Raw genomic sequence first — 102063 nt, forward strand, 5'->3', positions numbered from 1 at the left:
TGTGTATGCATTGATATTCCCTCCCTCTTTGGATGTCATATTATCATATTATTGTCATGTTCAGAATTCTTTCAACACAACTGAATTTACCATATACTGTATTTACCCCTACTCTTTTTCATTCTTTATTCTAGTGTGAAGAATGCCTCAAGTGGCGAGTATGTTATGCAGCACATGTTCTGAAGCGTGACCAAGGGCAGCTCTTGGAACGAGAACTGGACACACTGTCGTATTCATGTGGAACTTGTTTTCAAGACATCCTGGGAGAGGACGATTCTATTGTTTTTGTCAATGACAAAATGACATGTGCCCTGCCTCTCGAAGCAGCTTATTACATAACATTCACAGACCCCCTGTGCTTTTATTGTGGAACTGAGCACAATTTATCAATTGAGAACATGAATTATCCACTTTGTAGTGAATGCAAGGAATCAGGCAAAACACCCAAAAGGAAAAACACTAGAGCATTTGTGCCACAGTAGGCTAATAATATCCAGAAGTTTGATATAAAGTCAAAGTGTACAAAAAGGACTTTTATTGTGACCCCCTGATAAAATTAAAAAAAAGGTGTATTTTAATATTTGCTGTTCTGTATACTTATGTTTGTTTAGACATCTTACAGTACTTACCATATTTATTTGAATTGTCAGGAAGGGTGTATGCGAGGGGTGGGAGTGATTTTTATTCATAGCGGCATGTTTATTCAAGAAAATACGGTAGTGAGTCGCCATCTTGGAAAAATAAAAAATAAAAAATAAAAAGAGCCTCTTCCTTCCTTTTTTTAGAAAACCAGGACGATCAACTGTTGTTTTTTTTTACATGGCCATACTGTAACTCCTCGAGCTCCCCCCACACACATGCTCAATGTTTTTGTTTCTATGGAGCGCCAAAAGAGCAACAATAATAGTACAAGTATAAAAACAGAAAGAAACGAAACAAATCATGATTTTAAAATTAAAATTTATTTGCCAGTATTTATTTCTTTGTACTTGCATGATTATACTATTATCATTACAATTTTAATTTTACATTGTTCCATCCACACTGTAGATGGACTCCACAGAGTTTTCAGCCCTCTATATAATTTTTGCTCTTTTGACGTTCCATAGAAACAAAAACATTGAACATGGGGTAGGCCTACTGCTACTGTACTGTAGGCTAGTCATGCGAAATTCGCAAACAGTTTGTGTGCGAGAAAAACGTCTGTAAAATCATCAATTTAAAAATGTATTTGTTACTTTTTATGTGATTCTTTTTCATAAAAGTGCCAATTCTAAGGTGTGGTATTCAGAATAAATGTTGGGAGTTAAAATACAAGGCAGGAGGTGCGAAAGATAAATATTTGTAATCTTATTCTTAGGTCTTGGGTTTTTAGCTTTCGTGATCTTAGGGGGTCTTAGCTTTCGTGGTCTTAGGTTTCGTGACACCCTTAGGCTAGGTGCTTTGCGTAGCTAGGCCTAGAATTGTTTTGTCGTTTTGACATAGGCCTAATATAGAATTTTTTACTCCATGAATTAACACTACAGTAGATGTTTTTATAAAATCCAAATAAATATAATATTTATATATTATAAATATATTTATTTGGATTTATAAAAAAACAATAAATGTTTCTGTTTGAATGTTATTCAGATTTAGGCCTACGACGTGTGTTACCGGTATATAAAACAAATAATGAAAGGTTATATTCTTGGTTTGTTACTTTTTATGTGATTCTTTTTCATAAAAGTGCCAATTCTAAGGTGTGGTATTCAGAATAAATGTTGGGAGTTAAAATACAAGGCAGGAGGTGCGAAAGATAAATATTTGTAATCTTTTTCTTAGGTCTTGGGTCTTAGCTTTCGTGATCTTAGGGGGTCTTAGCTTTCGTGGTCTTAGGTTTCGTGACACCCTTAGGCTAGGTGCTTTGCCTAGCATTGTTTTGTCGTTTTGACATAGGCCTAATTAGGCCTACCATAGAATTTTTTACTCCATGAATTAACACTACAGTAGATGTTTTTATAAAATCCAAATAAATATAATATTTATATATTATAAATATATTTATTTGGATTTATAAAAAAACAATAAATGTTTCTGTTTGAATGTTATTCAAATTTAGGCCTACGACGTGTGTTACCGGTATATAAAACAAATTAATAATGAAAGGTTATATTCTTGGTTTGCCTTGTTGAATTTTCCATCTTCACCTCATGCCATTATTTGTAATATTCCACTCATAAACATTCATTATTTTTATATTATAACACACCTGATTGCATTCTTGCAATTTGATTGGTCAATTCATATGTCTGAAAAGAAGTAGATGTATTAGTCTTAACAGAGTATTATGGCAATTGTAAAGACAATTTCGTGGAAGTTTGGAACAGATCACCATGTTTGTTATCACATTCCACAAGACTCAAGAATAGTTTCAAAATAAAAAGCAAAGAAGTTGTTACGTTTTGATATATTTAATCATACAATTTGTGAAACTGTATATAACTAGCTACAGTTTAACTATACTCCACAAATGTACAGTATTCTCTTGAAATATAATACTGTTTAAATTTAAATATTAACATCTTATAGTAGCTTACCTTATATGACTTAATTAACATCGATTACAATTATAAAGACAACATGATGTTTATGGACAAATATGGAATGAAAACTACTAAACAAACCAACATTTGTTAGGCAAAAAAGACATACCTGGACAAACCAATAACATAGTTCTCACACCCCTTGACAAAATAATGGACCCATCCGATTGTGACCCGACTTGCCTATTTAAAAAAATGAAAATCGGGTTGTCCAGTACATCAGCAAGACAAAATAATTATACTGTATCTTGGAAAAAAATAGGATGACCGCAAACAAATGTGTTTGAAAACGAGAAATATCAAAGATTCTAACCACAAGCCTCGTACATACTTTTAGTGAAATGTGACAATCACTTTTGACAATCACTTTTAACAATGGACAGTGATCACTGAAACATTGAAAATCTGTTCTTCTCCTATTGTCAATTAGATACTAATGTATACTAATACTGAACTTGAGCATAAAATACATCACATATTTAGTTTGTGGTTAGCATGTCGAACTAGGGAGTTCTGGTATGGGTGTGAATGTTGTATATTATTCTATCAGATATGAATAAAAAGAGTGATGGGCTACACAAAATAACATTATACATCCATAGTAACATTTTTCTGATTTCATTAACCAGAATTTAACATAAAATAACTTCTGATCAACAGAATATAATGTAACACAAATAAAAAAAAGCACATTTTAGATATGTTTGTATATAAAGAGATGTATATTATAAAAACAATGATAAATATATTTTAAATAAAACATATATTTAAAAAACAATATTTATAATTACGGTTATTAATGGTGATAAACTTCCAAGGCACTATTTTACTTTGTAAATAGTAATTACTGTAAATATAAATTCAAATTAAAGGAGTCGTTTAAAAAAAATGAACATTGTAATGTGGTAATTATTATTGTTTTTTTTTTATAAGGAACCATAAATATGTTTGTTTTTGTGACAATGCTCAATATAAAGTTACACATCCATGACATATCACATTTTGTATGGGGCCTGGGTGCAGATTTATATTGATTTGAAAAAAAAGTTTTTTTCTATAAAGTCGCATTTTAAAATCTGAAGAAAAGAACAATAAAAACTATGATAGAGGTAAACAAACATTCAAATTGATGACAATTATATCTGCAACGAAACAAACGTCCACTGCAAGATCCGAACTGCTTTGGATTTGGGCGCTTTCTTCATTGTTCAAAGGAATACAACACTTTAGTATCAGCATAAAAAACCCACTCAATTTATTCTAGTACAACATTAAGACCAACTATTTTATATTTTTTGGCAAAATATAGCAATCTTAGTACAGTATAGTCACAAAGGTTCTTCTTTATATCTATTTAATACATATATCATCATTATAACTTTAATGTTCAAATAAATACATTTTATTTCTCTAAAACAAACATTTAACAAAGTTGTCATGCTTTTAATAAATACTTTGATGACCACTTTTTGGAAAGTATCATAATAACGATACAATGGCTTTTTTTCTTTCTAGATTTTTTTACATGAATATAGATAGAGTATCAAAGATGTACAGTCTTTATATGTAAAAGAAGAATTTCAGTCAATACAAATCTTTTTGTTATTTAGCAGGGGAAAGAGTTGGTTAAACCTACTTCATCAGGCTATTTCCAGATGTGCTTAAATTGCTCCAGTTGCACTATTAGTTCTTCATGACATCAAATTGTAGTTAACTAGTTGATTTAGCTACTAACTATGTTATAACTGTACATTGATGCATTTAGGCAGGGGTTATACAAACTTTATACCTCTCTGATTTAAGAGAGAATCTGGCAAAACACATGAACACAGCTAGTTAGTGGAAACAAGTGCAGTAGGCGATGGTGAGCCCCACATTAGCTACAGTAAAGCTGGCTACCATCCACACCTCATCAGCAATAGCTGCTGAAGATGTTATCTATTGTTACCATATACAAAAACAACTTTACTGAAACCAAATCTTATTTTATCGCTAATTGTGCAATAAACTTTTATTTAATAGAAATGTGCACATCGTTAGAATGTATTGTTTCTTGTAATGAATAACTCTATTTCAGATATTTCACTTCAAAGAACAAAAATACATTGTTAGACAGATGTTGATCTAGCTGATGTATTTACATTTGTTACACATATTGGCAACAATGTGCTCATTGTATTTGAACAGGTAAAACATTGAAAACTAGTTCATTTTGGGATTACATGTTAACAACAGTTACACAGTATGATTACATAGAAAACACACATTAAATTCTTAGTGTAATACTTCTACAATCTACAAAGCTCTAGCCAATCATCACTGTTAGTGGCAGTATCACATGACATGCATCTAACAACTAACAAGCACCAAATTGTTAAGAGATAATACAGTTGTAGTAGTAGATTTGTTAGGTGAGTCTGTTAGTCGTTGATCATAGATCTTCAATAATGTCCTCATCTGACATGCAAGATGTATCGTAATATTCCGATGTTGTTGTTACACTTTGCAAACAACGATCCTGGTAAGAACAAAACATTTTAGTTAGAAATGTATGTGCAAAATGTGCAATAGTATTGTTAAATGAAAGTAGTATACATTAATGATTAATGTTATTGACATTTGTTTGTTTTTATTCTTCTAGTTAGAATCTTGTTTAAAAAAATTAATTGAATTAATTTATCAATTACTAAGTTCATAATCAATCACTCTAATCAATTGATTCAAAATGGATATGGTAGACCTATTGATAAATTCAAGGTTTACAGATAATAATTAAAAGCAATAGGTTACTGTAATTAAAGAACAATTGATAATGTTATAACTTTGTATCAGTGGGGAGCTGGTCAGATGACTTGCTGTGCCTTGCTCTACTGTGTATATTATATACTTTATAGTGTATACTTACTACATTGAGAACACTTTGTGAACAAATTTGGAAGCAATACTCAGCTGGGACTCGAATCCACTGAGAAATTTTGTTTTTAGCAAGGTGTTCTCAATGTACTGAGTATACACAGTACAATTAAAGTAGAGCTAAGCATCAGAAAAATTAAATGCTGTAATTAAGCTGTTAAATACAGGTTACATGCTACTAAAGCAATCAGAACCATGCACATTTCAACCAGACAATTTTAAGACATTGCTACAATAATTGTATGTTAGTTAGGCATCCATCTAATCTACCTAATGTTGAAAATGTACAAGTTAATGTTCTTCTATTATATATCGTTGTCGACATTATTGTGCTTGATACATTTCCAAATAATCACTCCTTGAAAAGTATACTTTTGAATAAGTATCTCTGACAAACAAGATGTGTTGATGTTTGGAAAATGTTTTCATCTGGTTTTATATTGAATATCTGTACACAATTCTTTACGTTAACCTAGTAATTATATACGTATGTATGCGAAGATTCGACTTGTCAGAAAATCTTCATATAGCAACCACTAACATCACGTCATTGCCAGCCAGATGAAAAAATTTCACACACGTACCTATTTAATTACTGGTTTAACATAATTGTATATGCCTACTGAAGATGTGGTGATGGTTTTAAATACAGTAAATGTTCTAACTACCAAAATGGGACCTAATCTGAATCAAATGAAAAGCGTTAGGCCTACAGTTATAGCTAGCATGCAGATGCATCATTTGTTATTAATCCCTAAATGCTAACAAGCTTCCCATTTGGTAAGATAAACATGTATAATCTAACAAGTATTGAGTTGAGGAATCAGGGCAAACAAAACCAATGAAAAACATGAGAATGAAAGAACAAAATCCATGGTATTAAAGTATAATAAACAAAACCAAATAAAAAAAAAGATATTAACACCGTTATTATCATACCATCATTTTCTATATGAACTTTCACATTTACTATAATTAATACACCAGTATCACTGCAAATGTATGAGAAAAACATGTTCCAAAGGTAGAGGGGGGCTATTATATTTGATATAAGCAATAAAAGAAAAGTTTATTAAGAAACCATAATGTGGATTTGATTGAGTTTTATTTAAATCAGTGGAACATGTTTACCATGCTAACTATTCCAACTATATTGATCAAACATATAGAAATATCATAGACATGTTGAATACCTTGCAAATTGTGTTTCCTTTTGAAAAAAAATAATAGAAATGTATTAAATTCCAGCAAATAACATGCAACAAACTGGCACAAATAATTTAATACCTGTATGTAAATTAATACCTAAAAATGTATTTCTTAAAAATTTGTTTTCGATTATACATAGTAATAATCATTCAATCGCACTTTTTGTATAATTTCTTTTAAAATATATATATTGAAATATTCAAAATTAGTAATTTGTGATTGTAACAATAAACTAAGAAAAGATATTAGAATTACATCAATTCCAATAATTGTCTATAAGCTTAAAAATAAATTTACATTATCCACAACTATACAGGTATTATACACAAAATTATCACTTATAATATTTATAAAGTCATTAAATATTCGTAGGTATTATTATATGCAGGATAAATGCAGAAACATTGAGTTATAATAATGTTTCCAAAGGGTATGTACGTTTCATTCCCAGAAATTTAGGCGTGTTTTTGTCATCCGTTGCAATAACTTCTGAATACTTTGGTTTTCTAAAATTAAAAAGCCGTAACTGTCCTTCGCTTAATAATCGCCACGTTCGTATCCCTTTACTTACTTTTTCTTCCAGTTCATCTGTATCTTCTGTAATAACATAAACATTTGGAGTTGAGAACATTTTATCTTCTTCTTCATTACATTCATTCACTTTATTTTGTGTAGTCTCTTTAATGTTTTCATTTATTTCTTTTTCATTTTCGAGTCCATTCACATAACCATTGATCAATGGTTTACTTTCGTTTGGCACATCTTTTAAATCATCCTCTAAGTGAGTTGTTTCTGTTATGTCACCATTAAACGATGATTTTTGTTCTGGTTCCTCCTCTTTTACGTCAAATAACTGCAATGGGTTGGCTCGGATACGCCAGCCTAAGTGATCTGCGATGCTATCATCAATTATGCTATTTTCATCTAAGGCTAATGGGGCTGGGTCTTCTTGGGGTTCTTTTAAGAAAACATCACTCGCATATTCATTTCCTTCGTGAATCATCGGTGATTCCGAGGAAGGACTTTCAACACTCACACTAAATCTGTTTGGTGCTTCTGAAAAAAAAGTAAAAAAAAAAATAAACAAATGCTGCGGCATCAAATAGTCATTCTATTAATTTAAATCAATGTTTTTTTTTATGTTTAATTGGATTATCAGAATTTATCTTTACTTTATTTAGTGAACAGTACTGGTTTTTTCCCCACTTAAATTAAGATTATTTACTACAAATTTTTCTAAAAAATGTTAAGCAATTGTGTTAAAATAAAGATTCTATTTAAGATTAAGTATTGTTTTTAAATCAACATGCAAAGTTAAAATGTCTAATAATCTTGTAACACCTCTCCAATAGCACTGAAACGTCATATTCAATCTAAAATTCAGTACGGTAGTTACACTACATCTGCTAAATTGACTCTCAATTGGAGACCATGCATGCACTTATTTAGATTACAATATTATAAATACAAATGTTTTAATAGCAGTATTTTGTTATTAAATCTTAACAACTTTCTATTATTAACATGTGAATAAGTCAATAAATAAATATTTATTATTATTATATTTAGTTATTAAAAAAAGCAATACTACCAAGTATAATTTTCCAAAAAATACTTTTTTAAAAGAATTAATGCAAAAATTATTAAATGCAGTTATTACAATAACAATGTTGCAATAATGACAAGCTACTGTCATAACTTTAAAGGCTACTGCAGTACTTTTAAAAACTACTGCAGTACCTTCATTTGGTTTACTGAACAATATTATTGCAGTTATACAAATTAAACATAAAACATCATTTATTAAGTGATGTTTAAGATCATGTGTAGTTGTTTGATTGCGCTCTACTGACTTAGGTGCAATGCAAGCAAAATGAAAACTCCCTATTGAACAGTATAACTGCATCAATAGGTTACAGTAATCAACTTTCCCGAAACTGGAGTTGTGTTAACTGAACTTATTTTTGGGCAGTTCAGTTTCCAGTTCGGGAGAGTTAATTGTAGTAAATTAACCAAGGTCAAGAATTTTCAGACAGGGCATCTAGAATTGTGAGATATTAGTTGATTGGTAAGGCTTCTTTTGTGTCTGTAGTCAGTTCTGCTGGGGCATGCAGAAATGAAAAGGAAATGATCATTTACTGTATATCGGTCAGGTTCGATGATATTTGTATCATTTGGGGCAAAACAAATTTCAAAATCTAGAAAAAGAGAAACGTACAGAACACAAACCATAACATAATAGTGAATTTAGAAACGAAAAAAATAAGCAAATACAATTTAGACTCTATACACAAATTAAAAATAATTTCACAACAGAATAGATGAACTATATATAGTCTAATCTAAGATAAAGTGAATACAAAGAAACAAGAATAAGAAAAATAGCAATGTAAAGCTCTAAATGTCAATACAGTACCTCCATAAGACCCTTTGTTAAGTGAAGAGTTACTCTTTCGTTTGTCAACACTAGTTGAATCACTGTAGCGACGATTGTCCCACATGTTTCTCAGTTTCTATGAAAAAAAATTGATAATTCATAATCATTAACACACTTTACGTTATCATCATACGAGCATGTTCACAGAACAATCTATGATGTGATAGCTGCCGCAAATCCTCTAATTTGAGGATTAGATGACGAGGATCTACTGCAACACTGGTTTGAAAACATAAGCAGATAAAATTCCTAATTATTATTAACTTACTGCCGATGTAGAGCTTGATCTGTATGATGCCTGCTGATTAGACTGAGTAGACGACATGCCACCAAATTGGGTTCTCAAACATGTTGGCATCCAAGCATTGTTACGCACAAATCTTCTGTATTCTTTCTTCACCTGCATTGAAGAATAATCAACTTATAAAACTGAATTTTTTTTTAAAACAAATAATATTACATACTGTATTCCATAGATAAATTTGTAATATTTGTATGCACGAGTTTTGAATTCTCACCTTATCGTTCATCAAGCAGTGGAATACAAATATGAAAACTCCTTGCACTGAATTGAATATGGTGAAGATGTACGCAAACATGACAGTACTGTCACTAACATACAGCAAACCGAAGATCCATGTTATTCCAAGAATGCAGAGCAATACAAACGAGCCACGTACCCATGACCTAAAACGAAAGATTAAATGTTAAACGAAAATACATTAGATATATAATAAGAAGATTTCAATTTACGAAGACCTTTTTTATATATTTATGTGCATTGATGGGTCGTTAGTTTTTTACAGCCATTTGTTAGCAATAATTGATTTAATAATTGATATAATATCAAATAAAAATAGTGATAGATGACATAAATTACATGTCAATGATGTATACACAATGAAAAATAATGTACTGTAGAGCTCTTTTTAAAGGTTTGTAATTTGCGATTTTCTTTTAGATTCCTGATACATACTCTGCACAGGTAACAATTCCTTAAATAATCATGTATTGTACCAAAAGCTCTTAATTTTCGCAATTCTGAATTTCTTGCAAAAAGTAAGAGTATTTAGAAATGCAAAGTTCTACAGTTGACAACAAAAAAGATGAATTTAATGTAATATATAATACAGAACTTATATGGAGGTGAGTAATACAATCATCTGTTTGAAATTAAAAAAACATAATGAAAATAAATGCAGTTAATAGACATGAATCCAAATAATAACAATGATATGCATGAACATTCAAAAGATGATAATAAGAAGATATAAATACTCAGAAGTGATGTTAATACATAAAATTAAAATAAAATGTCCTTTTTACAGATTTCACAAATCTATCAAAACGTGAGAAGTTGCAAGGAAGGCAGAATAGTTGAATGATCAAACTCAAATTCAAAGTCAATTTGTAAAAGTGGAAGTTCGCATTTACAAAGTAGATTTTTGAAATAAATGTTAGAAACAAGTATTATGGCAGTACATAAAGTAAATGAAAATGATAACAAATAATGAATGAAAAAAAAGTGCATTTTCAGAGTATCTGTTGCAACAATTAATAGAAAGATATAAATTAACCAATTAGTGATTAGATGAAATGGTTTTGTTGCTAGGATACCATCACCAAGATGCAGGTTACCAAGGTGATGCTACTTACATAATATACTCCAGTCTATCGGTTCCAACACTGTGATTGAAAGTAAATAATCATTCAAAATCATTTATATAAAAACTTTACATTTATAATAAACATTTTAAATTATTAATTAATATTTTTGGTGTTGGGGGTCTTGTGTCATAATCCTTACAGCCACAATTGTGTTTGTATATTGCTTTGTTAATTTAAATATTAAAGATGATTAAAAGAATAAGGGCAACAATAGAGCAAGAACTATAAGGTAAGAAAAAACAAAATTAGCCAAGAAAATGTTGCAAGCTGATTGGGCAAGGAATACTTAATGGAAAGGACATAAAACTAATGACAAAAAGCAAATATCAGAAACAAAATGATAACTACAACTTACAAATGACGATTAAAATTGGCAGAATAGGAATTGACAGATTACGAATAGGGGAAAATTACATGGAATTACTCTCATACAATCAACTATACCCATAATGATAATACAGAAACAGTTACACCATGGTATTTTTACATCCATGGTCACACAAGATAGTAAAAAAATGTAATTTTTTAACATTATGATGTAAAAATGTGTCTTTAGAGTACCAATAACCTGTAAATCATTTCATGTCTTTTGCTCTAAAGCTCTGACTATCAGACTTGATGTGACAAGAAAATGTGATCACATCACACTTTGTTTGTCAAACTAGTTTGAGAGTGTAGACAGAACTAGATACATAGATGAGCACATATCATGTACCATCATGGAAACTACTCTATATAGGCCTATGTAGGATTTTTTTAAATGATAGTCATGAATGGGTTTCATTACAATACATGTATTTTTAAATTGGATGACTTTTACATGAAAGTATGTACAGCTCGGAAAAGGTAAAATCTATTATGAACATCGATACCATAATGTTTTGATGGAATGAAATAAATCTGAAGCTGCAACTTAAAAAACATTTACAATAGCCTATACATGAACTTGTTCAAAATAAGTCAAAATGGTGCTGTAAGTCAAACCCACAGAAGAACAGTTTGAATGCTAAAGAAAAACAAATAAAAAGGTGGTTAATGTCCTTAAGAGATTCCAGGAGCTTAGCCCCCATAGTCAACGGAAGTATGGGGCCTCCCCTAAATCACCCACTAAAATTAGTGGTTGATTATTACGTTAGTGCGTGATACATCCCCCACACGCGACACTATGCTCTCTGGCCCGTAAGATGATTTGTAATAATAGAAAACTAATTTAACTTCTGGTTTAGATCTTTGTCTTCTTTATCAATATTTGTTTTTTTAAATGAAATAAATGTCTTTATTGGATTAAATCATGTGATCAGCCACTCATCAATGTCAAAGAGCTGTTTGTAAGCCATTTCAAACTGTTCTTAATGTAGCAAACTTGAAATAAAGAGTGCGTGAAAATATTGAATAAAATAGGTGCAAAATGACGATATTAATTGCTGTATTATTCTTACACAATCTTTTCTGTAGAACTTCATACACAAGGCAATTATGAAATAAATACAATAATATTAATTTGTAGTTTAAAAAACAACATTCATTCAGAAAAATAGGTGAGAATCTCTCATGTATACTCAACAATGGTAGAACTCCTGTAATATAAAACATTGTCTATTTCGTGATTACAACTAAAGTGCATTTGAATAATCATCAAATGATATGAATTATTTTCCTTTTCATTAATTATATATCATTTAATACTTCCTTTTCCAATGAAATGAGTAGCTTATTTCCTTCCTTTTCTAATCCCCAATGTTTTGCATGTCACGCATTTCAAATCCCACCAGTTTGCAAGGGACAGTCAATGCACTGATGAACGTATTCCAGCTTACAAAACTATCAACACGTTGGATGGTTCGCGTGTCATGCATTAAAACTCCCACCCATTCACAAGACCAAGAATCACACGATTCTCACAAGCTTATGATAACATCACATACTGAGCTTATTATCGTTGCTAATTGCATTATGTCGTCAATGCTCGATAAACTTGTCCGTCTGGTAAAAATATCCCAAGAGATGTGCGATCTCTTTTGAGTTTTAAAAATGTGAAATTGTCTGGTTTTACTAACTATGCAAATCTTTTGTTTGCGTCCAAGTCATCAATTGCGTATGAAAAAACATGATGACGTACGTTAACACTAACGTGATAATACCAATTTCCTTTGTACCTCAGATTTTATGTATCTTTTCAGATTTTTTTTTATAATCAGTTAAAAAAATCTACCTTATGTTTAATATAACAAAAGTAAATCAAGATTTTGTTTGACAGGTTTTATAATTAAATCATTCGTGCGTTAGAAAAGAGTAAGTCAAAATACTTACGTCAGTTTCTCCTTGGTCGTTTTTTGTCGCTTGTTTGTTGCTATGGTGCTGTGACGGCACATTATAACAAATGCCATCGTGAGGAAAACTGTGTTGACCTAAGAAAAATAAATGTTTTTATAATATCAATTAAAGAACAAAAACATTTCAATTCTCATATGACCATGATACCTTTTGTTTCTAATAAGTCAAATTGTAGGTACAACTGTAAATGAAAAGTTAGTTATTACTACTACTATTATTATTTCCTGTTAATTTTTTTTTATAACACTTGAATAAATTTCATTATACTTTTGATTTTATCATATTTTAACTCTTCTGTCTTTCTTTGATATGTACAGTATATTAACAGATTATATTATTTTATTAAGACTAACTGAAGCCTGACCAACAAAATGAAAAAAGAAAGTATGAGACTCTTTGATGCAATTCGCTTTAGAATATTTGCCCCTTGAGAGATGGTTATAACATCTATGCAATTTTGTAATAAATCCTAACCATATTAATCGGACAGTCCCTCGAGTCTACAAACTTGAAATCTAGGTCAAGAAATTATGATGAAGCTTTACATTCATACAATTTATTAATAACAAAATCTGGTTTGTAGTGAATTCGCTAACAATTAATTATTGAGAAGAGTAGTGCTTCAAGATATGAATATAGACTTGTAAAATTCCTACTGATAAAATCTATAGGTATAAAATTGTTGAGAATCATATAGTTTAAAATTGAAGTTAGTTTAGCTGGGCATTCAGCATTATATTCAGCATTTTGAAATTAATCAATTCTCAATCACAACAAGTGTCAGGTTTTTATTTTTCTTTTCGTGTCCTGTTTAAATGTTCACCCGCTTTGGGGTAGGTTTTAAAAAAAAATCATCAGGGTTGTTTTTTTGCATATAACCCAGACATCACCGAGGTCGGTTTTCTGATAGTATATGTATGTCTGAAAGTATGTTTGTCTTACCTATCACCATACTCTTCCGTGAATTCATTGACTTGAAAATGTCAATTAGCAATAAACAACTGTCATAATTATACTAGCCTAATTGAATATTATTATAGAGATATTGCAGGGCACCCTAATTATATAATAATGCGAAATGGCCATAGTTTGTCATCTGATATGTTGGACATGAGGCTTGTATTTGAATGAGACAAGACTAACTTGATGATTAGGGCAATTAAAATGTTTATCATCATCTTAAATATTTTTTATTCAATTCATTCAATTGTTTGTATCATATCTGATGCTGAAAACCAATCATATTGATTAACTAACTTCCAAAAATAAAGACTAATCAATTGATTATTATTATTAATTGATCATTAATTGATCATCTTACCATAATCACAATGCAGATTGGACCAATGAAAGACCAGATGAAATGGTTCTCAACTTCCAACCAACAGCTATAAAAAAAAAACCAATAAATATATTTATAATAAACCAGTTAAAAAATGATTTCTGCACTGTGATGAAACCTTAGAAAGAAAAAGCAGGGCCCCTCATACGTAAAAACATTGAGAAAAAGATTACAACTTAATAAATCAGATTAAAAGAGATAAGAATGCTTGACAAATAAGTTCAAACAAGTTAAAGTTAAATCTATTAGCATTTCCTTGCACGTGTCAATTTTACCCCCACTTGTCGTACTTTATTATAAATTACACGTTACGATAGCTGAAGACCCTGCAACACAGTACATGATTTATTTTTAATGAAATGGCAATATTCTGAACAGTGATAACAACAAAAATTGTGAACAAATTTTCAGATTAAGTATTTCCGGACTACAACATTAAATGTTTTGTTAATTTATAAATTAAATATATTCTCGTTAAGTAAGTACACTAATTTGTGTTTCACCATGAGTGATATACTTTAAACTGCTTATTAAAAATCAAGATCAATATCTTCTGTTAGAAGGTAGTACAATATTAGGTCAATGTTATTCAGTTTCGATTCACACAATTCATTCATACATCTTTAATTACATTTGCAAACAATGAGAGGTAATTAGTGAATCATCAAAATCATTAAATAACAACTTTAAGATGAAAGAGACATTATAAAAAGGAGGTTTATAAGCTTTAAATAATACATTCTGTTCATCTTTAAATGAATGTCCATGTTATCAACTAATTTGTTAAAATGACTCAACAAAATCGTAGACAAAAATAATTTGTTGAGATATTCAGGAAAACATTTTATTGGTTTGGTCTGTAGATTTGTTAATTATGACCATATGATTGCATTTGATAGAATCTATACTGACATAGGTCAAAGGTGAAGGTAGCTAATGTCTGTCCTAAGGAAAGGGTTAGGAAGTCCTGAAAATCATCGATGTTGATAATAAGTGAAAGAGGATCAATGTTGTCAGTGGGATTGAAGAAGTAATAATCATGTCTCTTGTAGGAAAAGTTTGTAAACATTATGGGGATGGAAAGAAGTAGTTTGGGAGGGTAATATTGAGTACTAAAAACTAAATAATACTGTACTGTTTGTTTCATGAATTGTTGTAAGTTTAGGTTTCACTGTAACAAGTACTTGGGGTTGTGGCAGAAAAAATGTGTTGTATGCTGGCAATGTTATATACCGTATATTTCGGTGTATAAGTCGCACCTGTGTATAAGACGCACCCCCAACTGAGAGTAAAATATCGGTATTTTTTATATCGTCGATGTATAAGACGCACTTTATATTTCATCAAATCAATGTTTTTTTAAATTGTAATCAATATTATTGTGATAATATATTTTGTTATATCTACAACGGCGTCCTTTATTTAGGTTTTTTCTTACCTAGGCTCGGCCGCGCCCAGCCTCAACAAGTTCTTTCTAACTTGTTATTCATGAGTTTCGCCGCAACATCGAGTGCATGACCGTGTGTGTAACACGCACGTGTGTGGGCTAGCCTCGCTCGATCATTTCGAGAGGGCGCACGTTTTCACGGACAATCGTATTCGATTAGTATCTATGTATCCGAGAAGTGTGTACGCTAGGTCCATGCTATAATCACCTGGAGAATATACTAGTCGAATACCGTACACCATGCGCCACCAAAAGAAGGGCTTGCGCTTGGGGTACGGCGATCGTGCGTATAACTACTGTGTAAATAAATACTATTCCAATCGTACGACGTAAACGTTTACAAATGAAATTTTATCGGAGCGCCATAATGAACAAATCTTTTCATCATATTTAGTATAACATCATGCTAAAATGACTTGAAAACTAGGCCTAGGCTAGGCAGAAGCAGGTTGCCGTTACGTTAGAATTAGTTAGTTAGGCCTAGCCTACTCAGGCCTAGCAAACGAGGTGACGATAGCCTAGGCCTATGTACAATCTGTGTGGTGAGGCATTTATGTTCGGTGTATAATTTGGAGGTCAAATTTGCGTGTCAAAAGTGCGACTTATACACCGAAATATACGGTACGACAATTTTTCACAGGAGTTAAAAAAAACTGTGGCTGACACATGGTATATACATGTAGGGAAACTATGGTAATCTGTACTTACTGAGTCTCTGTACCATATCCTTCATAATTAGCAAGGGCTGCAATTCCTACTGTGATGAGAGGAACACCTAAAAAAATGTTAAGGATTCAAATAATCATTAACTTCTACCATTTAGAATACAGAATACAGAAATTTATTGGTCCAAAAGGAAATTCGTTTTGTTAACAAGCTCTCAAACAATTAATTAAAAATATATAAAAAGTCATGAATACAAAAATACAAGATCTTATAAAAATACAAATAAACATCAAAATAGACAAAAATATAAAAATACAATATCGTAACATATAAAATATATAAAAAATATATATATATTAGCAGTATTATATACAGTTAAAACAAATTACATATTCAATCTATCTTTTAATAGTTGCGTTATATAAATGGCAAGAATTTGGAACAAATGACTTTTGAAGACGATCATGATCTCCTCTTAGTGGACGTAGCCTGATACCCGATCTGTTTAAAACATAGTACTTTAGTGGGTGTGTGTGGTCATTTATAATCATGTTAACTTTTTGTTTACTGTATTTATGTATTATTTTGAAATTTGTATATCAAACACATGACCTAGTTTACAATTACCACACAGAATATTATAATTAGTCATATATAATATTTAATCACATTGTCCTCAGGAAGAAAATATTGTTTTCTGAAAACTTGGCAAGTCATTCTGGATGTTTTTCTTTGTCGTTTTGTGAGAGTTTAATGTGTTCATTATGGTTCAGGTGTGTTGATTAAATTACTGTGTCCTTTGTTCTTTTAATTAGCTGTAACTTTTGAAAGTGCTGGTGTAATGTTAAGTTGCTAAGAGTATATTATGCATATTGCAATTATTATACACCCTCGGGACAAATGACATTAATTATAGATATCCATTTCATTTGGTACATGATCAATATTTACAAATGTTTTTAAACATAGTGGTATAAAGAAAGATATTAAAAACCAAGATGACTGTAATAATCTTACCATAGCCAAATGGGTAATAGTATTTTCTTCTTGAACTTTCCGCTTCAAAGACTTCAACCAGCATCACGTATAATTGAATGCCCTCTAGGCACATCCATGCAAATGACGCCAAGAAAAAATAGTGCAGTAAAACTGCTACAATCGTACACATTATCTAATAAAATGAAATTATTATTGAAAATCATTCTGTACACAGTGTAAGTTTGCAGCATCTTGAAGTCCTGTTAGAATGCAAGTCTAGAATCATGAAGGTAACTAGGTACTGTACCAGAGATTTCATATAAAACTTTCTAACCATAAGGCTGCAATAGGTACTTATTACATGACAAATCTACATATAAACAGTTTTAAACTTTTCAAATTGAATAGTTCCCGATTCATTTATGTTTACAGGTTAAAAGGATAGTGGTATACTAGTGGATTCAATTTATAATGTTTGATCTACCTAGTACAAAGGGATAATTATTTGTATATAAACATATTGAAAAATTTAATAGTAATATAAACATTGTGAAAGTAGCATTCACAGAAAATTGTCTTTAACACATGAACATAAATAACAATTTAAGTATATATATTGTTCATAATACAGTATAGTATATGATAAATCAATTTGAATTAGTATAAACAAAATATGTTTAATTTAAACACAAATGTACTTGGAGATCATGAGCCCTAAAAGATATTGAAATTTAAAAGAATTACTTACAGGGGAATCTCCTTTGTCAATGCCAATAAGGAACACAAACTCAGCTACCAGCAAACACAGGCACAAGTTCTTATGAATGGTGTTACGGTCATTTTGAAGATTTCTAAATAAATTAGATGAAGATTGTTCATGTGTTTGGTTATAAGTTAACCATAATACTGTATTACATTAAGAAAATAATTTAAGTTCTTGCTCTCATTTGCTAGATAAATATTAGCATATGCTGCTTGGAATGATTGGGATATGCTTTTTATTTACAGTACCGTAATAAGTATAAGCATCATTGTACTAATTTCTTTTTTTTTCAAATTGTTTTTCAACCAACTAATACAGACATTGTTAGGTAAGCACCTCTTGAAAATGATCACTACACTCACTACAGCGATTTGTAATAAAAAATATAATATTATATCTGTTACTTAATTATCATATAGTAATGATCAACAAATAAAGCTGAATATCTTGAACAGCAACGCCCACTTAACGTCAACATGTGTTGACAAATATCATTGACGTCAATTAGCAAAAACAATACTGGTATTACACTATAATCATAGTCGTTATTAACACTTTAAACAACCAAGCTAGTCTCAAAGTCTGTGTTTTAATGTTTAAAAACCAGAAAATTTACAATTTATGGGTAATCCAATTTTCTTTTATTATGCAATTTGGTTTTATTGTTTATACTAAACAATGCAAAAAAAAAAATTAAATAAAATAAGAAATGGAAGGAAAAGGGAACAAAGTAGATTCTCACAGTGTAATTGTTGTTGTATTGGCCAATTCATTGATTGTTGAAATAATTGTAATTGATAGGTTGGCTAATTGATTATTAATTAAAATAAGTAACAAACTTCTTCAATTAAACTTGAAGTGTGGGAATGTTATAAATAAATAAATAATAAAGATTTCTGAATTAACAGAGTAGTATTTAATAATTTATTTCGGTATTTGGTCATCCTTCGCATCCATCTTCAATCCGCGTATGCCAAAGGCTAATCAGCGCAAAGATGCAGCATTTGAATTTTCTCTGTAGAACAGAACAATAGACGATAGACACTCTAGGTTGGTTTTCGGTGTTGCATTATACATCATTATACAAGTAAAGATTAACAAATTATATTAACAGTAACAAAAGTATTCACCATTCTGAAAAGGTACATATGTACTTACTTGAACACAGTGAATGTAATAAAGGCCATGAGGAGACAGGTGATAGAGATTGTAAATCCAGCATAGGTGATGGTTGATAGTGCAAATGTATGTACTTCAGAAATCTATATATATACAAATTTTATTGTATTATTTCAAACAATAAAGAGGAAATCTGTGAAAATGAGAAAAACCCGGAACCTTCTGCTTAATATGCAGATTTCCTAACCATTAGACCACTGGGGCTTTCATTTTATTGGATACATTTTAATTCAAAATGTTGATATAATGATAATAATTATATCATCACAAATCCAATAGCAAGGTAATTTCAGTCTAGGAAGTTTACCGATTTTAAGTTATTTTTAGTATTTAATGCATGAATTGTCGCTTTTTAATTACCTGATAATATAGCAGAACAGATCTAAAGAACATCATGGTTGAAAACACCTGTAGCCACAATTGAATAACTGAGGGGGAATTTATTACTACTAATAGTAGCAAGCTTAAATGCACCAGTGATGCATTATTTTATCTATGCAAAATGTTTGATTGCAAGACTATATTAATACACTTGGTAAACTGTACCAAAGTGTGGGGAAAATACATCTAAAAAACTATAAAAGTTTGGAGACTGTTTTCTTAGTGTCTCGTAACAACAAACTTTGGGTCCTTTTTTAAATTGCTACACATAATTATACCTTTGTAATGATAGCTGATGAAATTATTTCTCTCAAAGGGGCAGAGGTAGTAATGTTGGTCTATTTAAATAACTGCATAGACTAACCTGAACTCCTTTTACATCCATTATAATAGCAAAATTTGTAAGATGATTGCAAGAGCATTCAGTGTGGGTAGAGTTACTGTCTACAACATGACAGCCTTCACTAGACCACTCCCCATGTGTACTGAAAAGAGAACAACCATTACATTCGTAAAGGCAATAAAATAAATTGCTTACTTGTACTTTAAATGACAGAAATTCAAGTCAATATATATATAAATTAAACTGCCAGGCAATATACTGAAAATGTATAAACGGTACGATGAGGACATTTATGAGCATGAGGAAAAGCCATTCCAACTAAGATTCGAACCTTGAATTTTCTGCTTATGTGTATATTATGCAGAAATACTACTGAGACTTTATTGGAATGGTTAAAATTTTATTGGATAGCAACTTGTCAACACTAGTCCTTAATTGTATGTACATGGAATAGACGTCAAATTAATACACCCTTATCTTTAGTATATTATAGTCAATATATATATATATATATAATTACGAAGGGCTAGTGTTGCTTTTCATTTTTGTATCTCCATTGAGATCCAGCCACTGATACCCACAGCATTGTCATTTTTTCAGTAATTTGCCTTTGGATTTATATATATATATATATATATATATAAACACAACAAGCAAAGAACATTAAAGTGAAACCGCCCGGTGATATACTGAAATTTTAATTAATTAATTTGAAACGATAAAAATGAGGTATATATATATATAAACACAACAGGCAAAGAACATTAATTATAAACCACCCGGTGATATACTGAAATTTAATTAATTAATTTGAAATGATAAAGATGAGGAAATCTGTGAGAATGAGAAAAAGTATATATATATATATTGATTTAGCTTTTCGCTGATACCCACAGAATTTTCATTTTTTCAGTATTTTGCATTTGAATTTATATATAAATTTACAGGCACAGAAGAAATTCTAAACCACGTGGTATATCTGAGCCAGAATCACATTCTACTTTTAAATAATGATACAATAACTTGCAGATTTTTTCACTTAAAAAGAAAAAGAAAAACCTCTTATATGAGATAATACATCTGTTTCTAAAAATATATTTTGTGCCAAGTTCGTTACACAATGAAGTCATGAGATAAGCTTAAAGCAAACTAATATATATATAGATTTGATAAGTTAAGTCAGCACTCAAGGGAAAAAAATAAATGTGGCTGTCTTGTAGAAATAGAAATTAATGATCTGTGGGGTTTTTTGAGAAAAAACACTGCAGCAATCAACTTGCTGTTTTTTTCCTTTCACAATTCATATTAATGTTACCTTGAAATCTTAATTGATCTAAGAGAGTTTATTTTTTACATAAAATGTATAATTAACAACACTGCAAACTTATCAGTTTTACAGTAAGGATTTTGCTTTTTCCGCAATAAAACTGATTGATTTGAAATCTCATAATGTATATAGAAAGTCTAAGTATTGTAGTAACGATAATGTAAAATACCTGTTTTCAAACTTCCAGAATGAACATACGGGATCTTTATTTGAACTTCCATTCTGTTAAAAAAAAAACAATCATATATATATATATGCTATTTAACCTCACTCTACAAAAATTGTAAAAATAAGTGTGGTAATCCTTTATACTTCAGATAGGCTGCTAGAGTTTATATAAACCAATGAAACATAGCACATTTGTTTATGTTTTATTTTTACACAGTGATTACATTACACCATTACAAACTATAGTGTTACTATATGTTTATCATACAATAAGATTATTCCAGATGAAGTGTGTTGTGTGTGAATCGGTTATTAGTTTTAAAATATCAGCTTTCAACTGAACTTATTAACACTTTTTTTATGATTTATTTAGGTTTTTCCTGACAGCAAAACTCTCCTTCCCAAATCAGCATAATATAGAAACTGCTAGTTTTATTCACTTTTAACTGTTTTTACTTTGGTGCCATCAGAAATTCATTCAAAATCATTATTAATAATACAAACAATAAAATCATCGATACCAACAAACAAGTACAGTACCATCGACAGTTCATTGATTGAAGGTGAATAATGTACGAATAATTAAAACTTTCTTGAACTAGAAATGCGGGCACAATCACAAGGAACATTTTACAAGATACAAGATACAAGATAACTTTATTGTCAAAATTGTTAACAATTTCGAGATATGTTTTGTACCTGAGTAGAATAAATAATACGATGTGATAACTATATAAATAAATACAAATGATACAAGTGACTATCTTGAAAAGTTTTTGTTAAATAAATTGCATGTACATTGGTGAAAATCTGAAACGGTTTGTGGATATTTTTTCCTGTGTCAGTCTAATCCTTCCTGATCTACTTATAATGATGTCTGAATGTAATGGGTGTGATGGGTCTTGCATAATTGTGTCAAATTTCTTAAGTATGAATATATTAAACATTTCATCTAAAGATTTCACTTCTACACCAATAACTCTGCTGGCCTTGTTTACTAATCATTTTCCTACGTTTATGTCTTATATTAACCCTTACCTTTAAATGGTTGAATACCATTTTGACAGGTTCTTTGAGTGGTGCTGGTGTCATTGGGTCGTTGATTGAGAGCGATATGATTCGAGAGTTCACAAATTGTTTATTCACAAGCCTATCCTTACGTTTCTTCGTCACGCCTAACAACTCTTCCATGTTATTGTATGCAAAGAATACTAGTTTGACCCTACCTACAAAGATCCAGAAAAAACACATTCAATAATATACTATGTAGGTTTTATATGTACTTTTATAATTTCTATTTATTTTTAACTTATAGATAATAATATCAAACCCAAATCCTACAAATTAAACACCACACCTGTTCAAATTACACATTATTTGTGAATTTCAAAATTTGAAAACAAAATTACAATATGGTAGTGATATCAAAAGCAATAAATTTCATTCCACAGTGGACAGCGGCGGTTAATTTCCTTATCACATGTCATCATCATTAATAACATTTTCAGCTAATTTTTATCCATTTGACGACAGATGCACAGTTGTATGTTATTAGTCTGTTAATGACAATTGCAATTTGGTACTTAAAAACATTAGTTTAGCTTATAGAGATCACTATAAAACACATGACTACAGATTAGCCTATATAGCCTAGGATATACAGCTTTACAAAGCCACATTATAAAAATACATTTAACTAAAAGCTCCCTTGTGTACTAAAACAAAACATACATACGTTTTTTTTTATTCCATCAAAACCAACAGCGAAGATTACCGCCACTAACAGGTTTGATACAAACAAAGTCATGACTGTTTAAGCACCTTGCTTGGTCCTAACATTGATTAAGGGCTTCCCTCATCCAGTGTCCACCTTGACCAGAGGAAAGGCAGATACTAGATGCAGGGGCTGCCATAAGAGTCAGCAATGCTGATTTCAAATGCCTAATGGGACCCCAGCTCCATATACAGCACCCAATATTCCCGGATGGTCTCCCATTCAAGCTCTAACCAGGCCCAACATGTTCACAACGGTATTATCATTACATTTTCATACTGGATAAGCTTTAACCAGGGGGATGTCTTCCTGCTTTAACAGATGATATTTTAATGCATAATTTTTTTTTTGTAAAACAAACTATTAACATACCTGTATACTGTGTTTTAATATAATTGTATGTATCAAATGCTTTATTGAAAATTCATAAATACTATATACTGAATAATTATTTTATATTTTACATTTTTGTCCATATTTCAATTACATATTACCTTGAAAATATTTATGAACAAAATATTGTGCATATGCAGTATTTCATTTCTACTGACAAATTTAGTATCTGTATCATGATTACCTTGAGCAAGTCATATTTTGAAGAATAATTACAAAATATAAATGATGATATACAATCTTACCATTCTCTTGTTTATCTTGAATACTAGTTGACGATATTGTTATCCTGTCCTGAATGTTGTTCCATTGTTGAGCCAATACTGTGGTGTTGGGAAATTCTGGTGCATTAGGAAACTCTAGGTCATATGTTGCCTTCTTCATCTCATGAACAACAATTTCCATCACTGTTTGAAAAAGAAAATTAAAAAATAACTCTGTTTCGCATCCATAATGTTCACAAGTTTCGAATTGTGCACACTATATAACTATTATTTTCAAAATTGTTATATTTTTTTTTCAGAAATAAATGTTAAAAAACATCATTGAAAATATACTACACTGTGTTTTTTTTTTAGTATCAATATATTTTTAGTTTCCTTTTAACTTTGCATTCAACAAAAAACTATAATGAATATGATTTAAATTAACTTAAATATTACTTTTAGCCACTTACAGACATTTTCGGCTCCACCATAAAAACTCCTTTCTTCTTTAAATGTATCGGCCATTAAAAATGCACTCTGTTCAATGGATGCCAAAAGGTTGGTGGCAGTGTCCGACTTTTCCTGAGTGGGAAGGTCCTGCCACGAAGACTTTCTTTTGTTTGCAAGCATATTACTTCCAGTTGAAATAAAATTCTGAAAAAAAAATGAGTTGATATATGATTATTATTATCCAACTGCTTATTGGTAAAATAAAAGAAGAATAGTTCCTCTTCCTTAATTAATAATATCCGAAAAAAAACTGATGACAGAAGTTTGAATCTAGTTTTTCATTATACAGCTACCAATAAAAATGTTCAACATGGTAAGCTTAAAAGCTGCTGTGATTTTCTCAGATGTCTTTTTATTTTCTTGTCAAGTTTCCCTTATCAGAAATCAAATTAACTGAAAAAACATTACTATCAAATTCAATTACCAATAAATAACTTTCACAGTTTTGAGCTTGTATCATTTGAGAATGTGTCTTCACATAAAGTTTATGCAACATGATGACAACTTTAATTGCCCCAAAACATTTCTACTTAATTTGATAACACCAATTAAATTTACCAGAATCATGACTTTCAAACAACATAACACAAATTACTATACATTTCTGTGCATCACATATCATCATTATTATTGGCTAGCAGCAGAGATTCATGTCATCTAATATCAACTATCTGCCAACTATTTTACAAAACAGAAGAATAGTGTTCTAAGAAATTAAATTTAGAAAGTTCACTGGCCGATTGTTGCTTCATCTAAAAAACGACAGTGTTTATAAGGTTAGATTGAAAAGGTGATAACTCTTTGATCCTTCATATGGAATTAATGATGTGAACATATAATTGATGTAAGAATAAATGTTATGACGAAAAAGAACAAATTGAAACAAAGATTTTGACATGAATTTTTCTACACTTTATCCACCTGTTGTAAATGGAAGGAAGGGGACGGTAGCCTAAGATTAAAATCTTCACTAACAATTAAAAATCAAAGGTATAGATTTACTGTACATATGCATAGGCTAACTTGGTTCGCATGCTAGTCTTGAAAGGAAGGGGGAATAAAGGCCAACGAAATCAGGTCAGAAGATCATCGAGAAAATATAAGAGGATAAGAATGACATCATCATTGTTGTAAACAAGTACAGCATCTTTATAGAATAATAGAGAAATATAGATATTTTTCAAACATGGCTACTAAGTAGAACTCTTTTTTTTTTAAATGGTATCATCAAATAAATTTAATTTCATTATTGAACATTGACATTTAGGTTACAACTTCAAAAAGCTGTTTACTTTTGTAGAAGTTATCAGGGCTTGTCTTTTTAAAATTGTAGGTGTGCTACAAATTGCACTCCTCAATACATTCAGGGGTGCTGTAGGTGTGCTGTTTGTATTTTGGTGTGTAGAAGTTTACCAATTTTAAGTGTGCTGTAAATCTATACTCTTCAAGAGTAGTTTAGGAGTGTGTTAGGTGAGTGATCGCACTCCCTCACCTCAAAAGAAAAGTCCTGGGTTATACAAACTATTCGAAGCCTCACCTCAGTAATTTGGGTGGTATATGCAGATTTTTCCTCAACAGTGTACTCTTCGATCTCAATCTTAGTTTTTTCTAAAGATGTTGACAAGATGTTTACAACTTCAAGAACGTCGCCACCATATAGTTCACCTTCCTGATTGGTGGCTTCAGCTAATGCTGCAGTGACATCATTAGAGTTTTGGCCCATTTCAATCTATAAAAATAGTCAACAAATATTTGCACATTAATATACTTGAGTCAAGAGGCTAAGATAAAGATCAACGCCACAATCCAAAGCCATATCATTTCCACAGGCTCTCCTCCATTGTTCTGGTGGTAGAAAACGTCTTAAAAAGTGAAGGTTCAGCGTGATTCCACTTATTATAATTTATGTATAATATATTCATAAATCAGTGTATAAAATGTACTATAACAGTGTAGTAATTAAGAATATGGGATTTTCTAATTGATTCAAAAGTTCTATTTAAAAATCTCCATAAAAATGCTCAGGTTAGACTCGGGTATGATCTTACCATCTTTGTTATGTTATTAACCCATGGTGATACACAATTACTCAAATCCGGTCCTGATGGAGGGAACCATTGAGCTGGGCGGCCAACACATGCCCACTTAGCCAAACCTTTTATAAAAGAAAACAAAAAACCTTTCATAAACATAAATAGGATTTTAATCACACAGACAGTCAAAATGTTATATTAGCAATGGCGCAATAAAAGTTGATTGACTGCAGTCAAGGTTCAAATATATAAAATGTAATGTACCATATCATTAAAGATCCACAAACAAATCAAATAGAAGGATATTTTGATCAACATTTATATGAAAACATATGGTATAAACATATATGTCAAAATATTCAGGATTCCAAGTTGATTTGGCAGGAACAAGCTAAACTCAAAAGTATCATCCACAGGTTTAAGCCAAAATTCTGGAGCACGTTTTTTGTTTGGTCGATGATCTTATGTCGGCGAAACCAGTAAAATTACTTTGGTGGGTTATTGAACAGTGTGAGCATGGAGGTATAGCAGTTATTAATTGTATACATTCATTGTGTGGGCTTTTACTTGCAAACCATAGTACATTATATACATATATCTATAGGTTGTATAATAGATCTTACCTGTTGTACCTTCAGGACAAGGTGCATCTACGATCTCTCCTGATCTCGTTGCTTCCCAGGTGACACCTCGCTGAACCTCCTCAGGGCATTGGTAAACTTCAATGGATGGCTCTGTCACTTTGTTAGTTACAACTGTGAGGCAAAAACAAATAATAATTCTTTTTGGAATATTAAAATCATTTTTGACAGATGAAGGATAAAAATACAATTTTTATGATATCCCTGGAATTATGTTTATCATTTATCATCCGTTAATAGGAATAAATTGAATATTTATTAGGAATTTCATTTTTACACTAATAACAAATTTGTTAATATAAATAAATATTTATATTTTAAAATAAATTGTGTAAGTTGAAAGTTAAAATCTACTATTGATTACTAAAGTTAAGCAATGCAAAATTCACTAAGGAAATATGGTACAATATTACTAATATTTTTATAATCATCTCTATCATTGCTAATTAATAATATTAACCATTATAAAAACTAAATATAACTTATTAGAACTACTGCATATACAGTATATATGTAATATTAGATTACTTATATTAAATAATACTATAATACAAGAACAGTTACCACCCAGTTTACCTCGTTTTGGAGTAGTTGGTGTTTTAGTGGTCACCTTTGCAGATGTTCGAAGATCTACAGTAATTTGGTTATCATCATCATCACCATCTTCATAGAGAACGGTTGTTTCACTTAGTGGTGAAACTGTTGTCTTAGTCATGATGGGACCAGGTTCATAGAACGCTGTAGTGGTCGACACAGGGGTGGCCCTGACAGGTTCAACTGTAGTGGCTATATGAATGCAATTAATTTTACAGATTTATCCAAATTTAATATTATATCATATATAAATTAGCTTAATATGTTACCAAATTATTATTTAGTTCTACATCAAATATTGATGTTTTTGTGATACCAAATTTATGTATTTCTTGATAAATTGAAATATAATTTGATAAATAAAATACGTTTACCAGAAATTTGCTATTGCACTTTTTGAGATCAGCTAAATTAGGATTAGATTAAGTATTAGAATGGCTTTAAGTAAAACCAAAGATTTTTTAAAAAGATTTTGAACCAGAAAAACAACAAAATAAAAAATGTTTTAAATATATTTGGAACATTATTCTATTAATGTTTACTTCTAAATATATTTCTATTTTAGTGACCAATAAATTGTTAGGCCTACTTCTATGAATAAAATAATGAAAAAAGAAAACGCAAACATTATCCGCGGGATCTAGCATTACGACATGCGGTATCAAATTTAAAACATTCTTCCCTTTAGAATTAGTCAATTTCTTGGTTACATAAGAATTAAATATGTTAATTCGAAAAAATTAAGTCTTGATGTCTCCCTAAAAATGCAATTGTTATCAGGTTATTTGTCAATCAAACCAATTAAAATGGGGGGAAAGAGATGATTATGTTTAATTATACAAGGTGCATGCTCTAATTTCCAACTAAAAGGCAAGTATAAATAGAAAATTCTCATAGTATAAATTTAGTCTTTTTAATTAGTGTTATATAACTAACTCAGTGCATGTGACGGAATGTTGACGTTTCACGTGTAGCAGTTTAAAAACTTCATGTTTGTCCTCCTTCTATGTTAACATACAAACATAATTTTACTTTCAAATTTTTAATACAAAATATGTAATAAAAGTTTAATTATGATATTTAGAATTTATTTTGCAGGCTTTTGATATTTTTGTTTTACAAACAAGGGTTAAATACACAATTGTAGCAATTTCATTACAGCAAAAAAAATGATTTGGTAAATATTTGAAGTTTCCATTGCATTTTTCTGTAAATATATTATACATACAAGTACAAATACTTTAAATTTACAATTTATAAATCAATAGTATTAAAATATATGTAGCTCAAAACTTTTCAATTTAACATAAAAAATAAAAAAATGTAAAAAGCATAGAGAGGATAGCGTTTGATGTTTGCAAATGAATTATGGGAAATATGAGAGACTGGACACTGACATACTTACTCAATCGTACTCGTGGTACACAGACAAATTGAACTTCCAAATATTTGCTGATCTTAGGGCATGGGTCACCTCGGAATTCTGACACACTTGCCTCAATCGAGCAAGAATTACGATCGTCACATCTGAATTAGGATCCAAAGCAACATGCAGAGTCGTTATTAGCAGTTAGTGAGGGGCGTGTTCAAAACATGCTTATAATACGTGCGGTGGATTAAATTAAAATTTTGATGTAAAACACATTACTAAAAACATAAAATGATGTGTTTCTTTTATACCTAAAAATATCTAAAAATTGAATATTTGATATTTATTGATGTATAGTATTATATCAAAAATTTTTTACTTTACAATAAATCATTACTTTTTATTTACTTAATATTTTTTTTATAAATCAACTTTTAAATAACCAGTAAAAACCAATACTGAATCTTAAAAAAAAAACACTACAAATGATTATAAAAGTCAAGAACATTAAAAAGGGACCTTAGTAATTAAAAAAGATTACTAATAATAATAATTAATATCTGATAATCTTCTCAATTTTTTTTAGCATATTTTAAATGTAATAACAGCACAATGTAATTAATTTAAAAAGTGATGCCCATTAAATTAGTTGACCAAAGTGAAAAACCTAGATCCAGAATCAAAATGTTAAATATTCATCATATATAATAAGTTATCTGTAAAATAATCTAGGGATAAAACAAAATTACTTATTTTATCTGATTATAAACTGTTATAAATGCTTAAACAAAGTTACCTAGCAAAGATTAAAAATAAGTAACAGTAGGCCTAATGAAATAATCATAACACAGATATAAATCGGGAGCCATCTTCGATTTCACTCAACTTTTAAATTAGGCCTTGACGATGTCAAGCACAAGGGACACTGGATCTGGTAAAGATGACGGCGGAACAAACAAATCATCTTTAAAAATTGCCGACAACCTTTTGAATATTTCATACGATCTCCAATTAAAATTAAAGTACTTTGACAATATTGGGTACTTTACCCTGGATTTTGTTCTTCATTACCTCTATGGAAATGATTTGTTTCCTAATCAAGTAAAACTTAATGACAGTAAAGGACATTTTACTTCCACATGTACGCCCCAAATAAATGTTTGCTCTATCCACTCCTGTATCAATATTGTAAAATGTTACTTAGAAGTATTGTTCTGCATAAGTTTGATTAATAATTGAAATTGTATGATATGATTATTATACTAATATAATCATAGAAGACATTTTAACTGGACCAACAATATTTTTCAGGTGAATTTATGCTACTTATATATACAGTATATACATACAAAAAATGCAGTACAAAAAAACTACATCCAAAATGATACGAAACTGATGTTCAAGGAAGGAATACCGTAATACATCCTAAATGGAAGGAATAATTTACAGGATTCAGTTGCCAGTATACAAACATGTGATGGATTAACACTATTGAATTGGGATCAAAACAATTCCGAATACCCACCTGCAAAATGTGCAAATAGTTTATCCTTTCCTGAATTGATCGGAAGAAGTATAACTTTAGCATACAGTGTCAATTTATCATCTATTGTTTAAAGTTCTATTTGGAATAGTTTAACTCAAATCATACCAATTTTCCAGTTTTAATCTCACAGGTGCCAAATCTCAAATGAATATAAAATCCCAAGGCTAGCACCTTGTCTCACAACTACATAAACATACTGTACTTTCACAAAGGCCCCGTTTCTGCTGCCCAAAATATACCGTATATATACGGTATATTTTATATACGGTATATTTTTTGGCAGCAGAAATGGGTCTCATAAAAAATATACCGTATATATATGCGGTATATATACCGCATAAATATCCCCATCGTATATATACCGTATATTTCGTAACCCGTTTCTGCTGCACTCAAAATATACCGTATATGTGACCCGGCCCATGACACGAGGTCAAAAACTAACAGAGCGTGATGCGTTTGTTTGGTTTTTCTGCTGCATTGACACACACGTGTATAATAAGCAAGCAACAGATCAAAATATCACTGTGGACTGAAGAAATAACTATTTTTGCAATTCAATTGTGGGGAGAAGCGAAGGTTGGGGTGGGGGGGAGACTGCATGGCAACAGAAGAGATACCGAGATTTACAAAAGTATCTCAAACAAAATAAAAGCAGAATTTGTGGTAGACTTAATAACGCCACAGTTATCGGCAAATGCCGTCGTCTTCTTTGCATAAATCTAGTCAATGCCCATTCTACATTTCTAGATTGTTTGTGTGATGTAAATTTGTTGCCACTTCTGCTCATTAGATTTCAAATAGAAAGCAATGCTACGACGTTTTGAGAAACCATCATTGTTTTGTTTTTGTCATGTAACCTCACTACACTAGACTCTAGGTCAATCCATACTTCCGTCTCACAAAATGCATTTTGGGTAATGAAAGCCAACTTTTTTACAGCCCACCCACGAAGTATGTGCAGCGGAAACGGTGCACGAATTTCATATACGGTATATTTATACGGTATATTTATACGGTATATTTGGGATTGGCAGCAGAAACAGGGCCAAAGTGATAGCCTTATTGCTCGGTCAAATCATTTTTTTGCTACCTAACATTTTCTAATGTTGGCTTTGGTTTGAAGAAACTATAATTGAACATTTAAAAAATATATAAAAAGAAAAAAAATCCAACGTTCTGTTTGGGCAATAAGTCCAAGAACTAAATATGGAGCAAGAAATGTATAATAAATTGAAAATTAACCAGTAAGTATGTCTTATAATTAATAGTCTTGGGTGTAAAAAATGTTTCCCATAGGAGGATGATTTCCTGTCTGTACCATGTCATGTTGGGTATAACCATTGGGAATGCTATTCATAGGATATGTGATCTAAAAACCTTGTTAAAAGTAGGTAAGTTTGTATGAGTATAATTGTGCTGGCCAAAGGTGTGGCCTAGGCCGGAGGTGTGGCCTGGGCCCTGTTTATCTGAACAGCTGTCTGATTACATTAAAGACTATAATAAATCTAGTAGTGGTGACACGGGTTGTAACAACTAAAGGGTTGCCATGTGATAGGCACTAATCAAGAGGTGAGTCATTTTTTCACAAAATCTTTTCTTGATGGCCCCCATGCCAGACAGATATTCCTATAATGTATCTGAAATCACTGAAAAAAAATTTATGAAATTTGTAGCCAACAGTGTAAACCAGTAGGTTTGTCAGGACAACTAAGAGAGATAATTTTGGTTGCTTTCATTCATATATAAAAAAGTACTGTAGAGATCTTTATACCATAATTAAATATAACAGCCACCTACACAAATCAGTCTTAATTAATTATTGCATACCAGAGGTCGACTTCTCAATCTGAAGCTTACAAGGGACGGTAGGGCTTAAGACAAAGCCTATCTGAAATATACATTGAGAGGAACAAAGACCTTAAATGCCTTTATGGAGAATTCTGCGAAACAGCATAAGTTAGCTGCTAATTAAATGATGTTGAAAATTAAACAATTCTAAGTATTGTGCGTCCCATTGGCAAATAAAAGCATCATTACAGTACCCATTAACTTGATGTATGATGCAAAACAATGGAAGATATTTGCATAATTTAGAAAAAAGGCTCCTATGAAAATGAAGCCAATTTTAATGAATTACTTAATGTTGAATAACTACTGTAGTTAACATATATGAAATTAGGGCTACTTGTTTTACTGTAACTAATATGATTTATATCTAATACTTTTTCCCCTTTCTGGGAGTATATTGTAAAAACAACTACCAAATTAATAGAAAAGGCTATTTTACTGTATTTTATGTACACAATTATAAAGTCTATGCTGCAGTACTAATTCATGATTGATTTAATTTCAAGGGACTCATAAGTTATACTAGACTAGAAAATAATGATACATGATATATCTAGGTGCGTACTTCCAGCAAGGTGTGACAAGAAATGATTTTGACAGCAAACATTCTACAATAACAACACCTAAACTGCCAGATTGTATTCCAAAATTACTAATGCCCATATAAACTTTCACAGTATATTCAATGTTTATTATAATTTGTTTCATAAAATTGAAAACATAAAACTACTAATGTAATATACTCATTAAATTGTATGTATAGCATCTTTTTAAACAACATTTACATTCCATTTTGGATTGGATCCGATCCCTATTATTATGCAATCATCTTTTTCTAATTGTAATTAAACACACGAATGATACTTTTTTTGAAAGAAATTAACAAAAATCAAAACAGCAAATGTCACATATACAGCAAAAATCATTTTTGTATGGATTGCTAAAAATAAATCTACAAATATAATGTTACAGCCAAATGAGTTGAAAGGGATCTACCAGGGAATGTTAGTTAAAACTAAAACAATTAGGTTTTGTTTGAGTGCAGTCCTGAATTCATGCTTGTTTTGCCATAATTCTGGTTGCATTCAACGGACTGTTGCGCCCTCATGCGGAGAATTGGGGGAATTACCAACTTACCATCTCTTTGGACACATCTCATGGTCACCTCTAGGTACTTTATCGTACCGGGGCAAGGATCCCCGCCAAATAAACTTGAATTGGCAGGGATTGAACAATAAGTTTTATTGTCACACCTAATACAGTCATAGAAAAAAATAGTTTTACATACAATTGCTATCTTTATGGAATATTTAAAACAAGAAAATATGTCAACAATGACCTAAAATGATTTAACAAAGAAAATCAGAACACCTCCAAATAACAAAATAATAAATAAAATTAAGATTAAATTAATCTATTAATGGAGAAAAAAACTATTATAACAGTACAAACTTCTTAAAATAAAATTTGTTGAGCAATAACATGAAAGATACCAGCATATGAAACAATGATATGGTACACATTGGCACAATGTCAATATTGGCATATTAAAATATAATGTTTGCTTAATAAAATGCTACATTATGGTTTATCTGCATATAATTTAAAGTTAACCTAATTTGATTCAACTAGCTTGTAGTTATATTGTACACTATTACTAAGATACCGCCTAAAGAAATGTCTAATAATTTAACTATATTATATTCCTTATGGGATGAAAGAGGAAGAGATAGATATTAAACAACAATCTTACCGTTGAGATACAACGTCATAGGAGTAAGGCATCCAGAAACATTTATCATTTGTTTCGGGAATTCCTGAATATATACACGTTTTCAGATCCGTGCGGCCGTAGTTTGCTTGTTCAACAATGAGTACATATCCTACCGGACAACGTAGGTCCATGGTACTTCCATCACACACACTTGAGAAATATACAAGTCCTCTATCGCTAGGATCACGTTTGATACGTTGTTGGGGTACACCATGACTAGAACTTAATGGAACAGCTGGAAAATTAAAAACGGAATAAACATTTTAAAAATGATTTCATTGACAGAGAGGTTTGAGTTTTGCCATTTGTTTTACTGGTGAATTGGTCACTATGTAACATGCTTTACTGCAGTACTAGCCTAGTGTACATTTTTCTACCAAAAGTGCTACAGGCTAGCATATACAGTCATCCTTTTAGTATAATTTAAGCCTAACATTTCCAGAATCATAGTGTGTAGATCTTAACAAGTGTTTGAGTTTGTTGTTCCATGATCTGAGCTAGTATATCTAAAAGTAAATATCAAATTAGCTTTAAAAAAAAAGGTATAGTTTAGAAATAATATTGTTGTTGATAGGATACAGTTTACATGGTGAGTTTATAGTTTCAATCAAACATTATTATTAATAATATTAATGTTTGACATTTACTGTACTTCATATCAAACAAGATAGTTTGCATTATTAAATTATAGTCTTGGTCATTAAACCTGTAAAAACACTAATACTGTACCATACAAACTCATCATCCCCATACTAGTAGGAAATGCCATCAAAAGTATTTTAATATTCAGTAATTTAATTAATTATACAACAGATAATCTCATATTCCATTTGATATTCAAGTACTGTATTGCATGACAAGTCTCTTGTGATATGCAGTTTATTGACTTTTACATTTATTGACTTTTTATTGTACAACTGCAACAGTTACTTACAGTAGGTCTAAACCTTGGGTGCCTAAAAAGAAAAGGATGTTTGTACAGTACAACAGAATTTAAAGCATGGATGCATTTTCCAACGACTCATTTATAACTACCCCAGCACCCTATGAATAAGAGTAGGTATGATGTTTATTTATTTTCAATATAATAATAATAATACAGATAATATTGCTTATTTTTAAAGTACAGTCAAAGAACATTTGGCTTAAGGGACACTTTTCCTTGAAAGTGGAAATATGTTTGATCGTTGACAACTGTACAAACTATACTATTGTTGATATTTTTGGATACTGGTACTTTTTTTGTGAACCACGGAGCATCAATAATTCTTTTTATATTAGAATCTTTCTTGAAATGTACGATATTGCTGTGCATTTATCTTTAAATTACAAGAATTTAGAATTTCTGTAAGTGCTTTAAATAAACAATCATTATCAAGTATTGACTGCTGTAAATTAAATGCATGATAAATGAAGAAATGAATTACACGCTACAATTTGATCAATAACTTTAACTGCATTTGAGATTTATTTCTTCTTTATTATATTAACGGCTTTGTTACAGCTTTAATGTTAGAGTTGAATACAATTTAAAACATCAAGACAGTAGGCCTACCAAAAGCATGATACAGTATATAGTAGGAAACCCTCCAATATGGGGACAATTTTCAAACAAGGGGAAAAATATATACGTTTTAACAAATGACCAAACCCTGTATTTAAGGGGACACTTTCTTAAAGGTGTCTTCGTAATAATAAAACTGTACTGTCAGTAGTAGTAGTATTCAGTTTTAACCTGTATATTAAAAATATTTTAAAATACGATATTCAAAAAATCTAATGTTGCTATTCTTATCTTATTCTTGGACTTTCTACAATTTTCATAGCACTGTATGCTAGTTAATACTAAAATAATAATAATGCACAAAATAAACTTTCAATGAATTTAATCGAAAGAGTGTGATGTTGCTCCTACATGTGCACTGTTGATTTAGTAATGCAGAATGCATTTGACCTTAATTAGAATCCCACTGGATTCGACAAGTTTTTAACTGACTGATTTCAGCATGAGATATTTGAATGCGGTCAGATCGCTGCAGGTAACCACCGCCCTCGTAACACTACTTGGTAGTCATCGCATTGGTCGTTGTTGTTGGAGATTGAAATGAAACCCTACCAAGGTGTGGCATTAAAAAAGCTTTATGGTGTGTGATATAGGACAAATCGCCTTCTTTATTATAAGCCTCCTTCCATCTATTATCTCTTCCTGGTATACAGTAGATCTCTTCTTATATTACAGTAAATTGACATTCTGAATTTCATTTTTGTATAATTTACTGAGTTTTGTATTTTACTTTATCATCTATAGTATTACCTGTACTTTATTGTTTGGTTTTAAAATTCCTTCTTGTATGCAATATAAGGAAAGTTTAGCAACATTAATAACTTTAAATCAAACATTTCATAGGAAAATTTCTTGTAGGTTGATTAAACCAATGTTCATCCTAATTCTATAAGTCAAAGATACTTACAAAGCCTTTAAATCAAAGTAATTTTAATTAAGTTGAACAGTACATTTTTTACACTCAAGATTCACTTTGAGCCAGTTGACAAACGTTTAATCGTTGCATTGGTATGTATGCTTTCTATACTATATACACCGTTCTGTTAATTATACAGACTGTATTTGGACAAATTAAACGTTGTCTAACGTCCCGAAACAAAAGCTCGCAATTAGCTATGCTAAGTAAAGTATATTATAGTAAGATTCTGGGGATTGTTGAAAAGTGAAAATAGTTTGGCTTGAAATTTTAAACTTGGTGGATGAAATTAAGACTGGGGATAATTGAGCAAGCATTACCAACTGAATCTCCGACTAACTGTACTTGATTCAATCGCTTAATAACAAACATTTCTACAGTACTCAGTCATAATGAATCAATCATAGAATCCACGTGGTATGATAAACAGTTATGCTTTATTGATTGTAATTCTTTGAAATAATAATTTATGTTGTTAGTCAGTGTAATAAATGGATTAGTTATGGATGAATCATGTAATGGGGTATCTGTATATTTTTTACATCTCCCGGAACATGAAGGAGGTAGAATATAGAATGATTTGAAAAAGATGACAAGCAATGATGAAAAATGATAAAAAGAAGTGAAAGAATAAATTTGAAAAACAATGACAAGGGAAAACAAAAACAAGGACAAATAAAAAATGAGGAAAACAAAAATGAGGAAAACTAAAAACGAGTAAAAACAAAAACAGAGAAACACAATGATAAGGAAAACAAAGTCAAGGAAAAATTATGTTAATTTGGAAAATTGTTAATTAGGTGATAAAGTAAATGACAATATTTCTCATAATTTCAGTATATTATAAAATTAGCTCAATTAACAAATGTTAAAATGATTTAAATGTTTTGTGAATAGCTAAGGTACACAGTACTTTACTGTTAATTAATTTAGGCTACAATATCTTATAATGTACAGTATAGTATGCTAGTAAGACACATGGCAATGCAATCAGATGTTTTTGTTATTGTCTACTACACATACCATGTGATTTCATCATGTAATCATGTAATATCAAGTACTCTCAATCTGTTACTTACCACATAGCTAGACCTTGAGCATTGATATTTTAGCATAACAACACCTTTCAACAAAGACCTGTCATTAGTCTATTTTCTTTGTTCTCAATGTGGTTAATTAACTATTGCACTTTAATGTGTTTATACTGACAGTGTTACGATATAGTGGTGAGCTGTATTTATGTATAAATGTACTGGGTATAGCCTGTAGTTCTTTTCAACTAAACGATTGAAGAGTTTAATGCAAAGCTAAGTGGAATCGTTAAACTAGCTCCTTCCGATAGCATAGCATAATCCACCAGTAGCATGTGGCTAAAACTAGTCTGCTAAATTGTTCAGACTACATGTGTATACAGCAGGTTGGTACTGTTAATGATGTTGGTCAAAACATAGCATTCAGATTAAAATAAAAGAACATACTGTACTTACCTGAAATCTGGAAAGTGACGAGTATTGCAATGATAATAATATAAGTTTGTGAAGATGTACAAGTCTGTGAAATTATTGCACTAAAAATAGCCATTTTGGTAGATATCCAAGGAATCCAAATAAATAATTTAACAATAAGAAAACTTCCACCTTTAGCAGTATACCAGTGACAATGTTATATCGATGCTGCGTGTAATCCAAGGCATCATAGTTTATTATTCATCATAAGAGCAAAGCCAACATAGCGGTGGCAAGTGATCAATAATGTCCAAGTAGATTCTTGTGCAAAGATTATCTTGTGTTAGCCCTCAAGCCGTTGAGCTTTTCTGCATCAGGAAACTTAAATCCCACTCAGAAATCAGTAAAAACTACTGGCAAGTGACAAAGGCTTGACCTTATGACCTGACGATGAAAAAGAAAGTCTCACATTACAAAATGATAGAAAATATATGAAATCTGCAAGTTGTTGTTAAGCTCATGGTTATTCTTTCTCCGCAATATAGTTCTATAGATAAATAATACAATAAAATACAATACATTTTTACACTACTATTCTATTCAATAAAATTCATCTCATTCAAATCAATTTTTATTGTTTAAAGAAAAATTATCATCATACATTATTGTACAACCAACCAAAAGAACATTTCTTTGCTACAATATACATACGATACCATAGTAACTGATAAATAAAAAATAACATCAATACAATAGCTTCATTTTCCTATAGAATTAAATCATAAAAAAATGGTTAATGGTAAATCATGGTTTGTTAACAAACAAATTTAAAAAAAAAAAAAACTTTATTGACGCTGGGAAACCCACGATTCTATGTTTTATGACAAAGATACTAGGGATGTAGGGTTTTGGAGATTGATTTACAGACAGCTAGTTCAATGAAGAGTACAAATACAATACTTTGGTAAATAAAACCAAAATATTGACAGAATAAATGAATGAATGAATGCACTATACAATTTCATGCATCATCTGTCCACAGAAAGCGTCTGAAGTGAAAATATGAAACTTGGTCAATCAATAGATTAAAGCAATAAAAACAATGGAACAGCTTTAGAATATGGACTTATCAACCTGACTGTAGAAGCACAGCCTTATTTTATATTACTAGTTATATAATATAAACCATGTCAGAATTTGTAATATCGCTGTTAATGTTGTCACAATCGCATGGCAATGAACAAACTAACAACTCAGCAGCTGGATAAACTGCCTTTTTGACGTCAACATCAATCGTCAAACGATTTTGATTATTTAGATATACAAACTTGCCGAGAGAATTTTACATTGTAAACTTTCAAGTTATTGATCACTTCAGAAAATTAGAAAATGAACATTGTGTAATTGTAACCTAAAAATATCTATGCGTTTTAATAAAGTGAACAGCAAAGCACAAAGTAGAGTAGTAGATCGTGATTGAATCAAGGTTGCAGTCATTATAAAGGATAAGTGCTTCGTTTGTTCACAAACTAAAACAAAAATTAGATAACTAGTCAAATATACTAATATCTATAACAGAGGTAGACTGAAAAGGTTCAACTTTGTCATTTTTAATGATTTAACTTTTAAAAAGGAACAAAATAACTGTGACATCCTAATATTAGGTTTTAGAAACAAGTACTTACAGGAAAAATGCAAATACAGGTAAATTTATTATTATAGGGTCAATACATGCATGTTTTTAATTTCAATAATCACAAGCTTATTTACAGTATCAAGGATATGATATCGTAAACAATGACCTGAAATACAGTATGACAACCTAAACAGAATTTGGATGTATTTAAAATCTACATGTGAAGGTAATCAGAAGAACCTTTAAGTTTCAATTAAGTTCATTAACTATAAATACTTAGATCAATAAGCCAATTCATCAATGTTCCTATGTTATAGAAGGAAGCAATAAATAATATTTACTAATACATCAACTAAGGCATGTGTTCAATGACGTCAAACTTAACAAAATACTGTTTAATAAATAATAGGGGAAGACTAATTCTTAGCTAACAGACAGTTGGGAATTTTACAGGGATGCAATCAAGAACATCAATTACACATAGCTCAATGCTATACAGTTTCAGGCCCTAATTGGTAAAACTACAGAATATATATGTAGGCTTATAAATCATTCACTATCCAACTCCTCTGGGTCAAGTCCCCCACTGAAGGCAGTAGAATGAGAGGCTGTCCATTAACTTCCAAGGATGTATCAGTGTCATATGAAGCACATACACACTCTATACAACACCTTCTTCGTGTTTTACACCCACTGGCATTGTATAAGATGTATTCAAGGACATCATATTATCTTTTATTATAAATCAAGAAGTATAACATCTTGCATCATATATCTCATCTTATATCCATTAAAATAGACAGTTATATCGATTTATAAAAGATTACATGTGTGCTATATAAAAAAGTAAAAAATCTATCATATCATTGATGATACCTTTGTTCAATCACTTTTGGGTGCACAGCCATATTCTAAAGATAGCTTCATCCCATAATACAATGAATGCACTTCAATAAAAAATGGCTCATGGTACATAAATAAATCATACGTTAAACATACTTGGTCCCCGAGTTTATCCAAAGCACAATCTGACCAAATCGAACATGTCCAAAGAAGAGCGTGTAACATAATATGCCCCGATGGTACCTCGTATGCTGATACCTGCAGATACCTTAACATCATCACTCTATCTGAACGCCGCGAGAAGTTGTCAAGAAAATTCTTTGATAAAATGAAAAAAGAAGATCATATATTACACTCTCTCTTACCTAAACCTCCCACACACAACCATCAGCTCCGACGCGTTAGATCGTTCACCCTCCCCAAAGTCCGGACACAACGCACAAAAAACTTCATTACTTTCCACAGAGTTTTCAATGATTGGTGAATGATCAGTAACTGAGTTATGATAAGCAAATTGTGAACCCCTATTGGTTTGTGTTACTGTACTGTACTATGATGGCCATTGAAAGACTGATTTGTGGACTATGATTTATTTTAGTATTACTTGTTTGGACTGTGTTATATTATGTGTTTACATATTTACTATTATATTTATGTCAACTTCATCACTGCTTACTTGATGCAATAAAGGAAATAAATAAATAAATAATAAATAATAAATAAACACTAATAATGGACTTAATTGATAGGTGGCATGGTAACACCTTAATATTAAGTAAAAAAACAAAAAAACATCTTTGCCTGGAACTGGTCCAAACTTTGGAGGATAACATCACCACACTAATCTTGTCCTCACTGATGATAGTCCCTGGTGTCCAAGCTAGCTAGTTAAATGGTATCTATTCATTCAAGGTTAGTATGCCTGGTGTTATGAAATGTTACAAAATTACATTATGGATATTATATTAGAAAACCATCCATGGATGCAATTTAGCTGATAAGTATTAAATGGAAATGCATTAAAACCACGCAATTTACCCCCAGTTTACTGAAAGGTTGAAGGACATATCTGTTCATTACATTGCATAAAAATACAATATGGTAAATATTATGCAACTAAACATTTGTCAATACTGTAGTGATTTTTACAGTGATAGGTACTGTAGCTAACTGCATACATCATCCATTTATGGATATTAACTCACAGTTATTATCGGGGATGACACCCTATTTTATCTAAAAAAAACAGGATACAAAGATATCACATACAAATGATTATTCGATACAATCTTTTTTGTTTTACTTTTTGCATTTAAATGAAGAATGGCAAATTATACATAACATGCAGTAACATAATCCATTATAAAAACTTGTATCAGTCATACACTAATAAAATACTTTTAGAATGTCTTTTTAAATTAATATCCCCAATTCACCTGTAAAAGGTGGTTCAATAACAGGTTAAACATTCCAAGGATAGAAAGGTGCTATATAAATATGACACCTCTATATAATATTATAATATATATTGCATGATATAATGTTAGTTTGATTCCCAATGGCATAAACCAGAATATATTTCCTTTTTGACAACAAAACTCTATGTATTACATATTTTTCAGCTCAGCTAATAAACTTGTTTTATGAGATACAAGTTTTATTTTATTACTAGAGTACACCAGTAATTTGTTAGTAACAAATGGTGAATAGGAAGAATGTCTTTATTTTAAGTTATGGTAAACACCTTCATTTTCATTTTCAATATTTAACAATCTAAAATTAAATACTAATACAGTAATAAGATAAGATAAAATAAGATAAGATTTATAAAGCGCACATATCCACAAAGTGCTTAAGGCGCTTGTGAAAACCATGAAAAATACTAACTTGAAACTAAAAAAAAAAAATAAATAGGTACCATACTGTAAATTTCAGATATTTTCATACATCTTTTACATTACAACATTTTCCTTATTATCTGCATCTTGTTACTGTCATTGCACAATGACAGATAGCAATTTAATGTACAATATCTGACACACTGTAACTATATAGATTACTAATTTATGGAAATCACAGTCATCATAATACTCAAGTTCAACAACGCTTTATCCAGATTAAAAACAATCAAAATGAAATGTTACTCATTGAAATGTAGGTCGAAAATAAAACTACAGATAATAAATTTGTAGTTCTGTAGTTATTCATGTACTAGGATAGCTGTAATTAATCAAAATATATCCAATATATAATAGAAACAAGTTGATATTAAAAAAAACTTTTCATCTTTTATTACAAAGAAAAACTGAAATCAAAGTAAATTTCTTTTTAGTATAACACTAAAGTACATGATGTGCTACATGAACAACTAAACAGAAAATAAATTAAATTAATAAATTCTCTGATTATCCCACTCATTATTTGGAATAAGTTTGATACTAAATTAAATTAATTTTACCAATCTAGGGTTAGACAGCTTCTGGCCATAAATTCTATTTACAAATTTGCAAATTAAAAATATATTTATCGTTACATGTTGATTAACACGATAATAAATTTGTGCTTGGTACAGGTGGTTTATCAACAAACAAAATATATTTGCCTACGGTTAGAAATACCAGTGCACGTATTATTAATACAAGTTATTAAATAACTTATGAAGGCCACATCAAACTAACGAAAACAAATTGGAAAAAAACCACAGGATTTTATTTTTAAAGGTAGAATTTTAAAAGCAACCATGTGGAATATACACATAAAGGCTATGCTCTAGGGTGAATTGAAAAGAAGACCAATTTCCCACAGATGTTTAGGTAGTTTAACAATAGGTGATCATGTTATTATGGTAAGTATACAGACTTACAGTAATAATATTAATAATGTAAAATTACTACCATTTACCTGAACCTATCATTGGCTCTTTACATTAATAGGAATGAATTTTAAAAAGCAAAGGATTCTTATTTGAACTAACTGCACATTGAAATACAACTATACATTACTGTATGTTTTACATAAACATAACATACAAAAATTATCTTCCCACATATTACCTTTTATTGTGAGTTTGTATATAATGAATGTATGTCATCTTCACACTTATTACTGTGCCATTTATTGTAAGCTTGTAATGTCTGACATCTTTAACATTTGTTAACAGTCTTTTCCAACAAATTAGGACCAATCCATTGGGTCCCAAAAAGGTAATTTGTTTATTTAACTTGAGAATTTTATTATGACTAAATGTATATATTGGACCAGTAATTTCAATATAAATATTAAAGACTAGCTAATAGGAATTTTACCAGATATTGTTTAAACTATACTGTATTTCAGGACATGGAATTAGAATCCAGTCTTTCCCACATGAACATATCACAAGTAAATGACAGAAATATTCTTTCATTTGTTGATATTTTGGTGTCACAATCTTTATGTTAAAAGGCAAACTGGTATTTGTACAAGCATGAGCAAACTTACCAATATCCGCCATTCAAATTTTCCCAATATTTGTTTAATAACTGCTGCAGTCAAATGCTATAACATCCATGCTTCAGTAGCTTATCATATTAAATCATAACTAATAATATATGAAGTTGATTACTTAATGTTTATAACAGGTTGCTGTTAGTGCGACTGATGACTCTTAACCACCAACGCATCCTTAGTTTGTATAGCTTATCGTTAGTAGTACACTCTGCCTCACTTCAGCTGATAGAAATATCGCTATGGCGCTCTGCACACAATGAGAAGCGATATGGCTGAGTGACCACATTGAAAGGGTTCGTTATAACAAATGAACGGCTTTGTCAATGGATCTTTAGCACCATTAAAACCAAATAGTATAAAGAAAAAGAAAATCTGCTATAATGTTTTTCGATCCTGTCATTTAAATATTATAAACAAGTTATTATCGAAAATCTAATGATGATGATCCATTGCAAACAACAAAATGGAAAAAAAGTGTCACCAAATAAAATTTAAAACAAATCCTGTTGCTGGTGTGTGAACAAAAAGAAGTATTAAGATAAATCTAATTAAAGAATTGATGGATTTGGATTTATATTAATACATATTTCAATTTTAATTTACTATAAATTGATCATGAATAATTGAAATTACGGTTAGCTGAATTTTAATTGTAGTAAAAAATATTCAATAATTAGGATACCTATATGTGTGATATGATTGGGCGCTTTAAAATATTAAATCTACGGTACTCCAAATGTGACTAAAACAGAATGAAAGTAAATAGTAACAAAGGAATACAAAAACTAATGACATTGAGAAAAGATAGAAGATTATGACAGACCAAAGTGGTATGTCATTGTTGTTTTAATAGTGTGAATGTAAAACTAAATTGGCTGTTTAAAAATTGAGTGAATTCAGCTACGGAACAATGAACAACTTTAGGTACCGGTAATTGGAAAAAAAGTATATGTGTTTTAAAAGCATTGTTGGGACAACTGCTTTAATAGGTTTATCTATTTAAATCAATGTTTAATTTGAACTACTATTGTTGCATTTACCATAGTATTATTACGGCAAAAGAACTCCAAAAAAACTAATTAGAAAATTTAAATTATCTATAAATCTAGCCACACAATTTTTATGGCAACTCTTAATACAATATTTTAATTTCCAAATTATACACAGAATATTTTGATTTTCGATCATTATGTCCATAGAGGAAAGAATAATTCCGTCTGATCAAAATCTGTATTTATCTATTATCTAACTAATCCATGACAGCCTAGGGTAATGGTACTCTACTCATTAATCTTATATACCACATTTTCAATCATCCCTATTTAAAAAAAATGTCATAAGAATGCATTTTTCGTTCATATTTTTTTATTTTAAAAGCAATTTTAATTTAGATACAGTATAGAGCGTTTTTGGAGCATATGATCTAAGATGATTAAAGATAAGTTGTTCTCTTTAATTGAGTATGTTTACATTGCTTCTTTGGCCTTTATATTAGTAAAGCTATTTCACCTGATTAAAATAGCAAGAGTCGGTATAACAAAGGCTGATAACTCATTGAATTTAAATCTTAATACAAAAGACAAACTACAAACAAGTTCACGGTTTGTGTATTTAAAACCAATAAATAAACTGTAGCTAACACAATTGTATCTTTTAATCAAATCTCAATACTGACTGTACTTATAGTTTTTATGTCCAAAATAAATGTTATCGTACATAATTACTAAAATTACAAATTAATAATATAGTTTAATACGATTAAGATCATCTGAATCTGGGTCTTGATTATATCAACCAACATATTACAATTACTGTACAGTATAAACGTATTGACTGTTATGACAGTGACAGTAAACAACTACCAGTACGCCTTATATAGAGTAAAGAATGCGAAAATAAAAGTTGGCACAGTTAAGATTCTGCTATGCAGACACCCACCATTTAGACCATAGTTGTTCAGGGCTTCATTCCGGCAGATACTCCTGATTAAAAGATTCCTTCATAAATCTAGTGACCAACTTGTATAAACAGAAATTTGTCTTGATAAACATAATATAGTTTTATTGCCTTTCAAAATTCAGGTCACTTTCAAATAATGTCTATAAATAATGAACTAGCTTAAGCAGACTTTATATAACAAATTCTGAAAAGGGTTTTTTCAAAAAAACATACTGGTCATGACAGTTATTGTAGGGAGGCTTTACCCATATTGTTTTAAAATATTCTATCACTAAAATTAAAATCTATAGGATTCGAAAAATAGATAATTTGGTCATTCCTTCATAGATCATATGAGAGGTTGCCAGGAAGTTAGTTTCGCTTGCGATTCACAGTTCAGTGTATGAAAACTGTTTAAGATACACTGTACAGACAACTGGGTTGACCTATGTTTAACAAGGCACAAAACAAACCTACCAAGATATAAATGACTTATAATCATTATTATTTAATCAATCAATCAATCAATAAAATATTATGGCAATGTATATGAACTCCTACTTGGTGTCTGTTGTCAACACACTAAGAAGTCACATTTTTAGTTTTTGCAAAGTCATACAATGGTAAAAATTAAATTAATTACAAAAGAACACTCATGCAATCCATCCTTTTAATAACACACAAAAGAACGCAACATCAATCAACAAAATAATATTAAATAATTATATATACAATTAAATTAAATGGCATAATTAATAAATCAAATATCAATTGATTATTTGATGAGCGATATTATTTTGTACCTACACATTAATGAATCAAACACTTTTTTAATATGACCCCCAGATATAATTTGAATGTTATATTATTTATAATTTGTTGTTATAAGATGGTTCAGTTGAACTTATAATATAAACACACAAAGTACAGTGACCAATATAAAGATAGATTACAGGTTATGTGCCACAAATATTTCAACTGTAGAAATTTAAACAAAATCAAGAAATTTGGAAAAGAAAAGAAATACTCACTATTAATATATTTATTTTTTTTTTAAATCCTGGTACGGGATGTGATCGTGATTCCCAAAAAATGTTGACATCTGTTGGGATCCTGACGGCGATATTTTAGACCAAAAAAAATCCTAACCAAAAATCAAAGAAAATCCCGGTAATCAGGATTCCCAAAAAATCGGGACATCAGCCAGGATCCCGAAATTTTCAAAAATCTTTTTGAAAGCACACTATATAATGCTCTTGTGTTCATTGTATTTGGACACTAATGCTTAATGCTCTTATAAAATGCATTCTTTTAAATATAGAGCATTACTTTGGAGTTCAAATAATATGAAAATCACTCCACAACTAAAACATTAGCAGGCCAAAACCATTCAACTTCCTCACACACGTTTTAATTAGAGTAGGAAATAGAATTAAGATAGCTACTTTAACATCAATTAGACAGATAAATGCAAGACAAGATGACTAGGATGCTTTTATCTATGTTAAAGATTTTGATACTTGTTCAGGTAATAAATATTGTGTAGTTTATTTTAGAAAGTAAAGTAAAATTAGTTTAAAACAATTAAAGTATAAAGTTCCTTACATAGAATGTATAAGCTGGGAAACTGATGTTACTGTTACTGTGTTATTATTATTATTATAGCTTTTATGTTTTTTTACTTGCCCGTGGAAAAGAATTCCCATTTTAGTGAATAGCAGACCATGGGCATACCTTGAGAACAAAACACTGAAATATATTCATCTAATTTCTTTTCAAAAATTATGAATATGTGTACATTTAACAGCAACATTAAAAGGAAAGAAATTGAAATTGATTAAACTCCATGAGACCACTTAGGTAGGGGTAGAGAATCATTTGACAGCTTGTGGAGGCATAAGCTTTGATTTCCTTATTAATCCAAGCATGGCCCTGATGGGTAATTACCCGATTAAATGACATCCTAAATATAAGATCTCATTGGATCCCTAAAATGACATTATCAACCTAAACTCTCCTTATTTTCTTGAAAATGTGTTTGGTGAAACTTTTTGGAAAATGTTTGAAAAATGCTTTTTTCCACTCAATGTTAAATGTAATGTTTACATTACAGTACATTTAGTAGCTTAATATTACATCTAATTTAATTGTCATTAAGTACATATGTTGAGTTAATTAAAAACCACTGTACTATCACAAAATAGTTTATGTTTTTTCTGTAATCATTCTTGGCCATTTAAAATTATTGTATTATATTTTTACTGCAGTCATTTTCACGTTAAATATATTTTTTATTGATTAATCAGTTTAGCCTCGCTGTACACGATGTAACATCCACAGGTTTATAAAGGAATTATAAAAAAATGAACACTCTTGACCTACAAATCCTGTTCAGGAAACAATCCAATTCAGTATAATTATATTTGATCATTTTGAATAGCCTACAGAATATGAAGAGTATAATAAAAAGCATTGCTATTCAAGTTGGAATATACATGACTCAGGCACGTCGTACACTACCTGTAGAATAGATATTTACAGTATATTGTGGATAGATAAGTTCTGGTAAGTGCTTATTTCTTCATGCTTCTTCTTAACTTATTTCTGAATGGTTTAGTTAATGTATCTACTCTGCCAATTAAGTGTATAATTCAGTTTTGCTCATAGAGGTAATACTCTAAACTGTCTAGCAAACATGCTGAAATCTATCAATTTATAAGGTAAAGATCTGAGAGAGTAAAATCTCCAAACTGAACTGTCAGTGTCACTCCTTTTAAACAAAATTAACAGCAAACATTTTTAATATAATACAATAACATGGCAATACCCTCTTATAGGCATTATTATCGCTCTACTTTCAATATGCTATTGCTCTCAACAGAGATATTATAATCTATGCTCTACCCATCATTTAGTGCTTATATTTTGAGTCCCTCTATCCTTGTAAATCAATTTCACATTTGAGATTAGTACAGTATCTATCTATATAATTTATCATACTAATTCAATCTTACCATTCTTTACATGACGTATATAATAAATGTTAAACGTATGTGGAATTAATTTTATCTAAAGATCATCTAGCATCATGTTAACATTTTGTATGTGAAATTAAAAGTTAAAATGACACTGTTTCACCAGTGTGAAGTGAAAGTAGAATGACTCCTTATCTTGATGTGTCTATATACTCATCATACAAGTAGATATGAAGACATTTTCAATAGAATCAAATGTTATGTACCGTATATTTTGACCCCATAAAATAAACCTGGCAGCAGTGCAAGGGTGAGGATGAAGGCTTACAATAAGCAAATGTAAATACAGCTAGACTATACCATACTGTGTGGGAGCATATGTCAATACCATATTTTCCTTATCAATGACATCATTTCATAAACATAACTTTTTCTGATGAATTTAGGGTCAGAAATCATGCCTGAAATATGAATTAGGTTAAATTAAACCACAATTTATTGTAGTGCAAACTCTGCTACCATTATATTAATATTTCAAAAGTCTATTATTCAAGTCTAGGAGTTCTTTTTATTGTTTATATTACCATTCAAGTAATTTTTTTTTATGAATAATTTATAATAAATAGAAACACTTGACAATTTTAATATCTGGCATTATACACAGTATTACATATCTAAACCTAGAATTATATACATATTTTAGAAGAGCATGTGTAAATTGAATACATCAAATTAAATATTATTGAAGTAAGATTCTTCATAATGTAAGTATTTGTAGAGTTCTATCTATATGCCAAATAGCAAAATAAACATTTGTTTTAATATCAACTTACCAATATTTTACTACAGCCCTCAAACTATACCAATCCAGAAAAACAATATACTGTCCAAATAAATTAAAATCCACAAAATAAAACTTGTTTAGAACTTCCTCCAACCAATAAATGTTTACTTATTTACGTCCCACAAAAGAAAATGATAGTTTCATCAGTGTACTGTAAAACAGTCCTGTCTCTGCAATGCCTTATTGACAATTAAAACTACACAGCAGTGTAGACTCCGGGCAAGTCAACACAGTTGACTAATCATCCAATCAGAAGTTGGATGTTTAGTGCTCAGCAATGCCATAGACCAATCATAGACGCTGCTGATGTCATTGATATAACCTTAGCAAGGACTCATTTCTTGCAGCATTTCCATGGAGATATATGAAATGGAAATTTTTTTTAAAAGTTACTCAATATCTATAATAATGAAAATGAATGACTGTTAAATATCAAAATTTGGAAAAAATCAATGTTTCTCAAGTCTTACTTAAAATGAATTTTGTTTTAAATACTGAACTTCAAAAGTGTCAAAAGGTGCAGCATAACATTAATGTCAGATATTCTGTTATATCCAGTAATAAAATAAACTAAACATCAACAATGCAAAAATAAATCCATATGAATTTAGAAGCATGGAGGATATAATAAGTTCATTACATGGTCAAAAGTAATGATCTTATTTTATCTATTCAAGTAAGTGCTGATCTTCTTTTGACGTTTTAATGTATAAATATTTATATCTATCTATCTATATATAAATTATGGTTAATTCTGACATAGGCGAGCACAATGCAAAAACTTCTCTACAAATCTCCGCCTTGGATACCTACCTTATCTATCCGAGATGTACCGCGAAACGTAGATTTGATAACATTAGTGTGCACGCCGACGCTATTGTTCCATATTTATATCTTAGGAAGATATTATAAAGAGTTTTTTAACAACATTTATGATTTCAACATTGGATTTTCCTCTCAATTTCAATTCTTCCCGGTCAAAGTAATTTCCGGGTTTAAGATAAATTCACCTTAGTTTCAAATATTTTCTCTCTTTTATACACAAGGGAACAGTTAAAATAATAGATTTGACCCTAAAGGTGACTGGAAACAGGCACTTTCCATCAATCAATACAGTGTCCCTTTGGAAGACGAAAAAAAAATTGGCCATTAATCATAGCCATTTCAGTTTTTTGTTTATTTTAAAACATACCACACGTATGTGAAGGTACAGTAGTTAAATAATAAGAATTATACTGCAAATTAATAAAGATCAAATTAAATATACGCCATAAAGAATCAGAATATATTGTGGGGAATAGTATTATAAAATTACATAGGGAGATTTGATAAGACATTTTTCGAGTGAAATCCCGATAGCTGAGTTTTATTGAGTAAGCTTGCAGGAATAACTGTAGGCTATCTTCCTGTGTCCCGTTAGGACCGAGATGTCTGCCCATGTTGCAAACCGTAATGTCTTCTTTCTTGGGCCCACTCTGTCACGGCAGTTAGTTTCAAAAGATGATTAAATTAAATAAGGTATTAATAATTATTAGGATGGTATTCATTTGAATAAACGCCTCTCCAATAAAACATCACTTTGAATAATAACCCCCCCCCCCCCCACAACCCAACTATCTAATAAACGTTCATCCGCATATTGAGAGGATTTCATTTGATTATAAATGTTACCATATTATTAGAACTAAAAAATTTAACATATATCCCTCGAATAAGCACCTCCCTCAAATGACCTCAGCCTCCCCAAAGGGCCCTACCAAACAATAAAAACTATACTTTAAAATGTTATTAATCATCTAAAACACTGTGAAACAAAGTAATTTAGTTTTACGAATGTCAAGCATTTTCAATAATGGTAACCGACAGAAAATGTATAAGGAGAACGTTATCATTCCGAGAACCATCGTCTACACTTCCTAGAGGGGGAGCGAGCGAAGCGAGCTCACCCTCTAGTACAATAAAATTGTTTTAATACTATAAGAAGAAATCAATACAATTGTAATGTACCAGCCTTTAAAAAACAATTATGAAGTAAAGCATGCTTGATGTATTTATTTTTACCTTTCTTCCTCTATCATGCCTAACTTGGCACCCTATCATGCCTAACTTGGCACCCTATCATGCCTAACTTGGCACCCTATCATGCCTATTGGCACCCTATCATGCCTAACTTGGCACCATATCATGCCTAACTTAGCACCCTATCATGCCTAACTTATGTGAATCAGAAGAACCAGGTTAATTTACATCTTCTACTAACCAGACAGTTTAGTCTGAGAATCTAGCAAGACAGAAACCGGCAATATTTGATCACAGATTTTAGTTTTCGCACTTAAGGTTGTCATAATTGTAAAAATGTCCACCTGTTTATTGAATATATAGCATCGCTTTACTCAGTAGCACTAAGTATGTAAAGCGTAATAAGCTTAACTGCCACTTTACTACACAAATTATGACATTACGCTGCTAAAATGTTTCCTTGTAAAAGAGGTATTTTATCTCGGCACTCCTCGAAAGCATTTACGGAGAATTCATAAATTCCGATATACTTTATGCTTTTTGTTTTACTTATGCATTTAAGAAACAAACATTTAAGAATTTGAGCATTAATGTTTTTTAATTTAAGATGTTTTACGTTGAAGGACGTAACTTAACTTGAAGGAATCGGGTTTTTTTTTATAGAATTTTAGTTCTGGTAATCTACAAAAAAAATGCTAAAATATAGAAACCAACAGTGGTGATGGTAGTTTGTAATTCCCGCTTAACTGGATAAACCGAAAAAAAGTCCTCTCCAGAGGGAGGGGCTTTGATACGAAAAGTTAATTCGTTCCTATAGAGTACCCCTCTACTATTATACATGGCCACACATGGGCACATCCATCATTCTACAAAGAAAACATAATACGCTAGCCTTAATTCATGTTCCTAATAAAAGGTAATTGGCTTTCATCAGGTACCCATAAGCAACAAAATGATGCAAGTCTCTTGATTTTGACATACCTGTCAGTATACTCTACAGTTGTTTATACAGTATTATTATTATTAATAAAATAATTATTTTCTGATTTGTTATTGTGACAAGCAACAACAAAATGGTGTTATATTGGCAATGGACAATGCATTCAGCAAAAAAAAAAATGGATTAAAAAAATAGTACTACCATGATTTAAGAAAAAGCATGCGGGTGTTTACACAGTTTCTTCCATTTACCAATTTTAGTTAATCAGATCTATTTATTGGGAGGCAATCATAATAAAAAGTTACTAAACAAACCAGCTCCTGTTTTTATGGAATTTCTCTCCTCCTTATCTCTAAATATTTCCAAGCCCATAAAGTTAGATGTCAAGCCCTTAAGCTTATGGAGACTTACCTACATCATTAATATTACTTGTCATTATTGTGGATCAAACAAAAAGGTTATGAAAAAAAACTTGGCTTAAATAAACATTACCTCCAAGCTCCAATCATCAATTTGCATACATTCCTAAATATTGTTTGTGATAAAATGTTAGGTACTTTATTTCATTTTTGTTTATTTCAACATCACACCACCTACAATTATATGTTGAGAAAAAACCTACGCTTTCTAAACTTACATAAACATTCATTTGCTTATTTTTAATTCCCTAGCAACGACACAAGATTTTTACACACCAAGCTTTCCAGAGCTATGTACTGAACCTTTAAATAAGACAAATTTAAAAAACAGATTAAAAGGTGTTCTCAGAATAAAATTAAATCGTTTATCAATGTCCAGCTTTTAGCTGCAACGCAAAATAACAGTTATTTTGACTGTTCTTTAACTAACTGTACTGTAGCATTGTAAAAGTTTGACCAAACTTAACATTTTTCATCATTACCAAAAATTTTTTTTAAAGTACAAATTTCTGATATGCAGTCTATATAAAATTTATATTTTTTCAATCTATTTAAAAAAAAACGGTTATTAGACGTTGCAGAAGGAGCAGGCCCACAATCTTTGAAATCTTGATAGTAATCATGATAGATTTTACTAATTATTCTTTGTTGATTCAATCTAATTACACAACAAATGATGCAATTATTATAAAGTTAAACTAATATGATATATTATACAATTATTATTATATCATTTTAATGGCATTTCTCCTGAGTTAGATAAATATTGATTCTATCTAAGATGCAATTTACAAAAAAATGAAGAATCAATCAACCATCATCTAAATCACCTACTTTCCACTGTAAGTTCATAACCCATTACATAAATAAAATAAAATAAAATAAAATATAATCTTGCAAATCTAAGATTAAACTTTTAGTTTTAAAATAGTTAAGTATTACATAACTATCTGTGAAATAGTGGTAATTCATTGTAGGCCTATCAGTGACATTTAATATGAATGTATTATGAGCTAATTTATAATACATTGAAAATGTTGCTAGAGGTTCACACAGCACATTTTAATAAGTTGATCATGATCAATAATGTGAGTGAGTTACTCGTGATAATTGAACATTTAGCTGTAGGTTCACACAGCACATTTTAAAAAGTTAATCATGATCAACAATGTGAGTTACTCATGATCATTTAAAATGTTGCTATAGGTTCACACAGCACATTTTTAATAAGTTGATCAGGATCAGCAATGTGAATGAGTTACTCATGATCATTGAACATTTAGCTGCAGGTTCACACAGCACATGTTAATAAGTTGATCATGATCAACAATGTGAGTTACTCATGATCATTTAAAATGTTGCTATAGGTTCACACAGCACATTTTAATAAGTTGATCATGATCAACAATGCTAGTTACTTGTTACAGGTTCACACACACATATATTAATTTTTTGAGAAAGAGTCTATCATAATCAACAATGTGCGTTGTTCAAAACTTCACAATTGTCAGTGAAAGGTACCACTATAAAGGTAGAATTGTAGAAAACCAAAAAACTTTAAGAAAAGCACAACACGTATTACTTAAAATGTAAGCAGTGTGTCGCCAACTCAATGACATGTCAACACATAGCTTAAGAGCTTGTTATAATTAATGTTTAATTATTCCTGATAACAAGTTTATCAGAAATATAATCCATGATAGTATGGTTATTCACCTTAATTATCAAGATTTTGATTTTATGAGCAATAATTGACCATGAAGTTAAGGCAAATGACCATCAAAGCGAGATAGTATGTGCACACAAATATAGGATATAATGGATTAACGTATCAAAGTTCATAGTCTATCTTCTAGCATTTCATTGATTGAATTTAGTTGTGTGCCTAGAGTAAAATAAACTAAGGGTAAACATCGAATTTGGACTACGTTTATTCGGTGAAAGTAGATAATATATATACACAATGCAATATATTTTGCATTAAAAAAATATTTTTCATTGCTTCAGGAAGTGATGTGTGAAATAAGATGTTCCCCTTTTTCACAACCTCTTTTTATTTACCAAAACCAATATGTGGAGTCAAGTATTTATTAAACATTATAATACATACGGTAACTCATATACAGGTATTTTTTAAGCTTCAAGCAAAATATATGCATAATTACAATTGTAATTTTTATTGTAAAGCAAAGGACACTACTTTTAAAAAGACAAACAGAAGCTTAGCAAAGAAATATCAGAAGTGACATACTAATTGGAATATCATCCTATTTTCATATGTCACAGGAAAACACTGATAAGATACCAAGACAGCATAATCACTTGTCAATCAACCGCTTCAGCAACCAATCATACAAAATAGTTTACCATGATTTTGGTGAAGCAAGAGCACACTGTAAAGACTGGTTTTGGTATTTATCCTTTCATACAACCTTACACTGCCAATAAAATATAACAGTGTATAAATTAAAATTTCTTCAGATTAATAATGCTTCACTTGTATTCAATTGCTAACAAATCAAACTACACTAGGAGCATACCTGTTCAGGAAAAACTTTTCCATTAAAAAATGAAGGACAATATATGTTTCGGCATAATGCCAACCCCTATTCAAAGGGTACCACTGTTAAAGGGACACCTTATTAGGTCACAAAGGTTTATTAGGGGTTCTACTTTATTTAAAAAAAATAAAGTCCTATGCTAATACCAGGCTGCATTAAAAAAAATAGTAATTCACAAGCTACACAAAATGTGTATATTAAAATATACCTTTTAACTTTTCAGAAGTAGAGAATGACTCATTAACAAGTGATACAATTATTGATTTTATACCTTGATTATAGTACTTAACTTGTTAATCACTAATTCATTATTACTCTTTCAATTAATATCAAACTACGTAAGTGACATTAGTCATCCGACTGTATTTTGACATTATTAATAATAGTTCTTTTACTGATAATAATAGTTAATTTGTTTTATTAATAATAATTGTTCTCTAAATCCATGCATCAAAGGTGTATGTATGTGATGATTTTGTTGATGGATAAATCTGTACATTTAAGATTTTTGGACACATTTTTTATATATGTAATGTTTTTTTCCCAAAAGCAGTCATAGAGTCTGTTTCTGCAGAATAACGCAAATTAGCCGTTTATTTTAAAATGGAATAAAAATAACAAGACTGCGTTTCTGCTCAATTTTTGCCGAAATAACCGGTTAAATCAATGGGTGGTCGTTGACAAAAATCGTTAGAATTACCCAAAATGCAATTTGTCCTGGCGGTTAATTCAAACGTACTGCTGTGCAGTTGATTCGGGGTCAGCAGCTGTCAATGAAATAACCGTTATTTTGTGTTACTCAGCAATGGCGTCCTAACACCGAATTGAATGGGTGTTTTTAACCGATTATTTTGCGCTGCCTTTTAACCGGTTACCAAAAATTTGTCCTGTTTCTGCTCCCAAGAAAAATATTCACACCGATTATTTTATGAAGAAGAAACAGGCCCAATATAAATACTCCTGAAAATTAAATATAGACATGCCTATAGATTATAAGACCTTCGATTACCAATAGAAACCTGATACCATACAAATAAACATTCAGTGTAAATTAAGGCTTAACCTTGTGTCACAATTAAAGATGATGTAAATATACTCATACCTAGTTAAGGCATAGAAAAATATCTCTATGGTTAAGGTGAACACCCACGATCCACTGATATTTCCTTTGTTAAAAGCGGTTTGACAGACACAATAACATCAATGTGGACATAGACAAGGCTGATGACTGAGTGTATTTGATGTTGTTATCTGTAACACACACTGAGTCAGAGTGCTAATAAACTTTGAATTATTTTGAGGTAAACAGGAAAAGGTAGGTAGTCTGCTGAACACCTATAAAGTACAAGGACTTTATTTCCTCTGATAGGGACATATTTTAGATGTATTTCATATAATATAATATAATAATAATTTATTTGGAAGCTAAACTTTTGAAACAGTGGCACACTTCTTGAATGAAGGTGCGTCCAGAGTAAGTAAAATAAAAATTAGAGAAAAACATGATTTAACAATAGGCCTATTGGTTAAAATTAAACACTTTACTCTGAAATATGCGAGTGTACATAAAAAATCATCATACAGAAAAAAATTATACATCCGTCAATAGTCTTAGGGGACGGTACAAATGAATTAAAGTTTAATCTGTTTCCCCTGACTATTGCATAATATCAGCAAGAAGTCTTTTCTATCTCATTTTATCATAGAAATGTTCTTTTAAAAAAGAATGTATCAATTGGAAAATATACCATAATGTGACACATTATAAATTTATCCTTTGTGACCACATTGGAGGTTGAAGAAGTTTGGACTTCAACCTTCAATGAATCCTGAATACCAAAATCACCCAAAATATGTTTTTTTCTTTTTAGTTTTTTTTTAATAAATATATAGTTAATTGAATTATAGAGTAACGTTTCACTCAACATATTGCACTAGGAGCCCAAATCAATTGATAATTATATTTTTTTCCTTAGTGTAAATTTAAAAGATTCGCTGAAAATCAATCATCCGCACAGTTTTAGAGTGAATATGTATGAATTTCTCACCTTCTCTCACTTTAATAATATACTTTAAAAGGCCAAATTTTATTCTACTTTTCTAATTTAATCATTTTTTTTATTTCCTATATTGCAATAAAAATAGAACATTAGGATGCAAACAATGTTATTTTTATATTGACACTCAATTTAATATTTTTTTCTCATGTTTTTATTTTATGTAAGCGGATATGGACAGTTTTTCTCTTAGGGCCTGTTTCTGCTGCAACTGCTCAAAATACGGTATAAAAATACAGTATTTTTTATACCGTATTTTTTAGTACCCCGTTTCTGCTAACAATAATTCTTGAGTGGTCGTGTTAAATTTCATCCTTTTTACCCAAATTGCCATTCATTTATTTGGTCGATAATTAAAAGTCGCAATAAAGGAAGTTTTACGCCTCACTTTCAACAGTCTAGTCCTAGTGATAGAGATGTTGTGAGAGCACAAAAAACATCGTAATGGGGACAAGTAATTCGTTCCCTCTCCGAGTTATTGTCTTTTGCAATGTTGTACTGCTTTCGCAGGCTCTTCAGCTTTGAGTTTACTTGGTTTGAAGACAAGTCTATTCCGTACTCCAGCTTCATTTTTGTAAAAATGTCTTTATAAATGTGGTTGTCCCTTTTATTACCTTTTAGTTGGCCAGACATTTTAGCTTCCCCACCCCTCCTTCCCCACACAGATTTATATAGTAAATACTGTGACGTCTTCGCTTCACATTTTCGCCGAATATATCTATACACGTGTGTAAAACAGCTGACAGCGACAGAAAATAAAAACACGATGTTGACCTCATGTTGCAGGTAAAAAAAATATGGTATTTTTTATTGGCAGCAGAAAAGGGTACAAATAATACGGTATGAATTTGTAAATGCCGTATTTTATCCACAAATTTTGTGGGGAAAATACGGTATACAAAATACGGTATTTTTTTTATGAGCGCAGTTTCTGCTGCCAAAAAAATACGGTATATATATGGTATTCAATAAATACCGTATAAAATACGGTATTTTCTTGGCAGCAGAAACAGGGCCTCTGGTGTCATTTTCAATTAATACATAGAAAAAAGATTGTGAACTTTTAGGAGTGGCAAATATGTAAAATTGATGGTTGTATTCTTGTTCCCTCTGATTTTCTTAAAATGTCAAAATTATTATTGTAAGACTAGTATAGAGCTAGAGATATAATTCACACATAATCTGTATAGGCATGGTTAATTTAAAGGCCATAGCAAGAATGGGGTGTTTTTTGCCCTTTATAATAATTCAAAATGTCTTTTCATTATCCTAAATGACCTTTCAGATACAGTCTGTATGTGTCCTCACTACCACATACATGTCAATCTTGAGGTTGCTGCTGGCTTGAGATTCTGAAAGTAATTTTTTCAGCCTAAATTAAGACAAATCTTCCCGGCCGACTGGAGCAAAGCGAAATGATAATTTCAAGTAATTTGAAAACAAAAATTGGCATTGGTGAAAAGCGCAAGGTTTTAGGTGCGTGGTGTGGGAGATTGGTTGCAGTAAAAAAGCGTGAGCTTCATGCCAGGGACAATTTATTACTAATACTATCCAAATATGTTTATCATGCTTATAATTTCATAAAAATCGTTTTGTAGGAACCAATGTTCTATAGGCAAAATCTAACAAGTAAAGAATTAAATTATGACGACAAATATATATCAATATCATTATTTGGTAGAAATGTGCTTTTGTGGAAATTAGTTTTTTTCTAATTAATGTTACATGACAACAACAGCATTAAACCAGTTTAGTTTGAACTTTAAGTTTGATCAAAAGTAGGTTGTTTTAAATTGTCTGTATAAATTCACTCAATAAAACCTAAATGAAAAGCAAAATACAGGAAATTTCAAATTCACCTTGTCTGAGTAATGAACAAATATATAAGAAAGTTATATTCTAGGTCATTTTCACATCTTTTTATTTCATTTTTTATTTTATTTTATTCAGTTGACAACCAACAGCAATGAAACCGCCACTAACAGGTTGAATCTAAACATAATAAACTATAACAATACATTCAAATAAGCAATAATAACATAAACAAAGATTGGAACATTATAGCGATTTAACAATTTTACATTTAAACTATCATAAAATAAATTAATATCCAAACAAGTAACAAGCAACCTATTAAATGTGTTAAAAAAAATACCTCGTTTTGTGCATTTAACCAATTTTATTCTTATCCAGTATATTATGATTTTGAAAATAACCATGAGTCTAATGAAAATGAAATCAATAATGTTGTACAGACGATGGTTAAATTCTCCTTTAGCATGATTGATAAAATAAAATATCTTCTGAAAATACAAAAATACTTGGCAACTTCACCATCATAAAACCACTATTAAACATTCCAACTAGCTCTATTATAAACTCTTCAAAACTTAAAACAACAAAACAGGTGAAGTTACAACATAAACACTTGGGTCGAATACTCCAATATGCAGGTATGGTGGATGCATTTAAAGATATCATCTAGAATTCTTGCATTATGGGCAAAGTTTACATTTTACATCTGTAATTCATTTAATGCAATCCTGTCACATGACCTGGATTTTTTGTAGATACAGTTTGAAAAATAAATACAAATTGGTTTTAACTAATTCAAAGTTTTTCGATTTTTATTCTAAAACCAACAATAATACTTCAGTGCATCATTTTACACCCAACAAATAATCTAAAAATAATAAAAGTATCTTAAAATAAATTATATAATGCAGTCGACTCTCCCAATAGCACCTAGACACAATATTGGTCTGAACGGTTCAAAAGGCCACAAATTCATTTTTAATGTTAAAAGATATTCAGAATATCAGAATTTCTGGAAAACAATATAATATTGGGCCAGCCCAAGGTGTCTGTTGAGAGTTGATTGTATGTATCTTCATTTGTAACTTCAATTACCGTATTTCAAATAATTAATAGTTTCCTACTACACACAGTACTAAAAGATTCGTAATTCGAATATCAAACCAAAATAATTTTATTGCAAAATCTGGTTTTAGGTATATCATGCTGGCTGTTCCATGACATCATCTGTTCACCACGCCTATCACACGTTGAAGTACCGTCTTCTATCGCTATGTGAAACATGATCGGCAACAGTCATGGCGAAGCCATGTGTAATCTAGACTTTCCAACTGTGTTATGGCATAGCTAGACACTGTCGTAGAGTGTGGCTTTCAATTTGATCAAATGCCTGATACTTAAAAACAACATTTCATGACAACTAAAAACATTTTTAATAGAGAGAAAAAGGTTTTACAAAACTGTAGTAGCCTATACATTCTGATCATAAACAACATTGAATGTTAGCAACAAAACTTTAAGACTTAAATAACCATAAATTATTACATTATTATACATCATATGGATACAAAAATAATTTTTTTCTTTTATTGAACATAGTTTTAAAATGGCAGGCAGTTTCAAAACGCAATTAATATGCTAGTCAGATGCTGCCTATCTGTCAGTTCATAATTGGGTCTATAAAAGTAGGTTTTAAACTAAAGTACTGTATATAAAACTACCAGTACTAATATAAAAAACATACCAAGCTTTACTCTTAAAATTTTACTGATTGATTGCTTGATGGAAATAGAATGTCTACCCAAGAAAAGCCGAATAGATCATGAAGATGAGCTAAAGGCAACTCCCAATACTCATGTTTATAAATCTAAAGTACTGTAAGTTATAAACCTAAGTTAAGAGTCAAGGTAAAAGTACAGTAGCATGGAATTGGGTTAATATGGATATTGATAAATAATTCATATTCTGATATTGTAGGATGTAAAACAAAATTAAAATAATTGTTTAAATCATCTTTAATTGGTCTAAATAAACAGGTAAACTAATTCAGATTGACTGTTTATTAATTGCTAACGACTACCACAACCTCAGGCAAAACTTGAACAGACTTTTAACTTGTTTCTTAAGAAAATTACAAAATAATTCATCAATTTTAATTATATTTAATTGACTTTAAGTAAACAGTCTGTTTTTATTAATCTGAATGATTGAATTAAATAAGAAGTGGCTATTGACCACCCACCCCCTCCAGGCATATCTTGGGTGGAACTTTAAACTACGCCCTTTTTGTGACTGTATAGGAAACTATGACAGTTAATAAAACAATTTTTCTAAAATGACTAAAAATTCAACGATAATCAAATTACTATTAACGAGCCATTACTACTGAACTGTTCATGATGTTTAAAGAAATTGATTGCAAATAGACGGACCTGGATGTCATTTTATTACATCATAAAAAAAATGTTATTATAAAATGTAAATACAATGTTTTTATTTTAAAGATTTTTGGACCAAGAAGATATGAAGAGCATACATGCCGGTATCTGAAGTTGAAATGACGACTGATGGTTGGTTTAGAAAAGTATTTATACTACTGTGTAAACTATGTATCTCACTCTATCACATCAACCTTTCACTAATGTTCATTCTCTCCATCTTGTCATCACCTTGTTTGATAGTCATGCACTTATTCCTTCTGAAGGTCAAGTTTTTCAATACAAATCTACTATAAATGGTTTACAAGTAATTACTACAACAAACAAGAGTTTCAGACATTTCTTGTGACCTTGTCAGGCTACTGTAGGACATAATATAATCACTCTTTCTTTTTACCATTAAACAACTAACTGTAAAATGTGTAAAGGTTTAGTCTAAAGTTTATATATTTTAGACTATGTTCACACTGATGGTGCAATGGAGTACAACGATAGCAAGGAAAAACATGAGTTCTGACAAGTAGTATTGTTACAATGGAAGCTTCTTCATTCAGGATGATTCCCGTTGTTATAGTATGTTCCGATTGGAATTACACTAGTGTCTTAAAACAGTACACCTACACTAGTTTTTCAGTAATATGGATGCGCATTGTAAGACACATTGTCGTCCTAGTATACTAAAACTTCATCAGTGTGAACAGGGCCTTAATTTACACCTGTAAATGAAATTTAAATTACTACTGTATTGTAATTTTTCAATCTATTTATTGCTATAAATTAAATCAAACCAAACATATTGTACTTGGTAATATCAAGATATGAAGAATAACATAAACTTCAATGATGTATCATACAAAATCTACAAAATCATAATAACAGTATATTGTCTTGAAACCACCCTTGAAATGTGTGACTGTACTGTATTACATTCAATATTAAGCATAACAAAATTTATACTGTATATGACAAGGAATTGTTGTAGATTAAAGACAGTAGTCAGTAACACATGTATAGACACATGTAATCTTCTTCATGAATGATCAATGAGTGTAGAGCCATGAAGATCATACACACAGATCCTACTCAGTTCACTCTAGTTAAAAAGGTTTAAATGCATTCAACTATTAAGATACGTTATTTGACAGATATACTTATAGTGATAAAATGAATGTATGGATAGGGCCATTGTCAAGGCTCCACATTGGCGTCCAACAGCAGATAGCCACCGGAATTGATAGGATTTATTATTATTATTTATAATTATGAATGGTACGGATTAACTTTAATATTGATCATCGAAGATGTCATTTTTAAATTTACTATTTTAAAACAGTGTACACAAATGTGGTTAACACAAAAATTTACATTATTGTTTTGTTAGTGTTTCCATTTCTATTTAAGATGTTTAAGAACATATTAAATCATGTTTTGTTAATTTATTTACAAGAATATGATATTTGTTATCAAGTTAAAACATATGTATAGGAAATCATATACACTAATTAATTTCAAGTTTTTATCAAAAGTGAAATAATTGGTTCAATAGAAAGTAATTCAGGAAGTGATTACTGGTAAATAAGTGGGAAAACTTAGATTACTGTTTAGAATTACTATCAATAGTCTTAAGGTTCAAATCTAAGAATGTCTCTTTAAATATTGTTTCTTAATTACATCTTTCGAAACAATGCTCAATATAAAATTCCATCGTTTGTTGGTATGTAAATCAGTTACCGATTAACAAAGTTATACCTACAGGCAAAATTCAAGATATAAAAAAAGTGGAAAAAATTTATGATTAAGCCTCAGGGAGAAATCTAAACTCATGATTCATTCGTTATTATAAAGATGACTTATATGATGCTGTTTGGGACGCACGTTTGCCTCGCACCGGCTAGCCTCCAAGAGGATACATACTATCCTGCTGTTTAATAAATAAATTCAACTCCTTTGGGGAATAATAAAGTCTACAATTCCTTTGAGTCATCCAGCATTAACTGGGATTACGAATGCATTGCTCCCCCATAACTGAAATTTACACACAAATCGTAGACACTTTGACTGTTAAAACAAAGGATAGTAAACTTAATGATCACCAGTTCACATCTCCAAATCTCTAAATTAATGATTCTACTAAAAATGTGGTAATTAAAAGAAAATAAATTTGAACTCAAATTTGTATTTATAACGTAAAATCTAAAAACATTCTAAGACTAAATGACAGATTATTTGCATAAAAAAAACATTGCAACTGTCTTGAGTGAATCACAGGTCTAAAAATAAAACTCAAAGGGCATGGTTTCTATTTAAAAAAATTTGATTTTAATTAGAGAATTTAAAGATTAATTTATTTTGGCATCCATTGAATTAAGGAAAGCTATCTTAATTTGAAGATTTTTAAAATATAAGGAGTCATTTGCGAGATATTTAATCTTAACATAGCGAGTATTTACTTAATGCAACTATTTATTATATATAAAAATTACAAATTTAATATATTATTTCATCATTTTTAATAAGATATGTTTCACTAATTTAAGATTAATAAATGATTTTAGAATACAAAGTATAATTAATAAAATACCATTATGGAAAATTATTATAACAAAAACAAATTTTCACAAACAACTTTAAACAAGCCGGAAGTATGTTATCAATTAATTACAGGCCATACCACCCTTCAAGAAACATAACAAGGCTAAGTAATCTGTAATTAAAATTTACAGATTTAATTGGCATTGCTCAAAGCAATTCTATCATAACACCCTCAAATATAATTCTCTCAACAGGAATAGCCCCAGAATACGACATCAAGTTTATTACTGATTTCCTTTAGATAAAGTTTTATAGCGTAAAGCTACTGTTGCTGGTGGAATTATTTTTACAGTGGATAGTATTTTACTTACTGTGGAATAGAGTATGGTAATTAATTTGTATATTTCTGCTGAATAATGCACACAAGTTGATATATCACTTTCCTCTCCCACCCTCCAGACAACCCTTTTGCAAAACCACGGAATAAATTAATTTGTATTGGCCATTGGTCTTGATTCTGCCAAGAATTAGAAGAATTAAGAAATTCTTAATAATAACCAGTTATTTTTCACAGTAATAAAGTCTTCATTTTCTAATTACAAAGCTCCTAATTTGATTGACAGGCTTACATTATCATTAAAAAAAAATTCTTTTAAACCCAAAATGATTTGTTGAAACAATGAAGGTTCTTCAGTAGATCAGGTAATAAAATGCACATATTATACTAAGGGGTTGCAGTGCAATGCTGGTACCAGTCTAGCCAAACAGTAATGATGTACAGTATCACCATTTTTATTTTAAACATATTTTGTGGCAGATTCAAAAGTCATAAGCCTAGTTCAAAAAGTACAAACTTTCTCTATCTCTCTCACATGTCATCCCAACGATACTGTTGAACTATATAGTCTATAGAAACAGAAACAGAGTAGTCCTACTAGTACAAGTCATTCACCTAATGCGGCATTCTATATTAAAGTACCTGATGAAAATTCAATAATAACTTGCTAAAAGTAGTGTTAAATTTACATTGGACAGAAATACAAACTATTGAATACTAATGTCACTGAACCCAAATATCGAATTGGTAATTTATTTAATTTTTCAACACTGGCTCTGGGACCAGTTAACAAGTGCTGTTCTCGTGTTGGGCCCCAAGACATTTCATAATCCATTACCTAATGAATCACATGACATAATTCATAAAATGTGTTAATGCATCCAACAAATGGGAAAATGTTTGTGTCTAAATCATGTTTCTTAAGACACATAGGTATGATTAGTAAAAAGGAACAATTGCAATCATGAATAGTACATAGACAATTTAATCAAATGTGAAATGTTTGCGGTTACTTCTCAATACTCATTATTGTTTCATTTTTATGGGTTTACCAAAGAAAACTTTGAAAGGAATATCTATACTCTTTCAATCAATGTCACACATCTTAAAACACGATATTTCAGTTCATTCAAACTAAATGTTTACAAATCTAGAAAATAATGGTGCATGTGTGATGCTTAATTTTTCTTGGCGGGAGTGGGAAGAGGTTGTTTAAATAATGTTCTTGTCACCTCAGAAGAGTGAACAATTCTTGGCATTGGCCTAAATAAAATATATTTTTGAGGTTATATAGAAAAAGAATATGTCTGTAAGGTAAAGTTTAGGCTCAAAATTGATAAATATATATAATAGAGTTACATTTATATCCTACCTGTCATTCATTCATTCATTGCAAGCCATATACCTCCATGCAATGAATGTATATAAATATTAATGTCATGTTTTCTTGTAATTGTTCAATAAATCTCGTAAGATATGTCTGTGAATTCAACATACCTCACTTTACACGCTGAATTGCTCATATCAATCTTTTCTTTAATGCAAACATGAAAAATAAAACTACTTTAAGTATGTCTTGATTTAACTAGGTCAGGCTATAAGTAATGTGAAAGAATACAGCAAAAATAGAAATATTAGTTTCATTAGGGATTAGGGTTTAGAATCACATTTAGAAAGAACAGGCATATATTATATCAGGCCCGTATGCAGCATTTATAATGGGGGGGTGCGAGCGAAGCGAGCAACAATGGCTGGGGGCCAGGGGGCCGGCAAGGGTCATGGTCCAGGGGCCAAAGGCCCCGGCAAAATTTGCGTTATTTGATGTTCTAAAGACTGATTTAAGGCTCTTTGTTGTGGCTTGGGCTAGTTGAACGATGGACTCCAGAACTTAACGCTTTCATGATGTTTAGGCGCCGTATTCGATAGTGTCTGTATTTCCAGACACGTCTTTACCGCCGGTAAAGTTGTCTGTATTTCCAGCAAACACTTTACCGCATACCGCGTACATGAAGCGCTAAGCTATTGCTTGTCGTTACATGATCGACTGCGCATGTTTTACATCGAGTTTGTAGTCAGTTCAGATTCAGTAATTTAATTACCGGTATTTTTTCATTTTATATTAACATATTTTTGTTTGTATACCATTGATAATGTAAATTTTGTATATATATAATGATATTGTCTTTAGTTAAACAAGACAAGAAAAAATACAAACCGAGGAAATAGTGGACCTTTTGGGACTTGGAGGGGTGCGTTTGCACCCAACGCAACCCCCCTGGATACGGGCCTGTATATTAACCAACTTTAGTAAAATTAGTATAAACAGAGAGTTAAAAACTAACATGACTAGGTACTCTATACAGTACAACTATATTTCAATCCTTGAGGGCAGTGTTGATTTAATCTAAATACAGATGTATCATTTCAACATAATTAAATTATATATTCTAGCTAGCGGCAGATAATTTCAATTGTTATATATCAGAAACAATACATAATTTATATTCTGTAAACGTTTCTTTTCTATAATTACTACTCATGAAAACTCTTAATTTCACAATCATTTTTTACAAAATTGTGGATATTTAAAAATTAAAACCTTTACCTATTATTAAATTCAATTTTCTACCCTTCTAATTGGTTACTGATTGTCACTTATTCCATATGTTGCTACACCATCTATCCACTTCTTCCGGTCTTGCGTCTCTAAGCCGATTTCATGCTTTCTCTACCACATCTTTTCACATCACCATTGCCCATCACTTTAATAATTAAAGTTCTCCTATATATGCCAAAGCAAACTCAACATCAGAGGAGGGACAGAGGAAGATGTTAAATGAAGGATTGGGAAAGCACAGGTGGCTTTCAATATACTAACAAAAGTATGGAAGGCAAGATACATCAGCACAGAAACAAAGATCAAAATATTCAACTCAAATATCAAATCAGTACTGTTATATGGATCAGAAACATGGAGAACTACTAATCAAATAATAAAAAAAAGTGTTCATCAATAAATGTCTGAGAAGGATTCTCAGAATATGGTGGCCAGAAAAAATAAGAAATGAGGATCTCTGGGTTAGAACTGGACAAGAGCCAGTGGAAATTGCAATTAGCAGAAGGAAATGGAATGGTCACACACTAAGGAAACCAAAACACAACATAACTAGGCATGCCCTAACATGGAATCCCCAAGGAAAACGAAAAAAAGGACGCCCAAGGAACACATGGAGGAGGGAACTGGATAAGGAGGTGAAGGATGCTGGCTATAACTGGACAGAGGTGGAAGGAATTGCCCAGAACCGTGTCAGATGGAGACGTGTAGTTGATGGCCTATGCACTGCTAGGTGTAACTTAAGGCTTAAGTAAAGTAAGTATATATGCCAAGCGTTAGATTTTCTGATTTTCACAGAGTTTAATAATTATTTGATTTACTGATGCTAATGTTTGCAACAATTTTTGTACAAATTGAAATGCTCCAATTCTGATTTCTTACAGACACCAGTCTCCATTTATGCAGGGTTTTTCATTGAAGAACAAGACTGATTTCTTAATCAGATTCCTTAATGTAAATCTAATACCTTTACATTCACTTTCAAAATCTACACATATTTAACACACATCCTACTGATGTTTTAATAAGAATTTTTGAAGTTTCAACATGGTTTTTATGTTTTCTAATTTGGAAACTTTCATTTTGTAGATTTGTACTCAAGAAGCCAAGATTGTTAATAAAGGGTTTTCTGAATCTTTTCAACCAGATAAAACATTAATAGGCAAGGAATAGCTAAACAATTAAAGATAAAAAAGGGAAAGTAAACTACAGTATTTTACTCCACTAACGTTTACTACAGTAGGTAACACTATCACTGTTATATCCATAAAATATCTCAATTGAATCAACTATGAATATACTTGTAATCACTTTTAAATCTAATTCGAACAGGTAAACATTTATCTTTTAACTACAAATTAAAAATGTATTTCTAATGTTTTCGAAATGCTTAGCATAAAAAAAAGGATTTTATTCATTGACAAAATGATTTCATATGGCAGGATAATATCAACTTCAACAAAAGCACAAATTTATTCCAAATCATGATTGATAACTTGTTTTTTTAAATGTAAAACACTGATTGCATTCTATGGTACAGATTATTTCTATCTATGAACATGGAAATACGAAATGAAATGCATGATTGAATCCAACAAGGGATACAGCAGTAGTGATAGCCCAGAAAATATGACCCATCTAGTATAGAAAGTTTTAAGATAATAAGAATGTCTGATTGTTAAATGATTAATAGTTATTTGAAATAATTACTGAGACAGAACCATTTCATTAAAATTATGTTCTGTAGAAGTGAATACTACTACAATGCTCAAGGCACTATTTAAATAATATCTGAAACTACTCACTGTGGAATTTAAATACAGGAGAACTGCAGATAAGTTAAATTTCTGTGCAAGTATACACTACCTACATAGGAGTTTCTGTATAATTTTATTTTAAAGGTAGGATAGTCTCCCTTCCATACCATGACTCTTGTCCACACTACACTCCACAAGAGTCCCTTACCTCTATATTATCACCTTTCTTCTTCATAACCCCCTTCCCATCTAAACAACATCCTCCCTCCTAGATATTCCTCAAGACTTAGTTTTGATATACAATCCCAATTATTTTCAGTTTTCAATCTTTAAACATACCTATAACGCAGCCCCTATAATATTCACACCTTGCCTGGAAATTATGCAATCGATAATGAATGGTAATCTCAGACTAAGGTATATTATATCAGTAGTCACTGTAATGTAAGCCATTTAAGTCCCATTATGAAATGCTTACATCGTATTCTCTTTAGATTTATGCACAAAACAAGACAGAATAAATTCTATCGTTTTTTGCAAGATAACATTTGAACTAGTATTTCAATTGACAATTAGACATTCAGAAAAAAATGTAATTACTGTATTTAATTATAGGTTTTACATATTACATTGACCATTTTATAGTAAGATTAAAAATAGTTTATGTTAAAATCCAGTTATATTAGAACATTTTATTTAAAATTTTTTAATATAACCGAATTTAATATAAATCTAAAATGTGTAATAAGAACTCAAATGTAGTAACCGAGTTGCAACAGGAACTTAAGCATAGAAGTTTAGAACAATTCGCCATTTTTCAGGGAAATCAAGAAGAATTTATATATAAAGTGGTCTTGACTAAGTAATTTGTTTTAAAAGGTTAAGAAAACTGTTTTTGAGTATATTTTGTGTATTGTCAGCATTAAATTTCAAATATGTATTAATAGAAAATATTATTGAATAAAGTTTCTGAAAGGAAAAAAAAAACAACAAAACAAATGTTTTTTATTTAAAGTAAAATTACCCTTCAAAATAATTAGCCTAGAAACATGTTTATTTTTTTCAAATAATGTATTAACTTCAGTTGTACATAGAAGCAATATAAGACAGGTCTCAAACACATGCCTCTTATCTTACAGTTCAATTCACTTTACTACATTCCCACTCACTTTATCACACTCCTACGTTATTTTAATGGAAAAGGTACAACAGCCTTAACGCATTGGGAAAACTAGAAGGTGCCCAGCACAAATGGCACGAGTATGATCAGTCTCATTTTTTTAGGAGAAAAAAAGTACTACTAATATTAATATAATATTACTATAGGAAACACATCAAGGGTAAGTTAATTTTATGTACTTTTATACTGCCTCATGAGGCCACCTTACATTAACAAAATAAGATTAACTGATGAAGTGAAAGTTACATATCCTTTTAAAAGATAAAATTTGCTATCTTCTTGACCCAATTTGTAAGCATGTTATGTTAAATAAATATAATCCCATTGCTAATATTATATTTCCTTAAAAATTAAATATAAAGTACATATTACATCATCTGTTAAAAATCAAACTTTTTTCTTTTTTTTCAATTTAAGAATGCTAAACTTTGAAGGTTCTCCTGAGACAAGTAACAGTCCCAGTGCCAAATTTGGTTTAGAATACTACTGAACAGGACAACTATATAAATAAGTGAACAGTTTTTAAAAATAAATAGCGTAGTAGTTATGTAGCTCAACAATAAAACATGAAACAAAGTAACACAAGCAAAGAGCAAAAGGTTTGACATACTGCAGACAAAAGAACATTGCATTCAAGTTTGTTGTACACCATTTTTTTTTTCAATTTAAGAATGCTAAACTTTGAAGGTTCTCCTGAGACAAGTAACAGTCCCAGTGCCAAATTTGGTTTAGAATACTACTGAACAGGACAACTATATAAATAAGTGAACAGTTTTTAAAAATAAATAGCGTAGTAGTTATGTAGCTCAACAATAAAACATGAAACAAAGTAACACAAGCAAAGAGCAAAAGGTTTGACATACTGCAGACAAAAGAACATTGCATTCAAGTTTGTTGTACACCATTTTTGAAACACTGGAACAATACAATATTTTGATATGGTATATATGTGTAAGTATTTACTTATGATGACCATTCGTTGGTATGGTGGTATTAATATATTATGGCTAAAATAATTATTTCACACTTTTTGTTTGCCATCCTTCATTGCGGTTCCCATTCTGAAGCGATCACCTTGATTTTACACATTACATTTACAGAATCGTTTAGCCTAACTGCACACATTAGTATTAAACAGATTATTCAACCTGTGTTGGTACTTTAAATTAAGCTTTTTAATGCATCAACCTTGATGTTAACAGCACAGTTTGTGTTACATTAATTTTGAATTCATTAAGCATTTAACTGGTTACAATTTCGCATCAATTCTTGTCAGGTTTTATTAAGTTTGTTCTTTTTTTTCCTTGTTAACTGGGCTAGTTGTACATTTTTCTACAGGATTTTGTTAGGTTGTACTGTTGTACGGTTGTGTATAATGGCAATCCATGCTAATTCTTCTGTAACCAAAAACAATTCGAAAGAATGAAGATTGGTTTTTACTTGTTACTTGACAAGTAATCTTCTAATACTTTATACAGAATTTATTTTTGTACACAAATATATTCCATTTTTTTTCCCAAACAAATCTTTTGAAATCAAGTTAATGACCATCATCTATGTTGGTTGTTTCTTCACCTTGGGTTTCAAATGTTTGTATCAAAGATTTAATATAATCAGTAAATAAACATTACTAAAAAAACATAAATTGTAAAATAAGCTGCTTTGATGTTGAGATTATTTCAATGTTATTCAAGGATCTGGGATCAACCCTTTGAATGTTTTCTAAATTAAAAAAGTAACTAACCTGTGTGTGATTCTTCTTTTCTTTGAAAAATGCTACTTTAATAATCATAAGAATCAAAATAATTCATGTAACAAAAAGGATGTTATTCACAATTAATGACATTTATACTTTTATACAAAATGTAAATTCAAAACATAAATATGAAGATATATATTCCTAAACTTCTGCATGCTACAGTAGTTACCATGCAAATTTGTCACTCAACTATCAGTTGAAAATAAAATATCATGCTGGTGCAATTGAACAGTGTAAAAAATCACAGATATTAATAAGTTCCATGAATCTTGATGATTTTTAAGTGTTAATTGTCTACATAAATTTCAGTCAAGGAAATCTCTACAGAGATAAAAATTGCAAAATCACGGATACAAAAAAGAAACTGAAGAAAACGTTTTTTCTACTTTGTCTAGTGGGAGACGTGAAGGTCCAGTTTTTTATACCCAGTCAATATTTATGTCATTTAAAAATTCTAAATTAGAGGTCTGGAGAATTTAATAACGCTAACTCATGCAATTATGACAGCCATAGCAGATTTTAATTAAAAAATTGACCTAATTAAAAGCACAAAGGTAAATAAGACAGGCCATCCCTAGTCATTTGGTGATAGCAACCGTCATCGTAAGATCCCTTCCTACTTGCGTTTTCCCCTGCTTCAAAATGACAACTTAATTAGATTTTATAAGACAACACTATATAGTGATACAAACAAGATTTCAAGCATTTTCTCACAAAACCCAAAAGTTCAATTGAAATTCCTTTAATTATTCATACTATGTCACTGTATTAATCTTTAAAATATGTTTTACTGTGTTGTATGAAAGAATAATCTTGAACCCGAGAATTGTTGGTAATATTATTGTTATTACTGGGATTAGCAACTAGTTTTTGTGTAGGAGAAACATGATGAAAGAATAAACATACAGTACCTTGAAAAATTACAATAATGAAAATTAAAGTGATTCATAAAGTAGGACAGGCGCAGAATATTTTAATCGCTAGATTAAATGTCAATGGTATTAACAGGCACGAAAAGCATAGGGTCTGTGGTTTGACCGTTTCCTGTGTTCACACATAAAGAACATGCCGCTCAAGAGTCTTGAACACGGACCAGAAAAGTAGAAGTAACCCTGGCCCTGGAGTGTAGATTGAGAACTGAAAGATATACTATGTAGTTCTACAATGATAATAACTACACTCAGCTACAGTGGATATTATGATTAGAAGTGTAATATTTGCAATGATATTCAAAAAAATATGCAAATACTACCAAACTTGCAACCAATCAAAGTATGAGAATGAATTGCTCATTAGCTCTGGTATGGACTATACTATTATCCGACGGGGGTGTAATATTTTAATGTATATTACTGTTCTTTTTTTCATAATGTAATGTTGGTTTACACAATCTCACACTAATAAATCAGTTGAAGCTAAAGTGAAAGTTTGAATGCGACAAAACATTTTTTTTCTGATTATGAGATCATTTTGAAAAAAAAAGAGCACACATCTATGTTTTTATTATCATTCAGCCTTCTAATCCTAAAAAAGTTGAACTTAACCCTCTAAACAAAAACCGAGACTGTAATAAAAGAAATTTGATTTTTGTATGAACTGAAAAGTGTACAGGTTGTAAATAACATAATTAAAGATTACATGAATGGACTCTTTACAATATAAAAAGCTGATTTAATATATAATTTTCTAACTAACCACAAATCAATTAATCTTCAAACAATTAATTATAGCATTATTTTATCATACTTTCCTTTTACAGAACATTTTCAAATGTCACTTTGATGTACTGTAACATCATTTACTATCACATTGTAAAATCTCAAATCAATTATTTCAATTCTTTTCTAGAGTTGCGTTTCATCAGTCCAGCAATCATCAACTATCTTTTAATGTTTAAAAATACATACAATTTAGTGTAATGATAAAATGAATACCCTAAAGCCATCAACAAAATCTAAACTTAGTATCAAATCAATTTCATTTTCAATTCATAATGTTCTACCTTATTTAAATACAATGTAAATATATCTGGTTAAGTTTATAATTTAAATTAGTTAATTTTTTTTATCCAGTTATCAGCTTATTTTTTTTTTTGCACTATTTTAAAATCATTTTCAAAATATCACTGCAATATAAAAATAAATGAATGATTCCACCGAACTTTCGAGTTAAAATAACTATAGTGAGGCATTTAATGGCATTAATTAACTGCCTTAAAATGTGACATGTTACGAGAAATATAAGAATAAAAGCAATAAAAGAGGTTTTAAAACAGTTGTCTAATATGAGAAGAAATGGATTTTAGGGACATAAACCCTTTGTTGAAAATGTTTACGATTTTTTAACAGTAGTATACTGTTAGCTCTTCACAGGCCATATGAAATGGCACTTACAGGCTGGATTTGGAATACAAGCCAACTGTTGAGAACTGAGGTAAATAGAATGTGACAAATATCAGAACATGCCTTAATAATATTACATTATAAAATCACAAAGTTAGTAAAATCTGTTGCATACTTTATACTTTGAATAAAAAATATATTAAAACCCCTTAAAATAGTGATATCTCAAATTAGCCAATTACATCATAGCTTGAATCACTGCAGCAGAATAATGTTCCTTGGATTATATCATTATTGCAAATGTCTACAGACGATCGACCGAATGTATTTCTGTAATGAATGTCTGGAATTAGTTGATGCGGAATGCTGTAACTTGTCAACTATCCTTCGTATTGATCGTACATTATGATTTATGATATGGCAGGCTAATAATTTGACACAGAATTTCATTATTTAACTCTTGTCAGGTTTTCTCTTTCATTTAGGTTTTAACAAGATAGTCAAAATGTGCATACTTTAAAGACCCTAGCCATACAATATCTCAGCCTATACATTCACCAAGTGTATACTTAGCATATTTATTCGACCAGCTTAATTTGTACCTGCCAACCAACTTGTTGACACCCCTACCCTATATTAAAGGAAAGGAACACCCTGGGCTAAATGTGCCACTGTGCTTATAGATAAATGTAATAAAAACATGATTACAATGGTTCAAGGTACAATAGTAAGCAATTTAGTTAAATAATAGACTTTTAAACGACAAAATATCGGAAATTGAACAGCGCCATTTTGACAGGTTAAGAGCAATTATATGACGTCAGATTAGGTGGACGCATTCAAGCAAATCCAAGCGCCCATCGTCTTAGTACAGCATTTCAATATGGAAGTGCGGGATATAACCATAAATAAAATCAATTAAATAGCCTAACATACCTAATATTTTCGGAATATGGCTTGGAGTTTTTATAATTCAAAAAAATTGGAACCAGAATATACAGAAAGAGAGTTAGTTTTGCATCGTGCTGATGAGGAAAAAAGAAGAGAAGAAGAACATTCTCGAGCATAACAAGTCGTCGAAGAATGGTGTACTTTCGGCCAGTGTATCTGTACTGTATGCCTTAGTAGGCCTAGAACTCGTGTTGAACGAAAATAAAGTAGACACTGCATCGTCAACCAACAGCCTCCGTTTGCCAGTTAATTCCCCTACCAAATCCCGTTTCAAACAGCTAGGCAATAAAAGTAACAATAGATTAACAATAGCTGAAAGATTTACGAATTGGCTTGCAGAAGAAAAGATCGATCGAAGGTTTGTTTACCAAGCCAGCGCATGCTCATACCGTGTCATCGCCGTCCTGCATGACCGCATGTCGCGTTATTAGCCAATCATATTAGCGGATTCGCTTAGCCAATAGAAGCGCTGAATGCAACCGCGAATCTTAAAATTTTCGTCGGCCGTATCTGACGTCACAAACAGGCTGCCATGAGCACAAGATGGCGATTTTCAAATGTCTTGATAACAGCTTTAAAATCCTGTTTACTAGAAAACTACAAATCCGATTTAAACATAAATTGTGCTGAATATTAAGTTGGTAGGGTTACTTTTATAATAGTTAGGTAAGATATTAGGGTGTTCCTTTCCTTTAAGCTGTTTGTTGCCGCAGAACTAATTACACATGTTCATAATTCAAGACGTCTTCAAATATGTTCACAAATGTAAAAAATATGTTTCAAATTTACCTCTCGCTTTTCTATTAACAAAATACGTAAAACAAAACCGAATAATCTGGAAAATATAAGCTAAATTGATTTCATATTCTAAAAGTGTTGATGTAAATCTATAATACTAAATTAATTTACTGTCTAGCATATTATGAAAAAATGTTAGATATGCAATAGATTTAAAATCTAATCTTGACTATGCATAACTGCTTAACTTGCAATTTAAAATAATATTGACATATCAATAACATTTTAGCAATCATGAAATTTTAATTTTTATAAAATCGATGTAATGTCATTTTATTAAATGCTTTTGCATATTATGCATAAAAAGTAATGTTATTTTTAATTATTTAACACTGTACTATAACACTAATGTGAAAAGTAATATAATACTAAACAAATTATTTTCTATAAATTACAGTATAACATAATACCATAGGATGTGTATATAGTGAGTTATAATATAAAATAATTTTACTATTACAATTATACTATTCACTAAGACAATGTGTAGTACAGATTTCTAGTTTCAGTTTATTGAAATAACAAATTATACTATTTAAATACAATTTTAAGGGCTTTCAACTTTAGGTGTAGAAAATACTATTCCTGACATATAAAAGAAAAGTTAAATTTGAGATGAAACTTAACATTGGACTATTTAAAAGGTAAATATTAATCACATTAACTTGGCTTTTCTGTGAATATCTTGACATGTGATTCTACACAGCACTATCTAATATTGTCTGAGAAAGTAAAGATCTACTACAACAACTCTCCCATGGCCTCTGCTATAGGAAGTTTCTAAGTAACAGATAAGCACAATGATTAGTGGCTTGTAATTGGTCAAAAGATAGTAGAGATCCTGGTTGGTAGTTTATGTCACATGATTTCGCTTCACTTTTACAGTCTATTGCAAATTAAGTTGATAGTTGATACTTTAAATTTAACCTCATATGATCATGTGTAAGTTGTAATTTAATAAAAAATCAATGTACCATTTTTTAACTGGTTAAGATATCTACTACATTCAGTTACTAAATATAACCTATAAGACTTATTTGTATAAGCTACATTTTTTCTGTGAGCAGGCCTTCTATCATACCGAAATTGGTTTTATAGAAAGACTTTATATTTCAAAACTAAAAGCAACAGAATGAGTATAGATGCACTATAGAAATGTAACAATGGATATATTTTGGTACATGTATTTTTACAAGAAAAAAAAGGTGCAGTCCCATACCTTATCTCGCTTCTAAATGAATAATATTAATAATAATATTTAGAATATGTAAATATCCTTGTAATTCAGTTTTGGCTGCGATGACGATATTTGAAATAAATGAAATGAAATGAAAAAAAAAGAAATGACAACTTATGATTGTGTAAACAAGATGGTGTCAATGATAACTTACTGTACATAGGTCACCATAACACAATCAGATATGCTGTAACAAAACAATGTAATCAACCAAGCAAACAGCGATACAATTTAGAAAATATAATGGGCTTCATGACATCACGCAAATCACACCCTAGAGTAATCACAAACGGGTTAATAGACGCGCACATTACCGTAGCCACTGTGAAATCAGAAAGCTGATACAAAAACACTCATTATAGTACAAATTGCAAAATTTCCATGATCGTGACCTGTTCTTAAGTACAACATTTCCATCCATTCCATATCGTTTGTAGATACTAGGATACTCAAACATCTTTGGGGCATACAGTATAAGATAAAATAAATATAAATTACATTAAAAAACAGTTGGTAAAACTATTAAAACTATAAAGACGGTGATATCAGGTTTAGCATTTGTCAAATTCAATCTGTCCACAATTTTAATTATTAAATGTTCAAAAAGAAAATGATGATAAAAGAGCATAGAGGAAGGTTAAGTCATACAGAAGTACAAGTGCTATCCCATGTGCTATTAAAATGTGACTTATTAATATTAGTCATGTAAAAGTTTGAATTTAGTACAAGTGACATACCATGATTAAATGTTTTTATAGTCAGTTACGATTGACAGAGGTTGTTATAAATGATGATGACGAATAACTCATTGTTCTTATTACTCAGCAAATTGATGTAGCATACGAATACGAAAGAACATATTCTTACAGGTAATGTTTCCGTTATGAATGATGATGACGAATAATCGCACTCATTGTTTTCTTGTTACTCAGCAAATTGTTTACAATACTCTTACAGGTAGTAATAAATATTGTATAAGCATATTTTACTTGTATAAGTTAGAACAGATGCCTGCCATTTTTAAAAATCCCTTCTACTTACTTTCCTCAATTGCTAATGAGTATAGCGCCATTGCAAACGGAAGACACTCTATACAAAATGTTATTTTGCAGATCCTAATGGATTCATTAATTTATCTGTGCACAGGGTATTGGGAACAGTTTGCTACAAAAACCAGACCTATATTTTGATAGTATACAGCTTGTCGAGTATTATGAAACGGTTTCATTATCTTTTAGGTTATCAATATTTCACTTTTAAAAGTCTGAATTATCTAATTAAGAACAAAATATAATAATAAATTAAAAGATGAAAAATAATTTAAGCTTTATAGAAAATAAAATGCTTGATGTTCAAGATTTCAAACATGGATCCTTTTAAACATTAAGCAATAACTACTATACCTAGTCTAAAGGGAATAGAAAAGTTTCAATCTCAGTAAAATTTTTAATTTTCCAAAAAATGATTTGTTGCCTCTCTTACTATACCATTCCCAAGCACTTAGGCCTGTTTCTATAAGGCAATTAAAGAATTAAAAGTTTTAAAATAGTATTTTGAAAAAAAAAACACATCACAAAGAAGAACAAGTCTTATATCAGTTTTAAAAACTCCAAATCGATTCCCAAAGCCTCAATCGACAGGTACGTAAACATTACATACTGTAATTTGTACTTATGATGTACTGTACCATGAAAAATCCAAATGATTTATTAATAATTAATCAGAGATAGATTATTCATAAGCTTAAAATGGCATTTTCATTGATGCAAACCAGATTTAGAAACAATCAGACCTGCTGAAAATCATCCACTAAAGATTGTAAACCTACATAATAATCCATAGATTTAATTTAACTAAACTGATATTAACCCATGGTTTACATGTAGGCCTAGTATAATATACGCAGGGAGTGTTAATGTATTTCTGTACACATGGAAGAATTTCAATCATATTTCAATTTTGCCTTGACAGATTGCATAATCTTTCCTATAATTCATACTGTCTTGAAATGGAAAAATGAAATTGTTTTCTCAATGTATACATTTTAAAATATTTGCAGATTTACATAATTTCTAAAAGCTGCAAATAAAAAAAATGGAACGTATTTAATTTGAAACAATATTCAAATATTATGGTATATATAATAAGAACTTTTGATTTGATTTAAATTTATTTGGAAAATTATTATAAAAATACATACAAAGTGATGACATTAATGACTGAGATTACCGAGAAATACATTATAGAAGATTTTCCAGGATAACCCAAAACGTCTGTCTGTTGGCAGATTTGAACAAACCATTATCACAACAGCCATCTAACAATCCAATTAGCTGGTTCGCCTCCCAAAATCATCAACGACTAAGACATGCATTTAAATTAAAAATATGATTTGATATTCTTTAAAATCAGTTTGCCCATTATAAATTCAGATTGTATTAAATTAACTTTCTGATGAATAACATTTACATGCGAGACAAGTTTCGCTTAATTAAAGCTTAATTAATCGATAAAACACTAGCAGTTAATACTTAAAAACTTTATGATCAGCATGCTGCAGTAAAAATATTCAAATCACAGTAAATAGGAACTTGCCAGATACTATAAATCTTTTCACTTCCATAGCTTAGGGCATCCTTTTAGCTCAAGTCCATCCAAATTTATGTCATGGATATCAACATTGGTGCACACATAAAATTGATAATCCATTTTAAACTATCCATGTCATAACATATGATCAATCTTGAATCACCCCCACCCCCAAAATCTATTAATTTAGTTATGTAAATACATGATACTTGACAAAAGCAGATAAAGGACTTATGTAGAGACACCATGTCTTCTGACAAACGGTGATGGTAATTTTCTATCGTTAATCGTATAACACCTATACCTTGATTTCACTATTGGGAAGATATTTTTTTTTATATTTCTGATTCAGTGCAAGTCTCTTAAACAATTCATCTCTGACAGTACAGACAAACTGAATATATTGGATCATCACTGTAACACCAGATTGTCGAAACTTTTGACAACTATGGAAATCAACAGGATATTAAAACCACATTATTAGATGGATTTGGCAAGGTTATAGACAGAGCATTAAATATTTCTGAAAAGTATTAACTGATTAATATTGGTGTATTGCATAGAATTGGTATGCTATTTATGCATTACCAACATAACCAGATCATTAGTTAAAGTCAAGTCAATCTGTAGAGGGCCATACTGTATATAAATTAATAAGCAAGACATTCTACTTGTTTCAGGTTGTCACATACTAATTAACAATTTGATTATAATAATTAAGACAGATTTTAAGCTATATGAGGTGTTGTACAGTATCGGTACTATTGTAGACAATCTCAAATACTAGTCCATTATCGCTGAGGGATGTTTTACTTTTATCTTCTTATATCATAGCTCATATTACACTTGAGGGCTATTGTTGATTTATCCAGGTAAGTAGGCATGTAATAGACTCTGAATACTATAGCATTTTTGCTTGTTTTATTTTTAAAAAATTACTTATTTGAAGATAAATCATCAAGCATGGAGGAATGAGCTTCCGCTCAATGACAATCCATTAGGAATTAGACTATTATTAGATCATTCCATACTGCATGCCATGGAAAATCAAGATTATCCTCCTATAGATCAGAATTGCAGCTAGATAAGAATTGACTATTCATATAATGATATCATAGCAGTTGTTCATCATACTTATAATCTCAATTGCAAGACAAATTGTCGATAACATTTTCTAATGTCTATCATAATTTTATAGTTATATTTTCAAGGCTACATTTTATTTGGATATTTATATGCAGTAAATCTATCATTAAACACCATTCTTTTTATAACATGAAGTTGAAGAGCTTTGATGTTATGTATTAGATTGGTAATAAAGTAAGTACTAAGCAATGTTAAGCAAAAGGTTTGGCAGAAAATTTTAAAATTTCATTTATCACAATCCAATAGCAAAATGGTCAAAATAGCAACTCCGTAGGCCGAATTTAGTTTCATTATAAATAGGCCACAAATAATTTAATCATTATTTCTAAGAAAAAAATCATAGGCCAAATTAAAAACATATGAACAGGAAAATACTGTAGTATTGTATGTTCATGGAAAGAAAAATGGGTCAGATTACTGTTGTCAATTTTCTTAAATTATTATGAAATTAAACATCATATCTTCATTATTCAAAGTTTAGCATAGATATAAATTAGTATGCCAAGCAAGCCTCCAAATGAAAAGTTGGAATCATGAACTAATATTATAACGTCTGATAAATTCAACCCAGTTTATATTTAATGCAATCACTTCCAATTGTAGACAAGAAATTAGAGCAAGTAATGTATATTAAAAATGGAACTGCGCCAGTTCCTCTTTAGCCACTTCTCAAGGGAATACAAAATCCAACCTACAAACGGATATGGAAACAATCTGTGATGGAATAGTAACACTCGTTTATCTTCCCTGCCATTTCTAATGTGTATGATTAACATTTATTTTGACAATTCATGTTAAGCCACAGAGATTGTTAATTTAAGTTCTAAGTAACATTGCAAATTATTGTGTGGTTGAAATCTTTAAAAGCATTGCACGGGGATTGGAAAAAGTGTAATACCTACAACTAATGGTAAAGTGTGATGGTTTACATACTTGCTTCCATATCAGAGTAACTAGGTTTAGTTCTTATCCTAGTGTTACAGTTAAACATCATTGTCTTCTACCATGAAAATTACACTAACCAAGTAGCATTGGTAGCTATGAGTGCCTTTTACCTGAACAAACCTATGCTCTCCAGAACTTGATAAGTCAAGTTACTAGAAAACCCCTCAACTATAATGGACCAGTCCGCAACTATGCCATCATTATGTGAACGTGCCACCGTCATCATTTTGCTTCCAAGCGGTAAAGCAGTATCGTTTGGTAGTTTCAAACTTGTTGGTTGAACACCTTTGAGTATGTTCACATGTGTTTTAATCTGTAGATTACCTTAATGATGTATTATCCCCCTGAAAAATAATTCTTAATCGAAAAAAAATGTATTTACCTGAAAAAACTGTAATTTGAAGCAAAAAATTGTTTTTGGTTAAATTTAACCATTTATTTTGTCATTTTATAAGTGATAACATTATTTTGTTATTATTATTATTTTCGTTTTTTTTTCTATGATTAACTTGATTAAAATTACAAAATAACATATTCAAAGTCTCATTTAATTAATCTTCATTTTTCATGTTTTTTGGGGACAATACATCTTTCAGCCACACCAGCCTATTCATTCATGGCTCTAATACACTTAATATTTGATTTAAGAGTCAGACTTTTAATTGATATTTAATATTGTGATGTAAATATCCAACTTCACTGTCTCTCCTAACTTTCTTGCACTTGATCTTTCTTGTCATACAAACAGTTTCCTTCTTTTTTACCAAATGTTCATAAAATAAATAGTCTCTGTTTTGCTGTTTTATCATACACCTTTTCCTATTTCATCCTACCAAACAATTTATCAATGTTGCATTCAATACAGATTAACAACCCATTTACAGTTAGTTTAAACAGAAGTCTACACGTTATAATATAAAATAAATACCTTTTACACCTTTATAATGTGATGAATGACAAACAATAATGGCTGTTTAACTTTATGCTACGGTGGTACGAAAACAATTATGAGGCTACTAGGTGCGTGGTTCGCAGACAGTGCCATTATCCAATAGGGGTGCTTTATTTTCTTCTTTTCATTATTGTTCCCTCTTTTTGGAAATAGAGGGCTATTGTCGGTTTATCCAGGTTAGCAGGCACGATATAGACTGTAATAGTTGATCTTAAAAAACACGGCCTGATTTATATTTTTCACACAATAACCAATGAATTCATATATAAATATGTAATTTAAAATTTCATTCAAGATCTTGAACTAAAAGGTGTGTCCTTGGATGCATCATCGCATTAAAAATGCCTATCTGGTTTTACAATGAGGAAATAACTATCAAGGTGAGTAAAGTCCTCAATTTTGTTGGCAGCAGAAACAGGGAACACATTTTAAAAACCACTTAAATTGAATTTCCAAAATAGAAACACCTACAGTAATATTGCTATTTATTGCTATGAAAGTATTAGCAGCACATAGGTAAAAATTAATGTTTAATTGACATTGGAAGTAAAAGGTTAAGAACTTCTTTTGACCAATGACCACACACAGTATTATATCTATTATAATCATGCTCAAAATAAACCTAACTTTCTTGGCATTAAGCAGCAACACACATAGGTGGATCCAATTGGACTAACCCAGGCACTACATACTAATCTTTTTTAAAGGTATTAATGAAAAAATAATTATAACGACTATAATACAATACTAATGGCAATCTGCAATTCTCATATGAAAACATATTTTTAAATGTCAAAATTTTCATGCATGTATAAATGATTTAACACACCTTGCAACATATGTGTAGTAGGGCCTTGTATGATTTCATATTTGTAAAATATGTACGGCATTCTTCATTTTACAGGCTCATACAATTACCAGTATGTAATGGCAAGTCAACAAATTAATTTGTACAGATTGTTATACTAAAATTATTAATAACTTGCATACTCCAAGTAATAAATCATAATTTATAATTTCATAATAACCTCGTGATTGATTTCCCTTCGGGGGCACATTCCTTTCAGCACATTTTTGGAAGAAAAATCATTGCACTGAAACACAGAAATGTTGGAAAAAAATATACTTATCAACAATTAAGCATTGCGTGGGAGGGTTTTTAGCTTTTAGTCACTTGTTCATGCATTTAAGAAAACCTACGCACTCCAGAATTTATCATCATCTGCATTATTAAATCATACACCATCCCACCACAAAATGAAAATTGAATATTGCATAGCTTCAATTTGCATTTCCTCCACCCACTAAGGGCCCGACTAAGGGACATATTTTCTCACTACACATGGACATGGTTCATTCACTGGGGCACTAATGGTTGTATAGGCACTTTACAACTGAATTACTATGTGACTAGGTTCAGATTTTCACCTATATCTGTATAAGAGGGAGTGAGATGCAAAATTGGAGAATTAGTGATATCTCAATCTCATATATAAATTCCAAAATGTTTGCAATTTTGCTAAATATAGCTTCATTAAGAGTTTAAATAAAATTGGACAAAATTAAGATTTTCCAGTATGTAATGTTTTAAACTTCAAAATGTTGAAAATGGAAAGGAAATGAAAATTTGAAATTCAATTTACATTTGGATTAAATAAATTTCACTCACTAAGTAGGCCTATATCTGACGGTCAGTTGAAAGCAGTGTTCACTTTGTTTGTGATGTGATAAACATTCTGTGTCTGAATTATGACTGTTTAACAGTTTAAAGATCATCAGGGAATGATAACCTGAACATTTAAAGAAGATACAAAAACATATCCAAGACATATGATATTTATGTTTTAAAAGCTGTGTTCACACTTCCAGGCAAGCAAAGATTATGACAAGGGTGATAATTTTTCCAACAAAACAGGAACAAATTATCATGAGCTAGCCTAGTTACCATGTCCTTTCACTGCTGATCTCTAGTCTGAAAAGGGCCGCTTTCTGGCTACGGGCTTGCTAGGATGCTAGTGGCAGTGAACATAACAATTATAATTATGGAAATGCATATTGTAAAATGATGAAAGACTCAAATTTTTAATTTGAAATCAAAAATGTTGATATAACACGATCGACGATATCATAAGAAACAGACTTATTAAACCAAAATAAGACATGACAGAAGTTACCTAATTTCTAACAGAGATTCTTTCGACACAAAAAATCAATGGAAAATTAAACATTTAAATTGCATCATGCTATAATAAATTATTAATAATAATAGTACTATAATAATAATAATGTCTGTAAAAACATAATAATTATATTATATTTCTAACATTCAATGAAGACTTTAATTGTACTTTGCAATATCTCTAACTTATAGGTCATGTTTAAACCTATACACACAACACGCAAGAATATGTAGAACTACTACTGAATTGAATTATTTCCTTAATGCACATTTGCAAACACATGTGTGAAACATTGCTTTGAAGGTGTGACATTAGCTGGTGAAATTGGGTCATCATCAGTAATTTATCAGCATTTGAAGAACACTAGGATTGCTGTCTGTCATACCAACAAACCAATGTTTTTATGATTATCGACGCACAATTACATACTTCCTAAATGTTGTGTTTGTAAATTTTTAGAAAAGAGATAATTTAGAATCAAGGTAAAGTTAATTAATAAGCAATTAAATATATTAGATCCATTATGGGAACTTTAATTAGCATAAATGTAACTGTTAAAGCATTAATTACAAAAATAGGTTTTAAAACCTCCTTTGCAAACACAATTTGGATTGAATCCTCATATTCAACATAAGCGTTTACGCAGGATTAATGCAATCATTCTGTTTACTTAACCACATACACTTTCCTAACATACAATTAGCAAAAGAGTAATTCTGCTGATTTGCCTTTAATGGATGATAGAAAGTACATCAATCATAAATCATGGTGGGAAGAAATGACAAAATTTGAGCCTAGCCAAGCCGCAATGGATGAAGGAAGGATGTGCAGTGTACACACAGACTATAGTCACGGTGTCTTGGATTAGGTTCAATCAATGGTGCTGATATATATCATATGATGACAGTCTAACGATGATTATGATAGGTGACCACAAAAATTACTAGCGCATCAAAATAAGTGCTGACTCTAATGAACTATCAATTCAATATCTTAAGTTTTTTAATTTAAGAAGTATCTTCCAAATTTGGGGGATGTACAATTTTCAAACAAAAGGTGAACCTATTAAATAGCAATAGGTAACAGATAGAGGAATAATCATGAATAACAATAAGTAGTATAACATTTATTTTATTCTGATCTTATAAAGCGTTAACAGTAACTATAAAAGGTGCATTAATAAATTGTTGAATATTGATTTCAATGAAATAACATAAAAAGTAATAATAATTCATAATAAGCCTCATTCAACAAAGTTTAGAAGGTCCTACATCACACAATGTTCCTAACCTTATTTTGTAAACGCTTTCCGCTTTTCTTATTTTCTCACTTGTTTAAATATAGGACAATAAGTAAGGCAATTAACTCTTCTTACACTCAGCCTTGTGAAAATAAAGTCACGTCACGTTGAGAGGTAAGCCCAGAGGATCAAAGAAGCATAATTTGTCTCCTAGAGTAATCAGACATGTTACTGACCAATATATCGGAATAAATGGATGAGCAAATACTATCAAATTGTTGAGTGAATAATAGATTAGGATTAGTTTTCTTTCCTGCAATATTAACGGTCGTAAAACTTGGGTTGAGGACTTTAAGGGAAAAATTGCTCAGCTGCAAATTGGGGCACATTCTAAAAATGATGGATTTTAAAGCAAGTAGTACTTTGTGTGCATGTACAAAAACGGGCATCCAATATAAACATAAAATATGTAAGTATAAAGGCATTATTCGCTAAACATAAACTTTTTTTATGTCTTTTCAAAATGAATTACTATATTAATCAGGTTGAGCAACAAAATTTGAATATTTATGCTATAAATAAATAGTAATGAATATTGGACACACAAAACTACAAATCATTTTTTTTTTCAAATATGCATTCATTTACAACATTATACACTAGGTAAAATGCTGTAGTTTAAAGGTAAAACATAAAAAAAACAATTTAGTTTTTATTATGAAGAATGAAAATAAAACTAACAGATAAACACAACACTTCAATAACTTTATCTTGACTCAACAAATAAAGTATGAGGTGCTGAATCTTAAATAAAAAACTGATTATAATCTTTTGACGTCATTTTGTACTTAAAACACAACCTATTTGAGAGTTAAGACGTCAATTGACTAAGCAAACCTGTCAATAATTTCATAATGTGAAATAAGAAAGTCAAATATTCATTGAATAGTAAACAGTAGAATAATTATACATAACTTCTTAATATACAAATAGAAAGTGAATAGTGGCCTACAATGATCATCATTCACTTTATTCTAAGGTTAATTTTTAATTTTTTTTTTTTAAATACAGATGAAGAAACAACTTTAAACTTATATAATTCACATGTCTTCCTATTTCCTATTCTTTAATTTTTGTAAATGCTTGCCATAAACAAACTCTACTTAATAATAATAAACAAACTTCCCATAGGATTAAATCCACCCAACATTGGACCACTGAGGTTTTTCAGGTTAAAACAGATACGAAGAAACAACTTGAAACTTATATAAGAGTACATTTTCATTAAACTTTTAAAAACTATATAAATGTTCAAAATATTGCTAATTCTAAAATATTTTTGATTTCTTTCACTTTATTGTACGTTCCTTCTTAGATTCTTATCCTTTTGACAACATTTAATCATCTAAATGAGTGTATAATTGTGAAACATAATGGACTGTACATTCAAATCATCAGTTAGTAAAAAAATAAGCTTTTAAGTACGTCAGGAAAAAGGAATTTTTCACAGTGCTAATTGAAAGATACTTAAAATGTAGGCAATTTGTAATGTTCATAGAATCCTTTAGAAAGACACTGAGTTTTAGTGAGCAAAGCCTACAGTTATTATGATTAATAATGAAGACAGGTGGAAGATTAGTAGAGAATTAGACTTTTATGAAAATGAATTAATTAAAGCACTTTACCATACTCAACCTAGATATGCAAAAGGGTCATAACGACTTTATCCAAGAGTTTTCTCTGTGTATCTTCAGGAAAAAATTCAACCAGATATCAATGGAATGCTACAGTGCCGTTCCAACACATGGATTAAGAAATACAGTTATGAAATGATCAAAAAAGGTTGTAGACCTAGGTTGAGAAAATAATAAATAAAATCAGAGACAACATGCATGGAAAACATTTGATGTGATCTTTTTAATCATCAAATGTGCAAATTAGATACGAACTCTACATGGAAATAATTTGATATACAACTGAATTCACTGCTATACTAGACAAACTGCTAACCAGCTAGCACTCTTTAAATTTATGGCCTATTCGAATCCTAATGGGTAATCTATAAACAGAATTTTCAAAAGTACTGTAAACATGCCAATGTTTTGTTTATTTACATCAAATAATGGTAGTGGTACACAGCAACATGAAACATGTCACATTGCCAAGAGTATTGTTTATATGTTATGTTGACCTACATTGACATTACTACACATGTTCTTAAAACCCGTTCTTTGTTTAGCAATGCTATGTGATAGGGTGACTTCAATAAACCATCTATTCTAGCTTTAATTGCAGTGCAGTGCAGTCAAGAAAAAAACTAACAATGTTTTTTAGAAATGGTATAATAGGGGTGACTATAGTAAGGCTCTATATCTGACAAAACCAACTATAACCAAGTTTTGACCACCAGTGACTACAGTTTTATAGTTTTCCCACTCCAAAGTATGATGTAATGAAAACAACATTTTTTTATGTACCGGATAATAGGCATCATTATCAGCTTTCTCAAATGTAAAATTCACCCATGGGTATAATCGGAATAAAAATGGGCATAAATCACATTAAAAAGATATAATCATGTATGACAAATAAGCTGACCTTTAATGATAACATCTATTACTGTAGTTCACACATGGTGAAAAATAAATGTTGCCATTCTGACTGAATAAGGAGATAAGTTGATATAAAGTTGTTTACATGAGTATTGTGGGTGGGAGCGGAAGGATGTGCTGGTTTGGAGGTTGCGGAATTCACACATCGTTGACTTTAAATTTTAAATATATAATATCTAATTACTGTAAATAAAAATACAAACATGCCACATACACATTTCTTTGTGCCCTCTACATTACATTGAGACTATTTTTTTTTGTTTTTTGTTCCAATGTACCACCATCATCATTTCTTTCGTAACTAAAGACGTTACAACATACAAAGATTAACGTGATACGTTGTATTCAGTTGAATAGAAGTTCAAATACACACATAAAGCAAAGCTTACTGTAATACTGTATACGTTCTACTTAAGTTTAAGTGTGCATGCCCATGTTGTGTCATCACTAGAGAAAAACAGACATGGTTTTGATCCGTTTAAAATCGGACCACCACCACCACCACAGTCTGAATGCATGCAATGCAAGGGCCAGTGTGCGATGATTAAATGAGATCGTCATCCCTGGTGTGTATATTGCCGCAACTGTAGCCAGGAGTTACTGTGTGATGTTTGTGTACATTCGACGGCTTCAATTTTCCGAGACCATCGTGGTGTGCAAGGGTGGTAGGCTGAAGAGGAGTCCCCGGCCATGCCAGAAGCTAATGAGTTGGTGATTCTGGACGCGTCTGCACATGCTGCTGCGCCTCTGAGTAGAATATGCAGGACAGTGGTGTGTCCCCGGCCATGCTGGAGGAAATCACAGCAGTGGTTCTAGCTCTTTGAAGGAAGAACAGTACCATCGCTGGAGGCCGATGGATATGATAGCGATAAGACTGACCTCGTTAGTGAGCGAGCACCTATCGGAGGCACAAGGGGATGCAGATTCATGGAGTCGATGCCTGTTGCAGACTAGTCCACTGTAGTCCAGGAGTATCCTAGAAACTTTTTGTATTTAAGCCCCCTCCCCCTTCTGTAGAGCACGGGTTATTGTCGGTTTATCCAGGTAAGCAGCACTTATAGATTACGAACACCCTTGGTTTGGTTTGTGTAAGATTCTTGTTTACTTTAAAGTTTTTACTAACTACCTCTGGTCACATCACAAATAGCCAATTGTTTCTGTTGGTAACCATTTCCTTTACTGTCAGTCATAATTTGGTGTGAATTACATCATTTAATGGAAGACACCAATCTTTCCACATGGATTGTATAAAAACAGACATTTAATTTCCTGGAAAACATACGAAATGGTATTTTAAACTGTCATATCCAAGAGGTAAACTCAGGTTTTATACTGCATTTTGTCAACAAAATATCTTCCTACTACAAACATAGGATGCATTTAACTACACGTCAGTAACGGCTTCAGACAGTGTTTTTGCGTTAATTTCACTAAAAATATAGTTTACATTGCACAAACTGGGTCTTTTTGGTTTCAGTAAATCAAAGGCACTTTGAAGTAACTGATTAGTAATCAACAATTGTTTTACCACAAGCAGTACAGGTGAATGGGTTAATGGACAAATTAGACATTAGGTGTTTGAATAGCAAATAAAATACAAATATTAATCTAATAGCTGTAAAGACTAAATACTTACTTTAACAACGTTCTGCCGAATAGTCAAAATATTTATCTCAATTTAATGAGGTTGAACTGTATTTTGGGTCACCTCACATCCAGAATAACTGATTATATTATATATAATTTTGTTAAATTCATACCTCTAACCCGCACCCCCTCCCTTCTTGTCGGTCTCTTCATAAAAAAGCTATCCTTGTGCACGATTAAGCATAAACTGAAACACTATACAAACATATGACTTACATTGACTCAATATCAAGCATTTGGCGTCATTTAATGTCAAATGATTTTAGAAACAGACTCGTTTAGTAGATAATATCAGACAAAATAGATGAAAGGGAAAAGTAACAAGTTCAAATGTCAGACAGTTGGAGACACAGCATAAAAAGAATGTTGGAAACACAAACATGATAGCACTTGATACTTAAAATTCAGATCATCGCAGTGTTTGATGTAAAATTGTTATGAGTAATGACGAAGAAAACGTGGGAGAATGTGGAAAATCTAATGTTTTTAATATAAAGGTTAAAAATCCTGTCAAAAAGCATCTATTTTCAAGACATTCAAAATGAACTTTATATTTAAATAAACTTAGATGCCTGTGACATATTTAATTCATTAAGTTCACTAGCTACTATAACTATCATAAAAACAAGTTTCAGATGTAAATTCCACTTCTCACATGGTATTTTCTGCCGATGCACCTTTCCTTTGGAATCATCATTTATTTATTTATTATTATTAAACTTGATCACTGCACAAAAAGGCAGCAAAAAGAAAGGGACAAGCACCTCTATCCACATCCCCACTTAAAATACAAATAACGGTAAAAAAAATTATTAAACAATTATAAAAATGCACAAAGTAAATATAAAAATACCTAAAATATATGACTTACTTTTTAAATATTTACTATAATGAATAAAATTTGAGAAATAAATAAATAAAATATGGTATGACATTAAAACTTTTATATATGAATATGATACACCAAAACATACCTACATTTAAACGGGTTAAATCTGTCAATTAAACGATTGTAACCTATGTGAGCTCTTTTGGTAAAGAGCACCTCTAAATATTCATAATTATAGTATAATCATTATTTATTATATACCGAAAAAAACAATATCCATAAATTATAAAATATTTGTAAAATCATTGTTTCAAGGAAAAATGCAGTAAGATAATTGCATTGTAGTGGGAAATTAATTTGGTACCATAGAATTTCATGAATCACAGGAGTGAACATACGTGACCATTTTCGTGACAATTTTAAATTCATAGTCCCTAAATTTAAAATGATGAGAAGAACCAAGTAATGCACATACTCCTTCAGATGTCATCGTAATAACTTTTATATTGTATTGTTTTTTATATGTGGTTTAAATAAATATTAACTTAAACCATCAACATACTGTAGTAGACATGTATAACTAAAAGCTTGCTGGGATACAATGCATGTCAATCTATGAGGAAAAGCTTTTACAGAATAAGTGAACATTCAAAATACAGACTACTTTACAAATTCTATATTAACTTGGAAAGTCACTTGATAGAAAGCTAGTTTATATTTAAAGAATTTTCTTTTTTTATGGCGTAAAAGAAATACATTATTGAAGCATTACAAACCCAGCAAGAAAAAGTTAATTTTCTAAAGTTCATAATAGTTGTCATTATAGAGGGCAGTATACATAATTCTATACATTTACTAATTTGAGATGTATTCTAAGTTTCTATTCCTAAAACGTAATGAAACTAAATCAACAACTGTTTCGTATTATGTCTGGGCCAAGTATCACTGTTCTATCCAATGAACTGATATGATAAATATAGCAAGTACCAAACAACTCAGCTGATAGGTGGGAAGAACAAAAGTTGCCAACCAATAGTCTACCGATTTAAAATCAAGATGAAGTGTCATCTAGTTTTGAGTTTTTATTTGCTATCCAGTTATCCATTACTATTATACATTAAATTTTAATATATATGTTAAGTAGATATGAAAAGAACTGAAAGACAATATTTAGGAGAAAATAGTTTACATTTCATAGGAATTCAAACAAATAAAAACCTACTTACTTTGCAATATTACTTTAGGTTGTTTCAGTACAAAAATAATTTTATTTGCTGTGTTGACCATTCTCCTGTAAATTAAAGAAGGTTAAATAGATATAATAAATAGAATAAATGTATCACATAAAACATAGCCAATTTGTGTCATACTGTATTAAATATAGTTGTAGTGTTAAAGAAGACACTAACTGTTTTGTGATTTGTATATTTATATACTTCTTTTAATGTCATACATGTATCTCACAAATTACATGATGGAAAACTATATCAATCCTATTTGAGGGGGTGGCATAGAAACAGTTGGCACCATGTCAGGATTGAACCCTGGACTTTGGGATTAGAAGGTAAGCATGTTATCCAGAAGGTAAGCATGTTATCCAAAAGCTTACAGCTCCACTACTACTTCACCAGCGGGTTAACGTTATCATAACACTAACCTCACTAAAATGGGTATCATTACGTTAAAAGGAAATTGTGCTGGAACAAATTTGAAAAGCTGTTAGTAATGGAAGTACTACAATCCACTGGGATATATACTTTACTCACAGGACCAAATGTTATCCCGTATGGGCTAGTAGTTTAAAGGTGGTTACATTAGGAATGTAATTAAAAAGCAAATTGCTCTACCTAAATCCAATTATGACCAACAGCCAGCTTGCAATTTTTAATTGAAAACGATAAATCACAAATGAACTTGGGCGTCTAGTAACATATCACTATGGAAACCACATAATTTAAGGATGACATTTAGGTTAGATGGTAAAAATCTAGACCATATTTGCTAATTATGTAATCGGTTTAAAAAAAATAACAAAAGTCATACATTCATTCTCCATGGTTCAACAATGTATACCAGCAAAGCATTAACATTTTAGAACATTTTTTTTGGAAATTACCTTTTTTATACTTGAATATATATAATGAATTTGTTCATAGATACACAATGCCTCTTCGGAAAAAACCCGCTTTTTTGGTTCATTTGAAGTATACAGTAAATGACTCGATTTCAGTCTAATTAAACAACTGGTCTAGAAGATGCTACTTTTTTTTTAGAGCTCCAATAAGTAGCACAATTACTACTTGGCAAAATTAATAAAATGCCTGTTGTCTATCAAAATTAGTACAAAAATACTATTTACTTTTAAACCCATCAAAGAATCATAAATTAAAAGGTTCACATTATTGCTTCAATTCATAGTAATAATAAATAATATAGTATACTAATAATAATATAGTTATAATTTTATTATTAGTTACAATATCTTTTCAATTTGAAAGGGAATTTTCCCACACTAATTATATGGAATAACTAGTAATGGAGGAAACTGACAGACAGCAAGTAGACAGACATTTTGATAGGAAAAATCAAAACAGTATGTTTATTGCAAAAGAGTTTTCAGGATTAATATATTTGTGTCTCATGTAATGTTAAATTTGTTAGACCGTGGCTGTCAGCCAGAAGATATTTACACTACTTTTTTTAGAGAAGTAACAAAGAGTTCATAGGGGTCAACAGAGGTGATTATTGGAAGAGTGGGAAAGTTCTGCAGCATTTAAATCTAGGGGGGAAATGAATTATATATTATGAATTAGATTGGAGTTAATAGGAGATGATTTAGATTTTGGGTATGAATAATAATAGGGACAAGGTCATGTTTAATTATAGTGTAATGGAATCCATTACTGCAACAATCCCAATGAAGCCTTTGACATGTACACATGAATTGTATATTAAATGTATGAATATTTGTTAATGATTTTTTACAATATCTGACAGCATACAGTGAATATGTTTAGCCTTTATGCGGTGGTAGAACAAGTCTTCTTGGATAATGACTTAAAACTGGAGGTTTAGTGTACACATCTGGCTTGTGTGCAGTTTAAAGAACACAGTTTATCTTTCAGTAGGGGGTTACCCCATGTGTACTGGTCCATTCAATCCCTGTCGTTGTGATGAGCATGTGGCAGCACTCAACACAAAGGGACCCTTAGTGGAGAAGAACATTCTTGTATAGTCTTGTTAACACATGTGAGCCCGCATGTGAGCAATTCAGCTCAGTTAGGCTGCAAGACGCAGGTTATTCCCTACATTTACTCTACTCTATTCTTTGGTCAAGGTTCGGGGAAATATGGTAAAATTAACACTGTGGTCATGTTACAAGAGTTGTCAAAAATATATAGATTATCTGATAAAACTCCTAGAAAGTAGGAAGCCTTTTGCCATTTTTCCCCTGATTGTTAAGAAACTTGCATAATGAATAAAATACCATATTTGGTAATTTCATGTTGCAAGAATACAGTGTCACATGTAAGGAAATGTTTATAAATGTTGGATCTTTATGGTGATAATTATCGATCATTAAAAGGCCTCTAACTTTCAAGTGGTAATTAATTGAGTTTATAATGATCTAAAGAATTCATATTTTCAACAAATTACTTTCATATCATGTGATCGTAATGACCATATTATATAGTATACTTTGAAACATTAAAGTTAATGTTACTTTCATTTCTACTTTGGCCCTGTTTCTGCTGCCAAGTAAATACCGTATATACTATTTTTGAATAGTCGTGTTTTTATTTTCTGTCACTGTCAGCTATTTTACACACGTGTATACAGTAGATATATTCGGCGAAAATGTGGAGCGAAGACGTTACGGTATTTACTATATAAATCTGTGTGGGGAGGGAAAAGCTAAAATGTCCGGCCAACTAAAAGGTAATAAAAGGGACAACCACATTTATAAAGACATTTCTAAAAAAATAAAGCAGGAGTACGGAATAGACTTGTCTTCAAAGCAAGTAAACTCAAAGCTGAAGAGCCTGCAAAAGCAGTACAACATTGCAAAAGACAATAACTCGGGGAGGGAACGAATTACTTGTCCCCATTACGATGTTTTGGCCCGGATATTGGGAGATCGGGCCATAGCTGTGCTCTCACAACATATCTAGGGCTAGGCTTTTGAAAGTGAGGCGTAAAACTTTGTGTATTGCGACTTTTAATTATCGACCAAATAAATGAATGGCAATTTGGGTAAAAAGGATGAATTTGAACACGACCACCCAAGAAGTATTGTTAGCAGAAACGGGGTACTAAAAAAAAATGGTATAAAAAATACCGTATTTTATACCGTATTTTTATACTACTACTATTATACTACTATACTATATAAATCTGTGTGGGGAGGGAAAAGCTAAAATGTCCGGCCAACTAAAAGGTAATAAAAGGGACAACCACATTTATAAAGACATTTCTAAAAAAATAAAGCAGGAGTACGGAATAGACTTGTCTCCAAAGCAAGTAAACTCAAAGAGCCTGCAAAAGCAGTACAACATTGCAAAAGACAATAACTCGGGGAGGGAACGAATTACTTGTCCCCATTACGATGTTTTGGCCCGGATATTGGGAGATCGGGCCATAGCTGTGCTCTCACAACATATCTAGGGCTAGGCTTTTGAAAGTGAGGCGTAAAACTTTGTGTATTGCGACTTTTAATTATCGACCAAATAAATGAATGGCAATTTGGGTAAAAAGGATGAATTTGAACACGACCACCCAAGAAGTATTGTTAGCAGAAACGGGGTACTAAAAAAAAATGGTATAAAAAATACCGTATTTTGAGCAGTTGCAGCAGAAAAAGGCCCTTTGTTGATTGTACTTTGTTCTGTTGATTTAATGGGTGATTTGTAATGTCAATCTTTTACAGTCAGCGTGACAAAGAATGAAATTTCACTTTCGTTTTAATCGACGATGAAAGAGACTGGGTGATGAAAAGCAGTCTTCTTAGATACAAATAAGGACATTAACTGAAGAAAGCATTCTTAATTATAGAAATAGATTCTTAGTAAGAGATTTCCATGATTATTATTAACTACATACAATCAAAACAGACAAAATTAATACTAATCCCATTTATTTATCTATCATTAAAACTATAATTTATAACACGAAACGATGTAATAAGATAAGCATTAAAATTAAGTCTTTATACAAAGTACATTCTCAATATGAAAGATTTTAGCAACAAGTTAATTATTATTTACTGTACAAACTTTATCTATCTGCATTTTTCATATTTAAAAACATATAAAGAAGTCAAATGACTGGACAACTATACTTATATTTCACATAAAAATAAGAAATATAAATATAAACCTTCAAAAGCATGAAAAAAATGGTTTGCAAAATTCTCATATTTCGTAAGTGCAATTCCCCTCCTTGACCTTGCTATATCAAGCTATATTTTCAATAAACCTATAGTTTTAGGAAACAAAGATGATTGGGAAAATAGGTTTAAATCAGCTGTACTGAGAATGAAGTAGGCCTACACCATGAAAAGAATTCAATAATTAGGCCGACTACAGACTGAAGTAGGCTTGCACCTCTGGGTTGAAAGAGGCCGATTGACGCCCGGAAAAAATAAGTAAGCACGTATGCCTACCACTAATCCTAAAGTTCCTTCATAATGCTAGGCCTACGATTTCAAGTTCGGCAAATTTCTAATATCCACTTTTACTTAAAAACTTGTAGTTGTGTAAAAAGGATTAATTTCATAATGTTATTACTATAAAAACCATCATTAAATTACATTAAATACAGTAAGTAGGGGAGGTTACCATAAAAAATGCGCCACAAACAAAATCCAGGTGTTCAATTTACCATCAGAGAAAATAGTTCATCAACATTGAGGGCGCAAAACCACAAGACTGCACACTGCAGCAGTTTTTGGTTATTTTAGCTAATCAAAAAAAACCAGAATTGATCATTTCTTAAATAACCTTATGTAGGCCTACAACTCATACTAATTAAAACAATGTACTTATGTTTTTCATTGCAACAACAAGAAAGTCTTTTTTACAATTTTAGTGCCAAAATATCGTTTAGGCAAATCAAACATAGAAGATAAAATTCCATGAAAAAATATGTTGTAATAATAATACAGGTGCACTGTGAACCCATCGTCGCACAGTTTTCACAATTACTCTACCTTTATTATTAGGCATATTGGTGTTATGTTAGATTATTAAATTATTTAGAACCGTCTTTATTGCGCTGCGATTTAGGAGTAACTTTTGTGTACACGAGGCGTCTTTGTTTATGACCCGTTCCTTGGCCAGGTTTAGTATGGGAGTTTGGATTTTCATTTTTGTTGCGTCGTAGATTTGAATCTGGCAAACTATATATGTGTTCCTTGGCGTCGGTTTCACTCATCATTTGTTCATTGTCGGAATTTTGTTTGCTTCTACCTGGATCCACTTTTTCGTCTTTCCTGCCATCAGATTCTAACGAATCGTCGTCGTCGGACTGACTGCGTGCTGAATCGTTAATTTCGTCTGCAATATGATTATAGATTGCAAACTTTTCTGTTTTTATATTATTTCTTTCACTCTCTGGAACCTCGTGATAATATTCTTCCGCGGGGTTGTTAATTTCGACTAACAAATTAGGTTTCTCGGTTCCTTCTTCGTTTATTTCGGCGTAGAGAGAATGTTCTAAAATGTTGTTCATGTTAACAACTCTATCCACAGCATCTCTTTTTATGGGAATATCTAGTTCACTCTCAGTAACATCGTGGTAATACCCTTCTGTTTGTTTGTTATTTTCAGCTAATAAAATACGTCTAATTTCTTCTTCGTTTATTTCTGCATAGAGTGGATTTTCTAACATTTTATGATGTTCTTCACTTATTGGGGAAACTCTATCCATAGTAAAAGACAATTCGGTTTCTCTTTGAATGGCTGGTAAAGCTTCAGGAGGTCTTTGCTTTCCTACTTGTTTTGTCAGCGTCATTGTCCCGGGTAGTCTAATATCTTCTTGTCTGCTTGATGCTATAGACAGGTCTGATGAATATGCCCTAAGAGTTGAAAGTGATGTTTGTGGCGCTAAAATTGCCAATGGAAGCGTCTGTTGCTGAATATTCATAAAATCATCTGTTACCTGGTAGTTTAAAATGGCTTGTACCGGGTTAACTTGGAGATTTGGATTTGGAGATTTTTTAATATACTTCAAACACTGCAAGCCGATAATTAAAATGACACATATAAATACGATTGATAAGATGCTAATCAATTCATTAGAATATTTCTCAGAAGGTGGAGAGTCAGCAGTAATGTGAGGTTTTACAGAAGCATCAGGATGTGATGTAGCCGCCATCCGTCTAGGAACTTCTGTGCTAGCTTCGTACTTTAAACATTCTTCTATTTCAATCGTCATCGTCGTTGATTTTAAAACATCACCATCGTAAACTGTACACGTTATGTTCTCTCCTTGCATTTCATTAGTGACATTTCTGATAAACAACTTGTTTGGTGAATTTTTTTTTCGTATTGAATTGCCAAAAATAAAATCATTTGTTGAATTCCATCGAAATTGGATTTCTTCTTTGTTTATATTTTTATAATTCGCTGAAGTTTGAGGTTTCCTTTCAAATGCGTTGCACCAAATTGTTGCCGATCTGTTAAATATAAATTCAGTTGCATCCATTTTGACCACAATATGACGTTTGATAACAACGGTAGATGTACACAAATGTACGTCATTCGTTTTCATTGTGCATGTGTAATCAGTTTCCTCGTATCTATCCATTGCTATGAACATAGCACTACTAATAAACTTGTTCTTATGTGTGATATTAGTAAAAACTGCGTGTTTAGGAAATTGTTCCGCATCCCAGTGCAGCTTCAAAGATGGATACGGGTATGTTTCACAATTTAATGTGACATTTTCACCAACAATGTACTCTGATTTTGAAGGGATACATACCGGGTCTGAAGGTATTGGCAGCACTACTAGTTTCTTCTTAGCAGAATTAACAATTAATCCATCGCCTTGGTATATACATTCGTATACGCCAGTGTCTGTTCTCGTTAGATTTTGAAGAACAATTTCTAGTCTCTCTTTGCCATTTATCGTCGAATTTATAGTATTCATTTTAAAAACCTTATCACCTTTTTTCCAAATTGTATTGTCAATGATGGTTTCTGCTAAAGATTCCATTTCAATATCCAAATCACAATAAAATGTAAACGTTTTGCCAACAACGACATAACTAACATAATTTTCAGGATAGCATTGTAGAACAACAGCTGACTTAATTATGGGCAAGAAGAGAAGAAACAGGTAAACGAGAAAATGTAACAAACGACTCATGTTGATAGAAACAAAATGAAAAGTATTCACCAGAAATATCGGTTTAGCCTAAGAACGGTTTTTCTGTACACTGCTTGATATATCATTCACAGTCGATGATGACAGTACAATAACAAAATACAAATGTATGTGCTCCTATGTTAGTTCGGTAACTATTCTGATTCTAGGCCTTGATGGTTCCTTTTATACTGAACCAATGATTTCGCTGTAATTATTGGGTATACTTTATAGTTTCATTACGAGTTTCAATTGTTTTTAATTCTTATAAATATATAATAATTATTATCAACTATTTATTAGAGATAGAAACAAAGCAGTTAGATTTTAGTTATAAATTAATTTTCCTTTAGGTCTATATCATTATACAATATTAATAGAAATTATAATAGGAAACAAGATGGAAGGAGTCCGTTATGGGAACTATTTATAGAACTTGATTGAATGAGTAAAGAGGCAACAATCCATCACTCTAAAACAACCATCTTACACTAAAACAAATAAAACATTAGTAACTTCATATCATGGCGTAGATTTAAATATCACATTTTGTGATGACGTGACAAGAACGTAGTTACAATTACCTTATATGTCCAGGATGCGCAAGATCTGGACATGTACAAATGAATAAGACATTCACACAAGTCATTCAATTACCTTATATATTTTTAGTCGCGTACAACGCGAATCTTTAGCTCACTTGGTCGGTCGGTTGGTCGGTAAACACTAATTTTAGCACGCGACTGCAGCCATGTGTTTGGCCTTGTTTTAAAGCGTATTACATTATGAAATATCAATGCTTTCATTGCAGTCACGTTTTTCTTACTAACATTTCTGGTAATTTTACGTTACTACACACATTTTTATTACGCTTGATACATTTAAACCTCTCCAGTATATTATTAAGGACTTGTAATTTTGTCAAAAAATCTCAGACACTGCATGCTGGTAATTATGATAATATATAGAAACAAGATTGACTGAACTGATAGGAGAAGTATTGTAATAATAGGATTAACGAAAGTTTTAGACGTACGAGGAGGTTGAGATTCATCAGTAGTGTGAGGTTTTACAGAAGCATCAGTATGTGATGTATCCGCCATCCGCCTGGAAACTTCTGTGCTAGTTTCGTACGTTAACAATTCTTCTATTTCAATCTTCATCGTCGTTGATTTTAAAACATCACCATCGTAAACTGTACACGTTATGTTCTCTCCTTGCATTTCATTACTGACATTTCTGATAAACAACTTGTTTGGTGAATTTTTTTTTCGTATTGAATTGCCAAAAATAAAATCATTTGTTGAATTCCATCGAAATTGGATTTCTTCTTTGTTTATATTTTTATAATTCGCTGAAGTTTGAGGTTTCCTTTCAAATGCGTTGCACCAAATTGTTGCCGATCTGTTAAATATAAATTCAGTTGCATCCATTTTGACCACAATATGACGTTTGATAACAACGGTAGATGTACACAAATGTACGTCATTCGTTTTCATTGTGCATGTGTAATCAGTTTCCTCGTATCTATCCATTGCTATGAACATAGCACTACTAATAAACTTGTTCTTATGTGTGATATTAGTAAAAACTGCGTGTTTAGGAAATTGTTCCGCATCCCAGTGCAGCTTCAAAGATGGATACGGGTATGTTTCACAATTTAATGTGACATTTTCACCAACAATGTACTCTGATTTTGAAGGGATACATACCGGGTCT

At 30.7% G+C, this 102063-nt stretch overlaps 1 protein-coding gene and 1 pseudogene across 8 annotated transcripts; one reads left to right on the forward strand and one right to left on the reverse strand.

The window, feature by feature from the left end:
* The window catches only part of LOC140051750 (uncharacterized), a 1492-nt pseudogene extending 674 nt beyond the window's left edge, over nucleotides 1–818 (forward strand).
* A 1610-nt stretch (nucleotides 819–2428) lies between these two features.
* On the reverse strand, nucleotides 2429–91281 carry LOC140052617 (adhesion G protein-coupled receptor L2-like). 8 transcript variants are annotated; one of them, XM_072098270.1, is made up of 27 exons: nucleotides 50071–50254; nucleotides 38399–38800; nucleotides 34411–34666; nucleotides 29297–29418; nucleotides 27874–28083; nucleotides 27280–27411; nucleotides 26672–26778; nucleotides 26161–26352; nucleotides 24584–24767; nucleotides 24153–24314; nucleotides 22779–22966; nucleotides 21742–21794; nucleotides 20267–20387; nucleotides 19501–19604; nucleotides 18328–18430; nucleotides 17619–17772; nucleotides 16644–16710; nucleotides 14468–14534; nucleotides 13123–13220; nucleotides 12252–12269; nucleotides 10801–10830; nucleotides 9663–9831; nucleotides 9413–9544; nucleotides 9124–9220; nucleotides 7279–7763; nucleotides 6692–6708; nucleotides 2429–5103 (listed from the first exon to the last, which is right to left on the reverse strand). In XM_072098270.1, exons 2-27 carry the CDS (start codon nucleotides 38490–38492, stop codon nucleotides 5082–5084), a joined length of 3384 nt encoding a protein of 1127 aa, XP_071954371.1. In that variant the 5' UTR covers nucleotides 38493–38800; nucleotides 50071–50254; the 3' UTR covers nucleotides 2429–5081. The 8 variants fall into 8 exon arrangements, with proteins under 8 accessions (XP_071954371.1, XP_071954367.1, XP_071954365.1 ...); XM_072098266.1 differs by lacking the exons at nucleotides 6692–6708; nucleotides 50071–50254 and adding an exon at nucleotides 91262–91281; XM_072098264.1 differs by lacking the exon at nucleotides 6692–6708.
* Nucleotides 91282–102063: the final 10782 nt, after the last annotated feature.

Source organism: Antedon mediterranea, chromosome 6 (genome assembly GCF_964355755.1).
Source record: "Antedon mediterranea chromosome 6, ecAntMedi1.1, whole genome shotgun sequence".
NCBI classification, from domain to species: domain Eukaryota; kingdom Metazoa; phylum Echinodermata; class Crinoidea; order Comatulida; family Antedonidae; genus Antedon; species Antedon mediterranea.

Coding starts and splice junctions, on each gene's coding strand:
- LOC140052617 (XM_072098266.1), bottom strand. CDS start 38,492: ATGGCTATTTTTAGTGCAATAATTTCACAGACTTGTACATCTTCACAA. Junction 26,779..27,279: donor TTGTCCTGAAGGTACAACAG/GTAAGATCTATT, acceptor CTTTTATAAAAG/GTTTGGCTAAGTGGGCATGT. Junction 21,795..22,778: donor TGGTATTCAACCATTTAAAG/GTAAGGGTTAAT, acceptor TTTTTTTAACAG/AATGGAAGTTCAAATAAAGA.